The sequence below is a fragment of the Lacerta agilis genome, chromosome 10 (assembly GCF_009819535.1).
Source record: "Lacerta agilis isolate rLacAgi1 chromosome 10, rLacAgi1.pri, whole genome shotgun sequence".
NCBI lineage: Eukaryota > Metazoa > Chordata > Lepidosauria > Squamata > Lacertidae > Lacerta > Lacerta agilis.
The window spans coordinates 999,211-1,141,367 of record NC_046321.1 but is presented as its reverse complement, the minus strand read 5'-3'; the positions used below and the strand labels follow the sequence as shown (position 1 = coordinate 1,141,367).

General features: G+C 47.0%; 6 protein-coding genes and 1 pseudogene across 6 annotated transcripts; 1 reads left to right on the top strand and 6 right to left on the bottom strand.

Moving 5' to 3' along the window:
- Positions 1-2,434: 2,434 nt before the first annotated feature.
- LOC117053901 (zinc finger protein 624-like) lies at positions 2,435-4,986 on the bottom strand. The gene is made up of 4 exons (XM_033162225.1): positions 4,787-4,986; positions 4,479-4,732; positions 4,107-4,304; positions 2,435-3,956 (listed from the first exon to the last, which is right to left on the bottom strand). Exons 1-4 carry the CDS (start codon positions 4,966-4,968, stop codon positions 2,851-2,853), a joined length of 1,740 nt encoding a protein of 579 aa, XP_033018116.1. The 5' UTR covers positions 4,969-4,986; the 3' UTR covers positions 2,435-2,850.
- A 10,733-nt stretch (positions 4,987-15,719) lies between these two features.
- LOC117053898 (oocyte zinc finger protein XlCOF6-like) lies at positions 15,720-27,280 on the bottom strand. The gene is made up of 4 exons (XM_033162222.1): positions 27,086-27,280; positions 23,935-24,071; positions 19,453-20,109; positions 15,720-18,025 (listed from the first exon to the last, which is right to left on the bottom strand). Exons 3-4 carry the CDS (start codon positions 19,982-19,984, stop codon positions 16,746-16,748), a joined length of 1,812 nt encoding a protein of 603 aa, XP_033018113.1. The 5' UTR covers positions 19,985-20,109; positions 23,935-24,071; positions 27,086-27,280; the 3' UTR covers positions 15,720-16,745.
- Positions 27,281-48,964: 21,684 nt separating this feature from the next.
- LOC117053900 (zinc finger protein 658B-like) lies at positions 48,965-52,455 on the bottom strand. Its single transcript, XM_033162223.1, has one exon. The coding sequence runs from the start codon at positions 52,215-52,217 to the stop codon at positions 50,451-50,453; it is 1,767 nt and encodes a 588-aa protein (XP_033018114.1). The 5' UTR covers positions 52,218-52,455; the 3' UTR covers positions 48,965-50,450.
- A 2,593-nt stretch (positions 52,456-55,048) lies between these two features.
- On the bottom strand, positions 55,049-95,775 carry LOC117053899 (annotated as a pseudogene).
- LOC117053896 (zinc finger protein 883-like) lies at positions 73,292-79,329 on the top strand. The gene is made up of 6 exons (XM_033162220.1): positions 73,292-73,313; positions 73,514-73,595; positions 74,425-74,507; positions 75,240-75,366; positions 77,191-78,684; positions 79,021-79,329. The coding sequence occupies exons 2-6, from the start codon at positions 73,535-73,537 to the stop codon at positions 79,296-79,298; spliced, it is 2,043 nt and encodes a 680-aa protein (XP_033018111.1). The 5' UTR covers positions 73,292-73,313; positions 73,514-73,534; the 3' UTR covers positions 79,299-79,329.
- A 5,204-nt stretch (positions 95,776-100,979) lies between the features above and the next one.
- On the bottom strand, positions 100,980-105,561 carry LOC117054033 (zinc finger protein 470-like). The gene is made up of 4 exons (XM_033162472.1): positions 105,486-105,561; positions 104,353-104,525; positions 103,241-103,385; positions 100,980-102,413 (listed from the first exon to the last, which is right to left on the bottom strand). The coding sequence occupies exon 4, from the start codon at positions 102,291-102,293 to the stop codon at positions 100,980-100,982; it is 1,314 nt and encodes a 437-aa protein (XP_033018363.1). The 5' UTR covers positions 102,294-102,413; positions 103,241-103,385; positions 104,353-104,525; positions 105,486-105,561.
- A 19,462-nt stretch (positions 105,562-125,023) lies between these two features.
- Positions 125,024-135,609, bottom strand: LOC117053897 (oocyte zinc finger protein XlCOF6-like). Its single transcript, XM_033162221.1, has 3 exons — positions 135,447-135,609; positions 129,790-129,930; positions 125,024-127,389 (listed from the first exon to the last, which is right to left on the bottom strand). The coding sequence occupies exon 3, from the start codon at positions 127,208-127,210 to the stop codon at positions 125,360-125,362; it is 1,851 nt and encodes a 616-aa protein (XP_033018112.1). The 5' UTR covers positions 127,211-127,389; positions 129,790-129,930; positions 135,447-135,609; the 3' UTR covers positions 125,024-125,359.
- Positions 135,610-142,157: the final 6,548 nt, after the last annotated feature.

Below are 142,157 nucleotides of genomic sequence, written 5' to 3'. Positions count from 1 at the left end.
GAGGGGCCGCCGCATGTCACCCCCATGCAACGCCGCTCGCTCCGTTGCCCTGGGAGCAGCAGCGATGCTGCTCCCGGGGCGATGGAACAAACGGCGGCAAGTGGGGTGACAAGCGGCGGCCCCTTCCACCACTCCCACGCGACGCCGCTCCGCTCCCTGCCCGCTGGGCTCAGGGAGCAGAGCCCGGCCGGGGGAAAGGACAGGGGCAGGCCAGCTGGCCCAACCCCTCTCCTTTCCCCAGGACGGCTCCGCTCACGGAGCGCAGTGGGAGAGGGGCGGGCCAACTGGCCCGCGTGGAGGCATTGTTCCGTGCGCATGCGTCATGACGTCATGCGCACGGAGCGACGCCCCGCCCCCATGGGTGCCGCTGGGCTTGCCGCCCCCAGCAGCCCGGCGGCCAGCTACGCCCCTGAATTGACGCAAGCCAAGGCGCCGCGTCTGCACACACGTGTGGTGCGATTCAGCACTTCTGTGCATGCACGAGCGGCGAAACACAGAGGTAACCCGTTACAGTACTTCTGGGTTACCGCAGGACACAACACGAAAACACGTAACCTGAAGCGGACACAACATGAGGTATGCCTGTATTTTCTTCTGAAAGAACTTGAACAGCGACACCCCCCCCCCCAAAGAAAAAATACATTCTGGATATATTCTGTCTTCTAGGATTATGATAATATTTTATTCTCTCGTTGATTGTGCTGTTTTAAATGTGCATTTTATATTTTCCCTCCTTTAGCAATACAGTGGAACCTTGTCAAAACAAAATCGAAAATTCTTTCTAGTAGCACCTTAGAGACCAACTGAGTTTGTTCCTGGTATGAGCTTTCGTGTGCATGCACACTTCTTCAGATACCTTGTGTTACGGACAGGCTCCATTCCGGAGGCCCATCCATAACACAGAATTGACGCAAGCTGAAGCGCTGCGTCTGCACACACGTGTGGTGCGATTCAGCACTTCTGTGCATGCACGAGCGGCGAAACACAGAGGTAACCCGTTACAGTACTTCTGGGTTACCGCAGGACACAACATGAAAACACGTAACCTGAAGCGGACACAACATGAGGTATGCCTGTATTTTCTTCTGAATGTTTTCTTCTGAAAGAAGTTGAACAGAGACACCCCCCCAAAGAAAAAAATCTTGGTAAGGTATTGAAAAGTCCTTTCCCATTCCCAATATTGACTGCCTGTAATAAAATTGTTGGACTCTTATCTCCTCCTGGCTCCTGAGTATTATTGGCCAGACCTAGGAGTTTTTAAAGCCATTGGTGTCATACAACATTTGGTGCCGTGACTCAGATAAATCGAGGCTTTCTTTGAACCCACCCAGCTGTGGGTGCCTCAACCAAGGGAGCAGCACCCTCCCCCCAGGTCCCTATGTGTCTCAGGAAAAGGGGGGCTGCTCTGTGTCTTTTGCTAGCCATTAAATTGCACGCTTTTGGGGGGGAGTTTTCTTTTTGTGTGTTTTGCATTGGCACTTGTGTATCCAGCTCAGCCAGGGGAGCTAGGGCTGGAGGGTCAGGTGTGTGTGTGTGTGTGTGTGTGTGTGTGTGTAAACCACCCCCCAGGCAACAACAGCGTCCAGCTCTGTGTATGTCTACGTATTGTCTCAAGCTCAGCCAAGAGGGCTGTGAGGAAAGGGGGGGGAGTTTTCTCACTTTGTGTTTTGCTTGAAGGCTCGTGTCTGGCTGAGGGCCGGGGGCTGCAGAAATCAGGCTCTCTGTTCCCTTGCCACAACTGCGAGTTTTCTGCCCAGGACTGGTGGGCTGTGCAGCCGAGGGGGGCTTTTCTTTACAAGTCATTTCTTTCTATAGGCTTTCTCACTGTGGGCCTTAGTGGCAGGAGGCTACCACCTTATGTTTTGTCTGCAACATGTCGGAAGCGCAGGGAGTCCCTCTCGTGTAACAACTCAAGCAGCAGGACGTAATGGGAAGGTCACACTCACAGGAGGAATGACCAGTGTTATAAGAGTACAAAGGGGTCCTTCTCCGGGAGGGAGCTCAGACCTCTGGTACAGCGCAATTTGAAGCCCTTACCGGCTAGTAAAATGACAGAGACCAGACCAGAATTCTAGCGAAAAGCAAGGTGGCTAGTTAAGCCTGATCTTTATTAAAAGCTGTTGCAACAGGGTACTCCCCCCACACACAAAGGATGGGGGGAGACCCAGAACAAAGGTGTGCCTGCCCTTATATAGACAATTTAAATTGCCCGCCCTGGAGTATTGGAACAGATATCAATATATCACCCAGGGCTAATCCTCACTCAACACCAGCAATCCAGATTCTCCCTCTCTATCTAAGGTGTACTTTACACCTTAGATTATACTCACATTGTCTGACACTGCCTTCAATATTTCATTACTGTTCAGTTTTACAAATAAACAACAGAACTTCAAATACACATCTAGATTTTCAGACTGATTTCCTGCTGAGTTGATTGCTGTGAAGAAAAGAGGAACACATTCTGCACACCATACATCTAAATGGGTTCTTCCCTCAGAATCCCTAGATGTTCCTGAAACACTCCATTATAACTAAAGCACTTTCTGCAATCTTTCCATTTAAACTGCTTCTCAGAGTTGTTGATTTTTTGTAGGGTTTCAACTCTAAAAGTTCTTCCTGTTCATAAGTCTGTTGATGTAGAACTTCCAGTAGGACTGAACTTCCACATACTTTACTGACATTCATAGGGTTTGTCTTTTGTGAGAGTTTGCTGACATAAATCAAGGATTCCACTCTGACTGAAGCTCCTTCCACATGTGATACAGTTAAATGGATTCTCCCATGTGTGTCTGCAGATGTTTTCTAACATTTCCACTCTGACTAAAGCTCTTTCAACACTCCATACATTTAAATGGTTTCTCCCATGTGAGTCCGTTGGTGTTTATTGAGGTTTCCACTCTTACTGAAGCTCTTTCCACACTCCATACATTCATGGGGTTTTTCACCGGTGTGAGTCTGCTGGTGTAATTTAAGGTCTCCATTCTGACTGAAGCTCTTTCCGCACTCCATGCATTCAAATGGTTTCTCCCCTGTGTGAGTCCATTGATGTATTCTAAGGTTTCCAATCTGAATGTAGCTCTTTCCACACTCTATACATTTATATGGTTTCTCCCCTGTGTGAGTCCGTTGGTGTATTTTAAGGTTTCCAATCTGACTGAAGCTCTTTCCACACTCCATGCATTCAAATGGTTTCTCCCCTGTATGAATCCGATGATGTATATTGAGGTGTCCACTCTTACTGAAGCTCTTCCCACACTCCATACATTTATATGGTTTCTCCCCTGTGTGAGTCCGTTCATGTATATTGAGGTGTCCACTCTTACTGAAGCTCTTTCCACACTCCATACATTTATATGGTTTCTCCCCTGTGTGAGTCCGTTCATGTATATTGAGGTGTCCACTCTTACTGAAGCTCTTCCCACACTCCATACATTTATATGGTTTCTCCCCTGTGTGAGTCCGTTCATGTATATTGAGGTGTCCACTCTGACTGAAGCTCTTCCCATACTCCATACATTTATATTTTTTCTCCCCAGTGTGAGTCTGGTGATGGTTATTGAGTTGTCCACTCACACTGAAGCTCTTTCCGCACTCCATACATTTATATGGTTTCTCCCCTGTGTGAGTCCACTGGTGTAATTTAAGTTGTCCATTCTGACTGAAGCTCTTTCCACACTCCCTGCATTCAAATGGTTTCTCCCCTGTGTGAGTCCGTTGATGTATTCTAAGGTTTCCAATCTGAATGAAGCTCTTTCCGCACTCCATGCACTTAAATGGTTTCTCCCCAGTGTGAGTCTGGTGATGTTTATTGAGTTGTCCACTCACACTGAAGCTCTTTCCACACTCCATACATTTATATGGTTTTTCACCCATGTGAGTCCGTTGATGTGATTTAAGTTTATCACTCCGACTGAAGCTTTTTCCACACTCCATACATTTATATGGTTTTTCCCCTGTGTGAGTCCACTGATGTATATTGAGGAGTCCACTCTGACTGAAGTTCATCCCACACTCAGTGCATTTATAAGGTTTATTCCTTGTGTGAGTCTGGTGGTGTCTTTTGAGGTTTCCACTGTTACTGACGCTCTTCCCACACTCCGTACATTCATATGGTTTCTCCCCTGTGTGAGTTCGTTGATGTGTTCTAAGGTGTCCACTCCGACTGAAGCTTTTCCCACACTCCATACATTTATATGGTTTTTCACCTGTGTGAGTCTGCTGATGTCTTCTAAGGTGTCCACTCCGATTGAAGCTTTTTCCACACTCCATGCATTTAAATGGTTTTTCCCCTGTGTGAGTCCGTTGATGTAAATTTAGGGTTCCACTCCGACTGAAGTTCTTCCCACACTCCCTGCATTGGAATCCTTCCTTGCCCATTTGAGTCCGCTGATGTGTTCTAAGTTTTCCTCTATCAGTGAAACCTTTTCCGCTCTCCATACCTTTAAATGGTTTTTTAGCTATGTGAGTCTGTTGATGTGAACTTAAGTGTCCACTCTGACTGAAGCTTTTTCCACACTCCATACATTTATATGGTTTTTGCCCTGTGTGTGTCCGTTGATGTAAACTTAAGTTTCCACTTTGACTGAAGCTTTTCCCACACTCCATACATTTATATGGTTTTTCACCTGTATGAGTCCGCTGATGTCTTCTAAGGTCTCCACTCCAACTGAAGTTCTTCCCACACTCCCTGCATTGGAATCCTTCCTTGCCCATTTGAGTCCGCTGATGTGTTCTAAGTTTTCCTCTATCAGTGAAACTTTTTCCGCTCTCCATGTCTTTAAATGGTTTTTCACCTGTGTGAGTCTGTTGATGTGAACTTAAGTGCCCACTCTGACTGAAGCTTTTTCCACACTCCATGCATTTAAATGGTTTTTGCCCTGTGTGTGTCTGTTGATGTCTATTTAGGGTTCCACTCCAACTGAAGTTCTTCCCACACTCCCTGCATTGGAATTCTTTCTCGCACATATGAGTTTGCAGATGTGTTCTAAGTTTTCCTCTATCAGTGAAACTTTTTCCGCTCCATACCTTTAAATGGTTTCTCCCCTGTTGGAGGTTATTGATATGGGAAGCATATTCCACATTTCACACAATTTAATTTCTATTCCTAATGAAACGATCTTGAATTCTGACTGTCTTCTCCATCACCTTCTTCAGAGTGGGAGGAAAGGAAATCCTGTTTTGTTTTAAGGAAGAGAACAAAGGAAAAGAGAGCACATCAACCGCCATTAGCACCTTCTCTTATTTCAACATCTTCTACATTCTCCCCTGTCCTACCCATATTCCCAGTTTCTAGGAAATGAAAAATGTCATCAAATGATAGTAATGCATCAGCCACCTTTCATAATCCTCAATCATTGTTAATAATGCAGCATGATCTTGGAATATAGCCTTTTGAAATCAATTGTTTCTTCACAGGAAAAGTTGCTGCTCTCTGTCTATGAACAGGCCCTCTCTTTCTCCAGTTCATCGTTCCTTTGGACATTTCCCATCCTCTGTATCATAATCCTCCATCCATCCCAGTTTCCACCTCTAGATCTTCATGAATCACCAGCACAGTCCCATTGGCCTCAGGAGATCCATATGGACCATTCTGTGAGACCCAGGTCTACCTCTTTCCAGCGTTCAGTGCTTGGGGTCACCTGAATGGGTGCTCAGGGAAGCTCCTGTTCCTGGAGATGGACCTCCGTCTACATGCTTCATGTAGGAAACACCCACCCCAATGGTTCTTTATTATAATGATGGGCTGCCTGATCGCATGCCGAAAGGAAAATGGATAACTGTTCTTAGTGAAAACGTCAACCTTGAATATGTAGTATTGATTTATTGATGGTCTGAAGTTGTGTTATTTCTGGAGCCATCAATTTATTCCTGTTCTGTCTCAAATATCATAATTATACGATGTTTTAGGGGAGCATTAGTACCTTTGGTGGGGGACATGTCATTCACCTTCTCGGGTAACCTATCCACCTTTTGTCCCCACCCTGCACTCAGCTCTCACCTGTGGCTTCCAGAAGCTGTCAGCATGCAACAGGGGCCGTAATCCTAGGAACGACTTCACCCGGCCAGCTAAAGCAGGTGAGGAAAGCTGATGGGTCTCAAATCTTTGGTGGGTTGGGGAATTCCACTGCAGGTGAAGCCAGGCCCTGGTGGTTGGAGAGGATGAGAACGACAGTGAATCCCACAGTCAAGAAGGAAGATTCTGCCGATGCTACAGAGGGAAGTGAAGGGCAGATGGGGCTCGTCAATTGGGGAAGGGAGCCCATCGAGAAGGGGAACTCTGTTCCTAAATCTTCACTGCCTCTTTAGTTATCGTCGGGAGAAGAAAAGGCTATGGAGGAAAACCTGCACAAATCCAGAGTGGAGTCTCTAAGACGGTTGGATGGTGCCCTGCACACCTCCTTCCAGCAACTCCTGCAGCCAAGCTGGTGCCAAACCTACTGCTCTGCTTTCCTTGGGGCCATACCAGCCAGGGTGAGAAGGGTGTCTTGTTGTCTAGGCAGCGCAGGACCCCCAAACTCACTGGCCAGGCTTCCATTGCTGCTAAAACAGCAGTTTCAGACAGAGAGATGAGCTCAGACTTGTGTATTAACCTATGGTCTGTGTGTGGTTTGGGAGTTGCACTGTTGGGGAAAGAACAGCGCTGTCCAGGGTTGTAAAGACTGTGGAGAGGATAACTGGGTGAACCCTTCCCACTTTGGATCAAATCTATGGAGGGTGGATTTGATTTAAATCAAACTGATTTAAATCACTAGTCAGTAAGGCTTGATTTAAATTACAGTTTTCTACATAAAGACTACGTAATTCTTGCTTGTATGACTTCAATATGCAAGTAGATGAAGATTTTTAGAATAACAACTTTTCATAGTAGTTTTTTTATCCCCAGTTTAATAGGTTAATCATTCATATTTGGACAACTTTCCTGTTGTACTTAGGAAGGAGAAAAATAATCATTACCTTAATGATAGCAATTTAAATGGATTTATTAGATCCATTCCACTCCAAACAATCAGAAAAATATTGTTTCTATTCTATTCACTGAACTTCTTGAAACTTAACACTGAAGGGGTTGATTCTGTATTCATAGGTTTGTAGAATAATAGGATTAAAGTCTTTTTCTCAACTCTGTTCATGTTATAACATTTTTGCTATGAAGAAGAGGCATGTGATCTCTGCTGAGTCAAATTCAGTTTTGAGAACTGCAAAAGTAAACCAAGCATCTGTGATAATATCTTGTAGGCAGAGAAACTGCCCAATAATTTTACAAAAACCTCTGGAAGAGCATAAATGACATCGTGAGTGGATTAATGGAATTTATTTACCAAAAAAATTAAACATATACAGCCTTATTCTACATAATTAAAAAACTAATCTTTATTTCATGATTGAATAACCTTTGGATGGTAATATATTTTCCTCAAAAAGCATGTTATTTAAAAAAAATCCAATTTAAATTTTAAAAAATCCGATTTAAATAAAAAAACTGATTTTTTTTCAAAAATCATTGATTTTTATCCACCCTGAATCTATGCCTCCAGGTGCTATAAGAAAGCAACAGATATTGTGCAGGATAGTGTGCACCCCGGAAATGATCTCTTTCAGCTTCTGCCTTCTGGAAGGAGGTATAGGGTCATAAAGACCAGGACTAGCTGCCTGAGAAATAGCTTCTACCCAAGAGCAATTTTGGTTTTGAATGCAGCAAAAGGCAGTGTGTGAGGGAAGGTCTGTACTCAGATATGGGGCATAAGAGTTTTAGGGGGTAAATCAGGAGGGTTATTAGAGGTTTTAGGGGGTCGTTTATGCATAGCTGGGATGGGGAGCGGGTCATAGAATCCTAGAGTTGGAAGAGACCCCAAGGGCCATCCAGTCCAACCCCCTGCCAAGCAGGAAACACCATCAAAGCATTCCTGACAGATGGCTGTCAAGCCTCCGCTTAAAGACCTCCAAAGAAGGAGACTCCACCACACTCCTTGGCAGCAAATTCCACTGCCGAACAGCTATGTCAATATGTAATTTTTTGCATAGCAGGTGAATGATTGTTGTAAATTTGATGTAGATGTTCAATGTCGTTGTTCTGCATTGGACAATGACAATACAGATTATCTATCTATCAAAGTCTTTCCGATGTGGAATAAGCAAAACAGAAGCATTTTTTTACATCATGTGTCACTTTAAAAGTATTGGAAATATTTTCTTTTGATGGAAAGAGCACCAATTATCTGATGGCCCCTTGAAAGCTAATGAAAGTATTGTGCCTGGAGCTTTCGGGTGTGCAGGACCATGAAACCTCTTGCCACCATGATCCTTCCTTTTGGGTTTCAGGCCTCATAATGGACTGAAACTGCACTGGTTGCGCTGCTTGATGATCTCCGGTGGGCTAGAGGCAAAGGGGGAAGCTGTTTCCTGGTTCTGCTGGATCTCCGTGGCTTTGGAGACCTTTGACCATGGTATCCTTCTGGACCCCCTAGGGGAGTTGGGAACTGGGGCCCCCGTTATGCAGTGGTTCCCAGAAAGTGATGTTCTGGGATGAGTGTTCAGACCCCTTGATGCTCCCTTGTGGGGTGTCTCAGGGCTCCGTCCTCTCCCCCATGCTTATTAATATCTATATGAAGCCACTGGGAGAGATCATCAGGGGGTTTGGGATGGGTGTTCACCAGTATGCGGATGATACCCAGCTCTTCCTCTCTTTTAAATTGGAACCAGTGAAGTTGGTGAATGCCATGTGTGGCTGTTTGGAGGTGGTTGGAGGATGGATAGCAGCTAACAGATTGAGGTTGAATCCTGACAAGACAGATGTACTGTCTGTCATTGGGGGAGAGAGGGCGGGGACCTCCTGGTCCTGATGGGGTAACTGTGCCCCTAAAGGACCAGGTATGCATCCTGGGGGTCATTTTGGACTCACAGCTGTCCATGGAGGTGCAGGTTAATTCTGTGTCCAGGACAGCTGTCTGGCAGCTCCATCTGGTACGCCAGCTGAGAACTTACCAGCCTGCAGACTGTTTCTCCAGAGTGGTGCATGCACTGGTTATCTCCTGCTTGGTCTACTGCCATCTGCTCTACATGGGGCTACCTTTGAAGGTGACCCTGAAAGTGCAACTAATCCAGAATGGGGCAGCTAGACTAGTGACTGGGAGCTAGACTAGTGACTGGGAGCACTATAACACTATTCCTAAAGGATCTTCCCTGGCTCCCAGGGCATTTCCAAGCACAATTCAAAGTGTTGGTGCTTACCTTTAAAGTGTCTGTGGGATGTGAAACACAAGAACAGTCAAGTACAACATCCCTAGAGTGGACATAAAAGGGGGTGTCTGGACCAGCCAGTCGGAACTTCCTCTTTCTCCTAGGCTGGGACAAACTTCCTCTCCATGTGTCTAGTGGTGGGCGTCACCTCACCTGCCCAGGTAACAAAAGAGCAGGACTGGCCTGTCATCTCTCTCTCTCTCTGACCACATTCATCGAAGAAGCAACATCTGCTCAGCCTAAGATGCTTTGTACAGCCACGAGAGAACAAAGGAGCGATCTCCTTTTCAGATAGTTTCCAGGTGTATATTACTTTTGTAACTTAAGTCTGCCTTCTGGGATCCATTTGTGTACAGAATGTGTACGTAAACTCTTTTTATACTTTTATAGAAGACTGTGTCGTGTCTATCTTTTTATGAGGGAAATTAACAAGGAAACTTATTTTAGAGACATTAGCGAGTTGAGCAAACACATCCGCTGTGCAAGTGTAAAAAGGGGGATGTTACTCTGCTAAATTGTACAACTTGCTAACACAAGTTGGAAAGGATATAATCAAACATTATTTCCTCTCCTGCATCCCTGAACATTTCCACAGCCTCATGGTTGCATTTTTATGCATAGAAGAGCACATAGCGATAATTCCTAACCTATTGGTTCAAGAAAGTTCTGGTAGTTTTATTCTGTATAATTCAAAGCTGGTGTTTTCTGTAGATCAGGGGTAGGCAAACTAAGGCCCAGGGGTATAAATACTATGATGATGATGATGATGATGACGATGATGACGATTATGATGATGATCTTGTTGGGTTTTTTTTTTTTTAGTTAATTTGGAGTTCGTAGGTGGCTCTGTGGGTTAAACCACAGAGCCTAGGGCTTGCTGATCAGAAGGTCGGTGGTTTGAATCCCCACAATGGGGTGAGCTCCCGTTGCTCGGTTCCAGCTCCTCCCCACCTATCAGTTTGAAAGCATGTCAAAGTGCAAGTAGATAAATAGGTACCGCTCTGGCGGGAAGGTAAACGCCGTTTCCGTGCGTTGCTCTGGTTTGCCAGAAGTGGCTTAGTCATGCTGGCCACATGACCTGGAAGCTGTATGCCGGCCCCCTCGGCCAATAAAGCGAGATGAGCGCCACAACCCCAGAGTCAGACATGACTGGACGTAATGGTCAGGGGTCACTTTACCTTTTACTGCTATATCAGCTCATGAAATGTTATAGGTTGAGAAAATCACAGGGTAGCCGTAAACAATAATCCCCCCCACAAACTCTCATTCACTTACAGTCTGTAAATTTGGGGTGGTCACACACTTCACCTGTGCTAATACGGGCAGTCTTTGGCCTGCATAGGCACAACCTGTGTGTAGAGCCTCCAGCCACAGGTACTGTGTCAGGAAAATGTGTCCTTTGAATGGAAAGGTTCATTCAGTCGTCATCGGACGATGATGGATTGTATCTCAGATTGTCAGCCACTCTGACATTCCTACAAAGAATAAGAGGAACAGAAATGCTTTTGACTTCTATATCAATCCTGAGAGCAATCTCATGGACTCTGCACCCCTGTTTCTGATGATAGGTGTACATTATCCTCATCCTCAATGAACCATACAGTACAAAAGACACAAAGATGGAAGTCTGAGACAGAGGAAAAGGTTTCTGGCTGCTTCCTGGGTGGGATTGTGGGAAAAAAGAGCTGCTTTCAAGAAGGCCTCTCCCCTTCTCTCTTCCTCTTGGGATTTCCCCTCCTTGCAGGAAGGAAGAGGTGGGGGAAATGGACCCCCCACTATTTAGGGATCCCTGTGCGGGGGATCCCCCCCCTGTGCGGGGGACACGGGGCGATGGGATCCTCATGGGGACCCCTGGGCATAGCTGTCAACTTTTCCCTTTTCTTGCGAGGAATCCTATTCGGAATAAAGGAAAAGTTGACAGCTATGCCCCTGGGTAAGGGCCCCATGACTGCCCCTCCCAATGCGCCTCAGGGAGCAAAAATGCCCCCTTCGCAGCACCGTGCAGGGATCCAGGCCCTGCCGACGGGACCCACGAAAGGCGCTTTGGGGACCTGGCGGGGGGGGGTCTCTGGGTCCTTCTCTCCCCTCTCTCCCGCCGCTTTACCTTTTGGTCCTCGCTCGCGATTCTTTCCTTTCCTGCAAAATCCAGAGCGCCCCTAGAGCTACGGTGCAGAGCAGCAATCCCGCGTGGAAACTCCACTTCCGGGAGAAGCAGGCAGTTTGGGAGGGGGGCTCTCCCCTCTCATTCCGGAAACAGAAGCAGTACTGCGAGTAGGAGGAAGAGGAGGAGGAGAAGGAATGGGTGCGACGTATGGGGGCGGAATTTGGGGTTGTGGGGCGGGCTGTGAGAATGGTAGAAGAATGGTGCACATTGAGTAGCGGGTTGGGCTCTGTGACTCCTGTGTTACGGAAAAAATGGGGTTGGGCTTTTGCACACACACACACACACACACACACCCGACATCCAGGTAAAATTCATCCCATGTGGCTCCGTCACAGGTAACACAATGAGGCCAGTAAGAAAGCAAAGCCAGCTGTTGATCTGTTTGCACGCAGAGCCCCCACCCCCCATGCAAGGAGTGAAGCAGCTCAGAAGCAGCTTTGTACACCCTCAGATAATAGGGGGCCCCGTTACAGAGAGAGCACCCCGAAACACCCCCGGTTACGTCACAAAATGAGTTGTACATGGAAATCAGATCACACTCCGAGTTCAAGTTTTGGCAACATTACAGGTCTGTCAGTCGGGATTGGTGGCGATTCCCGCTTGCTGCCTTTTCCTGGCCAGCCTGAGAGATCATTGGAAAGGGTGGATTTCTTGACTCCAGAATCCACCATCATCGCAGGCCCGTTTCATTCAGGCATAGAGATCTGCTCCTGGGACAAGTCTGCTTGGATCATGTGGATCATGAATGGATCATATGGATCATCAATGGATCATCCATGATGTCATACCTGTCTCACGGAGGGGGCGGGTCTGAGGAAGAATCTCCTGCTACGTGACTGGGGGAGTCAGGATGCTGACGGGGGTCAGACAGGGCTGCTGTTTTGCTCTCTGTACTATTTCAGCTCAGGTTTTACTGGCAGAAGTTATATTTCATCAAGAAATGGGTGGATTCATTGAGGGAACGGGGCTCAGCGAAAGCATCCGCTGTAAAGAGGCAAATGTGTATACTTTGTTACCATCCAGTGAGTTGTGTTGCAAAGGCCATTTGCAGAAAGGCTCCTATTGTATCACCTGCGGCTACATGCCGGAGTTTGGGTCTGTTTGCGGAAATGTGTCCTGCAAGGGGGGGGGGGGGTGAAGTGGCATGAGGACGGCAGCTCTGCTCTTCTTTTGCATGGATGCCCTGCTGGCCCCTTGGGGAGGGGACTTGGGTCCCGGAGCGAGGAAATTCATGCAAATAAACCCCATTCAGATGTATGCCTCAGTTCCCTTTTATAACAGAGGTTGGAAACATTCAGACATGAAATATGCCATGGTCCCTAAAACCTCACCTATGGAAGGAAGGAAGGAATAGGGCAGAGAAGAGAAAGCGCTTCCTCTTGCAGGGCAGAGTAAAACCTGTGGAACTCCCTCCCACAAGAGGCAGGGATGCCACCAATCAAGGTGGCGTTAAAAGAGGAGAAATGGGCCCAGATTCCTCTGAGACCGAAAGGATTCCGTTGGACACCAGAGAGAGGCTGTTGGGTAAGGAAGGAGTCAGTTCTCCATTTGGTCCCTTTCCGTGGATGTCAAAACTAATCCATGGGTTCTTTTCACCTTTTGGGGAGGAAGACACTTGGGACCAAGAGCACCAAGGAAGGGAGATGCATTTTTTAACCCAACTAAATTATGAAATGGGTCCAAATGTCCAGATGCATCTAGAAGGTGAGACTTTTTGGAGAGAAGCTGCACTCCTGGCTTCCCACTTACCTCTGTCTCTTGCAGGTGACCTGATGATGCCAGCAAGACTTCCTCATCCATCTATTCTTGGTGGTGAAGGAGAAGAAATGGTTGTGGAAGCAGCTCAGGTAGAAGGAAGGAGCCCGGTGGGGAAGGGGGCTGAGGGGTGGGGCAGCCAGGGTGCCTCTGGCACGGACAGAATCTCTCTCCTCCTCTTGGCTTCTGTCCAAGCTTCTCTTAAGGCATCTTTCTCAAGGGCAGCTTGGACAGAAGCCAAGAGGCTGGAAATGCCATTCGAGAAGCTTAATGTGCTGAGAATAAGGAACAGCCAACTTGCCTTAACTCGCCTTCTGAAGGTCAATAGGATGATTCATAAGTCATTGTACAGTGGTAACAAAATCGAAAGTTCTTTCTAGTAGCACCTTAGAGACCAACTGAGTTTGTTCCTGGTATGAGCTTTCGTGTGCATGCACACTTCTTCAGATACCGTATCTGAAGAAGTGTGCATGCACACGAAAGCTCATACCAGGAACAAACTCAGTTGGTCTCTAAGGTGCTACTAGAAAGAACTTTCGATTTTGTTTTGACTATGGCAGACCAACACGGCTACCCACCTGTAACTGTACAGTGGTACTTCGGGTTGCTCAGCGCGGTGGCGGCCGAGGGAACCAGTGCAACCCCCCTCCCATGCACACCAGGGTCATGCTTGCTAGCCCCGCTCCCTCAGCGCGCTCCACTATCCCAGCCTCGAGAGGTGCACAGCTTGAGAGCGAGCGAGTGCAGAGCTTAGCTGGGCAGTGGCGAGCCACCTGCAGCCCAGAGCAGCACGCCACAAGCCCCGCACTTCGCCTACTGCAGGAATCAGCAAACGTTTTCAGCAGAGGGCCGGTTCACTGTCCTTCAGACCTTATGGGGGCCCGGACTATATATTGAAGGGGGGGGAATGAACGAATTCCTATGCCCCACAAATAACCCTGAGCCTCATCCCCTTACCTAAAAGCCTGACACCCTGCAATGTGACCGGATTGTGACTCCTTCCCTCAGCAAACCAAAAAGCTCCCCCCAAATGCTGAGGTGCCTCAGGGCTGTGCAGGATCCCCCAATCCTTGAAATGAAAAGGGGAGAGGCTCAGGAAAGCTTCAGGGAGCTCAACAACTCCCCCCCCAAAAGCTGAACTACTTTGGTCAATCCAATGGGTAGATCATTTCCAGTTTTACTATAGTGGGAGTAGATCGCAGTCTCTTGGAAGGTGGACATGCCTGCTCCAGGAGACCAGGGGAGAGGGGAGATGGTCGCAGCAGGAGGGGGTCTCTCCTCTCCTCCCTCTGAGTCTGAAACGCTCTCTGCCCCAGCCTCTTCCTGCTCACCAAACCCTGTTTCCTCCTCACCTTGCAGCACCTCCCCCTCCCGCTCTGCTCCCTTCTCTCCCTCTTTCTGCTCATCGCCATCCCACTGTGGAGAACTAGCCCAAAGCCAGGTAAGGGTTAAATTTTGTGACAGTTAGAACCCTTAAGGGCGGGCTCAGCCTGGGTATGAAACACCCCTCCCTGTGGTCAGTAGGGGGAGTTGAGGAGTTGAGGGAGTCTAGCAGTTGAGTTAGTTGAGCAGAGCGTGAGTCAGGAGTGAGAGCTGGGAGTTTAAGAGTCTGAGGGGTAGCATTGGTGGAAATTAGCAGAGAGGATAAACAGATTGTGAAATGTGTTGTTATTGTTATTTAGTTGACGGTTAGAGGTAATAGGCCGGTATAGGACCACGGTTATAAGCTTATTGAACATCCTTTTATTTATCAGCAACCCCAAGCTTTTGTACACAATAAACAACTTCTTTTTTCACATAATCCTCGTCTGTGGTGAATAAAGCAAGCAGGTTCCAGTTAGCAGTCTGGTGGGTTGCAGCTGGGGATCGGTTGTCGTTGGTGCAGCACTCATAGACCGTGAAACGTCCGGGGGTGGCTGTACAGGGTGGAAGTGCCTGCGACACCCACCACAATCCCCAGGCTCTGAGCCTTCTTCCCTTGTGGGCCCCCCAGCTGGTGCCTCCCCCCCCCCAGTGCACCCAGCCAATCCATGACAGCAGCAGAAGAAACAACAGTAAAATCAGTATCATAATAATACGCACTGTGGGTCCTCTGGTAGGCAGACTCCCTAACAGCATGATTGAACAAAAAATTCTGGGACTACGGAAAAATACTATCTTCCTCAAACCCCAGAATTAGCAGGAGCTCTGGGGTTGCCCCATGGGGTTCATGAGTGAGGATGGACCCACCAGGAGACTTCCCTGGTACCTGCAGCCCCACCTTCCCCCTCTTGCAATTACGCTGGGGGGGGGAATCTCTCATTAAATTACAGTATTTTAAGTTTTCTTCAGAATGTGCAGGGGGCGGGGATAAAGTTCTGGTGAAGAAGTACAGTACTGGTAGTGTTTGGAGATCATGTGGTGGTGGGGGGGGGTGACAGTGTTTGGTGCAAAAACTGCCTTGCATGCTTGAGTACAGCAACTCCAGGGCATGAGCCAAGTAGCAGCAGGATAGGGGCCAAACGAAGAGCAATTCCCACGCTGAGGTAAAGAACACACACAGGCAACAGGACGTCTTCAGTAATTGTTTACTGAGCTTTCAAAGCGTACAGTTCTCACTAGGTCCCCAGTGAGGCACAAAACTTAGCTCCAGAGAGCAAATCCAGTTTCAGTAGTAGAAAAATACACCCCACAGGATATCTAAGTCAGGCACACACACCGTCAGAAGGGAGCAAGGGAGGAAAGCAGCTGGAACGACACAGGGCAATGGAGGTGTTTGTTTCGCTTCCTGTCATCTGGGAGGGGAGTCAGCAAGTCGGCATCTGCAGGGGCTTCATGTAGCGAAGCTTTCTGTCGGCTGCTTCCAGGGAAATGTGCATCCCAGAAACACAAACGGATCTGTGGTGTATCGCCATGTTCATTGTTTTTCAAAGGTTATCGCAATGTGGTCTAGAAACCGGTATTGGACAAGATATCAATATATCATCGCCCAGCCCTAATCCTCACTCACCATCCAGATTCCCCCTCTCCATCAAAAGGTATCTTACATCTAAAATTATAATCACTATTGTGAGACATTGCCTTCAATATTTCATTACTGTTCAGTTTTACATATGAACACAAGAATTTCAAATACACGTCATGCTTGTGAGACTGATTTCCTGCAGAGTTCATTGCTATGAAGAAAAGAGGGGACTCTGAGAGGAAGACGTCCCACACTCCATATATCTAAATGGATTCTCCCCTCTGAGAGTCCTTAGATGTTCCTTAAACACTCCATTACCTGTATAAGTAAAGCACTTTCTACAATCTTTCCATTTAAGCTGCTTCTCTTCTTTGAGTTTGTTGATGGTTTGTAGGGTTTCAACTCTGAAAGTTCTTCCTGTCCATGAGTCTTTTGATGTAGGACTTCCACTAGGACTGAACATCTATCTACCTTCCTGATATTTATATAGTTCGTCTTTTGTGTGTTTGTTGACGTAAATCAAGGATTCCATTCTGACTGAAGCTCCTTCCACACACCATACATTTAAATTGTTTCCCTCCTGTATGTCTGCTGACATTTTTTAGATTTCCACTCTGACTGAAGCATTTTCTGTACACACCTTTAAATGGTTTTCCCCCGCCTGTGAGTCCGTTGATGTGTTCTAAGGGTTGATGTGTAACTGAAGCTCTTTCCGCACTCCATGCATTTAAATTTTTTCTCCCTTGTGTGAACCTGTTGGTGTAATTTAAGGCTTCCACTATGAATGAAGCTCTTTCCACACTCCATACATTTAAATGGTTTCTCCCCTGTGTGAATCCGTTGATGTGTTCTAAGGGTAGATGTGTAACTGAAGCTCTTTCCGCACTCCATGCATTTAAATGGTTTCCCCTCACCTGTGTGAGTCCGTTGATGTGATCTAAGGGTTGCATTGCAACTGAAGCTCTCTCCACACTCCATACATTTAAATGGTTTCTCCCCTGTATGAGTCCGTTGATGTATTCTAAGGTTTCCAAACTGAATGAAGCTCTTTCCACACTCTGTACATTTAAATGGTTTCTCACCTGTGTGAGTTTGATGGTGTAAAGTTAGGTGCCCATTTTGACTGAAGCTCTTTCCACACTCCAAGCATTTAAATGGTTTCTCCCCTGTGTGAGTCAGTTGATGTTTTCTAAGGTTTGTATTGAAACTGAAGTTCTTTCCACACTCCATACATTTAAATGGTTTTTCCCCTGTGTGAAAATGTTGATGTTTTCTAAGGCTTCCACGATCACTATAGCCTGTTCCGCACACCATGCATTTAAATGGTTTCTCCCCTGTATGCGTCCGTTGATGTACTCTTAGGGTTCCACTATCACTAAAGCTCTTTCCACACTCCATACATTTAAATGGTTTCTCCCCTGTATGCATCCGTTGATGTATTCTAAGGGTTCCATACCGACTGAAGCTCTTTCCACAGTCCATACATTTATATGGTTTCTCCCCTGTGTGAGTCCGTTGATGTGATCTAAAGCTTGCACTGTAACTGAAGTACTTCCCACAGTCCATACATTTAAATGGTTTCTCCCCTGTGTGAGTCCGTTGATGTGATCTAAGGCTTGTATTGCAACTGAAGCTCTTTCCACACTCTACACATTTAAATGGTTTCTCCCCTGTGTGAGTTCGTTGATGTAAAGTTAGATTTCCACCTTGACTGAAGCTCTTTCCACACTCCATACATTTAAATGGTTTCTCCCCTGAATGTGTCTGTTGATGTTTATTGAGGTTTCCAATCTGACTGAAGGCCTTCCCACACTCCATGCATGTAAATAGTTTCTCCCCTGTGTGAATCCGTTGATGTATTCTGAGTGTATCATTTCGACGGAAACTCTTTCCACACTCAATACATTTAAAAGGTTTCTCCCCTTTGTGAGTCAAATCAAATCAAATCATTCTTTATTACGGTCAAAGACCAGCTCTTAAAAAGGAGGTAAAGTAAAAATAAAAATAAATACAGCGGATCCCTTTGACGAAACACTTTCTGGGGATGTTACATATATAAAACTCTTTGAACAAGATTTAAAAGAAAATTATTAATTGCATTACAATGTTAAAGATTTAAAATAGTGGCTGCAGAAGGCTGAGCCCGGCTCGCTCGAGATTCCATTGAGAAGAAACTTAGATGGGCTGAGAAGAAGGTCTATATCTGCAAATTTGGACACAAAATCTGGCAACCGCCCTGGTAATCATCGGGTCTTTACCTAACAGGAGCAGGTTGTATAACTGCTTTTCTGGGAGGCTTGCAAACCTCACCAGTATGGGGTCCATGATCTCCCTTCGAGCTTCTTCATATAGAGGGCATCTGAAGAACAAGTGTTCAGGGCTTCCTATTTCCCCTAGTGGGCATGCGCAGAGTCTTTGGGCGTATGGGATTTTTTTATAGAGCCCCTCCAGCACTGGTGTGGGCAATGCCGCACTTCTGGCAAGAGTAAACGCCCTTCTTGAGTTTTTTGACAGGAGAAAGGAGAGGTAAGGTGCCGGGGCAGCTATGTATCTCTCGATTTCTCCTGTTCTGTATTCAGGGCATCTTGAACAGTCCTGTTGTCTTTCAATGTCACTGAGTCGTTGTCTGACTGTTACTTTAGCTTGCCTTGGATCCATCTTTAAGAGGGCTTGGGGGGAAAGGCCCATATTCTGGAGAGAATTCAGGACCGCTAACTGCCACCCGGACTGAAACTGATCGCAAAGGATCAGTGGTGCAATCCCTTGGGGTTTCAGATTTAGAGCCAGCCATTTGTAAATTGATGTTAGGCGTATTGAAGCCTCCACACTCATCATTCCCGTTTCGAGTCTGATCCATGCGTTGGATACGCATTTGGGGACGTGCAGGAGGGCTCTGAGAAATTTAGATTGTACACGTTCCAGGGGAGAGAAAGAGGAGGAGGACGGGCCTAGAAAGGTTCCGTAGAGGAGCTGAGCCAGCGCTTTGGCCTTAAATAACTTAAGGGCCGCCGGAACGAAGAAGCCCCCCTGTGTTCTGTAGAATTTGAGAATACAGTTTGCGGATTTTTCGGCTGAGCTTCCAACAGAATTTATATGCATTTTATTTGCTCCTGTGGCCTGTACTGCCATTCCGAGATATTTATAGTTGGAAACTTGCTCTAATCTATGTCCTTGTAGTTCCCAGCTTCTGGGCTTTGATTTTTTCCCAAACGCTATTACCTTAGTTTTTTGGTAATTGATTTTGAGGCATTCTCTTTCGCAATATATAGCAAGCCTCCTTAATGCCCTTTTGAGACCGACTGGTGTTCTGGATAGGATAACCGCATCGTCGGCATATAGAAGGACGGGCCTTTGTGAGTCTTTTGGTGTAATTTTAGTTGTCCCCTCTGACTGAAGTTCTTCCCACACTCCATACATTCATATGGTTTTTCACCCGTGTGAGTCCGTTGGTGTAATTTCAGGTATCCATTCTGACAGAAGCTCTTCCCACACTCCTTGCATTCATATGGCTTTTCACCCGTGTGAGTCCGTTGGTGTAATTTAAGGCTTCCACTCTGATTGAAGCTCTTTCCACATTCCATACAATCATATGGTTTTTCACCCGTGTGAGTCCGTTGGTGTAATTTAAGGTTTCCATTCTGACTGAAGCTCTTTCCACACTCCATACATTCATATGGTTTCTCACCCATGTGAGTCCGTTCGTGTAATTTAAGCTGTCTACTCTGACTGAAGTTCTTCCCACACTCCCTGCATTTAAATCCTTTCCTGCCCATGTGAGTCCGATGATGTCTTCCACTATTACTGAAACTCTTTCCACACTCCGTACCTTTAAATGGTTTCTCCCCCGTTTGAGTTCGTTGATGTGAGCTATGTGTGCTCATTCAGTGAAGCATATTCCACATTTCACACATTTTAATTTCTATTCTAATTATGAAACGGTGCCCCATTCCAGGGAATTATGAAAGTCTTCTCTATCACCTTCTCCAGGGTAGACAGAAAGGAAATCCTGTTTGAGTTTCAAGGAAGAGAACAAAGGGAAAGAGAACACATCAAGCGCCATTAACACCAACTCTTATTTCAACATCTACAAAACAAAATCGAAAATTCTTTCTAGTAGCACCTTAGAGACCAACTGAGTTTGTTCCTGGTATGAGCTTTCGTGTGCATGCACACTTCTTCAGATACATGCACAAAAAAGTGTATTTCTTTGGACACTACTATAAAAATACAGGATGGACACATAGACACCACCTTATACCGTAAACCAACTGACCGACAAACATATCTACATGCCTCTAGCTACCATCCCAAACACACCAAACAATCCATAGTATATAGCCAGGCCCTACGTTACAGCCGCATCTGTTCCAACTCTACAGACAGAGACTCTCACCTAAGAGATCTACAGCAAACCTTTTTAGAACTAAAATATCCACCTGATGAAGTTAAACAACAGATCAACAGAGCCAGACTGATACCCAGAGAGAACTTGCTGCAAGACAGACCCAAAAAAGAAAATAACAGAACACCACTAGTAATCACATACAACTCCCAAATTAAAACAGTACAACGCATCATCAGAGATCTACAACCTCTTCTAGACAATGACAGTTCTCTTTCTCAAGCTCTGGGAGGAAGACCCTACATCGCCTACAGACAGCCACCCAATCTCAAACAGCTCCTCACCCACAATAATACTACAACAGGACTCAACATGGACACTGGTACCAGAGCCTGCAATAAACCCAGATGCCAACTTTGCTGCCACATAAACCCGGACAACACCATTACTGGTCCCAACAACATCAAACATACCATCTCAGGACTATTTAATTGCTCATCTTCCAACATTGTGTATGCAATCAAATGCCAACAGTGCCCTTCAGCTCTCTATATTGGACAAACAGGCCAAACCCTACGCCAAAGGATAAATGGACATAAATCTGATATCAGGAATCACAAGACAGAGAAACCAGTAGGAGAACACTTCAATCTCCCAGGACATTCTATAAAAGATCTCAAAGTAGCTGTCTTAATACAAAGAAATTTCAGAAATAGACTGGAAAGAGAAGTGGCTGAATTACAACTAATCACCAAACTTAAAACCACGGAGAAACCTGGTCTGAACAAAGACATTGGATTTTTATCTCATTATACATAACAAAGCTATCTTTAGCCATCTCACCACTTGCCTTTCCCTGCAAGACTAATTACAGCTGTTTAGAGTCGTCAACAGGTTTTCCACACCTATCAGCTGATCACCCATTCCCACCACCCTTCTGAGCAATACCCCTCCCCACTCCCTCATTATATTTAAGGATCTGGTGACTTCTGTTTCAGTGTATCTGAAGAAGTGTGCATGCACACGAAAGCTCATACCAGGAACAAACTCAGTTGGTCTCTAAGGTGCTACTAGAAAGAATTTTCGATTTTGTTTTGACTATGGCAGACCAACACGGCTACCCACCTGTAACTTCAACATCTACATTCTACCATAGCCTACTCATCTTCCCAATTTTTCGGAAATGAAAATGCAATGATCTCAAATGATAGTAATGCATCAGTCACCTTTCATGATCCTCAATCATGGTTAATAAAGCAGCATGATCTTGGAATACTGCTGTCCTGTGGAGCTGCCTTCTCAAGTCAAGTGGTTCCTCCCATTTCCACCTCAGGATCTTCATTAATCACCTGCGCAGTCCCATTGGCTTCAGGAGGTCCATATGGACTCACTCTGAATCTGACCAGACACAGGTTAAAGCTCAACGTTGAGCCTAACAAGTGGTGATAGGGCAAAGAGGACCTTCTTCACTGCCTCTATTGCATCTGTAGAAAACAGCAGCAGGAGACTCTTTCAGCTGGTTTGTACTTTAATGGAACCATCTGCACCATCAGGGCCTGGTAAGGCCCCTAAGATCTCCTGAAATGATTTTGCAAAGTCTTTTGCAGATAAAGTCGCTCAGATTCGGAAAGAGGTAGACTCCACCATGGGAGCAGGGCCAGGGCGGTAGAGGGCTAGAGCCCTGTTTGCTCAAGTTGCATGGAATCAATTCCAACCTGTTATATCCAAGGATGTGGATAGGCTGCTTGGACGAGTGAAACCAACCCCCTGTCTCTTTGATCGTTGCCCATCCTGGCTTAAAAAAGCTAGCCGAGAAGGGCTGGGCGATTGGCTTTGCGGGGTGGTGAATGCTTCTCTCTGTGAGGGAGCCTTCCCAGACCAGCTGAAAGAGGCAGTTATTGAAACGCTTCTTAAAAAAACTTCTTTGGACCCGCCAATATGGCAACTATCACCCAGTCTCAAATCTTCCATTCTTAGGCAAGGTAATTGAGCAGCTCATTTGCTGAACAACTCCAGGCACGCCTGGAAGAAGCAGACCATTTGGATCCATGCGGATGATACCCAGCTCTACCTCTCTTTTAAATTGGAACCTGTGTAGGCAGTGAATGTCCTGTTTGGGTGCCTGGAGGTGTATGGAGGATTGATGAACCCTGACAAGACAGAAGTACAGTCCCTGGGGGATAAGGGGCAGGCAGGTGGGGGGTATCCCTGGTCCTGATGATGTAACCTTGGCCCTGAAGGACGAGGAGTCATTTTGGACTCACAGCTGTCCATGGAGGCACAGGTTAATTCTGTGTCCAGGGCAGCTGTCCACCAGCTCCATCTGGTGCGCAGGATGAGACCCTACCTGCCCGCAGACTGTCTCGCCAGAGTGGTGCATGCTCTTTTTATTTCCTGCTTAGACTACAGCAACACGCTCTTTGAAGGTGATCTGGAAATTGCAACTACGGTAATCCAGAATGCGGCAGCTGGACTAGTGACTGGTAGTGGTCACCTAGACCATATAACACTGGTCCTGAAAGACCTACATTGGCTCCCAGTACGTTTCCAAGCACAATTCAAAATGTTGGTGCTGACCATTAAAGCCCTAAACGGTCTCGGCCCAGTATACCTAAACGATCGTCTCCAACCCCATCATTCAGCCTAGACACTGAGGTCCAGCTCTGAGGGCCTTTTGGTGATTCCCTCACTGCAAGAAGTGAGATTACAGCGAACCAGACAGAGGGCCTTCTCGGTAGTGGCACCCTCCCATCATATGTCAATATAAATAAACTATCTTGCTATTAGAAGACACGCGAAGGCAGCCCTGTTTAGGGAAGTTTTTAATGTTTGGTGTTTTATTCTGTTTTTAATGTTCTGTTGGGAGCCACCCAGAGTAGCTGGGGAAATCCAGCCAGATGGGCAGGGTATTATAAATTATTGTATTATTTTGGGATTCCCAGGTGTACGACTGTTCCAGGGACTGTGGTCTGGGTCAGTCAGAGAACTAGTGACAAGGCTTGGTGCTGGGAGTCAGCTGCATGGATGCTCAGGGAAGCTCCTGTTCCTGGAGAAGGACCTCTGTCTACATGCCTCACGTTGCATGGAGAGAGCAGGAGAAGCAGAAGGAAAGCAGCTGGCACATGGGAATCTCAGATGGAAACACCCACCCCCATTGTTCTTTATGAGAATGGTGTGTTGCCTGATCTCATGCCCGTCTTCTGACACAGGAATATCCTAATGTGACACTTAGAAGCAGGATAGTAAAGGCAAATAGATAACTGTACTTAATGGAAACTTCATCCTTGAATACGTAGTATTGATTCATTGATGGCCTGAAGTGGTGTTATTTCTGGAGACATGGATTTCTTCCTGATCTGTCTCAAATATCATAATTATACGATGTCATGGGGTGTTAGGGGAGCGTTAGAACCTTTGGTGGGGGACATGTCATGCACCTTATGGGGTAATTTATCCACCCTTGGTCACAACCCTGCACTCAGCTCTCACCTGTGGCTTCCAGAAGCTGTCAGCATGCAACCGGGGCAGCAATCCCAGGAAAGGCTTCAACCAGCCGGCTAAACCAGGTGAGGAAAGCTGATGGGTCTTGGTGGGTTGGGGAATTCTGCTGCAGGTGAAGGCAGGCCCTGGTGGATGGAGATGATGAGACCAACAGTGAATCTCACAGTCTCTGCTGGATCTCTCAGTGGCTTTGGAGACCTTTGACCATGGTATCCTTTGGGACCCTGTGGAGGAGCTGGGGCCCCCGTTATGCAGTGGTTCCCCTCCTTCCTCCTGAGCCATGTCCAGAAAGTGGTGTTGGGGGTTGAGTGTTCTGACCCCTAGCTGCTTACTTGTGGGGTGCCTCAGGGCTCTGTCCTCTCCCCCATACTTTACCCAGCCCTTCTCTCTTTTAAATTGGAAGCAGTGAAGGCGGTGGGTGCCCTGTGTGGCTGTCTGGAGGTAATTGGAGGATGGATGGCAGCTGACAGATTGAGGCTGAATCCTGACAAGACAGATGTACTGTCCGTAGGGGACAGGGGGCAGGCAAGTGTGGGGGACTCCCTGGTCCTGATGGGGTAACTGTGCCCCTAAAGGACCAGGTGTTCAGCCTGGGGATCATTTTGGACATCCATTTTGGAGGGGTAGGTCAATTCTGTATCCAGGGCAGCTATCTACCACCTCCATCTGGTACGGCGGCTGAGACCCTACCAGCCTGCAGACTGTCTCACCAGTCTGGATATCTCTGGTGAGACAGTGGTGCATGGACGAATGCAATGCGCTCAACGTGGAGCTCCTTTTGAAGGTGACTAGGAAACTGCAACTAACCCCGAATGCAGCAGCTAGGCTGGTGACTAGGAGTGACAACTGGGACAACATAACACCAGTCCTAAAGGATGTTTACTGGCTCCCAACATATTTCCAAGCACTGTCTATCATGAAAATGGGTCCTTTGACTGGGAAGATTCATGCAATCACTCTCCTCGGAAGACGTGCCTTGGTTTTCAAACATTTCAGGAGTCGAACGGACTCCCAGAACGGTTTAAATTCGAGAACCAAGGTACAACTGTACTGTCAGCTGCCCAGAGTGGCTGGGGGAACCCAACCAGATGGGCAGGGTATAAATACAACAATTATTCTTTTTATCTTGTGATTTCCTGCAGCTATTTTGGAATTCGTACTGCAGTATCAGCTCACAAAATGTTACGGGTAGAGAAAGTCACTATACAGTCTGTAAATTTGGGGAGGTCACACACTTCACCTGTGCAGTTTTTAGCACAGTTTTAAATACTGGCAGTTTTTAGCCTGCATAGGCACACCATGTGTGTAGAGCCTCCAGCTACAGGCACTGTCTATCACAAGAATGGGTCCTTTGACTGGGATGATTCATGCAATGGCTGTCATTGGATGCTGATGGATTGTACCTCAGCTTGTCAGTCATGCTGACATTTCCTACAAAAAATAAGAGGAACAAAAATGCTTTTGAGGTGCAACTTCTAGATCAATCCTGACAGCCATTCTATGGACTCTGCACCCCTTTTTCTGATGACAGGTGTACATTCTCCTCATCCTCAATGAACCATGCAGTGGAAAAGAAACTTAAAGATGGAAGCCTGAGAGAGAGGGAAAGGTTTCCTTCTGCTTCCTGGGTGGGATTGTGTCTGGACAGGGCAGGGGCTTATGGGGTAGGAGGATGGAGGTTGCAGGAAGGAAGGGGTGGTGAGACTGGACCCCCCCCCACTATCCAGGGATCCTTTTCTAGTCTCCTTGAAGAGGTGTCTGATTCCTCAGCAAGAGAGGCCAAGGTAGACCCTCCGGAGATTCCCCTTGGGCGCCACGATGGAGGCATCTCCCTCCCCCCCTTCCTCGACCCCCTCCTTTTCTCCCAGAGTATATTTAATTAATATATAAATTAAATGTTCATAACTCTATAGCAGATATAAACCACATCTCTGAAACCCCACAGATTAGGTCCTGAACAAACTGACCTCAAATATTTCTCTGCAAGGACTCTTTCCTTACAAATCCTGTTTTAAGGGCACGTTCAAGATATGAACAGCATGTGAGCCTGTGACCTAGATTCATGAATTAAGTGGTTATAATAACAAAAGTGCATGTGGTCATGAAGAGTTGGACACAACTGAACAACAACAAATAACAAAAGAGTGGCCAAAACCCAGATAATGCAATCAGGTAGCTTGCCAGACAGGAGATAAACAACACACTCAGATTTCTGTTGTAGACCGCCTTTTCTGTGATGTTGGTATGATGTTTCTGGGGGTGGTCTTGGACTCTAGGGCGGGCAATTTAAAATGTCTATATAAAGGCTTGTACACATGGCTCTGGGTCCTCCTCCTCTCTCCTGCATGGGGGGGGGGGGGGAGCACCCTGTTGCAACAGTTTAATAAAGATCAGGCTTACTAGCTGCTTTGCTTCTCAATATTCTCTTGTTGGTCTCTTGTTATTTTCCTGCTACCGATGGAGAACCTACCATAGGACTCTATATGAGCTCTTGGGTACCCAATAAGGAAGGGTCAGCAAACCTTTTCAGCAGGGGGCTGGTCCACTGTCCCTCAGACCTTGAGGGGGGCCGGACTCTGTTTTGAAAAAATAATAATGAACAAATTCCTATGCCCCACAAATAACCCAGAGAAGCATTTTAAACAAAAGCATGCGTTCTACTCATGTAAAAACACGCTGATTCCTGGACCTTCCACGGGCAATGATTTAGAAGGCGATTGGGCCGGATCTGGCCCCTGAGCCTTAGTTTGCCTACCCATGCCATAGGGGGAAAGGAGCAGTTTTCAACTCAAAGGCCCCCTTGGCTCGGCTGACCCCTCGCCGTGGGTATCCCATCTTTCCATCCGGAGGGGGCCAGCAACACGCGCAAGGGAGCGGGGGCGTCTCTATCCAGGCCCACCTCTCTCCGCGGGAAGCCTGTGGAAACGGGGCAAGGGGGCCCTCGTGGGGACCGCCTGTGTGCGCGCCCCATGTCTGCCCCTGCCAAGGCGCCTAAGGGGTTAATGAAAGCCTCCTTCGCAGCACACGTTCAGGGATCCAGGCCCTGCTGGTGGGGCCCACGAAAGGCGCTTTGGGGGGCTAGCGGGGGTCTCTTGGTACTTTTCTCCCCTCTCCACCCCCCCCCCCGCGACCCCTTTACCTCTCTGTCCTCGCTAGCGATTCTCCTTTCCTTTCCTGCAACATCCACCAGGGTGGGGGGGTTCAACTCCCCTGCCGCCCCTCCTCCCGCGCGCGCTCAGAGCTATGGCGCAGAGCAGCAATCCGGAGTAGAAGCTCCACTTCCGGGAGAAGCAGGCAGTTTGAGAGGGGGCTCACACCCCTGATTCCCGGAGCAGAAGGCGGATGGCGAGGAGGAGGAAGAGGAGGAAGGGATGAAACGTAGGGGGCGAGGGGCGGGAAATGGGATTATGGGGGCGGGGTGAAGAAGGATGTGCCGGGAGGGGACGGAAAGCATTGAGTGGGGGAGGAGAGGAATGTTTTTCCCCTCCCCTCTTCTGCGATCAGGAGAGCGGGCTTATCCTGGCAATTCAACTGCCCCCCCTCACAATGTTTACATTGCAAAATCCCCCCCCCACGCCACGAAGTTAGATCCGTCCATTTTTTTGGTGCACCTTCAGCAGCAAGTTGGGCTCTGTGACTCCTGCGTCATGGCAAAAGTGGGGCGCGCGCACACATCTCGACATCCAGGTAAAATTCATGCCTTGTGTCTCCGTCACAGGTAACACAATGAGGCCGGTAAGAAAGCAACCCAGCTTTTGATCTGTTTGCGCGCAGAGCCCCCACCCCCATGCAAGGAGTGAAGCAGCTCAGAACTAAAGCGCGTTGCAATTTGGACACCCTCAGATAGTAGGGCCCCCCCCTCAGATAGAGAGCAGCCCATAAACATCCCCGGTTGCGTCACAAAATGAGTTGTACTTGGAAATCAGATCACACTCCGCGTTCATGTTTTGGCAACATTACAGGTCTGTCAGTCGGGATGCGTGACGATTCCCGCTCGCTGCGTTTTCCTGGCCAGCCTGAGAGATCATTGGAAAGGGTGGATTTCTTGACTCCAGAATCCATCATCATCGCAAATCCGTTTCATTCAGGCATAGAGATCTGCTCCTGGGACAAGTCTGATTGGGTCAGGTGCATCATCATTGGATCATCCATAATGTCATACCCATCTCACGGAGGGGGCGGGTCTGAGGAAGAATCTCCTGCTACGTGACTGGGGGAGTCAGGAGGCTGACGGGGGTCAGATAAAACATAAAACATACAATAGAAAATACAACAAAACAACAACAACAAAAAACTACAAAACTACAAAAATCTAACTATCCTTATCTTATTCATAACATTATTTGGGGACCTCCTCACACCCTCTCTAATCTTCTTTAGTAACTTTGTAACATTGTAAAATCCTCATTCTCATCTAATCTTAATCTTTATAATCAATAATCATAACTATAATCTTAATCCTAATAAAAATAAACATAACATATTTCTAACTACTTTTTTTATCTACCGGTAACCTCTGGCAATACTGTAGCCTTAAATGTCCTCTGATTTCAATTTCAAATGTCTATCTTTTCACGTCGTTTCAAATAGTCTTTAAATTTCTTCCAATCCTCCTGCACCGTTTCTTCCCTCTGGTGTCGGAGTTTCGCAGTCAGTTCTGCGAGTTCCATGTATTCAATCAACTTCATCTGCCAATCTTCCACTGTTGGTAATTCTTCAGTTTTCCAATTCTTAGCTATCAAAATCCTAGCAGCTGTAGTGGCATACATAAAAAAGTTCTGTCTTTGTTGGGGATTTCATAGTTGGTCATGCCCAGCAGAAAGGCCTCTGGTTTCTTACTAAATGTGTTTTTCAACATGTTACGGAAATTACCGGGTCGAGGAGGCTCAGCTCCCGGTCCTACGGAGGAAGCCCGTGGTTCGCTGTGGAGGCAATGGAGACCAGCCGGAGATTGGAGCAAAAGCAAAGGAGTTTATTGCGCAACAAGGTTCAGGAGGATCCGAACCCCGAACAAAGGGTGTCCCGGACTTTTAAAACTTCCCGCCATTGCCCAGAATACACAGCGAAATACATCACAGAAACGTCAGAGATGGGGAGGGGAGAGAGGAGGTTACAGTAAAATTTACATAGGGGAAAAACAAGTTTTGCATATCAGGAAGGATGGCAGGAACCGGTGAATGGATCTAGGGTGGGTGTAATACACATTGAAGGTTTCCTCTGCGTCAGGACAATAGAACGCTCCTAGGAGGATGTCTGCTGCCATGGTAACTGATGGACGGGTGCTTGACTGGATTATCGGGAGGGGTGCATTTCCTCCTGCAGCTGGATGAGGACGTGACTCGCCGCCTAAGGGATTATGAAAGCTGCTGAGTTGAGAGTCCAAAAATAGTGCAATATCGAAATAATATACTTCCGATGATCGGAGGATGTCGGGAACCGAGGGGTTAGAAAGGTTATTTTATAAGGAGCAGATAGACACTTGAACCAGGCAAATCGGACACTGCGTTCAGGAGTTGTGGATTTTTACAATAATAAACATTTCGAGCTGTCAAAAACGGGCCACCCAGCGTCTAAATTGTCCATTTGATACATTGTTGCAAGTTATAATTAATAGTTTCCCCAACTGGTTACATTTTGGTTTCGATTCCATTGTTCTCCCAGCAGGGAGCCTGTCAAAACCCACTTAGCGTGCACTGAAGCGTGAAGGTGATGATTGAATCATAGTAGCTGAGCTGGACGTTCCATTTTGCAGGCTGAGCTGAATGCATGCTCCTGATTGGTGGGTTTCCCGTTCATTGAGAAAATGGAGGGTGAGCGGAGCGCTGTTTGACAGAAGCGCTTTTCCAGGGGCTTTTCGGAACGCAGAATGGGATTTTTGGGGAACCCTTTATCTCGAGGGTTTTATGTGGTGCTTGTGTGACTTATATGTGTGTGTGGGGTACCCGCTCATCGTCGGGGGGGGCAAAGAGAAGAAAGAGGCTTCCAGGTCCCGCATTTGGCAGCGCGGGAGTCCCGCGAGGAGGCTGCGCGGTGGGGAAGGTGGCGGCTGGAATTTTCCTTATCAGTCCCGCATTTGGAGATAAGATTTGTATCTGGTTCGCAGAACCACAAATCCTTTTCTCCACACCTACACCTTCGAGACTTGGTACTCACCTTCCCCACGCGCCTCGGCTGGTCGTACTCAGGGAGAGCGGGCCGGTCATGGTTGGATGCCAACATCGGGTGCAGGCACGGTGGGCTGTCAAAAGCCAGCTGATCGGAGAGTATGATGAGCTGTCACACGGCTGTCAAAGTGGCAGGTAGTCACACTGGCGAGCTGTCAAAGGTGGCCAACGAGGAGACAGGGTGTGCTGTCAAATAGCTGTCAAACAGCTGTCAAACGGCAAGCAGGTAGACCAAGGCAAGCTGTCAAAGTGGTAAGTCCGAAAATGTGGAGAACTGTCAAACAGCTGTCAAACGGCAAGCAGTCAGAATAAGGCAAACTGTCAAAGCGGTGAGTCCGAAAATGTGGAGAACTGTCAAAAAGCTGTCAAACGGCAAGCAGTCAGAATAGGGCAAGCTGTCAAAGCGGTAAGTCCGAAAATGTGGAGAACTGTCAAACAGCTGTCAAAAGCTGTCAATAGCGGCAAGTCCGAAAATGGTCGGTGGGAACGATGTACGGGGACTCGGGAATGGTGAAGCAGGAACTGGGGTGCGATGGACAGGAACTGGGGTGCGATGCTGGGGTGCGATGCTGGGGTGCGACGAACAGGAACTGGGGTGCGATGCTGGGGTGCGGTGATCAGGAACTGGGGTACGATGCTGGGGTGCGATGCTGGGGTACGAGGAACAGGAACTGGGGTGCGATGCTGGGGTGCGGTGCTGGGGTACGAGGAACAGGAACTGGGGTGCGATGCTGGGGTGCGGTGCTGGGGTACGAGGAACAGGAACTGGGGTGCGATGCTGGGGTGCGGTGCTGGGGTACGAGGAACAGGAACTGGGGTGCGATGCTGGGGTACGGTGGGCTGTACCCCCGGGTATACGAGGGGTGGGAATTGAGCGCAGTCCAAAGGGGAAGGGCTTCAAGGTCCTGTTGGGGCTCTCCTTATGTTCTCAAGTCGGAAGGAGGGGCTTGAACGAATTGCGGGTCAGTTTGAGCTGGCAGAGGGGCACGGAAAGGATTTGGAGGGTGTGACTCTGCGGTTGGTTGGGCCACCGAGACCTGGGTGCCTTGGGGTGGCCAATTCCCTTGGGGGTAAGGTGGCACCATTTGCTGGTTCTCATAACCCTGGGCCCAAGGAGGGTGCGAAGGAAAGGTGGAGTATGGTGAGTTTCCTCCGGGGAATGGGTAAGAGTTGGCTTCAACCCATGGGCTCCCCGGGTATAAATATGGGCAGTTTCGTCTTAGGTGCCCTGGTTGAAAACACAGGTGACAAAGGCCAGTGGATGGGCCCCAGGGTCGTGGCATGGATGGGCTTGCATTCACTTCTCCCCCTTTTCCTCGCCCCCTGCCTCCTCCCCTGGCCGGGAACCCTGGAGCTGGGAAGCAAGGGGTTTCCATACTGAGGGCAAGCACTGCCTCTTCCTCTGCCCTGGTGTCCGTCCTTTTCTTTTCGTCTCGATTGTTAAAGACGGATTTTGCAATTGATAATATCTCACTAAAGGTTTTCCCGTCGTAACCCACTAGGAGATTCAAAGTTTTCCTTATGTCTGGCGTTGCTTGGTCCTTAAAGAAACCCTTTACTATTATCTCGTGGTGAGGATTTTCAGGGTCTATTCCACCCCACGTTTTTATGGCCGCCACCAACCGAGAATAATAGTCCGAAGGGTGTTCATTCGGTCCCTGTATTACAGTCTGAACCTTAGTCCAGTTTATTGAGCGCTGCCCTGAAGCCTTGATGCCATCTAGGATGGCCCTTTTAAACAAGTTCAGGCACCAGATGCCATTTGGGGTATTGTAGTCCCAGGCAGGGTTGGGTTCAATACGGAGATCTCTAGGTGTCAGGGCCCCCACCCCTTGAGGTCTTCCTTCCTGGTAGTTTTCCTGATTTAGGGCTTCTTCCGCCTTACTGAGGATGTCAGCCTTTTCAGCCTCATTGAATAGGGCATTTAAGAGTACGTGGACATCAGTCCAAGAGGGATGATGTGAGGAGAAGATAGTAGATATTTGCCTATGGCATTTGTCAGGATCGTCTCTTAGAGAGGGCATCGTGTTAGCCCAGTTAATCAGATCGGCCGTACGGAAGGGTTGATGGGCATAGATCATACGTGGGGCCCCATCCGGGTCTGTCGGTGGTATGGGGAAAGCCCTCAGTGGCATCTGGAAGGAGGCTGCTTGGTGATTATTTCCCTTTTTTCCTTTGGTACTTTCCTTGACAGACTGCCGGAGAGCGGATGGGGGAAAGGTGCCATGGTCGCTGACAGGAGTTGGAGTAGAGTCAGGACCCACAAGCACATCGGGCACCACTAAAATCCCTCCCTGGCCGGCGGGATGAATCAGTAATTGGCCACCCTGAGCCACTACTTGGCTATTGGGACTAGCATCATGTTCAGGTCCCTGTGTCATGGCCCGATCCTCATAGGGGGGTGGCGCAGGACCTTCCTTTGGTCTCTTAGGATCCTTTCTAGGAGGTTTAATCACGGGCATCTGGAGCGTTGGGGACGGGTTTAGAGTCATAAGGACTTGGGATACAGCCTCGAAAGTCTCCAGATAATCAAGCTGACGAGGCTTTTCCTCCAATAAGAGCTTCTTTAAGGTTTTTAGTTGATCCTGATGGAAGGATCCCTCCGGTGGCCAGCGGAGTTCTGATGGCACTCTTTCAGTAAAAGACGGCCAGGAATTCCTACAAAGATCTTGCAGCTTCTGTCTAGACAAAATCTCATGGTCCGGAATTATCTTCCAATGCTTCATGACAATCGCGAGGGGAGAGTCGGGTTCCGGCTGGGTAAAAGAAGGCTTTCGAGAAGCCTTCTTCCCAGTGGAAGTACGACCATGCTTCGAAGCCTTGGCACCCATCGTTCCTTGGGGTTTAAGAGGAACCTGGGGTTTTTGGGAAAGGAGGGACGGGAAAGGTATCTTTGTAAGTCGGGGTTTCTCACTAAGGGAGTGGGACAGGGGGGTTTCTTAACATAAGCAAAGTACAGTACACAACGTTCCAATAATCTAGCCTGGTCCCTTGCGTTCACTAGTTCGGCTAGCGGGGCGGCTGACCAGGGGGATCTACTCTAAACTACCTCTTCCTTTCCTTTTTCCTGGAGCTCCCTTTTCCTCTTCCTTTCTCTTCCATTTCTTCTCATCTATTCCTATTTCTCAACCCCCATTTCCACCCATTACAGGGTACCCCCACCTGGCAACCTCCTGCCTATCGTTAACAGCTAAGGAAGGGAACCCTACTGGACGCCTGCCACTGCAGTGCCAGATCGGGCAGCCCTTTAAATAGAGTTAAACGGTCCGGAAAAACCTCCCTTGCGTTCGGAAGCGGGCTCACGCACGACCAGCGTGTTTTACATGGCCCGACCGGGGCGGCTGAGGTTTAGGATAGTGCAGAGAAGTCCTTTGCCCCTTGGCAGCTGGCAAAGTAGAAAAAGAGCCCAGTCCCTTGCGTTCGTTAGACCAGCTAACGGGGCGGCTGACTGGGTATTGGAGAAAAAGAGATAGAGCTCAGGACTCCCCTTTCGAGTTGAGCAGCAGTCCACGGGACAGACTGAGAGACAGGCAAGAAATGATAGGCAAGAGAGCAGTAGATTGCGGTTGCCAGGCTTACCTCCCCCCTCCCCCCAATCACCAGTGCACTGGATTTATACTTACGCGTCTTCCACCGCGATCCGCTGGATCGTTGGAGACGAAGCCGGCTGAACTTTGCCTTTGCTCCCCGGTTGGCTCCCCTTGAGACCTGCAATTACCGCCCGGAGGATGGCCAGGGATCCGATGGGTCTCCACGGGAGAAGAGGGTCCCGATGCCGGCTGAAGACTCGATGGGGTCCCCGGCCACCACGGGAGAACGCAGGTCCCGGCTTTCGGCACCAAGACTGTTACGGAAATTACCGGGTCGAGGAGGCTCAGCTCCCGGTCCTACGGAGGAAGCCCGTGGTTCGCTGCGGAGGCAATGGAGACCAGCCGGAGATTGGAGCAAAAGCAAAGGAGTTTATTGCGCAACAAGGTTCAGGAGGATCCGAACCCCGAACAAAGGGTGTCCCGGACTTTTAAAACTTCCCGCCATTGCCCAGAATACACAGCGAAATACATCACAGAAACGTCAGAGATGGGGAGGGGAGAGAGGAGGTTACAGTAAAATTTACATAGGGGAAAAACAAGTTTTGCATATCAGGAAGGATGGCAGGAACCGGTGAATGGATCTAGGGTGGGTGTAATACACATTGAAGGTTTCCTCTGCGTCAGGACAATAGAACGCTCCTAGGAGGATGTCTGCTGCCATGGTAACTGATGGACGGGTGCTTGACTGGATTATCGGGAGGGGTGCATTTCCTCCTGCAGCTGGATGAGGACGTGACTCGCCGCCTAAGGGATTATGAAAGCTGCTGAGTTGAGAGTCCAAAAATAGTGCAATATCGAAATAATATACTTCCGATGATCGGAGGATGTCGGGAACCGAGGGGTTAGAAAGGTTATTTTATAAGGAGCAGATAGACACTTGAACCAGGCAAATCGGACACTGCGTTCAGGAGTTGTGGATTTTTACAATAATAAACATTTCGAGCTGTCAAAAACGGGCCACCCAGCGTCTAAATTGTCCATTTGATACATTGTTGCAAGTTATAATTAATAGTTTCCCCAACTGGTTACATTTTGGTTTCGATTCCATTGTTCTCCCAGCAGGGAGCCTGTCAAAACCCACTTAGCGTGCACTGAAGCGTGAAGGTGATGATTGAATCATAGTAGCTGAGCTGGACGTTCCATTTTGCAGGCTGAGCTGAATGCATGCTCCTGATTGGTGGGTTTCCCGTTCATTGAGAAAATGGAGGGTGAGCGGAGCGCTGTTTGACAGAAGCGCTTTTCCAGGGGCTTTTCGGAACGCAGAATGGGATTTTTGGGGAACCCTTTATCTCGAGGGTTTTATGTGGTGCTTGTGTGACTTATATGTGTGTGTGGGGTACCCGCTCATCGTCGGGGGGGGGCAAAGAGAAGAAAGAGGCTTCCAGGTCCCGCATTTGGCAGCGCGGGAGTCCCGCGAGGAGGCTGCGCGGTGGGGAAGGTGGCGGCTGGAATTTTCCTTATCAAACACCTTTTTAAGTTCATTATAAATCTTCTCCCAGAAGTCCTTTACTTCTCCCAGAAGTCCTTTAATTCATTCCAGAGGTCTGTTCTTAACCTGAAACTGTTCTTAACTAGAGGCGTGCTTTCACTAATAGGGCCTCTTGCTGCCGCTGTGCCGCTGGCACACGATTTCCGTTCTCGTCCTGGGACAAAGTTCTCAACTCCAGGTAACTCTTCCAGGTTAGCGGAGTTTGTAACCTGAAGCGTTTGTAACCTGAGGTACCACTGTACTTGGCTGGAACTTCCTTCTTTTACTGACCACACAGACCCATGGGGGACTTGCACCCCAACAAGCTGGGCTGTTGAGTACTCCCCCAACCCGGGTTTTTCTTATCACTGGCCATCACCTTTGAGTATAGGGGTCAGTGCCTTATATTCCTCCAGCAGGAGCAATTGTGGGGCTTCCTCGCCCGCTTCCATTCAGCTCCGCCACTCCCAAATGGTGCTTCTTCTTCAGCCATTGTGGGAGCGGACGGGCTGGAAGTTGAAGCGGCTTCCCTTTGAGTAGGCTTCGCTTCGCTTTCCGCTGACCTCCGTCTCTTGGATTGTGGCCAGCTTTCCTCGTCCATTTCCCTGAATGCTAAGCAGTGTTGGATGTGTGGGGCAGCAATTCACCCCATAACTCTTCTGCAGGGTTCCCTCCTCAGCACAGAATGAAGGAGGGAGGGGGGGGGAGCACGTACTCATAAATGGACAGTTCTCTGAATGGATCAGTGTCGGGACATGCGGCTTTTCAACTTGTTCATAAATGATCTAGAGTTAGGAGTGAGCAGGGAGGGGGCAAAGTTTGCTGATGGCAGTAAATTGTCCAGGGTTGTCCAAACAAAGAGATATTGCAAGGAGCTCCAAAAAGAGCTCTCCAAACGGGGTGAATGGGCAGTAATTACAGTTCATTGTACATGAGATTAAAGTGATGCATGTTGGGGGGGGGAACACTCTCTTAATATCATGTACGGGCTCATGGGGTCTGAACTGAATTTCTCTGTGTGCTCTAGACGACCAGGGAGAGGGGAGCTGGTCACAGCAGGAGGGGGAGCGTTTCTGGGTGCTTCAGCAGCCGGCCTCCTCTCAGTCTCCTGCATCACCCCTCCGCTCCTCACTACATGTCTGAACTGCTCTCTGCCCCAGCCTCTTCCTACTCACCAAACCCTGTTTCCTCCTCACCTTGCAACACCTCCCCTCCCATTCTGCTCCTTTTTCTCCCTCTTTCTGCTCATTGCCATCCCCGGGCTCTGAGCCTTCTTCACTTGTGGGTCCCCAGCTGGTGCCCCCCCCACCCCCTGCACCCAGCCAGGAACAGCAGCCCCAGCAGTAAAATCAGTATGATAGACTTCCCTGGTACCTGCAGCCCCTCCTTCCGCCTCTTGAAATTAGGCTTGGGAGGGCGATCTCCCATTAAAATACAGTATTTTAAGTTTTCTTCAGAATGTGCAGGGAGCAGGGATGTAGTTCTGGTGAAGAAGTAGTGTTTGGAGATCATGTGGTGGAGGGAGGGTTGACAGAGTTTGGTGCAAAAACTGCCTTGCATGCTTGAGTAGAGCAACTGCCGGGCCTTCTCGGTAGTGGCACCCAACCCAGCGTCGGGGGAAGCCTCTTTGCTGCCCGGGGCGGTGGGGCGGAAGCACCCCCCTGGGGGCGGGGTGTCAGGATGCGTGCATCATGACATCAGGACACGGGCATGCGTAGTGCATCCGGCCAGTGCTGCCGGAGGTGCAGAGGCGAGGAACGAAACAGCGAGGAGGGGCGACACGCAACGCCCCCCCTCGCTGGCCCATCCCTTGGCTCCAGTCCTTACCGCGGCAGCCGAGCGCTAAAAAGCCCTTTAAAAAGGAAAAAAACAGGAAAGGAAAGCAGCTGATTGCTGGCCGCCGGCTAGGCTTTCCGATCGCGGGGCAGGGCCCCACCATGGGTGTCACCCCCCCCAGGGCGGTACCCGAGACCAACCGCCCCCCGCCCCCTTGCTCCGCCCCTGACCCACCCTGTGGAATGCCCTCCCACTAGATGTCAAAGAGAACAACTACCAGACTTTTAAAAGACATCTTAAGGCTGCCCTGTTTACAGAAGCTTTTAATTTCTAATTATTTAATTATTGTATTTTACTATTTTGTTGGAAGCCGTCCAGAGTGGCTGGGGAGGCCCAGCCAGATGGGCGGGGTATAAATAATAAATTATTATTATTATGAGCCAAGTATCAGCAGGATAGGGGCCATGTGTTTATGATGGCAAGACATTAATTAATCCACAAGCACCAAAACCATAAGCCCACATACGAGTCCAAAAGCACAGAACGAAGCAGCCCTTTATCCCTGCCTAGTTAGCTATCAAAAGCTGGGTGTCTAACAACAACATGTTCTGGATTCCTCCAGCCACTCTGGGCAGTTTCCAAAAGAATAGAAGAAAATAGAAGAAAACATAAGCCAACATCAAATATTAAAAGCTTCCCAGTGCAGAGCTGCTTTCAGTTGTCTATGGATGTCGCATAATGGATTGTCTCCTTGAAATCTAGTGGGAGCGCGTTCCACAGGCCAGCCACAACAACCGAGAAGGCCCTCTGCCTGCTTCCCTGTAACTTCACTTCTTGCAATAAGGGACCTGCCAAAAGACCCTCGGAGCTGGAGAATGTGGGTGGAGACACTCCTTCCCTTCTACTGGGCTGAGACCATATAGGGCTTTCAAGGTGAGCAGCAACACTTTGAATGGTGCTCTGAAATGGACCAGACCATGACAGCAAGAGCAGCCACAGCAATATAATCAGTATGAATGTAATATGCACTGTGTTCCTCTGGTAGGAAGACTCCCTGGCAGCATGATTGATTAAAAAATTCTGGGACTATGGAAAAATACTATCTTCCTCAAACCCCAGAATAAGCAGGAGTGAAGATGGGCCCACCAGGAGGCTTCCCTGCTACCTGCAGCCCCTCCTTCCCCCTCTTGAAATTAGGCGGGGGTGTGTGTGGGAAATCTCTGTGGGAATGTTTAGGAATGTGGATGAGTATATATTATTTATATATCTCAATCCCAGCTTGTGTGAGCAAGCTCCAAACTTAGCAGAGTTTACATTCCCTTTTAAAACACAGCAGAAAACGTTTGCATAGGCTTGCTTAAGCCATCTATATTCCTGGTATATTCCCCTTGTTCCCTCTTAAAAGTAAGGATACAAAACAGCACTGATTATTAGATATAAAAGTGTTTACTCACGTACATCCGAGAGTCACAGTACAGGCTACAAGGAGGCAGACAAACTTAGATAAATGTATTTACATGCAGTGAAGCTGCTTCCATAAGGGAACAGGCTTCACCCCTGCTTCTCTCAGCTGCAGGCTGAGAGATAGCATGCTGCTTCTTCAAAGGATGAGGCAAAGAAGAGTGTCATTGACTGTTCCAAGGAGTCAGAATGGACTCAAGAACTTATACACTTTCCTTCTGTAACCCCGCATAGTACTAATCTGCCTTCTAGTGTCATAGCGCCCCCCACAGGTGATGCACCAGAAGACGCAGAGGACCAGAATCCTGGCGGCTCCAGAGACGAAGAGGATCCAGAAGGGGACATGCCAGCGTTGGAGGAGGATGAAGAAGCTGATGTGGTTCAAGAACCAGAACCAGAGGTCAGACGCTCATCCAGAACCAACAGAGGTGTTCTACCGGTAAGGTTGTCCTACCTTGCAGGGTCGGCGTCACCACAGGAACCTTCCACATGGGAAGAGATTCAGCAGATGCCAACTGCAGAAGCCAGTCTCTGGAAGAAGGCCGCGCAGGAGGAGATGGATGCACTGCATCAAAACAAGACTTGGACCCTCACAGAACTACCTCCGGGTAAGAAAGCCATTGGCTGCAAGTGGGTTTTCAAGGTTAAGAAGGGGTCGGAAGGGGAAGTGCAACGCTACAAAGCAAGACTAGTAGCACAAGGCTTTTCGCAGAAATATGGTGAAGATTATGATGAAACGTTTGCACCAACTGTAAGATACAGTAGCGTGAGAATGCTTTTGAGCATAGCAGCCTCTAAGCAAATGGACGTGCATCACATCGATGTTTCGACTGCGTTTTTGCATGGCGAGATTACAGAACAGATTTATATGAAACAGCCTAAGGGTTTTATAAAACCGAACGAGGCGCATCTAGTGTGCAAACTTGAGAAAGGTCTCTGTGGACTTAAGGAAGCTGATAGAGCTTGGAATCAGAAATTGCACAGTATGCTGGTGCAACTTGGATACAAGCAAGGAAACGCTGACAAGTGCTTGTACAGTAAGTCAAGTAATGGACAATTTTCTTATATATTGGCTTTCGTTGATGACTTGATTATCGCAACATCTAATAACAGAGACTATGTGCAAGTTGTGAAACACCTCAGCAAAGAGGTGGGAGTCAAAGAACTAGGAGATGTCAAGTACTACCTAGGAATCCAGGTGGAAAGAGAGGAAGACGGATCGTTCCTTCTCAGCCAGCGACAGAAAATAAATGAACTGATTGAATGCATGCAGATGCAAGATGCAAACCCAGTTGCAACGCCCATGGCCGCAGACTTCCTGAAGAATCAGCAGGATTCGAAGCTGTTGCCAGATAACAGTGAATATAGGTCGGTAATTGGTAAACTTTTGTATTTAGTTACCACATGTAGACCTGACATAGCCAATGCAGTGGGGATTCTTAGCAGGAAAGTGAGTTCTCCCACTGAGCATGATTGGGCTGGCGTGAAGAGGGTGGTGCGTTATCTGAAGGGTACAGTGAACTGTAAATTAAGGTTGCCAGCTGTCAGTGACCCTAAGTTGGTGGGGTCAGGGGCGTCGCTGGGGAGGGGCGGTGGGGGCGGGACGCCCCCAGTGACAGGGTGAGCAGCGGCGGGTGGGGGTGTCAAGCGGCGGCCCCTCCCGCCACTCCCACGCGCCGCCGCTCCCTCCGTCACCCCCGGAGCAGCAGCACATGGATGGGGTGCTTCTGCCGCTTTTTTTCGGCGGGGGGGGGGGGGCGAAAAAACCGCGGGAAAAAACCGCGGGAGGGCGGGCGGGGAAATCCTGGAAAGGAAGCAGAGCAGGCGCGTTTAAGCGCCGCTCTGCTTCTTTTTCCGCTTTCCGCCGCTTTTTTTCGGCGGTGGGGGGCGACCAGCGAGGTGGGGGTCACCCGTCACCCCCTCCTCGCTGGTCACCACCCCCCCGCCGAAAAAACCGCGGGGGGGGGGCCGGGGAAAGCCTGGAAAGGAAGCAGAGCAGGCGCGTTTAAGCGCCGCTCTGCTTCTTTTTCCGCTTTCCGCCGCTTTTTTCGGCCGCTTTTTTTCGGCGGTGGGGGGCGACCAGCGAGGTGGGGGTCACCCGTCACCCCCTCCTCGCTGGTCACCACCCCCCCGCCGAAAAAACCGCGGGGGGGGGGCCGGGGAAAGCCTGGAAAGGAAGCAGAGCAGGCGCGTTTAAGCGCCGCTCTGCTTCTTTTTCCGCTTTCCGCCGCTTTTTTCGGCGGGGGGGGGGCCGACCAGCGAGGTGGGGGTCACCCGTCACTCCCTCCTCGCTGGTCACCACCCCCCCGCCGAAAAAAACCGCGGGGGGGGGGGGCGGGGAAAGCCTGGAAACCTTTTTCCGCTTTCCGCCGCTTTTTTTCGGCGGGGGGGGGCGACCAGCGAGGTGGGGGTCACCCGTCACCCCCTCCTCGCTGGTCACCACCCCCCCCGCCGAAAAAAACCGCGGGGGGGGGCGGGGAAAGCCTGGAAAGGAAGCAGAGCAGGCGCGTTTAAGCGCCGCTCTGCTTCTTTTTCCGCTTTCCGCCGCTTTTTTTTCGGCGGGGGGGGCGACCAGCGAGGTGGGGGTCACCCGTCACCCCCTCCTCGCTGGTCACCACCCCCCCCCCGCCGAAAAAAAGCCTCGGAAAGGGGGAAATCCCCCCTTTCTGTATACACGTGCGTCGTGACGTCATGATGACGTCACGGCGCGCGCGTCGTGCCCCTCCCCCAGGGGGTGCCTCTGCGCTGCCGCCGCCCCCAGCAGCGCAGAGGCTAGCGACGCCACTGGGTGGGGTACACTGATGCAGATTGGGCTGGGGATAATGCTGACTACAAATCAACAAGTGGTCATGTTTTTATGTTTGGGGATGGACCTGTTGTGTGGGGCAGTTATAAACAGAACTGTGTAGCATTATCTTCCACAGAAGCTGAATATATTTCTGCATCGGAAGCGTGCCGAGAGATTGCCTGGCTCGATGAACTCATCAAGGACTTTGGTTTGGTGAGAAAGGAACCTGTCAGTTTGCTGGAGGACAATCAGAGTTGCATAAAACTGACACAGAGTGAAAAGTTCCTTGCCAGGACAAAACATATAGGTGTGAGGTACCATTATATACGTCAGGCAGTCCAGGATGGACTTGTGGAACTGTCATACTGCTGTCATACCAATGAGATGGCTGCGGACATCCTGACGAAGCCCCTCCCAAGCGAGAGTTTCCAGAATCTACGTGTCAAGCTGGGACTCTGGGTGGTTGAATAAAGTTGTATGTTTTTGTATGTTGTGTTCGTCTGAGAAGGGGTTTGTGGGATGTAAACACAGAGCAGCCAAACACAACACTCCTAGAGAGGACATGAAGGTAACTCAGTCCTCCAGGCTTAACTTCCTGTTTACCTGGACTGAGTTACAGGAACCAGAAGTAGGTGTGGTCTTACCTGGGAGGAAGATCCCAAAGAAGACTCTCCATTTTGCCTCATCTCCTGAAGAAGCAGGATGCTCTCTCAGCCTGCAGCTGAGAGAAGCAGAGGTGAAGCCTGTTCCCTCATGGAAGCAGCTTCACTGCATGTAAATACATTTATCTAAGTTTGTCTGCCTCCTTGTAGCCTGTACTGTGACTCTCGGATGTACGTGAGTAAACACTTTTATATCTAATAACCAGTTTAAGAGGGAACAAGGGGAATATACCAGGAATATAGCTGGCTTAAGCAAGCCTATGCAAACGTTTTTCTGCTGTGTTTTAAAAGGGAATGTAAACTCTGCTAAGTTTGGAGCTTGATCACACAAGCTGGGATTGAGATATATAAATAATATATACTCATCCACACTCCTAAACATTCCCACAATCTCCCATTAAATTACAGTACAGTACAATATCATGTGCAATATCAGTACAGTACAATATCATCAAGAGGCTGGAACGACACAGTGCAATGTGTTTTGTCAGGGAATGGTCTGATTGGTCCTGAAGGAGCATCTCCACCCCCATCATTCAGCCCGGACACTGAGATCCAGCGCCGAGGGCCTTCTGTCGGTTCCCTCACTGCGAGAAGCAAAACTACAGGGAACCAGACAGAGGGCCTTCTCGGTGGTGGCGCCCGCCCTGTGGAACGCCCTCCCATCAGAGGTCAAAGAGATAGATAAGCAACTACTTGACATTCAGAAAATACCTGAAGGCAGCCCTGTTTAGGGAAGTTTTTAATCTGCAATATTTTAATGTATTTTAATATTTGTTGGAAGCCACCCAGAGTGGCTGGGGGGACCAGGCCAGATGGGCGGGGTACAAAAAAAAAAGCTGAATATGAGGTAATCCATTCTCTCTTTTCCCTCCTTCTTCTTATTTTAAAATGAATAAGAAACAAAATACAAGCATCAAATTCAAAATCCATATTCGTATTCTGACATAAGCCTATTACATAGATTACCAAAATTAAGATACATACCTGTGGCGGTTCGCTCAACCTGCACAGGTCCCCCAGACGTTTAACGGTCCGTTGATACCTGCACTCACCACTTTATTAATTAACCGCTGCCACCAACCAGTTTGTCTGGTATTTACTTCACTCAGTTCAGTCAAGGAGAATATTGGAACAAAACTGTTTTATTTGAAGTTTAGTACATACGCATGTGGTTTCTGAATAAACAGTACTTTCTTGGTTGTGTTCTTGTTAACAACAGTGCCCAACGATTTCTCCCACCCCTGTTCCAACTCCTTCCCTTGTCACCCTTCTTCCAACCTCTCAATCCCCACAACAAGCCCCAAAGACTCAAGACTAAAGAACCCAAAGAACCAACGAACCCCAGACCAAAGAACCCCCTTCCTTCCCCGGGAGGGGTTTATATAGCCCACATAACTCCGCCCCCTCAAGGTTCTTACTGGTTATCCCCTTTTAACACCTTCTGTGCCATTCCTAAGTATAGGAAATACAAGCATCAAATTCAAAATCCATATTCGTATTCTGACATAAGCCTATTACATAGATTACCAAAATTAAGATACATACCTACTCTAGGCTTCCTTTTGCTATATGATAATACAACGCAGTTAGAAAATTTATATTATAAATAATATTATAGATTCCCACATGCTCCCCACTCCCCTTCACCCATGTTCGATCTCAGTATTTTACTTCTTCCATCTTGTGTTGCTATAGTTAATATTTCAATTCTGGAGCAATTTTTTTTCATGTATTCCTTCACACCATCCCACTCTTTGATGATTCTCCGATTTGAGTAGCCTCTAATAATTGCCATCAATTTTGCCATTTCTACAAACTCACAGAGTTTGTTTTGCCATTCTAATAATGATGGGATTTTCTTGCCCCCTTTTCTATTTTAAAATACTAGGTCATCTCTCCATTAATTATTAAATTTGCCTTTTGGTCTTGATAAATTGCTCTTAATCCAGTTGATATCCTTGTTCCCACTTCCATCGTTTCAATTATCTTCTCCAAAAACTTCCAGGATACGTTATCGAAGGCTTTCTCATAATAATAATAATAATAATAATAATTTATTATTTATACCCCGCCCATCTGGCCGGGTCTCCCCAGCCACTCTGGGCGGCCTCCAACAAATATCAAAATACAATACAGAGTCACAAATTAAAAACTTCCCTAAACAGGGCTGCCTTTAGGTGTTTTCTGAATGTCAGGTAGTTGTTTATTCCCTTGACTTCTGACGGGAGGGCGTTCCACAGGGCGGGCGCCACTACCGAGAAGGCCCTCTGCCTGGTTCCCTGTAGTTTTGCTTCTCGCAGTGAGGGAACCGCCAGAAGGCCCTCGGCGCTGGATCTCAGTGTCCGGGCTGAATGATGGGGGTGGAGACGCTCCTTCAGGTATACAGGACCGAGGCCGTTTAGGGCTTTAAAGGTCAACACCAACACTTTGAATTGTGTTCGGAAACGTACTGGGAGCCAATGCAGATCTCTCAGGACCGGTGTTATGTGGTCCCGGCGGCCACTCCCAGTCACCAGTCTAGCTGCCGCATTCTGGATTAATTGCAGTTTCCGGGTCACCTTCAAAGGTAGCCCCACGTAGAGCGCATTGCAGTAGTCCAAGCGGGAGATAACCAGAGCATGCACCACTCTGACAAGACAGTCTGCGGGCAGGTAGGGTCTCAGCCTGCGTACCAGATGGAGCTGGTAGACAGCCGCCCTGGACACAGAATTAACCTGCGCTTCCATGGACAGCTGTGAGTCCAAAATGACTCCCAGGCTGCGCACCTGGTCCTTCAGGGGCACAGTTACCCCATTCAGGACCAGGGAGTCCCCCACACCCGCCCGCCTCCTGTCCCCCAAAAACAGTACTTCTGTCTTGTCAGGATTCAACCTCAATCTGTTAGCCGCCATCCATCCTCCAACAGCCTCCAGGCACTCACACAGGACCTTCACCGCCTTCACTGGTTCTGATTTAAAAGAGAGGTAGAGCTGGGTGTCATCTGCATATTGATGAACACCCAACCCAAACCCCCTGATGATCTCTCCCAGCGGCTTCATATAGATATTAAAAAGCATGGGGGAGAGGACAGAACCCTGAGGCACCCCACAAGTGAGAGCCCAGGGGTCTGAACACTCATCCCCCACCACCACTTTCTGAACACGGCCCAGGAGGAAAGAGCGGAACCACTGTATAACAGTGCCCCCAGCTCCCAACCCCTCTAGCCGGTCCAGAAGGATGTTATGGTCGATGGTGTCAAAGGCCGCTGAGAGATCCAGCAGAACCAGGAAACAGCTCTCACCTTTGTCCCTAGCCCGCCGGAGATCATCAACCAGCGCGACCAAGGCAGTTTCAGTCCCATGATGAGGCCTGAATCCTGATTGGAAGGGATCCAAATGGTCCGCATCTTCCAGGCGTGCTTGGAGTTGTTCAGCAACCACCCGCTCAATCACCTTGCCCAAGAATGGTAAATTTGAGACTGGGCGATAGTTGGCCATATTGGCCGGGTCTAGAGATGTTTTTTTAAGAAGCGGTTTAATGACCGCCTCTTTCAGCGGGTCTGGAAAGATTCCCTCGCAGAGGGAAGCATTCACCACCACGCAGAGCCCATCGCCCAGCCCTTCCCGGCTAGCTTTTATAAGCCAGGATGGGCAAGGATCTAGGAGACAGGTGGTCGGTTTCACTCGTCCAAGCAGCCTGTCCACATCCTCGGAGGTAACAGATTGGAATTGATCCCATGAAACATGACTAGACAGGGCTCTAGCACTCTCCCGCCCCGGCCCTGCTCCCACGGTGGAGTCTACCTCCTTCTGAATCTGAGCGACTTTATCTGCAAAAAACTTTGCAAAAGCATTGCAGGAGATCTTGGGGTCCCTACCAGACCCCGGTGACAAAGGTGGTTCTGCTAGGTTGCGAACCACCTGGAAGAGTCTCCTGCTGCTGTTTTCTGCAGATGCAATAGAAACAGCGAAGAAGGTCCTCTTCGCTGTCGCCATTGCCACTTGGTAGGCTCGAAGTTGAGCTCTAGCCCGTGTCCGGTCTGATTCAGAATGAGTTTTCCGCCACCGGCGCTCTAGCCGTCTCAGCGACTGTTTCATCGCCCTCAGCTCCGGGGAAAACCACGGAGCTGTCCGGGCTCCATGCAATCGGAGAGGACGCTTCGGAGCCAGACAGTCAATAGCCCTGGTTAACTCCGCATTCCAGCGGGCCACCAGGGAATCAACTGAAAGGCCATCAGCATGGGATAATGCATCCCCTACCACTCTCTGGAAGCCAATTGGATCCATTAAGTAGCGGGGGCGGACCATCTGAATCGGTCCCACCTCCCTGCAGAGGGGAAGGGTCGCAGAGAAGTCCAGTTGCACCAGGAAGTGATCTGACCATGGCACTTCTTTTGTTTCACTTTTACTTAGTGTCAGATCACCAACATCCATAGAGGTAAACACCAGGTCTAAGGCATGTCCGCGGCTATGAGTTGGACCAGACTTATTCAGGGACAGCCCCATGGAGGCCATGCTTTCCACGAAGTCCCGAGCGGCCCCTTGTAAGGTCGTGTCGGCATGGATGTTAAAATCCCCTAAGACAACCAAACTAGGTGTCTCCAGGAGCATATCCGCCACGACCTGAAGCAGCTCGGGCAGGGAATCCTTGGTGCAGCGGGGAGGTCGGTACACCAAAAGGAATCCTGTACTGCCCCTATTGCCCAACTTCCAGAACATGCACTCAGAAAACTGGGTCTTCCCAATAGGACGCCTGGTGCAAACTAATGACTTCCTAAAAATCACTGCAACCCCCCCTCCCCGCCCAGATGGCCTGGGTTGCTGTGCGTAAGAGAAACCTGGTGGACAAGCAGCGGCAAGGACAGGCCCATCTGCTTCATCCAACCAAGTCTCTGTTACACATGCCAGGTCAAATCCTCCATCCACAATCAAGTCGTGGATGGCAGTGGTTTTGTTAATCATTGACCTGGCATTACACAGCAACACTTTCAGGTCATGTGGGTATCCCCTGCTGATTCCAGTATCCATCCGGTCAGGACCAGACCTGGAGGCAGGGATAGTCTTCAGACAACGACTAAACCTGCCTCCTCGGTAATGACATGGTCTGGTCTTAGCGTGACTCCTCCTCCTGCCCATGATCACTGAGATCGGGTGTCTTTCCAAGACTACCCCCCCTGTGGAACCTGCCCCAGCCATCCTGTTGGCTGAGGCCCAATCCCAGGCAGCCCTACCCCTATCCCCTTAAAAAACAAATAAAGACCATACACTAAATTAACAAAATAATACAAATAAAAAACAGAGAACAACGCTAAAATTAAACTAAACATTTGCCCCACCCCAAACAAAAAATAATAAAATGATATAAAAACCACCATTAAAACAAATTAAAAGTGCAGCAGTGAGTGCAGGCCGCGCCCCCCAAGCCAGTTGGAATTGGCAGGAGAAGGGAGCGGCCTTCCCAACACTCACAAGCAAGCGGCAGCAGCAATGTCCCAGGCCTCTCTGCAGGCTTTTGAGCTGTAAAGGTGAGTGCAGGCCCCGCCCCCTCAGCCAGGTGGAATTAGCAGGAAGGGAGCGGCCTTCCAAACACTCACAAGCAAGCGGCAGCAGCAATGTCCCAGGCCTCTCTGCAGGCTTTTGAGCTGTAATGGTGAGTGCAGGCCCCGCCCCCTCAGCCAGGTGGAATTAGCAGGAAGGGAGCGGCCTTCCAAACACTCACAAGCAAGCGGCAGCAGCAATGTCCCAGGCCTCTCTGCAGGCTTTTGAGCTGTAAAGGTGAGTGCAGGCCCCGCCCCCTCAGCCAGGTGGAATTAGCAGGAAGGGAGCAGCCTTCCAAACACTCACAAGCAAGCGGCAGCAGCAATGTCCCAGGCCTCTCTGCAGGCTTTTGAGCTGTAAAGGTGAGTGCAGGCCCCGCCCCCTCAGCCAGGTGGAATTAGCAGGAAGGGAGCGGCCTTCCAAACACTCACAAGCAAGCGGCAGCAGCAATGTCCCAGGCCTCTCTGCAGGCTTTTGAGCTGTAATGGTGAGTGCAGGCCCCGCCCCCTCAGCCAGGTGGAATTAGCAGGAAGGGAGCGGCCTTCCAAACACTCACAAGCAAGCGGCAGCAGCAATGTCCCAGGCCTCTCTGCAGGCTTTTGAGCTGTAAAGGTGAGTGCAGGCCCCGCCCCCTCAGCCAGGTGGAATTAGCAGGAAGGGAGCGGCCTTCCAAACACTCACAAGCAAGCGGCAGCAGCAATGTCCCAGGCCTCTCTGCAGGCTTTTGAGCTGTAATGGTGAGTGCAGGCCCCGCCCCCTCAGCCAGGTGGAATTAGCAGGAAGGGAGCGGCCTTCCAAACACTCACAAGCAAGCGGCAGCAGCAATGTCCCAGGCCTCTCTGCAGGCTTTTGAGCTGTAATGGTGAGTGCAGGCCCCGCCCCCTCAGCCAGGTGGAATTAGCAGGAAGGGAGCGGCCTTCCAAACACTCACAAGCAAGCGGCAGCAGCCTTCTTCCCTGGGTTGGAGCCAAGATATTCAATAGCATCAATCACAAGTCTCACATTATTGCTCATCTTCCTTCCCGATAAGAATCCTGTCTGATCTTGGCTAATAATTTCGTTCAACACTGTTTTTAATCTCTGGACATCTCTGTCCGCATATATATCGTAGTCATTATTAAGCAAACATATTCGTCTATAATTATTTATATTATCTTTGTTTTTATCTTGTTTACGGATTAGTTATACGTGCTAATTGCCATGACTCGGGGATTCTCCCTCCCTCCATTATTCTATTTATGAGTACTTTCAGTGGAGTAGCCACTGCTTCCTCCATTTTTTTGGAATGCAAGGCGGTAAGGGCATTCGGGCCCCGCGACTTCCCCAACTTTACTTTGGAAATATCCTCATGTACTTCCATCATAGAAACCGAGGCATTTGATTATTGTAATTTTAACAATAATTTACCTCTTTTTTTTCTTACCTCTTTCTTTTGTTTTCTTACTTTTCTTGTTTTTCTTTAATTCCTTCCTTCCTTTTTTCTTTTCTTTTATTGTTTGTAATGTGAATTGGTTATTTAAGTGATTTTGTAAAATTTGTAAAATTTTGTAAACTATTTGGAAATAAAATAAAGATTTTTTAAAAGGGGGGGGGAGAAAACAAGGCATTTAGATTTACTATCCCCCCTCCCCCTTTCTGGGTAAGTCTTTCGCCTGCAGACAATTTTTTTATCTCGTCTTCTGTTTCCTTGCCTATCTTATATAAACTTTTGAAGTGGTTGATAAAACACTTGTTTGTTTCTTCTGGTTTGTCTATTCTTTTCTCGCTGTCTTTGATGTTATCTATTAATCCTCTTTCTGTCTCTTCTTCAGTTGCCATGCCAGCATTTTCCTGTGCTTATTCGCAAATTCAAAGGATCTCTGTTTCATCCATCTTATGTTATTTTGGATTTCAATGATTCGCAACAGCAAGAATTGTGTTTGTAATAACTTGATTTTTTTGTTCTACCTTTTTTTTGGTTCCTTCACTAGTATTTTTCATTGCTTGCTATTTATTCTCTTAACTGCCCTAAGTTCCTCTCATAAGCTCTCTTTTTCTTTGCAACAAATGCCTTACTGGCATCCCAAATTATTCTCATATCAGTGTCTTGTGATTTATTGATTCCAATTCTTTCAACAATCCCTGTGCTTTAATCACCAAATTTTCATTTAATAAATTCTCATTTAATCGCCATCTTTTATTACCCTTTTGTTTATTTTCTAATTCTAATATAACTGGATTATGATCTGTTATTGTCTTTGGGTGAATCTCTGTTTTTGTAATTTTATAATTTTATTTATTAAATTATTTGAGATCCAGATTACATAACCTCTCCCTGACGATTGTTTGGGTTTTGAAAAGTGTGTGAACTGTTTCTCCAGTGGATTTTTGTGTTTCCATGTATTCTTTAGGTTTATGCTGTTGACGATTTGAAAAAATGTATGTGGCAGTCTCCCTTTTCTAGATTTCCTTTCCCTTTCTGTCCTGTCCAGTTCTAATGAAAGGACTCCGTTAAGGTCCCCAACCTTAACGAGGGAATCCATTCTCAGGCAGATCAGCTTTCCGTAGAAGAAGAGCCAGAGGGGGGAAATTCATCCCCTTCATTTCCAGGGGTCTCAGAAGCAGGGAGAGACACAGACACAGAGCAGATTAGACAGGAATTACCTAGCTATGAGAAAATGACAGGAGAAACAGACTGAGCTGGTCCTGAAGCAGGAAGATGGATTTCCTCTGAGTTCATTGCTATGAAGAAGAGTGGAATCTGAGAGGAACACATCCTGCACTCCAGACATATAAATGGGTTCTCCCCTTTGAAGGTCCCTTGATGTTTCTTAAACATTACATTATACCTAGAGCACTTTCTGCAATCTTTCATTTTAAAATGCTTCTCCTCTTTGAGATATTGATGGCATGTAGGGTGTCAACTCTTAAAGTTCTTCCTGGCCATGAGTCTGTTGATGTAGGACTTCCACTAGGGCCGAGCCTCAATCTAATTACCAGACATTTATATGGTTTCTTTCTTGTGTGAGTTTGCTGATGTAAATCAAGGGTTCCACTCTGACTGAAGTTCCTTCCACATGCCATACATTTAAGTGGTTTATTCACTATGTGTCAGCTGATGTTTTCTAAGATTTTCACTTCGACTGAAGCTTTTTCCGCACTCCATGCATTTAAATTGTTTCTCCCCTGTGTGAGTCAGTTGATGTATATTGAGGTGTCCACTCTGACTGAAGCTCTTTCCACATTCCATACATTTATATGGTTTCTCTCCAGTGTGAGTCCGTTGGTGTCTTCTAAGGGTTGCATTGAAACTGAAGCTCTTTCCACAATCTGTACATTTATATGGCTTCTCCCCTGTGTGAGCCCGTTGGTGTATTCTAAGCTTCTGATTGAAACTGAAGCTCTTTCCGCACTCCATACATTTATATGGTTTCTCCCCTGTGTGAGTCCATTTATGTTGTCTGAGGGTTCCACTGTGCCTGAAGCTCTTTCCGCACTCCATACATTCATATGGCTTCTCCCCTGTGTGAGCCCGTTGGTGTATTCTAAGCTTCTGATTGAAACTGAAGCTCTTTCCGCACTCCATACATTTATATGGTTTATCCCCTGTGTGAGTCCATTTATGTTGTCTGAGGGTTCCACTGTGCCTGAAGCTCTTTCCGCACTCCATACATTCATATGGTTTCTCCCCTGTGTGAGTCCGTTGATGTATTCTAAGGCTTCCACTATCTCTAAATCTCTTTCCACACTCCAGGCACTTACATGGTTTCTCCCCGGTGTGAGTCTGGTGATGTCTATTGAGGTCTGCACTCTGGCTGAAGCTCTTTCCACACTCCATGCATTTATATGGTTTCTCTCCTATGTGAGTCAGTTGATGTATATTGAGGTGTACACTCTGACTGAAGCTCTTTCCACACTCCATGCATTCATGTGGTTTCTCCCCTGTGTGAGTCAATTGATGTATATTGAGGTGTCCACTCTGACTGAAGCTCTTTCCACACTCCATACATCTAAAAGGTTTTTCACCCGTGTGAGTCCGTTGGTGTAATTTCAGGTGACTATTGTGTCTGAAGCTCTTTCCACACTCCTTGCATTCATTCTCCCCTGTGTGAATCCGTTGATGTGATCTAAGGTCTCCATTCTGACTGAAGCTCTTTCCGCACTCCATACATTCATATGGTTTCTCCCTGGTGTGAGTCAGTTGATGACGTCTAAAGCTTCCACTTCCATTAAAGCTCTTTCCACACTCCATACATCTAAAAGGTTTTTCACCCGTGTGAGTCCGTTGGTGTATATTGAGGCTTCCACTCCGATTGAAGCTTTTTCCACACTCCATGCATTTAAATGGTTTTTCCCCTGTGTGAGTCCGTTGATGGGTTCTAAGGGATGCACTGAAAGTGAAGCTCTTTCCGCATTCCATACATTTAAATGGTTTTTCCCCTGTGTGAATCCGTTGATGTGATCTAAGGTCTCCATTCAGACTGAAGCTCTTTCCGCACTCCATACATTCATATGGTTTCTCCCCGGTGTGAGTCCGTTGATGATGTCTAAAGCTTCCACTTTCACTAAAGCTCTTTCCACACTCCATACATCTAAAAGGTTTTTCACCCGTGTGAGTCCGTTGGTGTATATTGAGGCTTCCACTCCGATTGAAGCTCTTTCCGCATTCCTTACATTTAAATGGTTTTTCCCCTGTGTGAATCCGTTGATGTGATCTAAGGTCTCCATTCTGACTGAAGCTCTTTCCGCACTCCATACATTCATATGGTTTCTCCCCGGTGTGAGTCTGGTGATGTCTACTGAGGTTTCTACTCTGGCTGAAGTTCTTCCCACACTCCCTGCATTGGAATCTTTTCTTGCCCATTTAAGTCCGCTGATGTGAACTATGTGTGCACATTCAGTGAAGCATATTCCATATTTCAGTTTCTATTCCTAATTAAACAAAAGTGCCCCATCCCCTGGAATTCTGACTGTCTTCTCCATCACCTTCTTCAGAGTGGGTGGAAAGGAAATCCTGTTTGGGTTTCAAGGAAGAGAACAAAGGGAAAGAGAACACATCAAACGCCATTAGCACCTTCTCTTATTTCAACATATCATACATTCTCCCACCTCCTACCCATGTTCCCAGGTTTTAGGAAATGAAAATGCAATGATGTCGGGACTTCCGGTGAGGTCGCCATCACGGGCGGTCGTGGGTTGCCTAGGCAGCGAGGCGACCCAGTCCAGCCCGGGGGTTGGAGCCCCGCTACCGCTAAGCGGGGCTCCGGTGAGGCGCGGGAAGAGCGTCCCGCGCCTCGGGCTCCCCGGCGGGCCCGCTAGGTTCCGTACCCTTCCCTCGTTCCCCCTGTAAAGGGGGAGTGGAGGTGAAGGGAGCGCGGAGCCGGGCCATTAGGGGATATGCCCCAACCGGGCGGAAAAGCGGCGAGTACTGGCCGTGACGAGCGACGACGTTCTCCCTGTAGAAGATGAAAGGGAAAGAAGCCCGGTGGTCGTGAGTACTTGATTGGATTAAGGTTGTGGATTTAACGATCCGGGAGGTTAGAGAAAGGAAGTCTGCCTCCCTCCCTTCGGCGGCAAGAAAATAATGGTTTATGATACTGTTGCTACTAAGATGGTTAAAATGTTTGGATTTTTTCACGAGTGAGACTATTCAGATCTCCCTCTGGGGAGGAAAAGGATGGAAAATATCCCTCTTTAAAGTTTTGGTCTTTGCGCCCTGGTTTCAGGGAAAATGGCTGCGAAAAGTTTGAGCTGAAGTGGAAAACTACTGGCATAAAATGGAGAACACTGAAATAGAAACTGAAATTTGATACCTATCCCCCTTCTCACCATGTTGGACTTTGTTTTTGAACTTGCTTTGAACTCTGGATTAACTGATGAACAAAGGATTATTATTTTGAAACTGGAACTGCTTAATCAGAAATTGAAGGTTTTGAGTGGGGACATGAATAAAAATTTACTTCCCACAGAGGAGACCTTTCAAGTTTTTGATACTATGGAAGAGAGCCTTGGCAAAGAGCTGAAGGGGATGATTGAAGAATGGAGAGAGATGGCTTGGCGACTCCCGGAAAAAGAAACGTCCTTCGGCGGCAGCCTTGGGACGGTGAAGAATGTTATATCCAGCTCCCGAGGTGAGAGCTCGGGAGTGAAGGGCAAAGAATTAAGATATCTACAAATAGAAGAAGAATGTAGCAGTGAATGGGAGAAGCTGAAAGAAGATGAACAGTGTACCCTGATGTTCGATGCAAGGACTGTTGGGGACTGTGTCTGGATCTGTGGATGTACAAGAAAAGAGGACAATTGGAGGAGTGGTTCCGGTGAAAGATGGAAATGGACAATGGACAGAGGGGGAATAGGGTGAAGTGTATTAAGTGCAGAATATAAATGGTCTGTTATGGTAATCTGAAACCGGAGGGTTAAGACACTAAGTTTTATTTTATTTTTCAATAAGAAAAGGGATATTTTGAATTTTATGCTATTAGCAGCAGTTTAAGGGACAGAAGAAGTTTGTATAGATTTGATATAAGAATAATTTGTTAAGATTTAAAGATTTGTTACTAACTGCCACTGCTTCCTCCATTTTTTTGGAATGCAAGGCGGTAAGGGCATTCGGGCCCCGCGACTTCCCCAACTTTACTTTGGAAATATCCTCATGTACTTCCATCATAGAAACCGAGGCATTTGATTATTGTAATTTTAACAATAATTTACCTCTTTTTTTTCTTACCTCTTTCTTTTGTTTTCTTACTTTTCTTGTTTTTCTTTAATTCCTTCCTTCCTTTTTTCTTTTCTTTTATTGTTTGTAATGTGAATTGGTTATTTAAGTGATTTTGTAAAATTTGTAAAATTTTGTAAACTATTTGGAAATAAAATAAAGATTTTTTAAAAGGGGGGGGGAGAAAACAAGGCATTTAGATTTACTATCCCCCCTCCCCCTTTCTGGGTAAGTCTTTCGCCTGCAGACAATTTTTTTATCTCGTCTTCTGTTTCCTTGCCTATCTTATATAAACTTTTGAAGTGGTTGATAAAACACTTGTTTGTTTCTTCTGGTTTGTCTATTCTTTTCTCGCTGTCTTTGATGTTATCTATTAATCCTCTTTCTGTCTCTTCTTCAGTTGCCATGCCAGCATTTTCCTGTGCTTATTCGCAAATTCAAAGGATCTCTGTTTCATCCATCTTATGTTATTTTGGATTTCAATGATTCGCAACAGCAAGAATTGTGTTTGTAATAACTTGATTTTTTTGTTCTACCTTTTTTTTGGTTCCTTCACTAGTATTTTTCATTGCTTGCTATTTATTCTCTTAACTGCCCTAAGTTCCTCTCATAAGCTCTCTTTTTCTTTGCAACAAATGCCTTACTGGCATCCCAAATTATTCTCATATCAGTGTCTTGTGATTTATTGATTCCAATTCTTTCAACAATCCCTGTGCTTTAATCACCAAATTTTCATTTAATAAATTCTCATTTAATCGCCATCTTTTATTACCCTTTTGTTTATTTTCTAATTCTAATATAACTGGATTATGATCTGTTATTGTCTTTGGGTGAATCTCTGTTTTTGTAATTTTATAATTTTATTTATTAAATTATTTGAGATCCAGATTACATAACCTCTCCCTGACGATTGTTTGGGTTTTGAAAAGTGTGTGAACTGTTTCTCCAGTGGATTTTGTGTTTCCATGTATTCTTTAGGTTTATGCTGTTGACGATTTGAAAAAATGTATGTGGCAGTCTCCCTTTTCTAGATTTCCTTTCCCTTTCTGTCCTGTCCAGTTCTAATGAAAGGACTCCGTTAAGGTCCCCAACCTTAACGAGGGAATCCATTCTCAGGCAGATCAGCTTTCCGTAGAAGAAGAGCCAGAGGGGGGAAATTCATCCCCTTCATTTCCAGGGGTCTCAGAAGCAGGGAGAGACACAGACACAGAGCAGATTAGACAGGAATTACCTAGCTATGAGAAAATGACAGGAGAAACAGACTGAGCTGGTCCTGAAGCAGGAAGATGGATTTCCTCTGAGTTCATTGCTATGAAGAAGAGTGGAATCTGAGAGGAACACATCCTGCACTCCAGACATATAAATGGGTTCTCCCCTTTGAAGGTCCCTTGATGTTTCTTAAACATTACATTATACCTAGAGCACTTTCTGCAATCTTTCATTTTAAAATGCTTCTCCTCTTTGAGATATTGATGGCATGTAGGGTGTCAACTCTTAAAGTTCTTCCTGGCCATGAGTCTGTTGATGTAGGACTTCCACTAGGGCCGAGCCTCAATCTAATTACCAGACATTTATATGGTTTCTTTCTTGTGTGAGTTTGCTGATGTAAATCAAGGGTTCCACTCTGACTGAAGTTCCTTCCACATGCCATACATTTAAGTGGTTTATTCACTATGTGTCAGCTGATGTTTTCTAAGATTTTCACTTCGACTGAAGCTTTTTCCGCACTCCATGCATTTAAATTGTTTCTCCCCTGTGTGAGTCAGTTGATGTATATTGAGGTGTCCACTCTGACTGAAGCTCTTTCCACATTCCATACATTTATATGGTTTCTCTCCAGTGTGAGTCCGTTGGTGTCTTCTAAGGGTTGCATTGAAACTGAAGCTCTTTCCACAATCTGTACATTTATATGGCTTCTCCCCTGTGTGAGCCCGTTGGTGTATTCTAAGCTTCTGATTGAAACTGAAGCTCTTTCCGCACTCCATACATTTATATGGTTTCTCCCCTGTGTGAGTCCATTTATGTTGTCTGAGGGTTCCACTGTGCCTGAAGCTCTTTCCGCACTCCATACATTCATATGGCTTCTCCCCTGTGTGAGCCCGTTGGTGTATTCTAAGCTTCTGATTGAAACTGAAGCTCTTTCCGCACTCCATACATTTATATGGTTTATCCCCTGTGTGAGTCCATTTATGTTGTCTGAGGGTTCCACTGTGCCTGAAGCTCTTTCCGCACTCCATACATTCATATGGTTTCTCCCCTGTGTGAGTCCGTTGATGTATTCTAAGGCTTCCACTATCTCTAAATCTCTTTCCACACTCCAGGCACTTACATGGTTTCTCCCCGGTGTGAGTCTGGTGATGTCTATTGAGGTCTGCACTCTGGCTGAAGCTCTTTCCACACTCCATGCATTTATATGGTTTCTCTCCTATGTGAGTCAGTTGATGTATATTGAGGTGTACACTCTGACTGAAGCTCTTTCCACACTCCATGCATTCATGTGGTTTCTCCCCTGTGTGAGTCAATTGATGTATATTGAGGTGTCCACTCTGACTGAAGCTCTTTCCACACTCCATACATCTAAAAGGTTTTTCACCCGTGTGAGTCCGTTGGTGTAATTTCAGGTGACTATTGTGTCTGAAGCTCTTTCCACACTCCTTGCATTCATTCTCCCCTGTGTGAATCCGTTGATGTGATCTAAGGTCTCCATTCTGACTGAAGCTCTTTCCGCACTCCATACATTCATATGGTTTCTCCCTGGTGTGAGTCAGTTGATGACGTCTAAAGCTTCCACTTCCATTAAAGCTCTTTCCACACTCCATACATCTAAAAGGTTTTTCACCCGTGTGAGTCCGTTGGTGTATATTGAGGCTTCCACTCCGATTGAAGCTTTTTCCACACTCCATGCATTTAAATGGTTTTTCCCCTGTGTGAGTCCGTTGATGGGTTCTAAGGGATGCACTGAAAGTGAAGCTCTTTCCGCATTCCATACATTTAAATGGTTTTTTCCCCCGTGTGAATCCGTTGATGTGATCTAAGGTCTCCATTCAGACTGAAGCTCTTTCCGCACTCCATACATTCATATGGTTTCTCCCCGGTGTGAGTCCGTTGATGATGTCTAAAGCTTCCACTTTCACTAAAGCTCTTTCCACACTCCATACATCTAAAAGGTTTTTCACCCGTGTGAGTCCGTTGGTGTATATTGAGGCTTCCACTCCGATTGAAGCTCTTTCCGCATTCCTTACATTTAAATGGTTTTTCCCCTGTGTGAATCCGTTGATGTGATCTAAGGTCTCCATTCTGACTGAAGCTCTTTCCGCACTCCATACATTCATATGGTTTCTCCCCGGTGTGAGTCTGGTGATGTCTACTGAGGTTTCTACTCTGGCTGAAGTTCTTCCCACACTCCCTGCATTGGAATCTTTTCTTGCCCATTTAAGTCCGCTGATGTGAACTATGTGTGCACATTCAGTGAAGCATATTCCATATTTCAGTTTCTATTCCTAATTAAACAAAAGTGCCCCATCCCCTGGAATTCTGACTGTCTTCTCCATCACCTTCTTCAGAGTGGGTGGAAAGGAAATCCTGTTTGGGTTTCAAGGAAGAGAACAAAGGGAAAGAGAACACATCAAACGCCATTAGCACCTTCTCTTATTTCAACATATCATACATTCTCCCACCTCCTACCCATGTTCCCAGGTTTTAGGAAATGAAAATGCAATGATGTCGGGACTTCCGGTGAGGTCGCCATCACGGGCGGTCGTGGGTTGCCTAGGCAGCGAGGCGACCCAGTCCAGCCCGGGGGTTGGAGCCCCGCTACCGCTAAGCGGGGCTCCGGTGAGGCGCGGGAAGAGCGTCCCGCGCCTCGGGCTCCCCGGCGGGCCCGCTAGGTTCCGTACCCTTCCCTCGTTCCCCCTGTAAAGGGGGAGTGGAGGTGAAGGGAGCGCGGAGCCGGGCCATTAGGGGATATGCCCCAACCGGGCGGAAAAGCGGCGAGTACTGGCCGTGACGAGCGACGACGTTCTCCCTGTAGAAGATGAAAGGGAAAGAAGCCCGGTGGTCGTGAGTACTTGATTGGATTAAGGTTGTGGATTTAACGATCCGGGAGGTTAGAGAAAGGAAGTCTGCCTCCCTCCCTTCGGCGGCAAGAAAATAATGGTTTATGATACTGTTGCTACTAAGATGGTTAAAATGTTTGGATTTTTTCACGAGTGAGACTATTCAGATCTCCCTCTGGGGAGGAAAAGGATGGAAAATATCCCTCTTTAAAGTTTTGGTCTTTGCGCCCTGGTTTCAGGGAAAATGGCTGCGAAAAGTTTGAGCTGAAGTGGAAAACTACTGGCATAAAATGGAGAACACTGAAATAGAAACTGAAATTTGATACCTATCCCCCTTCTCACCATGTTGGACTTTGTTTTTGAACTTGCTTTGAACTCTGGATTAACTGATGAACAAAGGATTATTATTTTGAAACTGGAACTGCTTAATCAGAAATTGAAGGTTTTGAGTGGGGACATGAATAAAAATTTACTTCCCACAGAGGAGACCTTTCAAGTTTTTGATACTATGGAAGAGAGCCTTGGCAAAGAGCTGAAGGGGATGATTGAAGAATGGAGAGAGATGGCTTGGCGACTCCCGGAAAAAGAAACGTCCTTCGGCGGCAGCCTTGGGACGGTGAAGAATGTTATATCCAGCTCCCGAGGTGAGAGCTCGGGAGTGAAGGGCAAAGAATTAAGATATCTACAAATAGAAGAAGAATGTAGCAGTGAATGGGAGAAGCTGAAAGAAGATGAACAGTGTACCCTGATGTTCGATGCAAGGACTGTTGGGGACTGTGTCTGGATCTGTGGATGTACAAGAAAAGAGGACAATTGGAGGAGTGGTTCCGGTGAAAGATGGAAATGGACAATGGACAGAGGGGGAATAGGGTGAAGTGTATTAAGTGCAGAATATAAATGGTCTGTTATGGTAATCTGAAACCGGAGGGTTAAGACACTAAGTTTTATTTTATTTTTCAATAAGAAAAGGGATATTTTGAATTTTATGCTATTAGCAGCAGTTTAAGGGACAGAAGAAGTTTGTATAGATTTGATATAAGAATAATTTGTTAAGATTTAAAGATTTGTTACTAACTATTATGGATTAAGATGATTGTTTAGATTCGAATCTTCTTTAAATGAATTTAATTTTTAGAGAGATGATGTTATTAAAGTAGAATCTGGATTTAAAACCGAAGGAGAGAAGGCAGGGGAAGTCAACCGTCAAGATTCGGAACTAGAATTTTCTTTTATGCGTGTAAACAAGAAGAAGAATCGTGGCTATGTTTGTATTTGTTTTATATATGTAGGTGTGGGTGTGGGTTTATGCTTTGTTATGAAAATGCCAATAAATTCTTATAAAAAAAGAAAAGAAAATGCAATGATGTCACATGATAGTAATGGATCAGCAATGTTTCATTATCCTCCATCATCATTAATAAAGCAGTATGATCATGGAATACAGCCTTTACAAAGCATGTGGTTCCTCACTGGAAAGGCAGTTCTTCTCTGTCCATGAACAGGACCTCTCTTTCTCCAGTTCATCATTCCTTTGGACATTCCCCATCCTCTGCATCATAATCCTCCATCCACCCCCATCGATGATTAAAACCACTGCCATCCATGAACTGATTTTGGATGGCGGACCTCACCTGGCATGTGTGACAGAGAATTGGTTGGATGAAGCAGATGGGCCTGTCCTTGCCACTGCTTGTCCACCAGGTTTCCCTTACGCACAGCAACCCAGGCCATGTGGACGGGGAGGGGGGCGTTGCAGTGATTTTTAGGAAGTCATTAGTTTGCCCCAGCCATCCTATTGGGAAGACCCAGTTTTCTGAGTGCATGTTCTGGAAGCTGGGCAATAGGGGCAGTACAGGACTCCTTTTGGTGTACCAACCTCCCTGCTGCACCAAGGATTCCCTGCCCGAGCTGCTTCAGGTTGTGGTGGATGTGCTCCTGGAGACACCTATGCCAACACGACCTTACAAGGGGCCACTCGGGACTTTGTGGAAAGCATGGCCTCCATGGGACTGTTCCTGAATGAGTTTGGCCCAACGCATACCCCTGGACATGCCTTAGACCTCTATGGATATTGGTGATCTGACACTAAGTAAAAGCATAACAAAAGAAGTGCCATGGTCAGATCACTTCCTAGTGCAATTGGACTTCTCCGCGACCCTTCCTATCTGCAGGGAGGTGGGACCGTTTGGATGGTCCGCCCCTGCTACTTAACGGATCCAATTGGCTTCCAGATAGTGGAAGGGGATGTTTTATTCCATGCTGATGGCCTTTCAGCTGATTCCCTGGTGGCCCACTTGAATGTGGAGTTAACCAGGGTTATTGACTGTCTGGCTAGTTACGTGACTAGACACGGCTGAGGAGGGAGTACAAGGGCCGTGCTTGTTTTCTAGGGCTTCTGCCTCTTGGAATTGTGGGACTATCCAGGCTTGTGTGTGTGTTTGTTTCTGGCTGTGTGCACTCCCTGAAGGGGCAGGGCTTCTGTTGGGTCAGGTGACTAGCTGTGGGCGGAGCTAGTCAGTGCCTGGAGGGCAGAGGCGGAGGAGGGAGCACAAGGTGAGCTGAGCTTGGGGGACACTCTGTAGGTTTTGTGGGTTTGTCTTTTTGGGGCTGTGTGTGATTAAGTTTGTGTGCTTAATTGTTCCTTATTTGTTTGTGTGCTTCTTTCCTAGGGCTGTGCTTGTTTTCTAGGGCTTCTGCTTCTTGGAATTGTGGGACTATCCAGGCTTGTGTGTGTGTTTGTTTCTGGCTTTGTGCTCTCCCTGAAGGGACATGGCTTCTGTTGAGTCAGGTGACCAGCTGTGGGCGGAGCTAGTCAGTGCCTGGAGGGCAGTGGCACGCGCCAATAGTTTGACCCATCTTTTAGATCAAGGGGAACTGGTCTCAAACGTTTATTGGGAGAGACCTAGGCTTCCTTTTTGTCCTGACTTCAAGCTTTTCAGGACGGAGGGTGAGGGGACAACTGTAGTCACCTGCAATTCCTGCGCAATGTTTGTCTTCTTGCCAAAGGATGTAGGCAGCTACACCTGCAGCAATTGCAGGTTGGTTGCCCTACTAGAAGACAAGGTCCAGCAACTTGAGGCCCGTATACCTACGCTTCAGAAAATTAAGGAACTGGAGCTTTTCATGGATGCAGCAGAACACACTGTCTGACCAAGGGGGAGTCAGGGCACATCCCTGAGGAGGAGGACAGTTCCCCAACACAGGAGCCAGATGTATGGAGGAACGAGACTCATAGAAGTAGAAAGCCCAGGGATCGCTCTGAGTGTTTAGAATTACACAATCAATTTGAAGTGCTCTCCCTTAACATGGAAGATGAAGAACAGACTCCATTTGAAGATCTCTCCCTCATCACAGTTGATGAGGAATATGAAGACAAGCAGCACAGTCAGTCCTCCGGGAATGTGCAAGTGACCTTGGAAGAGACAGCACATGGAAGAATCCCAACCAAGCCTAAGAGGAGGCGTGTAGTGGTGATAGGGGATTCCCTACTGAGGGGTACAGAAGCAGTGATCTGTGGGCCTGACAAGACCTCTCGAGAGGTGTGCTGTCTCCCCAGGGCCAAGACCCAAGATGTAACAGAGTGGCTGCAAGGAACATAAAACCCACTGACAAATACCCCTTCCTTTTGGTCCATGTGGGAACCAATGACACTGCAAGCCATAGCCTCCAGAAGATCAAAAGTGATTATGAGGCTCTGGGCAGGAAGTTGAAGCAATTAAATGCACAAATTGTCATCTCATCTGTCCTCCCAGTTGAACGGCGTGGCCCAGGGAGAGAGAGAAAAATAGGGGAAGTGAACACCTGGCTTCGCAAATGGTGCCAGCAGGAACGGTTTGGATTCTTAGATCACGGTCTGAAGTTTCTTGAAGATGGACTATTCCATTTTAATACTAAAAGGGGAGGGAGTCCATGATGGATGGGAGTTTGTTAAAAGGGAGATATTAAAAGCACAACTTCAAGCAGTACCAATGAGACGAAAACATGGAAGGTGCCTAAAGAAGCCAGGGTGGCTATCTAAAGAACTTTTAACTGATTTAAGATTTAAAAGGGATATGTAAAAAAAATGGAAAAAGGGGGAAATCACCAGAGAGGAATTCAAACAAATAGCCAGCACGTGTAGAGACAAAGTCAGAAAAGCTAAAGCACAGGATGAACTCAGGCTTGCTAGAGAGGTTAAAAGCAACAAAAAGGGCTTTTATGGGTATGTCCATAGCAAAAGGAAGAACAAGGAAACAGTGGGGTCACTTAGAGGAGAAGATGGTGAAATGCGAACAGGAGATAGAGAAAGGACAGAACTCCTCAATGCCTTCTTTGCCTCGGTCTTCTCCAAAAAAGAAAACAATGCCCAAAGTGAAGAATATGGAGCAGATGATTCAGCAGGGGAAACACAGCCCAGAATAAGTAAGGAGGCAATACAAGAATACTTGGCTAGTTTAGATGTATTCAAGTCTCCAGGGCCAGATGAACTACATCCAAGAGTATTAAAAGAACTGGCAGAGGTGATTTCAGAACCACTGGCAGTAATCTTTGAAAATTCCTGGAGAACAGGCGAAGTCCCAGCAGACTGGAGGAGGGCAAATGTTGTCCCTATTTTCAAAAAGGGGACAAGAGAAGACCCAAACAATTACCGCCCAGTCAGCCTGACATCAATACCAGGAAAGATTCTAGAGCAGATCATTAAGCAAACAGCCTGTGAGCACCTAGAAAGGAACGCTGTGATAACTAAAAGTCAGCATTGGTTTCTGAAAAATAAGTCATGTCAGACCAATCTGATCTCATTTTTTGACAGAATTACAAGCCTTGTAGATGAAGGGAACGCTGTGGATGTAGCCTATCTTGATTTCAGCAAGGCCTTTGACAAGGTGCCCCATGATATTCTTGTAAAGAAGCTGGTAAAATGTGGGCTAGACAATGCTACCATTCAGTGGATTTGTAACTGGCTGACTGACCGAACCCAAAGGGTACTCATTAACAGGTCCTCTTCATCCTGGAGAGAAGTGACTAGTGGGGTGCCACAGGGTTCTGTCTTGGGCCCAGTATTATTCAACATCTTTATCAATGACTTGGATGATGGGCTTCAGGGTATCCTGATCAAGTTTGCAGATGACACCAAAGCTAACACCCCAGAGGACAGGATCACACTTCAAAATGACCTTAACAGACTAGAGAACTGGGCCAAAGCAAACAAGATGAATTTTAACAGGGAGAAATGTAAAGTACTGCACTTGGGCAAAAAAAATGAAAGGCACAAATACAGGATGGGTGACACCTGGCTTGAAAGCAGTACATGTGAAAAGGAACTAGGAGTCTTGGTAGACCATAAGCTTAACATGAGTCAACAGTGTGATGCAGCAGCTAAAAAGCCAATGCAATTCTGGGCTGCATCAATAGGAGTATAGCATCTAGATCAAGGGAAGTAATAGTACCACTGTATTCCACTCTGGTCAGGCCTCACCTGGAATACTGTGTCCAGTTCTGGGCACCATAGTTCAAGAAGGATACTGACAAGCTGGAACGTGTCCAGAGGAGGGCAACCAAAATGGTCCAAGGCCTGCAAACGATGCCTTATGAGGAACGGCTTAGGGAGCTGGGTATGTTTAGCCTGGAGAAGGTTAAGGGGTGATATGATAGCCATGTTCAAATATATAAAGGGATGTCATATAGAGGAGGGAGAAAGGTTGTTTTCTGCTGCTCCAGAGAAGCGGACACGGAGCAATGGATTCAAACTACAAGAATGAAGATTCCATCTAAACATTAGGAAGAACTTCCTGACAGTAAGAGCCGTTGGACAGTGGAATTTGCTGCCAAGGAGTGTGGTGGAATCTCCTTCTTTGGAGGTCTTTAAGCAGAGGCTTGACAGCCATCTGTCAGGAATGCTTTGATGGTGTTTCCTGCTTGGCAGGGGGTTGGATTGGATGGCCCTTGGGGTCTCTTCCAACTCTATGATTCTATGATTCAATCTGTTACCTCCGGGGATGTGGACAGGCTGCTTGGATGAGTGAAACCGACTGTCTGTTTCCTTGATCCTTGCCCATCCTGGCTAATAAAAGTGAGCCAGGAAGGGCTGGGCGATGGGCTCCTTGGCGTGGTGAATGTTTCCCTCTGTGAGGGAGTCTTCCCAGACCCACTAAAAGAGGCGGTCATTAAACCACTTCTTAAAATAACATCTTTAGACCCAGCCAGTATGGCCAACTATTGCCCAGTCTCCGGTGGGCTAAGGAGAAAGATGAGAGCTGTTTCCTAGTTCTGCTGGATCTCTCAGTGGCCTTTTGACACCATTGACCATAACATCCTTCTGGACCGTCTAGAGGGGCTGGGAGCTGGACGCAGTGTTATACAGTGGTTACGCTCCTTTCTCCGGGGCCGTGTCCAGAAAGTGGTGTTGGCGGATTCGTGTTCAGACCCCTGGGCTTTAACTTGTGGGGTCCCTAAGGGTTCCGTCCTCTCCCCCATGATTTTAATATCTATATGAAGCCGCTGGGAGAGATCATCAGGGGGTTTGGGCTGGGTGTTCATCAGTATGCAGATGACACCTAGTTCTACCTCTCTTTTAAATCAGAAACAGTGAAGGCGGTGAATGTCCTGTGTGAGTGCCTGGAGGCGGTTGGAGGATGGATGGCGGCCAACTGATTGAGGTTGAATCCCGCCAAGACAGAAGTATTGTTTTAGGGGGACAGGGGGTGGGTGGGTGGGGGGAATCCCTGGTCCTGAATGGGGTAACTGTGCCCCTGAAGGACCAGGTGCGCAGCCTGGGAGTGATTTTGGACTCACAGCTGTCCATGGAGGCGCAGGTCAAATCTGTGTCCAGGGCAGCTGTCTACCAGCTCCCTCTGGTACGCAGGCTGAGACCCTACCTGCCGCAGACTGTCTCGCCAGAGTGGTGCATGCTCTACTTATCTCCTGCTTGGACTACTGCAATGCGCTCTATGTGGGGCTACCTTTGAAGGTGACCCGGAAACTGCAATTAATCCTAGACTGGTGACTGGGAGTGGCATGACACCATACCTGAGAGATCTACATTGGCTCCCAGTACGTTTCCGAGCACAATTCAAAGCGTTGGTGCTGACCTTTAAAGCCCTTAACGGCCTCGGTCCTGTATACCTGAACGGTCATCTCCACCACCATCATTCAGCCCAGACACTGAGATCCAGCGCTGAGGGCCTGCTGGCGCTTCCCTCATTGCGAGAAGAGAGGTTACAGGGAACCAGGCAGAGGGCCTTCTCGGTGGTGGCGCCCAACCTGTGGAACACCCTTCCATCAGATGTCAAGGAAATCAGCAGCTATCCTATTTTTAAGAGACCTCTGAAGGCAGCCCTATTTAGGGAGTTTTTAATATTTTATGCTGTATTGTTTTAACACTTGATTGGGAGCCGCCCAGGGTAGCTAGGGAGACTCAGCCAGATGGGTGGGGTACAAATAAATTATTATTATTATTATTATTATTATTATTATTATTATTATTATTAGATCTTCATGAATCACCTGCACAGTCCCATTGGCCTCAGAAGGTCCATATGGTCCATAATGTGAGACCCAGTTCTATGTCTTTTCCGGGGACTGTGGTCTGGGTCAGTCAGATTACTAGTGACAAGGCTTGGTGCTTGGGGTCAGCTGAATGGGTGCTCAGGGAAGCTCCTGTTCTTGGAGATGGATCTCCATCTACATGCCTCACATTGCATGGAGAGAGCAGGACAAGCAGAAGGAAAGCAGCTGGCACATGGGAATCCCAGATGGAAACACCCTTCCCCATAGTTCTTTGTAATAATGATGTGTTGCCTGATCTTGAGCCAGTCTTCTGACCCAGGAACATCCTAATGTGACACCGAAAAAGCTGGATATTAAGGGGAAATGGATAACTGTAGTTACAGGTAGGTAGCCGTGTTGCTCTGCCATAGTCAAAACAAAATAAAATAAAAAATTCCTTCCAGTAGCACCTTAGAGACCAACTAAGTTTGTTCTTAGTATGAGCTTTCGTGTGCGTGCACACTTCTTCAGATACCGGTACATACCAAGAACAAACTTAGTTGGTCTCTAAGGTGCTACTGGAAGGAATTTTTTATTTTATTTTGTTTTGGATAACTGTACTTAGTGAAAAATTAAACCATTAATATGTAGTATTGATGGCCTGAAGTTGTATTATCTCTGGAGACATGAATTTATTCCTGTTCTGTCTCAAATATCATAATTATAAGATGTCATGGGGTGTTAGGGGAGTGTTAGTACCTTTGGTGGGGGACATGTCATGCACCTTATGGGGTAATCTATCCACCCTTGGTCCCCACCCTGCACTCAGCTCTCACCTGTGGCTTCTAGAAGCTGTCAGCTTGCAACAGGGGCCACAATCCCAGGAATGGCTTCAATCAGCCAGCTAAACCAGGTAAGGATCCCTGATGGATTTCAAATCCTTGGTGGGCTGGGAAATTCTGCTGCAGGTGAAGGCAGGCCCTGGTGGATGGAGAGGATGAGAACAACAGTGAATCCCACAGTCAAAAAGGCAGATTCTGCCCATGCTGCAGAGGAGAGTGAAGGGCAGATGGGGCTCGTCAACCGGGGAAGGGAGCCCATCAAGGAGGAATACTCTGATGCTTAACCTTCGCTGCCCCATGAGTTATGTTCAGGAGAAGAAAAGACAATGGAGGAAATCCTACACATATCCAGAGTGGAGTCTCTAAGATGGTTGGATGGTGGCCTGCACACCTCCTTCCAGCAACCCCAGCAGCCAAGCTGGTGCCAAACGTACTTCTCTGCTTTCCTTGGGACCATAGCAGCTAGGCTGATGACGGGGTCTTGTTTTCAAGGCAGCCAAGGCCCCCCAACACACTGCCCAGGTTTCCATTGCTGCTAACACAGCAGTATGAGGCAGAGAGATGAGCTCAGAGCTGTCCATGGAGGTGCAGGTTAATTCTGTGTCAAGGACAGCTGTCTGGCAGCTCCATCTGGTACGCCAGCTGAGAACTTACCAGCCTGCAGACTGTTTCTCCAGAGTGGTGCATGCTCTGGTTATCTCCTGCTTGGTCTACTGCCATCTGCTCTACATGGGGCTACCTATGAAGGTGACTCTGAAACATGTTACTAATCCAGAATGGGGCAGCTAGACTACTGACTGGGAGCAGCCACTGAGACCACATAACACTCTTCCTAAAGGATCTTCCCTGGCTCCCAGGGCATTTCCAAGCACAATTCACACTGTTGGTGCTGACAGTGTCTGTGGGATGTGAAACACAAGAGCAGTCAAGTACAACATCCCTAGAGTGGACATAAAAGGGGGTGTCTGGACCAGCCAGTCAGAACTTCCTGTTTCTCCTAGGCTGGGACAAACTTCCTCTGCATGTGACTAGAGGTGGGCGTGACCTCACCTGCCCAGGTAACAAAAGAGCAGGACTGGTTTGCCATCTCTCTCTCTCTCTGACCACATTCATCAAAGAAGCAACATCTGATTAGCCTAAGATGCTTTGTCCAGCCAAGAGAGGACAAAGGAGCGATCTCCTTATGGGATAGTTTCCAGGTGTATATTACTTTTGTAACTTAAGTCTGCCTTCTGGGATCCATTTGTGAACAGAATGTGTAAGTAAACTCTTTTTATACTTTTATAGAAGACTGTGTTGTGTCTATCTTTTTATGAGGGAAATTACCAAGGAAACTTATTTTAGAGGTTTTAGCGAGCCTGAGCAAATGCATCCGCTGTGCAAGTTTATAAAGGGGAATATTACTCTGCTAAATTGTACAACTTGTTAACACAAGTTGGAAAGGATATAATCAAACAATATATCCTCTCCTGCATCCCTGAACATTCCCACAGTCTCATGGTTGCATTTTTCAGGCATAGAAAAGCACAGATATAATGTATAGTGATAATTCCTAACCTATTGGTTCAAGAAGGTTCTGGAAGTTTTAGTTTGTATGATTCAAAGCTTGTGTTTTCTCTAGATCATAGGTAGGCAGACTAAGGCCCAGGGGTGTAAATATGATGATGATGATGATGATGATCTTGTGGTTGCTGTTTTTAGTTAATTTGGAGTTCATACTGCTATATAAGCTCATGAAATGTTATGCATAGAGAAATCCCACCCACGACTTCTCATTCACATACAGTCTGTAAATTTGGGAAGGTCATACACCTCGCCTGTGATAATACCGTGGTACCTCTGGTTAAGTACTTAATTTGTTCTGGAGGTCCGTTCTTAACCTGAAACTGTTCTTCACCTGAAGCACCACTTTATCTAATGGGGCCTCCCGTTGCCGCTGTGCCGCCAGAGCACGATTTCTATTCTTACCCTGAAGCAAAGTTCTTAACCTGAAGCGTTATTTCTGGGTTAGCGGAGTCTGTAACCTGAAACATATGTAACCCGAGGTACCACTGTACTAGCAGTCTTTGGCCTGCATAGGTAAACCCTGTGTGTAGAGCCTCCAGCTACAGGCACCATCTATCATGAAATTGGATCCAATGATGATGGATTGTATCTCAACTTGTCAGTCACTCTGACATTGCCTACAAAGAATAAGAGGAACAGAAATGCTTCTGAGGTGCATTCACATACAGTCTGTAAGTTTGGGAAGGTCGCACAGCTCACCTGTGCTAATACTGGCAGTCTTTGGCCAGCATAAGCAAAAACTGTGTGTAGAGCCTCCAGCCACAGGTAATGTCTATCTGGAAATTGGGTCCTTTGACTGGAAAGATTCATGCAGTGGCTGTCATCAGAAAATGATGGATTGTACCTCAGCTTGTCAGTCACTCTGACATTGCCTACAAAGAATAAGAGGAACAGAAATGCGTTCGACTTCTATATCAACCCTGAGAGCCTTTCCATGGACTCTGCACCCCTGTTTCTGATGACAGGTGTACATTATCCTCATCCTCAATGAACCAGGCAGTGGAGAAGAAACTTAAAGACGGAAGCCTGAGAGAGGGAGGAAATTGTAGATTGTGGAAACAAAGAGCCGCTTCTGAGAAAGCCTCCCCCCTCCGTTCTTCCTCTCGGGATTTCCTCTCCTCCCCAGGAGGACTAAGGCTTGGACTTGGCAGAATTGCTGCCTCTGGACAGGGAGGGGCATATCGGTTGGGAAGAGTATAGAGCTTGCAGGAAGGAAGGGGTGGGGGGGACAGGACCCCCACTTTCCAGGGATCTCTCTCTCTCTCTTTTTGCCTTGAAGGGGTGGCCGATTCCTGGGTGGGAGGGAGAAGCCAAGGCGGCCCCTCCCGAGATTCCCCGCGGGCGCCACGATGAGATGTCTCCCCAAAGAATGGTCTCTCCCCCCCCCATTGCTGCGCCTCCTTGCCCCAGGGGTGCTCCCCCCACACTTCCTTGACCCCCTCCCTTTCTCCCGGAGTCTCCCCTGCGCCCCCATCTCTCCAGCCGGAAGGGCCACCCCAAGACAAGCAGGGGAGGGACAGGGGGGGGTCTCTATCCCTCGTGCCCGTTAATCCTTTCGTGACCCACCTCTCTGTGCGCGGGGTCCCCAGCTCTCAAGGGATGCCAGTGCGGGGGACACGGGGCGATGCGATCCTCATGGGGACCCCTGCGCAGAGCTGTCAACTTTTCCCTTTTCTTGCGAGGAATCCTATTCGGAATAAGGGAATTTCCCTTTCTTAAAAAAGGGAAAAGTTGACAGCTATGCCCCTGGGTAAGGGCCCCATGACTGCCCCTGCCAAGGCGCCCAAGGGGGCAAGAAAAGCCCCCTTCGCAGCAGCACCGTGCAGGGATCCAGGCCCTGCCGACGGGACCCACGAAAGGCGCTTTGGGGACCTGGCGGGGGGGTCCTCTGGGTCCTTCTCTCCCCTCCCTCTCTCCCGCCCCTTTACCTTTTTGTCCTTGCTCGCGATTCTCCTTTCCTTTCCTGCAAAATCCAGGGGGGTCCCCTCCCCTGACGCCCCCTCCTCCCCTTTACGAAAGCGAGCGCCCCTAGAGCTACGGCGCAGAGCAGCAATCCCGCGTGGAAACTCCACTTCCGGGAGAAGCAGGCAGTTTGGGAGGGGGGGCTCTCCCCTCTCATTCCGGAAAGAGAAGCAGTACTGCGAGTAGGAGGAAGAGGAGGAGGAGGAGAAGGAATGGGTGCGACGTATGGGGGCGGGATTTGGGGTTGTGGGGGGCGGGCTGTGAGAATGGTCAAAACAAAATCAAAAATTCTTTCCAGTAGCACCTTAGAGACCAACTGAGTTTGTTCCTGGTATGAGCTTTCATGTGCATGCACACTTCTTCAGATACACTGAAACAGAAGTCACCAGACACTTAAATATAGTGAGAGGGTGGGGAGGGGTATTACTCAGAAAGGTGGTGGGGATGGGCGATTGGCTGATAGGTGTGGAAAACCTGTTGACGACTGTTAACGACTGCAATTGGTCTTACAGGGAAAAGCAAGGAGTGAGACGGCTAAAGATAGCTTTGTTATGTATAATGAGATAAGAATCCAATGTCTCTGTTCAGACCAGGTTTCTCCATGGTTTTAAGTTTGGTGATTAGTTGCAATTTAGCCACTTCTCTTTCCAGTCTATTTCTGAAATTTCTTTGTCTTAAGACAGCTACTTTGAGATCTGTTTTCCACACCTATCAGCTGATCTCCCATTCCCACCACCCTTCTGAGTCATACCCCTCCCCACCCTCTCACTATATATAAGGGTCTGGTGACTTCTGTTTCAGTGTATCTGAAGAAGTGTGCATGCACACGAAAGCTCATACCAGGAACAAACTCAGTTGGTCTCTAAGGTGCTACTGGAAAGAATTTTTGATTTTGTTTTGACTGTTGCAGATATGGCAGACCAACACGGCTCCCCACCTGTATCTGAGAATGGTGTGCCTGTAGGAGAAGGGAGGGATTGAGTGGGGGGGCGAGGAGAAGGTTTTCCCCCTCCCCTTTTCTTTCAGGGGATCAGGACACTGGGAATGGTGCTCGGAAACGGACCTGGAGCCAGGGAAGATTTCTTAGGACCCGTGTTGCAGCAGGGGCCAGCTGTTAGGGGGCCTCTCAGCTGCTCTCCAAAACTGAATGCATCCGCTGCGGGAAGTAATCCACCAAGCCCTCCCACTCCGCCTTCTGGGGATGCCATTGGTGCGCGATGCTCCTGCTGTCGAGATGGGAAGAGGGGCCAGTTGGGTGCGCTCGGCTTGCCAAGGGTTAAACGGAAACGAGCTGGATTCCTAGAGAGGAGAAGAGAGGAAAGTAAGACGGGGGAGGGCAGGTCCTCCAGAGCGAAAGCCCACCCCCTCCCTTGTCTGCAAGAAGTGTGGGTCCCGTTGGTTCGGCTCTGCGGGTGCTGCCCCGGGGGCGCCTGTTGGGATCCGGTGAGTCTCCTCTCTCCCAACATAGGGGGGTCCCAGAGCTGCATGGCGGGGGGGGGGCAAGTGAGGGCGCGGAGGGTCCTGCCAGGGAGGGGCGAGGTGGCAGGAGGGCGGCAGCTCTGCTCTACCTTTGCATCGATGCTCTGCTGGCCCCTTGGGGAGGGGTCTTGGGTCCCGGAGCGAGGAAATGCATGCAAATAGACCCCCTTCAGATGTATGGATCAGTCCCCTTTTATAACGGAGGTTGGAAACATTCAGACATGAAATATACCATGGTCCCTAAAACCTCACCTATGGAAGGAAGGACGGAAGGAAGGAAGGAAGGAAGGAAGGAAGGAAGGAGGGAGAGTAGAGAAGAGAAAGCGCTTCCTCTTGCAGGGCAGAGTTAAACCTGTGGAACTTCCTCCCACAAGAGGCAAGGAGGCCACCAATCAAGGTGGCGTTAAAAGAGGAGGAGGCCAATCCGTGGAGGCGGAGAGGGCGATGGGGGGCTCCCCTGCTCTGTCTCCCCCGTAGGAGAGAGTGGCTCTGGTGCTCCAGTCCTGCTGGTGGGCTTCCCATAAGAGGCCCCTAGTTGGCCCCTATGAAAACTGGAGGCTGGACTCAAGTGGGCCCCCTCTGGCCTGATCCTGCAGGGCTCATTTTCTCCTCCAGTGCTTAGTTCCTCCAGATGCATGTGTACCCTCTGAGATTGCCGGGGGTTGGACTAGATGATCCTTGGGGTGCCACCCACCACTATATATGAAAGCACCACAGGAGGTCTCACAAGCCAAGGCATCCAGAGCAGGAGAGGTCCAGCTGGAAAGGAAACAACTAATGCAACTAGTTTTAAAACAGGAATCCAATGTGGTTTTTTGGGGGGGATGGGACTCAGTGAGGAGGGGTAGACCCATGGATGCCACCTTGATCTCCTTGGACAAAGAGGTGGGAGAGAAATGTCCTTCATAAAGAGAGGCAGCCCAGCCAATCATCTGGCTGCTCTCTCCATAGAGAGCGTTGCAACCATCCCATCTGATGCAGAGCAGGGAGGGCCAGGGCCACATCTGGGGCTGGGACTGTGGGTGGCAAACTAGCCTGAGCTATGTGGCGGAATAATGCCTGGTTCATCATGGGTTAACCTATCACTCCCATGTTAGGTAGGTGTTCCCTGGGAGGCAGAGCTAGTTGGCATTCTAAAAGGAGGGGGGACAACCTTTAAAAGGCAGTTGGGGGTTTGGCAGTTGGGGGTGGAGGATTAGAGAGAGAAAATGGGAGGTTAGGCTTTGGGGAATGGGAGGAAAGGTCATTACCATTGCTAAAGGGATGCAGGAAATATTATAACTAAGCTGAATTACATGAGAAGAAGATTTGTATAAGTAATAACCTGAGACATCCATGTTTTCTTTTTTTCTTTTTTCTTTTTACTTTGTAGAATTTCCTAGCACCTCTAATTCGGACAGAAAGAACTTGGCAGAAGATCAAGGAATTCCTTCATCTCTCTTGGAGTCTTCCTGAGAGCACAGATGGATGAGCAAGACTCAGCTGGCCCTGAAGCAGGAAGAGGCCATGCCATCAGAACTGGGAGCAGTGGGGGATTCTGGGAAAACGCTGTGCAGAAGATCCTGGGTGAGGAGGACACCCTCCGCTCAGAGGTGCAGAGCCAGCAGTTCAGGCAGTTCTGCTTCCAGGAAGCCAAAGGACCCCGAGAGGTGTGCGGCCGACTCTACCACTTTGACCATCAATGGCTGAAGCCAGAAAGGCACACGAAAGCTCAGATGCTGGACCTGGTGATCTTGGAGCAGTTCCTGGCTGTCCTTCCACTGGAGATGGAGAGTTGGGTGAGGGAATGCGGAGCAGAGACCAGTTCCCAGGCGATGGCCCTGGCCGAAGGTTTCCTCCTGAGTCAGACGGAGGAGAGAAAGCAGGCAGAGCAGCAGGTGAGAGAGACTTTCCTTTGGATACTCCAAAGGTGCTCCAAACGAGAGTGAGAGTATTTGAAAATTCTCTATTAATATACTGCCCCCTTTTGGAAAGCAGCTGTTGAATATTATCAGATTGCCCTTGGGTTTTTGCCTCTGTCATTCCTTTTCTAACCCTTCTTCATATTCTCTGTTTTGAATCTTTGTTGCTGTTTCAGAGGCAGGATCAGTTTGCAGAAATGGGCCCAGATTCCTCTGAGACCGAAAGGATTCCGTTGGACACCAGAGAGAGGCTGCTGGGTAAGGAAGGAGTCAGTTCTCCATTTGGTCCCTTTCCGTGGGTATTGTTACGGAAAAAATCCCAGGTGTGGAACTGCCCAGCCACCTGGCCCTTAGGGATAGGCCCACTGGTTTCTGCGGAGTTAAATAAAAGAAGTCCAGCCACTGGAGCAAGGACAAGACAGGGTTTATTGCGCAATAGGTTACAGTCAAACTGCACACCCATAACAATGTTACAAGAACTTTTAAAAACCCCTATCATATCCCAGAATACAGTTTGGAAACATCATTACTACATCACTAAAGGGAAGGGTTATACATGATTGGCATATAGGAAAGACAAGATTAGCATATGGGGGAAACAGAGCAATATCAAGGAGATAGCCCTGAGGAAATGTGAATGGGTGTTAAGTATTGGCAAGGATACCTTGAGCACTTATCTGGGAGAGAACAATGGGATTCCAGCTGAGGGATATTAGCCTGAAGCACCCAGAGATTACCTGCTGAGGCATTTCCCTGTGCACGTGGTCTCTCACCTACTGGATCATGGCAGAGAGATGGGTCCCCTTAAGGGCATCACTGCATACCCCAAATGAGTTTACCCGGGAAGAGACTTTGCTTAGGTGACCCCCCCCTTAATTTCCGTAACAATATCAAAACTAATCCATGGGTTCTTTTCACCTTTTGGGGAGGAAGACACTTGGGACCAAGAGTACCAAGGAAGGGGGGGTGTATTTTTTAACCCAACTATATTATGAAATGGGTCCAAATGTCCAGATGTACTCAGATGGTGAGACTTTTTGGAGAGAAGCTGCACTCCTGGCTTCCCACTTACCTCTGTCTCTTGCAGGTGACCAGATGATGCCAGCAAGACTTCCTCATCCATCTATTCTTGGTGGTGAAGGAGAAGCAACGGCTGTGGAAGCAGCTCAGGTAGAGGGAGGGAGCCCTGTGGGGAAGGGGGCTGAGGGGTGGGGCAGCCAGGGTGCCTCTGGCCCCGAAGGAATCTCTCTCCTCCTCTTGGCTTCTGTCCAAGCTTCTCTTAAGGCATCTTTCTCAAGGGCAGCTTGGACAGAAGCCAAGAGGCTGGAAATGCCATTCGAGAAGCTTAATGTGCTGAGAATAAGGAACAGCCAACTTGCCTTAACTCGCCTTCGGAAGGTCAATAGGACCATTCATCAGTCATTGTAGTTTTATTTCTAGAGTTATCATTGAAGGCTAAAATAGGCTTCTAAGCAGTTCATCAAAAACAGTTCCCAGGATTCACCTAACCTGCTGCATCTGTTGCACAATGGGGTTTTCCCCCCTTCTCCTCCCCCCTTTCTCCCATCGTACTCCCAGAAGTTGTCTTTAAGGCATCAGAAGCCCCCCCCCCAAAGAACAGCACATGGGGAGCAGAGAGGCAATCCTTCCATCTGGCACAAACAGAAGGATTGTAAGAACAAAATATAGAGTTCCACCCATTTACACTAAGATTAATGTCCATCACTAAATCGCACAAGAAAATAATTCCATCAAGACATTAAAAGGAGCAGCCACAATTAAAACATGCAGCAGACAATCCCACTGAAACCAAACACCATTTAATGAGCAGGAAGAAACAGAGCAAAGTAGAGCAGATAATCTTTATGCTGTCTAAAGAGGACCCCTCTCTTTCTCTCTTAGGGTCCAGTGTGCTTTGAAGATGTCGCTGTTCATTTCACAGACGAGGAGTGGGCGTTGCTGGATCCTGACCAGAGAGCTCTGCATAAGGAAATCATGGAGGAGAATCGCAGGATCGTGGCCTCTCTCAGTAAGGCTCCCTTGTGGATCATAATCTCTGTTTGGAAATTCCACACATATCTTTCCAGTTTTGATGGAGCTCAACAGGGCCATTTGCAGCATCTGGGATTCTAATATCCCCAAAACTGACCTTAAATGAAGGGCTATTGGCTGTTTTGACCGTGGTCATGACCAAGCCAGCATAGACATTGCTGAGAATGGAATGGGAACATACTGGGAATTTGAGGTTAGGAGAACACATCTTTGTGTGGTGATTCGTTAACCCCTCCCCATTATGCCATTCCTCCAAGCTGGCAGGAACTGGCCACAAAAAGGGAGAGAAACGTTCACTTTTAAAGGTTTCAAAAGATATGGCCAAAACAGTAGCTGCCACCACCTCCTTCAAAATTGTGTATTGTCCAGCAAAAAAGGCGCGGGATTCTGAACCTCCGCCTCCCCCTTCCATGTCTTTCCTGTCTGCGACCTCGGAGCGTGGGAAACTGTCCCTGTTCCCTGCTCCTCCCTTGGTGCACAAGCTCTGCGATCTGCTCACAGCCCCTGCGCCGCCTTCCTGCCTCCAACTCCCCCTCCCCACTGGAGGAATGGTCGCTTCCTCCTGAGGAGGGGGATGACGAGCTGGTAAACAATGGAGGAGGGTCCCTGTACTCCAAACGATCCCGGGATGCTACCTGCCGTGGGGAGGTGGTTTCCTGACAGGGAAGGACTAGACAATGTGAAAAATGAACATATTATTTTAGTTCCAGTTACAGGTGGGTAGCCGTGTTGGTCTGCCATAGTCAAAACAAAATCGAAAATTCTTTCCAGTAGCACCTTAGAGACCAACTGAGTTTGTTCCTGGTATGAGCTTTCGTGTGCATGCACACTTCTTCAGATACACTGAAACAGAAGTTACCAGATCCTTAAATATAGTGAGGGAGTGGGGAGGGGTATTGCTCAGAAGGGTGGTGGGAATGGGTGATCAGCTGATAGGTGTGGAAAACCTGTTGACGACTCTTAACGGCTGTAATTAGTCTTGCAGGGAAAGGCAAGTGGTGAGATGGCTAAAGATAGCATTGTTATGTATAATGAGATAAGAATCCAATGTCTTTGTTCAGACCAGGTTTCTCCGTGGTTTTAAGTTTGGTGATTAGTTGTAATTCAGCCACTTCTCTTTCCAGTCTATTTCTGAAATTTCTTTGTATTAAGACAGCTACTTTGAGATCTTTTATAGAATGTCCTGGGAGATTGAAGTGTTCTCCTACTGGTTTCTCTGTCTTGTGATTCCTGATATCAGATTTATGTCCATTTATCCTTTGGCGTAGGGTTTGGCCTGTTTGTCCAATATAGAGAGCTGAAGGGCACTGTTGGCATTTGATTGCATACACAATGTTGGAAGATGAGCAATTAAATAGTCCTGAGATGGTATGTTTGATGTTGTTGGGACCAGTAATGGTGTTGTCCGGGTTTATGTGGCAGCAAAGTTGGCATCTGGGTTTATTGCAGGCTCTGGTAAGGTGCAGTTCATTCCTTTTCAGCTTTGTATTTTTATTATAAAAGAGTGCACCTAGACATTCCATTTTTGAGCCCATAACCTAGGTTTAAGGTGCCCTTTAGGTCCTAACTTTCTAACACTGACCACCTCTAGTGTGTAATAATAATAATAATAATAATAATAATAATAACAAAACTTTATTACGGTCATAGACCAGCAAAATGTGGTCAGCAATGTTGATGCATGGAATTCCATGTTGATGCATGGAATTCTTCCTCTATCACAAGGGTTAGTGATCAATATTCAATACAGTGGCACTCCATTTCTTCCTGCAGCTCCAATCCATTTCTTTCTTCATTGCAGGTGGTGATGATTTGGAAATTGAGAGTGAGGGCGCCCATGACAGAATCCACACAGTGGAGAAGCCATTGTCACTCTTGGAGTGTGCAGAGAGCTTCATTCACAGCTCCCATTCGACTACCCACCAAAGAAATGCTATTGGGAAGAAACCCTCTCAGTTATCTGAACGGGGGAAAACTTTTTGTTGGAATGCAAGTCTTACTTCACAGGAAATCATTCATACAGGGGAGGACCCAGTGAAATGCTTGGAATGTGGAAAGAGCTTCAGTAAGAGTACACATCTCATTTCACATCAAATAATTCATACAGGCAAGAAACCCTATCAGTGCTTGGAGTGTAGGAAAAGCTTTAATACAAACACAACCTTCCGTAAACATCAGAGAATTCACAGAGGGGATAAGCCATTTCAATGCCGAGAGTGTGGAAAGAGCTTCAGTCAGAGCACCCGTCTCGCAGCCCATCAAATAATTCATACAGGGGAGAAACCCTATCAGTGCTTGGAATGTGGGCAGAGCTTCAATCACAGGGCACATCTCATTGTCCATCAAAGGATTCACAGTGGTGAGAAACCATATCAGTGCTCAGAATGTGGGAAGAGTTTCACTGTGAGCTCCAGTCTCACTTCCCACCAAAGAATTCATACTGGGGAGAAACCCTATCAGTGCTCAGAATGTGGGAAAAGCTTCACCCAGAAGGCAAGTCTCACTTCCCACCAAAGAATTCACAGTGGTGAGAAACCTTATCAGTGCTTGGAATGTGGAAAGAGCTTCAGTCGGAAGCACAGTCTCACTTGCCATCAAAGAATTCACAGTGGTGAGAAACCCTATCGATGCTTGGAATGTGGAAAGAGTTTCTACCAGAGAGCCGATCTCACTTCCCACCAAACAATTCACACAGGGGAGAAACCATATAAGTGCTTGGAATGTGGGAAGAGCTTCAATCACAGTGTCAATCTCGTGGCGCACCGAAGAATTCATACAGGCGAGAAACCCTATCAGTGCTCAGAATGTGGGAAGCGCTTCAGTCGGAAGCAAAGTCTCACTATCCACCAAAGAATTCACAGTGGTGAAAAACCCTATCAGTGCTCAGAATGTGGAAAGAGTTTCTGCCAGAGAGCCAATCTCAAGTCCCACAAAAGAATTCACACAGGGGAAAAACCATATCAGTGCTTGGAATGTGGAAAGAACTTCAGTCACAGGACCCAGCTCACTACCCATCAAAGCATTCATACCGGGGAGAAACCCTATCGATGCTTGGATTGTGGAAAGAGTTTCTGCCAGAGAGCCGATCTCACTGTGCACCAAAGAATTCACACAGGGGAGAAACCATATACGTGCTTGGAATGTGGAAAGAGTTTCTGCCAGAGAGCCGATCTCACTTTGCACCAAAGAATTCACACAGGGGAGAAACCATATACGTGCTTGGAATGTGGGAAGAGTTTCTGCCTGAAAGGCACTCTCACTTCCCACCAAAGAATTCACACAGGGGAGAAACCCTATACATGCTTGGAATGTGGGAAGAGCTTCACTCAGAAGCAAAGTCTCACTGCCCATCAAAGAATTCACACAGGGGAGAAACCATATCAGTGCTTGGAATGTGGAAAGAGCTTCGGTAAGAGGACTAAGCTCATGGCCCATCAACGAATTCACAGTGGTGAGAAACCCTATCAATGCTTGGATTGTGGAAAGAGTTTCTGCGAGAAAGGCAATCTCACTTCTCATCAAAGAATTCACACAGGGGAGAAACCCTATACGTGCTTGGAATGTGGGAAGAGCTTCAATCAGAAGCAAAGTCTCACTGCACATCAAAGAATTCACACAGGGGAGAAACCATATCAGTGCTTGGAATGTGGAAAGAGCTTCGGTAAGAGGACCAAGCTCATGGCCCATCAACGAATTCACAGTGGTGAGAAACCCTATCTATGTGTGAAATGTGGAAAGAGTTTCCGCCAGAAAGCCCATCTCACTTCCCACCAAATAATTCACACAGGGGAGAAACCATATCAGTGCTTGGAATGTGGAAAGAGCTTCAGTAGGAAAGTCTATCTCACAGCCCATAAAAGAACTCATAGAGAGGAGAATCAGAATTTTAGACCTGCAGGATACCCCTGAGCCGTCTAGTCCAATGCAGGACTCTCAGCTAAAGCATCCATGACATATTGCCTTCAAACCTCTCCTTAAAAACCTCCAAGGAAGGAGAGTCCACAACCTTCCAAGGAAGTCTATAATTTGGAGCCATTGGTTTGGGTCCCAGCCTCTGGAGCAGGTGAAAACAAGCTTGTTCAATCTTCCATGTGACAGCCCTTTCTGTTCCTCAGAAGGCTTGGTTTCCCAATGCTTAATTGACTTGGTCACCCCCTCTGCACATCTTCCAGCTTGTCAAAATCCTTCTTAAATTGGGGCACCCAGAACTGGACAGAGGACTCCAGGTGTGGTCTGAACAAGGCAGAAGAAAGTGGGACTATTACTTCCCTTGACCTGGACACTTGACTTCTTTGGACACAGCCTAGAATAACAGCCTTTTTCGCTGCTGTTGACTCATGTTAGTCTTGTGGTCCACTAAGACCCCAGGTCTTTTCCACATGTACTACTGGCAAGCCTGTTATCCCCCATCTTATATTTGTGCAGCTGATTCTTCTTGCCTATTTGCAGAATCTTATCTTTCTTCTTAGTGAAATTTATTGGTTGCCTTTATATACCACCTGTTTCTTCAAGAAGCTCAGTGTGGTGTTAAGTCATTCTACCCCTCATCATTTAATCCTGACAACAGCCCTGTGAGGTAGGTTAGGCTGTGAAGCCATCACCCAGTGAGCTTCATGGCTGATTTGAACCCAGGCCTCCCAGGTCCTAGTCTAAAACTCTTAAGCACTGTACCACACTGACTCTTGAATGAGACTCTTGGAAAGTGCATGCATGCGCGTCGACTGAAAGTTTCCATGCAATGTCTTGGTGTTGGTATTTAAAGTTGCATACAAATGTATCAATGACATTAATATATTAATGGTAATTACAGTATAATAGTAAATTTTAGGAAATGCTGGATGGTGATAGGGTTAGTTTGGAATGCTGGGATTGAAAAATTGAACTGGACAATTTCCACATAAATCACAACAAGATCTAAAATATAAATACAAAATGCCAACAGCAACAACCCCCCCAACCCCCCCCCAAAAAAAATCAAGAGCAGCCTCAGCTTTTGTAGCTGGAGTCAGTCCTGGTTCCACCCTCCCAGACCAGGTGGGAAAGGCCTGCAAGGCAGGAAGCTGCTCTTCCAGGACTCATGCCAAGACGGTCCTCTTCAACAGACCTTTGTAGCTGGAGTCTGTCCGCCCATCAGTCACCCTGGGCCTCGCCTTCCCAAGCCAAATGGAAAGGTCTCTAAGGAGGGAGCACATCTTCCAGGACTTGCAGCCAAGATGGTTTCCGGCCTCTTCAGTAGAGACCATTGGAGGGTGGAATGGAATGGGAGAGTGGTGGCAATTGTGGAGATCAGTAGTAGAGAGACAGCATTATAATCCCCATTGTTGCAGTTGCAATAAGGTTTCAAAAAGAAAGAAGGAAAAGAAACGAGAACATTTGAAACGACACGTTTGTATACCCAAAGTTACCTTGAGACCCTTGTCTAGTTTTTAAATAAATAAGTTTAATGAATCGATGCACATGTCCTTTTGTGTTATGTTTGGGGTGAAGTGTTGGAAGAGTTCTCTGTGGTGGCAACAGGAATAAAGGTGAGTTTGGTGAAAGATCCATCTCCTAGCTGTGCACCTTGAAGGAAACGGGAAGGTGGAGTAGGGATGGGTGGCCAGGGCCAGAGCCCCTCTGAGCAAAGGCTGTGGGGGTCAACATGGGGAGATAAACTAGAGCACACTGGAAAGTGTTCAAAGCAGAGGGAAGGGAGTTGCCCTGAAGAAGGGGGTAGGCTGGCCTCTCCCAGCAGACAACTAGAAGTACAAAGTTCGGAGCAATGAATAACCTGCTTCAATCTGGACCAAGTATATCGGATCCCTGGGAGTCCCTTTCACTGAGACACTTTTGTGGAAGGGGCAGCCTCATGGTGGGTGGACAGTTATTAGAACCTGGGCTGAAAATTATTATTAGTAAAGTGGCCCCCCAGGTGTTCTATGGGGCAGAGGTATGGGGTATTGTTCCATATACCAGCAAGACCTTAGAATATGGTTACCAGGCGTCCCCATTTCCTAGGGACAGTCCCTGGATTTAAAATTCTGTCCCTGGTCAAAATCCGTCCCCAGAATATCCTCGGATTTCATTAAATGTCCCCGGATTTATATTTTAAGTGTTGTAGATTTATTAGTAGGGAATGAATGTTGTGTGATTGGTTCAACGGCACAAGACACATCACATGGGGACTTCTGGTGAGGCAAAATGGCGGGTGCCATGGCAGCGAGCAGCTCCTGAAGCCAGCCAAAACCAACTGCGCTACCAGGCTGGCTCTGGGCTGGTGAGACTGCTGCCGCCACTGCCGAGGGAGAACCAGGGATGCTTGGCACTTCAACTGGGGGAACCACGACCCAAATCGAGCTGGGAGGAAGAGCGCCCAGCCACCTGGCCAACTGCCCAGCGGTGCTCCAGGGCCAGGAAAACCCTAGAGCCGAAGCAGGGAGAAGGAGGAGAGAAGAAGGAAGAGAGAGAAAGAGGAAGGAGAAAAAAGGGGAGTCCCAACTTTGCTGCCCCACTGCTGCTGCCACCACTGAGGGCAGGTAGGAGAGCACTGGGAGGGCAAGGACACATGGCCGAGCCCAGGCCCAACCCGAGCCTATTCCATGGTGGTTTGCGCTCCAAGAAAGCAGGCTGGGGCCCAGAGGAAGGCAGCTTGGGGGCGGGGGGTGGTGTGTGCATTCTGCAGCCGGGGGCAGGGCGAGCTGGCCATGGGGGTGGAGCCTCTCCATCGCCTCCCCCTTGTCGGATGTGATACACAGATAGCAGTCAAGCACAACATTCCTTGTTTTCTTAGAGTGGACTTGCAGGAGGATGTTTCTTCCAGCCATTAGAAAACTTCCTGTTTCCTCCTGGCTGGGACATCCTTCCTCTTGCATGTGTCTAGAGGTGGTTGTGACCTTACCTGCCCAGGTAACACAAAAGGACAAGGCATGCTGCACACACCCTCTTTTGTCTTCCTTTCCATCGTAGGACCACCAGCTTTTTAGCTAGAGATGCTTTGTTGGCTTTCAGCCAACAGAGGACAAAGGGACTATTCCCATATGGGATACATGTAACTAAGTCTGCCTTCAGGGATCCATCTGTGAACTGAATGTGAGTAAAAATATATACTTTACACAAGATTGTGTTGTGCCTATTCTTTTAAGAGGGATATAAGGGAAATTACCAGGAGTCTTAATATTGAGAAGCTTAAACAAGCCTGCAACCAGCTACCCTCCGTGCGTTTATAGGGGAATGTAAAACTCTGCTAAGTTATAGAACTTGCTAGTGGAAGTTAGGAAGGATATTATTAAACAATATATCCTCTCCTGCTTTCCAAACATTTCCACACCCCTCAGCTGTAGGGCAGCTGAGGGAGAGACGGTGGGCAGACGCAAGTCCCATGCTGATGTCTCAGGCAGCGCGGTGCCTGCAGGCGCCCAAGCCACCACGTCACTCCCAGGAGATGCATGGCTTGGGCATGCTGCAGGTCCCATGTTAAGTGCCGGCCCCCGCAGTGTGGTGCCCGGTGCAAGCCGTGTTTCGTTATGTTGGTTGACTGTACTAAACAGTTTAACGAGTCCAATTTTGTTTTGTTTTTTATCTATTTTTGTCATTTTGTCACGCCCCCCCCCCCAGTGATGATACCTGGGGCAGCCTGCATCCCCCCCCCGCACTCTCTTACTCCGCCACTGTGTGTAGAGGACATTTGCCATTACTTACTACAATGTTTTTCTAATAGTACAAGCCGGGGAGGTGGGTTGTGGCCCCCGGCAGTAGTACCAAATCCCCTCCATGGTGTGCAGCTAAAGTCAGGACCATGAGCCTGTAGGGACAAGCATTACACAACCCTAAAACCCCAAACCTCCCCCTTTTGAGAAATCCACAGTTAAATGCATGCTTCAATGAAATACCATTATTTTATGAATGAACTCTGCATTTCCTGTGAATGGGCAGCCAGCCAATCAGATGTTGCAAAACAGCGACCTCTGGTGTCTGGAGTGCGCAATGGGCAGGGCATCACTGCAATGCTTAGGCAGGGAAGGCAGCTCAGCCTTTGGCAGGTGGATTGAGCGCCTCCTGCTGGGCAGAAAATGGAAGGAGCTTCATAAAATGTCTCCATTCTGGTTTCGGTTGCCTAGAAGTGGTACAATGTATCTTTTGAACCTGGCTGAAGGGGGAAACGTACAAAATCCACAGAAATTCACATAAAACCAATGCCTCAACCGCTTGGTTCCATTTCAATGGCATTTCTCCATAATCCTACCGGCGTATGGTCACGTACAACTCACAGCTTCCCAGGAGGAAGCAGAGTAAGGAACAGGAGGTTTTGGAGGGCAACAATGAACCAGGCAGAAATCCATTGGTGGAGGGAATTAGAACCGGGTACTCTCAAAGCCCAAACTCAGGAAAGACCAGAAGCCAGAGAGAAGTGTAAATGGTTTTATTCTTCTTTTATTCTTCTTTGGGACGTGGGTACTTAGGTGGTGATTGACAGGAAATAGGGGTGATTGACAGGGGTGGGTGAGGGGCTCATGTTGCCCCATGACCACCACTCCCTCTTTATGGCATATTTGTCATGTATCGATGGTGTTGTTGGAAAATTTATTATGGGAAAAGGGGTAAAGGTCTTAAAAGTTCATGCAACCCGATTCCTACTCTTTGTATGTTTGAACCTTGTTCAAATGGGGACTAAAAACCAGTAATGGGCGAAATATTGATATATCGTCAGCCATAATCCCGATTCATCACCAGCAATCCACATTCACTCTCTTCCCCCTCGCTATCAAAAGGTCCTTTACATCTTGGATTATACTCACTGTTCTGAGCCGTTACCTTCATTATTTAATTACTATAAAATTTTACATATAAACACCAGAACTTCACATACACATGCACTTAAATAGTGTCTCTGCTGTGTGAGTCTGTTGATGTTGTCTAAGGTTTGTATTGAAACCTAAGCTCTTTCCACACTCAATACATTCATAGGGTTTATCATCTGTGTGAGTCCATTGATGTTGTGTAAGGTGTCCACTCTGACTGAAGATTTTTCCACACTCCCTGCATTTAAATGTTTTCTCACCTCTGTGAGTCTGTTGATGTCTTCTAAGGTTTGCATTGCAACTGAAGCTCTTTCCACACTCCATACATTCATGTGGTTTTAAGTCTGTGTGAGTCCGCTGGTGTAATTTAAGGTCTCTATTCTGACTGAAGCTCTTTCCACACTCCCTGCATTTAAATGGTTTCTCCCCTGTGTGAGTCCGTTGGTGTATTCTGAGGGTTGCATTGTCACTAAAACTCTTTCCGCACACCATGTATTTAAATGGTTTTCCCCGTGTATGAGTTTGTTGATGTGTATTGAGGTGTCCACTCTGACTGAAGCTTTTCCCACACTCCATACATTCATATCGTTTTTCACCAGTGTGAGTCCATTGGTGTGATTTCAGGTTTCTTTCTCTTTTTAAATTTATTAGATTTAATGCAGATACCAAAATAAGTGCAAATAAACCTCAGTAAATACATATACAAATACAAAAGATTACAAAAGAAGATATCACACCAACCCTTCCCCCATCCCACCCACCACCTTATCATAAACCAATAATCTAATTTAACATATATTAAACTAAAATGCGACTTCCTTCCATCTATGCTAGACTTTGATTTTACATATGTTGTCTTTTTGTTGTGTTGTTATACTTTATTTCATAATATATTTCATATTTTGTTTTATTCTTCCCCCCTCCTTACAAGCATTGTCATATACATGTAATGATTTCTGTCTCTGAACAATGCTTCTTTGTATATTCCTTCACACATTCCCAATTCTTTAAAAGACTTTGTTTTGATTGTCCTCTAATAAGTGCTGTCAACTTTGCTGTTTCCGTATATTCAATAAACTTATTTTGCCACTCAATTATTGTTGGTATTTTATTTCCTTTCCAATTCCTCGCTATGAGCACTCTTGCCGCGGCAGATGCACATAGAAATATCATTCTCTTATTTGTGGGGATCTCTTTTGTAACTAATCCCAGCAAATATGCTTCTGGCTTTTTACTAAATGACTTTTTATAAATCTTTATTTATTCATGGACCTCATTCCAGAAAGGTTTTATTTCTTTGCACCCCCACCAAAATATGATACATTGATCCTACTTCTGTGTTACACCTCCAGCACATTTTAGAATTTTGTTTATAAATTTTAGCCAGTTTTTCAGGCGTTAAATACCAACGATATATCACCTTCATTAGATTCTCTCTTATCGTGTAACACACGGTAAATTCAATATTGATTTTCCACAATTGTTCCCACTGCTCTAGCATTAAATTGTAGCCCAGATAGCAAGGCATCTAAACTCCCACTGACAATTATGTCCCTAGACATCCTCAAAGCTTTTGATTGCTTAGAGTGGAAATACCTATTAGCAGTACTAACTAGCATGAGATTTGGCCTCAACTTCCTACAAACCCTCAAACAAATATACTCCCCAGCCTCAGCAAAATGCAGAATTAACAATATGGACTCAAATACCATAGCAGTCCAAAGAGGCACAAAACAGGGATGTCCACTGTCTCCCTTCCTATTTATTATCCTGGCTCTGGAACCCCTAGCAACTCGAATCCGGGCACCCATAGACATCAAGGGAATGGAAATAAAAGGCAGAACCTATAAATTAGGGCTCTTTGCAGATGACCTAATGGTCACAACATCAGGCCCCTTAAACACAGCAACATTCCATAATCAGGGAACTCAACACATTTGCAAAGGTGTCGGGCCTACAAGTAAATTTTGCAAAAGAAGCCATGTGCTTCAACACCCGTCCCCACATCCAAAGCGAACTCACTTATATCACCAAGATAAAACTCCGTCACACCAAGTTCAGATATCTAGGGGTACAAATAACCAAAAACCTCTATAAATTATACCTCCACAACTACAAACCCCTGTGGCAACAAATAAACAAAGACCTAAAGAGAGGGAACAACATGAATTTCACTCTCTCAGACAACATAGCCATGGTCAAAATGACCACCCTCCCAAAACTAACCTACCTGTTCCAAACACTCCCAGTCTGGATTCCCCCAACCCAGCTCTGCAGATCATAGAATCCTAGAGTTGGAAGAGACCCCAAGGGCCATCCAGTCCAACCGCCTGTCAAGCAGGAAACACCATCAAAGCATTCCTGACAGATGGCTGTCAAGCAGAGAAAACTACACTCCTTTATCTTCTCACACAAAAAAACAAGAATAAGCACCAAATACCTACACCTTCCCACCTCAGGAGGATGGGGAATCCCCAACATAGAAGCATATTACAGTGCCAACCAAATACGCCATATAATCCCATATATACTAGAAGATGAGACAAAACAATGGGTACACCTAGAGAGGGACACAATTGAAAATATCTGCACCACAGCATACCCACTCCTCCCAAACAAACTAAGAAAATTGTAGCCCAGATCCTGAGCCCACTTCTTTGACAGTCTCATCTTTAAGCTCCTATACTAAGAGTACACCACACATCTTTGATAATATTTTTGTTACTTTGTAATAATTCTTTTTGTAATATTGACATTTTTCTTCGAATCCTGTTTTTTTTATCTTGATTTAAAAAGCGCACAATTTGATGGTATTGTATCAACCTACTACACTGTTGTTTGATTTCTTCATATGGTTTAATTTTTAGTTGCCCCTTTTCATCATCTATTAGTTGCTGATATGTTACCCAGTTTATATCCATATTTTTCTTTTTTTACCAATACCCACCAAGGTGTTTTGGGCTCTAGTAATCTTTTATATCTCTCCTACACCTTGTGTAACGGTTTTCTGATTATATGATTTAAGAAATCCTTGTGTACAGTCACTTTGTTATATATTAAATAAACATGCCAGCCAAACCTCAGATTCCATCCTTCTAAGTCAAGAATATCAGCTCTTTTCAACATTATCCACTCTTTGATCCAAGTGAGACACGCTGCTTCATAGTAAATCTTCAAATCCGGAAACCAACCCCCCCTTTCTTTTCTGTCAGTTAGCATTTTATATTTAATCCTGTTGTTTTTTCTTTGCCAGATAAATTTTACAATATCTTTTTTCCATATATTAAAACAATCCATTTTACTTATAATGGGTATTGTTTGAAAAAGAAATAATAGTTTTGGTAATAGATTCATTTTAACAGCTGAAATTCTACCCCATAATGATAGATTTAATTTTGATCAGGTCTCCATATCTCCTTTCACTTGTTTCCATACTCTATTATAATTGTCTTCAAATAAACTTATATTCTTCATTGTTATTTGTATCCCTAAATATTTCACTTTTTAAACAATTTGTAATTCAGACATTTCTTCTAATTCCCTTTTCTCGGGGTTGCCCAAATTTTCTTACCATTAATTTTGTTTTATCTTTGTTCAGCTTGTATCCCACCACCTTTCCAAACTCTTCCACTTTTCTCAATATTTAGTTAATACTTTCTTTTGGATTTTCGACCATTAATATTAAGTCGTCGGCAAATACCCTAAGTTTATATGATCTATTACCCAGGTTTATTCCTTTAATATCTTGATCTTTCCTAATCTCTTGATTTAACACCTCCAATATCAATATGAAAAGCAATGGTGAGAGGGGGCACTCCTGTCTGGTCCCCCTTTCTATGCTAAAGAATCCTTTCATTTCTCCATTTATTATTAAAATTGCTGATTGTCCATTATATATTGATTTTAGACCTTTTGTAAATTGTTCTCCCACATCCATTTTTTCTATAATTTTCTCCATAAAAGTCCACGAGATGTTATCAAATGCCTTTTCAGCATCCACAAACATAAAAGCCACACTTTTGTCCAGTCTTAATTCCAGGTACTCAATTGCGTCAATTACAATTCTCAAGTTATCACTAATTTTCCTGTCTGGTAAAAATGCTGCTTGATCCATGTTTATGTAGTCTTTTAAAACTCCTTTTAGCCTTGTGGCCAATATATCTGTGTATATTTTGTAATCTGTATAGAGTAATGATATTGGTCTATAGTTACTGATATCTTCTCTGTTTCTTCCTTGCTTGGGTATCACAACAATGTGGGCTTATTGCCAGGTATCTGGTGTCTTCCCTTCCTTCATTATGGTGTTTATTCATGTTTTCATTGGTAGCTGTATTGAGTCTTCTAATTTTTTATAGTGTAAGGTTGTAATTCCGTCTGATCCCAGGGCTTTTCCTATTTCAGCTTTTCGTATTGCCTCATATAGTTCCATTGTCAACACTGGAGCGTTGGAAGCCTTAATTTTTTCCTTTGAGATTTCTGGCAAATGTTTTCCTTTCAGATATTCTAATATCTCTTCTTCTGTCTCATTTTCCTTCTTATATAATCTTTGGAAATATCTCATAAAACTCAGGTTTCTATTATTAATGAAGCTCTTTCCACAATCCATACATTTAACAGGTTGCTCCCGTGTGAGTCCGTTGATGTGTTCTAAGGTTTGCATTGTTACTGAAGTTCTTTCCACACTCTGTGCATTTAAATCATTTCTCACCTGTGTGAGTCCGTTGATGTGTTTTAAGGTTTCCACTATAACTGAAGCTCTTTCCACACTCCATGCATTGAAAAGGTTTCTCCCCTGTGTGCGTCCGTTGATGTGTTCTAAGGTTTGCATTGTTACTGAAGCTCTTTCCACACTCCATGCATTTAAATCGTTTCTCCCCTGTGTGAGTCCGTTGATGTGTTCTAAGGTTTGCATTGTTACTGAAGCTCTTTCCACACTTCATGCATTTAAATCGTTTCTCCCCTGTGTGAGTCTCTTCATGTGTTTTAAGGTTTCCACTATAACTGAAGCTCTTTCCACACTCCATGCATTTAAAAGGTTTCTCCCCTGTGTGAGTCCGTTGATGTGTCCTAAGGTTTGCATTGTTACTGAAGCTCTTTCCACACTCCATGCATTTAAATCGTTTCTCCCCTGTGTGAGTCCGTTGATGTGTTTTAAGGTTTCCACTGTGACTGAAGCTCTTCCCACACTGCATGCATTTAAACCGTTTCTCCCCTGTGTGAGTCTGCTGATGTGCTCTAAGGTTTCCACTCTGACTGAAGCTCTTTCCGCACTGCATACATTCATATGGTTTTTCCCCTGTGTGAGTCCGTTCATGTAATTTAAGGTATTCACTCTGACTGAAGCTCTTTCCACACACCCCACATTTAAAAGGTTTTTCCCCTGTGTGAGTCCGTTGATGTATTTTGAGGTGTCCACTACGACTGAAGCTCTTTCCACACTCCATACATTCATATGGCTTTTCACCTGTGTGAGACCGATGGTGTATTCTAAGGGTTGCATTCTCAGTAAAACTCTTTCCACACTCCATGCATTTAAATGGTTTTTCCACTATGTGAGTCCGCTGATGTATATTGAGGAGTCCAATCTGACTGAAGTTCTTCCCACACACCCTGCATTGGAATTCTTTCTCGCCCATATGAGTCCGCTGATGTTTTTCACTATCAGTGAAACTTTTTCCACTCTCCATACTTTTAAATGGTTTCTCTCCTGTTTGGGTTAGTTGATGTGAGCTTTGTGTGCTCATTCAGTGAAGCATATTCCACATTTTACACATTATAATGTCTATACCTAATGAAACAAAAGGTTCCCCATCCCCTGGAATTCTGTCTGTCTTCTCCATCACCTTCTTCAGAGTGGGCAGAAAGGAAATCCTGTTTGGGTTTCAGGGAAAAGAGCAAAGGGACAGAGAACACATCAAGTGTCATTAGCACCTTCTCTTATTTCAACATCTCCTACATTCCCCCGTCTCCTACCCATGTTCGCAATTTTTAGGAAATGAAAATGCAATGATGTCAAATGATAGTAATCCACCAGCAATCCTTCATAATCCTCAATCATCTTTCATAACACAGCATGATCTTGGAATGCTGTTGTCCTGTGGGACTGCCTTTCATATCAAGTGTTTGCCCCCGTTTCCACCTCTAGATCTTCATGAACCACCTGCACAATCCCATTGGCCTCAGAAGGTCCATGTGGACCATTTTGGGTGACCCAGGTCTACATCTTTCCCAGGGACTGTGGTCTGGGTCAGTCAGAGAACTAGTGACAAGGCTTGGTGCTTGGGGTCAGCTGAATGGGTGCTCAGGAGATGGACCTCCATCTACATGCCTCACATTGCATGGAGAGAGCAGGAAAACCCGAAGGAAAGTAGCTGGCACATGGGCATCCCAGGCGGAAACACCCACCCCCATTGTTCTTTGAAATAATAAGGTGCTACCTGATCTCATGCCCGTCTTCTGACACAGGACTATCCTAATCTGGCACTGAAAAAGCTGTATATTACAGGCAAATGGATAACTGTACTTAGTGGAAACTTCAATATGTAGTATTGATTTATTGATTGCCAGAAGTAGTGTTATCTCTGGAGAAATGAATTTATTCCCGATCTGTTTTAAATATCGTAATTATAGAATGTCATGGGGTGTTAGAGGAGCGATAGTACCTTTAGTGGGGGACATGTTGTTCACCTTCTGGAGTATTTTATCTAACCCCGGGTCCCCACCCTGCACTCAGCTCTCACCTGTGGCTTCCAGAAGCTGTCAGCATGCAACAGGGGCCGTAATCCTAGGAACGACTTCAACCGGCCAGCTAAACCAGGTGAGGATCCCTGGTGAGTCTCAAATCCTTGGTATGTTGGGGAATTCTGCTGCAGGTGAAGCCAGGCCCTGGTGGTTGGAGAGGATGAGAACGACAGTGAATCCCACAGTCAAGAAGGAAGATTCTGCCGATGCTACAGAGGGAAGTAAAGGGCAGATGGGGCTCGTCAATTGGGGAAGGGAGCCCACCGAGAAGGGGAACTCTGTTCCTAAATCTTCACTGCCTCTTTAGTTATCGTCGGGAGAAGAAAAGGCTATGGAGGAAAACCTGCACAAATCCAGAGTGGAGTCTCTAAGATGGTTGGATGGTGCCCTGCACACCTCCTTCCAGCAACTCCAGCAGCCAAGCTGGTGCCAAACGTACTGCTCTGCTTTCCTTGGGACCATATCAGCCAGGCTGAGAAGGGGGTCTTGTTTTCTAGGCAGCCCAGGACCCCCAAACACACTGCCTGGGCTTCCATTGCTGCTAAAACAGCAGTTTCAGACAGAGAGATGAGCTCAGACCTGTGTATCAAAGTCTCTATGATGTGGAATAAGGAAAAACAGAAGCACTATTTACAGCATACATCACTGTAAAAAGTATTTGAAAAGACCACCAAGTATTATGGCTGAAGCTTTTAGGGGTGCAGGACCAGGAAAGGTCCTGCCACCATGATCCTTCCAATGGGGATTCAGACCTCATAATGGGATTTAAACTGCCCTGGTTGCTCTGGTTGATGATCTCCAATGGGATAGATATTGAGAGGAAAGCTGTTTCCTTGTTCTGCTGGATCTCTTAGTCAGTCAGTCAGTTTTATTACGGCAAAAGCCAGCAGCACAGAAAATCATAAATCCAAACAGAGAAAAATCGGCAACATCACCAGAGATAAAACAATTACACAAAGGAACTTTACAATGCGTTATTCAATAAAAGAGATTTACGCTTCTCAATAGCTAAAGTGCAGAATTTAACCACATCATATGATACTAGACTTGAAGAATCCTCCAGAAGATATTTTCGTAAAATCTCGGGGGAGGATTCCAAATAGTGTTGTAAGGGTGTAAACGTTGTTAAAAGGGGTAAAATAAATCGAGCACATTCTTCACTATAGAATTCGCAAAATAAAAGGATCTCTTAGTGGATTTGGAAACCTTTGGCCATGGTATCCTTCTGAACCATCTAGGGGAACTGGGGCCCCTGTTATGCAGTGGTTCCCCTCCTTCCTCCTGGGCCATGTCCAGAAAGTGGTGTTGGGGGATGAGCATTCAGACCCATGGGTGCTCACTTGTGGGGTGCCTCAAGGCTCCGTTCTCTCACCCGTGCTTTTTAATATCTATATGAAGCCACTGGAAGAGATCATCAGGGGGTTTGGGTTGGGTGTTCACCAGTATGTGGATGATACCCAGCTCTAACTCTCTTTTAAATAGGAACCAGTGAAGACGGTGAAGGTCCTGTGTGAGTGTCTGGAGGCGGTTGGAGGATGGGTGGTGGCTAGCAGATTGAGGTTGAATCCTGACAAGACAGAAGTACTGTTTTGGGGGGACAGGGGTCTGGCAAGTGTGGGGGATTCCCTGGTCCTGATGGGGCAACTGTGCCCCTAAAGTAGCAGGTGCACAGCCTGGGTGTCATTTTGGACTCACAGCTGTCCATGGAGGCACAGGTCAGTTCTGTATCCAGGGCAGCTGTCTGCCAGCTCCATCTGGTACACCGGCTGAGACCCTCCCTGCCCGCAGACTGTCTTGCCAGAGTGGTGCATGCTCTGGTTATCTCCTGCTTGGAATACTGCCATGTGCTCTACATGGGGCTACCTTTGAAGGTGACTCGAAAATGGCAACTAATCCAGAATGCGGCAGCTGGACTAGTGACTGGGAGAAGCTGCCGAGAACACATAACACCGGTCCTAAAGGATCTTCAATGGCTCCCAGCACATTTCCAACCATAATCCAAACTATTGGTGCTAATCTTTAAAGTGTCATGGCTGCATTTTCCAGGCATAGAAAAGACTCCTGCTTCTTGGGAGGAAAACAATGACAAACCTAGACAGCATCTTAAAAAGCAGAGACATCACCTTGCTGACAAAGGTCCGTATAGTTAAAGCTATGGTTATCCCAGCAGTGATGTACGGAAGTGAGAGCTGGACCATAAAGAAGGCTGATCGCCAAAGAATGGATGCTTTTGAATTCTGGTGCTGGAGGAGACTCTGGAGAGTCCCATGGACTGCAAGAAGATCAAACCTATCCATTCTGAAGGAAATCAGCCCTGAGTGCTCACTGGAAGCACAGATCCTGAAGCTGAGGCTCCAGTACTTTGGCTACCTCATGAGAAGAGAAGACTCCCTTGACAGCCATCTGTCAGGAATGCTTTGATGGTGTTTCCTGCTTGTCAGGGGGTTGGACTGGATGGCCCTTGTGGTCTCTTCCAACTCTATGATTCTATGATTCCCTGGAGAAGACCCTGATGCTGGGAAAGATGGAGGACACAAGTAGAAGGGGGCAACAGAGGACAAGATGGTTGGACAGTGTTCTCGAAGCTACCAACCTGCGTCTGACCAAACTGCGGGAGGCAGGGGAAGACAGGAGTGCCTAGTGTGCTCTGGTCTGTGGGGTCACAAAAAGTTGGACATGACTAAACAACAACAACAAACATAGAGAGATAATTCCTAGTCTATTGGTACAAGAAGGTTCTGGTAGTTTAACTCTGTGTGATTCAAAGCTGGTTTTTTCTCTAGCTGGAACATTTTAGCTGATAAGGAAGTTTCCTTTCTGCTGAGAGCAGGTGGTGGGACAAGTTGTTATGAGGTTATGCCGAATCTCCCTTGTTTTTGGGAAGCAGATGAAGCTGGTTTAAAGTGGAGTGAGCCAGGCTTGTTATCTTGTCCCACTGAATTGTTTATAAATTACAGTATTGAAAGACGCCCGGTCCCACTTCCTATTCTGCTATTCTCTACTCCGCTTGTGTGTTTCTTACTTGAGTGCTGTTTTGGTATGCTAAGTTAGGGCTTTACTGTAAGTTATGTTTTTACTATTTTTTTTAATTTTGCTGCCTCTGAGCATTTCCCCCTACTCTGTTAATTATACATCAGCCTTGCTCAGGAGATCGTTATGGAAGAGCAAGATCTGCGACCTAAAACCCTCAACAGCCTTGGCCCTGTAGACCTGAAGGAGCGTCTCCACCCCATTGCTCAGTACGGACACTGAGGTCCACCTCCGAGGCTCTTCTGCTGGTTCCTTCCCTGCAAGAAATGAGGTTACAGGGAACCAGGCAGAGGGTCTTCTCGGTGGTGGCACTTGCCCTGGGGAACGCTCTCCCACCACAGATCAAGGAAATGAAGAATTGTCTGACATTTAGAAGGCAGCCCTTTATTGGGATGTTTTTAATGTTTGATGTTTTACTGTCTTTTACATGTACTGAAAGGTGCCTAGAGCGGCTGGGGAAACCCAGCCAGATGGGTAGGGTATAAATACTACAATCATCCTTATTATCTTGTGATTTCTTTTGTAGTTATTTTGGAATTCTTACTGCAATATCAGCTCACGAAATGTTATGGGTGGAGAAAATCACAGGGTTGCCGTACACTATAATTCCACCCACAAACTCTCCTTCACATATAGCCTGTAAATTTAGGGAGGTCACACACCTCGCCTGTGCTAATACTGGCAGTCTTTGGCCTGCATAGGCACGCCCTGTGTGTAGAGCCTCCAGCCACAGGCACCGTCTATCATGAAAATGGGTCCTTCTACTGGGAAGATTCATGCAATGGCTATCACCGGATGCTGATGGACTGTATCTCAGCTTGTCAGTCACTCTGACATTGCCTACAAAGAATAAGAGGAACAGAGGTGCAACTTCTACATCAGCACTGAGAGCAATCCCATGTTTCTCTGCACCCCTGTTTCTGATGACAGGTGTACATCGTCCTCATCCTCAATGAACCAGGCAGTGGAAAAGATACTTAAAGATGGAAGCCTGAGAGAGAGGAAAAGGTTTCTGCCTGCTTCCTGGGGGGGGGGGGGATTGCAGAAACAGAGCCGCGAGAAGGCCTCCCCGCTCCCCTCTTCCTCTCGGGATTTCCTCTCCTCTCCAGGGGGACCAATGGTTAGACTGGGCAGAACCGCTGCGTCTGAACAGGGCAGTGTCTTAAGGGGGATTACAGGGCGGGAAGAGGATGGAGCTAGCAGGTGGAAGGGGTGGTGGACAGGACCCCCCCCCCCCCCTTTCCAGGGATCACTGTCTGGTTGACTTGGAGGGGTGGCCGATTCCTGGATGGGAGGGAGAAGCCAAGGCGGCCCCTCCGGAGATTCCCCAAGGAAGCCACAATGGAGACTTCTCCCAAAATACTGGTCTCCCTATATCTCTCTCTCTCCCCCCCCCCCCGCTGCCAATGCTGCCCTTCCCTGACCCTAGGATGCTCCCCGCTTCCTTGACCCCCTCCCACTTTTCCTTGCACCCAGAAGCCGCCATCTCTTCACCCAGAGGTCCCCCCCCCAACAGGAGCAAGTGAGGGACACGGAGGTCTCTATCCAGGCGTCCTTCGCGCACGTTAAGCCTTTCATGGCCCGCCTCTCTCCGCGCCCCATGTCCTCCCCCCCCCCTCCGCGAAAGCGCCCAAGGTGCCAAGGAAACCTGCTTCGCAGCACGCCTGCAGGGATCCAGGCCCTGCCGAGGGGGCCCACGAAAGCGCTTTGGGGAGCTGGTGGGGGTCTCTGGGTCCTTTTCTCCCCTCTCCGAACCCCCCCCCCCGCGGCCCCTTTACCTCTTTGTCCTCGCTCGCGATTCTCCTTTCCTTTCCTGCAACATCCACGGGGTGTGTGTGTTCCCTGCCTCCTACCTCCCCTTTGTAAATGCGTGCGCCCCTAGAGCTATGGCTCAGAGCTGCAATCCGGCGTAGAAGCTCCGCTTCCGAGAGAAGCAGGCAGTTTGGGAGGGGGGTTCTAGCCCCCACATCCCCAGAACAGAAGCTGGATGGCGAGGAGGAGGAGGAGGAAGAGATGCAACATATGATGGGGTGGATTTGGGGTTGTGGTGAGAGGAAGATGTGCCGGGAGGGGAGGGAAAGAATTGAGTGGGGGATGAGAGGAAAGTTTTTCCCCTCCCCCTCCCTTCTGGGGATCAGAAGAGCGGGGGAGGGGCTGATCCCAGATATCCAGCGGCAAAGTGGGGTGTCCCCCCCAGGTTTACATTGCAAAATCCTCCCCTACCCCACCCCACGAGCTTAGATCCGTCTGTCTTTTAGGTATTGGTGATGTTCAAACCAGGAATTTGGGGGGGGGGCAGTTAAACGACCCACCAAAAATCCCAAGTCCCCACCACAGCCTCTAACTACAGGTGAAACTCGAAAAATTAGAATATTGTGGAAAGGTTCATTTCCTTCAGTAATTCAACTTAAAAGGTGAAACTGATATATGAGATAGACTCATGACATGCAAAACGAGATATGTCAAGCCTCTACTTGTTATAATTGTGATGATTATGGCGTACGGCTGATGAGAACCCGAAATTAACAATTTCAACTTTGGGGTTTTCATCAGCTGTATGCCATAATCATCACAATTATAACAAGCCGAGGCTTGACATGTCTCGCTTTGCATGTCATGAGTCTATCTCATATTAAACTCCAGTAGCTAACGAGAACAATTGCTTACATAAATGGGACTTTTCCACGATATTCTAATTTTTTGAGTTTCAACTGTAAGGCCAGGACAATGACGGTTGACGCAAGCACCACTCATGCACAACTGGCTCAGAAAAGCAGCCTATAAAATTGCAGCAATAAGCGGATTCCATGAATTGGGCTGTTTCCTCTGACAATCCAATGCAGAAAACTGTAGAAACGTCAAATAGTCGCCAAAATTCAGCGGTTTGACCCATTCCCTTGGTTCCAACGTCTAATGACTCCTCTGGAAGAGGGGAATCCAGGGCTCCCCCTGACTCCATAACCCCTTAGGAGGCAGGAGGCTATCCAGGGCAGCACATGCCCCAGACAGAAATCCATAGGGATGGTGGAATGAATCCTGATGGTTTTAAAGGAGAAGCACAGGAAAGTCATGCAGCTAGGGGGATCGGTAAATATTATTTGTAGGATGAGGGTAGTTAAAAGCAGGTGCAGAGGAAGCCAGGGTGGCAAATCCGGAAGCACCCGGGGGATTGGTATCGCTCCCAGTACGCATGCGCAGCACACATGCGCAACACACAATAGTGGTGCGCTACCAGCGGGCAAGCCCCAAGCAAGCCCGTCTGGTTCTGGCCTGCCGGCAGCGCGCTGTTCCCAGCACACAGGTGCAGCGTGCATCTGATGCATGCGTCAGGTGCTGCACCTGTGCCCTGGGAGCGACGTGCTGCCATCAGGCCAGCCCGGGACGGGCTTGCTTTGGTCCTGCCAGTGGCGTGCAGTGCTCTGTAACGGCACACTGCCGGTGGGTGAGCCCCGAGCAAGCCCATCCGGGCGGAGGCAAGCCGGGGGGGGGCACCCAGAGTGTCACCCTCTCCAGGGTGGTTCTCGGGGCTCCCCGCCCCCTTTGCCCCCCTTCCTACGCCACTGGTTAAAAGGTGTGGGAAACTGGGGTTATTGACAGGGGTGGGTGATGTATCGATGATGCTGTTGAAAAATGTATTGTGGGAAACCACATGCAACCAAACACTCTTTGTGTGTTTGAACCTTCTTGCAACAAATAAAGATCAGGTCTACAGACCACTGTTTTGTTCCTTAAACTTGGATGGAAACTCCTTTTCCTGACCCCCGAGGGACCCACGGGGAGTGGGACCCTGACGAGCTGGGCAGCGGAGTAAATCTACACCTCAGGAATTATGTTGAGATTTTTTGCTATGTGATTTGAGTCAGCTGCACTACTGAGCAATTAACAGTTGACTGACTGCCCAGAATCTGAGCAATGTTCTCTCCTGATCTGCCTAGTGATATGGGTCCTGGTAACAGTCCAGTAATTGGAAGAGGTTCCCATAAATGCAGTAACACTCACTGCCTTCCTTGTTGGTCGGTCTGGTTGGTGTGTTAAGAGTTAGAGAGAAGAGTTTGAGAGGAAATGTTCTGTTGTTTTCCTAAGATCCAGGTCTGTATATACTGTACATAATAAACGTCGTATACGGGTGAAACTCGAAAAATTAGAATATCGTGGAAAGGTTCATTTCCTTCAGTAATTCAACTTAAAAGGTGAAACTAATATACGAGATAGACTCAAGACATGCAAAGCGAGATACATCAAGCCTTTATTTGTTATAATTGTGATGATTATGGCGTGCAGCTGATGAGAACCCCAAATTAACAATTTCAACTTCGGAGTTTTCATCAGCTGTACGCCATAATTATCACCTTTATAACAAGCCATGGCTTGACCTATCTCGCTTTGCATGTCATGAGTCTGTCTCATATATTAAACTCCAGTAGCTAATGAAAACAATTGCTTACATCAATGGACTTTTCCACGATATTCTAATTTTTCGAGTTTCACCTGTAGATTAAGCCAGTTTCTAGTGGCAGCATCTTGGTTCCTGCTTCATTCTGTCTAGCCGGCGTTTGCGACCAAAGCTTCCTGGAGGCCTGCGTGTGCTCTGCTGCCTGTGGTCCTTACAGAACTCTGCAACTGGTTCTGTGGAATGCTGACACAGACTCCAACCATTTATTCCTTCTCAGTGCTTTTCCACCTGAGCCTTACCTGAAGCCTGACACCAGGCAATGAGACACAACAGTATGATAGTAATATGCAGTGTTCCCTAGCAGCATGATTGAATAAAAACTTCGGGGGGTAAGGAAAAGCACAATCTTCCCCAAACTCTGGAATAAGCAGGAGCTCTGGAGTTGCCGCATGGGGTTCATGAGTGAAGATGGGCCCACCAGGAGACTTCCCTGGTACCTACAGGCCCTCCTTCCCCCTCTTGCTTGTGGGGAAATCTCCCATTAAATTACAGTATTTCAAGTTTTCTTCAGAACACACAGGTGGCAGGGGTGAAGTTCTGGTGAAGAAGTAGGGTTTGGAGACCATGTGGTGGTGACAGTGTTTGGTGCAAAAACCAGTGTCACACACACACACACACACACGTCTTGCATGCTTGAGTAGAGCAACTCCAGGGCATGAGCCAGGTAGCAGTGGGATAGGGGCCATGTGTAGAGCAATTCCAACGCTGAGATCAAACACACACACAGAGGCAACAGGACGTCTTCAGTAATAGTTTACTGAGCTTTCAAAGCATACAGTTCTCACTGGGTCCTCAGTAGCTCCTGAGAGCAAATCCAGTTTCAGCAGTAAAAAAATACACCACCCAGGATATCTAAGTCAGGCACACACACCGGCAGAAGGGAGCAAGGGAGGAAAGAGGCTGGAACGACACAGGGCAATGGAGGTGTGTGTTTCGCTTTCTGTCGTCTGGGAGGGAAGTCAGCAACTCGACATCTGCAGGGGCTTCACGAAGCAGAGCTTTCTGCCGGCTGCTTCCAGGCAAACACACATGCCAGAAACATACACTGTGATTCACGTTATATTGCCATATCAATTGTTTTTCAAAGGTTATCATGATGTGGTCTAGAAACCAGCATTGGACAATATATCGCCCAGCCCTAATCCTCAGTCACCACTAGCAATCCAGATAAACCCTCTCCTCTTCTCTATCAAAAGATACTTTACATCTTAGATTATAATCACATTGGTTGACATTGCCTATTTCATTACTATACAATTTTATATATTAACACCAGGACTTCACATACACGTCATGCGTTTAAGATTGATTTCCTGCTGAGTTCATTGTGTAAAGAAAAGAGTGGACTCAGAGAGGAATACGTTCCGCACTCAATACATCTAAATGGGATCTCCTCTCAGATTTGAGAGCCAGTGTGGTGTAGTGGTTAAGAGTGGTAGACTCGTAATCTGGGGAACCAGGTTCGCGTCTCCGCTCCTCCACATGCAGCTGCTGGGTGACCTTGGGCTAGTCACACTTCTCTGAAGTCTCTCAGCCCCACTCACCTCACAGAGTGTTTGTTGTGGGGGAGGAAGGGAAAGGAGAATGTTAGCCGCTTTGAGACTCCTTCAGGTAGTGAAAAGCGGGATATCAAATCCAAACTCTTCTTCTTCCCCAGATGTTCCTTAAAGCACTTTCTGCAATCTTTCCATTTAAGCTGCTTCTCCTCTTTGAGTTTGTTGATGGTTTGAAGGTTTCAACCCTTAATGTTCTTCCAGTCCATGAGTCTGTTGATGTAGGACTTCCAATAGGACACGCTTGCATCACTCCCCCTTCCATTGGCCTCTTTTTGAGCAGTACAACGCTCTTGCTCATTGAGCAAAGTCGAAAAGACTCTTGCGACGGTCACGTGTTGTGCGTCAAGGGCACCTAGCTGAGATGCAATAGCACAAAAACCGTCAGGTAGGCTATTTAAAACCATGAAACAAAACACATCTTCATTCAGTTGTACATTACGCTGTGCCAGTTCGCTTCTTAATTCCTTCATCTGATTAAGATGCAATCTTAAGGAGTCTCCCTTCTTGAGCCGAAGGTTTGTGAGACGCTGAAAATGCAGCATAGAGCTTCCAGCCGCTATTCTGAGATGTTCGCCTCGTGAAGCAATCCAACAGTCATAAGCGTGAGGCAAATCTCTCACGTGAATCAATTGAGACGTGTCCAGATGCAAAACTAAAGTGGCTTTTGCCTTTGAGTCCCTGGCAACCCAACGTGGACCAGGCATCAGTGGAGGGGGATTAAGAACGAGATCAAGCAAATTCTGCCTTGTCAATACTGCCTCCATTTTAACTCTCCAGGATTGATAATTATCATCCGTCAGTTGTGGACACAAGGAATTGCCCTCCTGCTCTTTTCCCATTATTGCAATAATAATGCAATGTGCTTTTACATGGTTTGTTTCTTGTGTGAGTTTGCTGATGTAAATCAAGGGCTCCACTCTGACTGCAGCTCCTTCCACACACCATGCATTTATATGGTTTCTCCCCTGTGTATCTGCAGATGTCTTCTTCTACAATTTCAACTCTGACTGAAGCTTTTTCTGCACTCCATTCATTAAAATGATCCCTCCCTTGTGTGAGTCCGTTGATGTGTTCTAAGGGCTGCAATGAAATGGAAACTTTTTCCACACTCCATACATTCATATGGTTTTTCACCCGTGTGAGTCCGTTGGTGTATTTTAAGGTATCCATTGTTACTGAAGCTCTTTCCACACTCCATACATTTAAAAGCTTTTCCCCCTGTGTGAGTCCGTTGATGTATTCTAAGGGTTGCATTCTCACGAAAACTCTTTCCGCACTCCATGCATTTAAATGGTTTCTCCCCTTTGTGAGTCCATTGATGTGTTCTAAGGTTTCCATTATCACTAAAGCTCTTTCCGCACTCCATACATTTAAATGGTTTCTCCCCTGTGTGAGTCCGTTTATGTATATTGAGGTGTCCACTCTGACTGAAGCTCTTTAAACACTCCATACATTCATATGGTTTCTCCCCTGTGTGAATCCGTTGGTGTAATTTAAGGTGTCCATTGTTACTGAAGCTTTTTCCACAATCCATACATTTAATAGGTTTCTCCCCTGTGTGAGTCTGTTGATGTATATTGAGGTGTCCACTCTGACTGAAGCACTTTCCACACTCCATACATTTAAATGGTTTCTCCCCTGAGTGAGCCCGTTGGTGTATATTGAGGTGTGCACTCTGACTGAAGCTCTTTCCACACTCCATACATTTGAATGGTCTCTTCCCTGTGTGAGTCTGTTCATGTTTTTTGAGGTGTCCATTCTGACTGAAACTCTTTCCACATTCCATACATTCATATGGTTTCTCCCCCGTGTGAGTCCGTTGATGTTTTTTGAGGTGTCCATTCTGACTGAAGCTCTTTCCACATTCCATACATTCATATGGTTTCTCCCCTGTGTGAGTCCGTTGATGTGTTCTAAGGGCTGCAATGAAATGGAAACATTTCCCACACTCCATACATTCATGTGGTTTTTCACCCGTGTGAATCCGTTGGTGTAATTTAAGGTATCCATTGTTTCTGAAGTTCTTTCCACAATCCACACATTTCACAGGTTTTTCCCCAGTGTGAGTCTGTTGATGTTGTCTAAGGTGTCCACTCCTACTGAAGCTCTTTCCACATTCCATGCATTTAAATCCTTTCTTACCAATGTGAGTGTCTTGATGTCTTCTAAGGCTTCCACTACAACTGAAGCTCATTCCACACTCCATACATTCATATGGTTTTTCACCCGTGTGATTCTGTTGGTGCAATTTAAGGTTTCCATTCTGACTGAAACTTTTCCCACACTCCATATCTTTAAATGGTTTCTCTCCTATTTGGGTTTGCTGATGTGAACTATGTGTGCTCATTCAGTGAATCATATTCCACATTTCACACATTTTAATGGCTATTCCTAATGAAAGGAAAGGTTCCCTGTCCCCTGCAATTCTGTCTTCTCCACCTTTATCAGAGTGGGCGGAAAGGAAATCCTGTTTGGGTTTAAAGAAAGAGAACAGGGGGGGGAGAGACACACATCAAACACCATTAGCACCTTCTCTGATTTCAACATCTCCTACATTCCCCCACCTCCTACCCAGGTTCCCAATTTTTAGGAAATGAAAATGCAGTGATGTCAATTGGTGGTAATGCATCAACAACCTTTCATGATCCTAAATCACCTTTAATAACACAGCATGATCTTAGAATACAGCCTTTTCAAATCAACTGTTTCATCACAGGGAAAGCAGCTGCTCTCTGTCCATTGACAGGCCCTCTCTTTCTTTGGTTCATTGTTCCTTTGGACATTTCCCACCCTCTTCATCATATTCCTCCATCCACTCCCATTTCCACCTCTAGATCTTCATGAATCAGCTGCACAGACCCATTGGCCTCAGGAGGTCCATGTGGACCATTTTGGGAGACCCAGGTCTATGCCTTTTCCAGGGACTGTGGTCTGGGTCAGTCAGAGAACTAGTGACAAGGCTTGGTGCTGGGAGTCAGCTGAATGGGTGCTCAGGGAAGCTCCTGTTCCTGGAGAAGGACCTCCATCTACATGCCTCACGTTGCCTGGAGAGAGCAGGAGAAGCAGAAGGAAAGCAGCTGGCACATGGGAATCCCAGACGGAAACACCAACCCCATTGTTCTTTATGATAATGATGGGCTACCTAATGTCGTGCCCATCTTCTGACAGAGGACTAATAATTATGTGATATCATGGGATGTTAGAGGAGAGTTAGTATCTTTGGTGGGGGACATATCGTGCACCTTATGGGGTAATTTATCCACCCTTGGTCCCCACCCTGCACTCAACTCTCACCTGTGGCTTCCAACAGATGTCAGCATGCAACAGGGGCCGTAATCCCAGGAATGGCTTCAACCGGCCAGCAAAACCAGGTTAGGAAAGCTCATGGGTCTCAAATCCTTGGTGGGTTGGGGAATTCTGCTGCAGGTGAAGGCAGGCCCTGGTGGATGGAGAGGATGAGAACGACAGTGAATCCCACAATCAAGAAGGCAGATTCTGCCCATGCTGCAGAGGAAACTGAAGGGCAGATGAGGGTCGTCATCCTGGAGGCTGGTTATCTAGTCCCAAGGCGAGTCTGAGATTGAATTGTATATAAACTACGGTATTGAAATGTGTCTGGTCCCACTTCCTATTCTGCTATCGCACAACTCTGTCTGTCTGTTTCTTACTTGAGAGTTGTTTTGGTAAGCTAAGTCAAGGTTTTACTGTAAGTTACATTTTTGCTATTTTTTGGCTCCTGTTCTGCTTATTTGTCTTCAGTTATAAATTTCTCAGCTGAATCATTTTTTGGCTGCCTCTGAGCATTTTTTCCTGCTCTGCTAATTATATGCCGCACTTGCTCAGGAGATCGTTATGGAGGAGCAGGATCTGCAACCTAAAGCCATAAACAGCCTCAGCCATGTAGACCTGAAGGAGCGTCTCCACCCCCATCGCTCAGTCCGGACAGGGAGGTCCTCCTCCGAGGGTCTTCTGCTGGTTCCCTTGCTGTCAGAAGTGAAGTTACAGGGAACCAGGCAGAGGGCCTCCCGCCCTATGGAATGCCCTCCCTTCAGGGGCCAAGGAAATGGGCAACTATCTGACATTTAGAAGGCAGCCCTTTACCGGGATGTTTTTAATGTTTGATGTTTTCCTGTCTTTTATATGGACTGGAAGCTGCCCAGAGTGGCTGGGGAAACCCAACCAGATGGACGGGGTATTAACACTACAATCATTCTTAATATCTTGTGATTTTTAGTAGTTGTTTTGGAATTCTGTGCTCCTGACAGCTTGCTATAGACCTGGCGTTGGAGAGAGGTAGAATGGGCGACGAGGCGTGAGAAAATCACACGGTTGCCGTAAACTATAATCCCACCCACAAACTCTCATTCACATACAGTCTGTAAATTTGGGAAGGTCGCACACCTCACCTGTGCTAATACTGGCAGTCTTTGGCCAGCATAAGCAAAAACTGTGTGTAAAGCCTCCAGCCACAGGTAATGTCTATCTAGAAATTGGGTCCTTTGACTGGAAAGATTCGTGCAATGGCTGTCATCTGACGATGATGGATTGTATCTCAGCTTGTCAGTCACTCTGACATTGCCTACAAAGAATAAGTGGATCAGAAATGCTTTCAATTTCTATACCAATCCTGAGAGCATCCCATTGACTCTGCACCCGTTTCTGATGACAGGTGTACGTTATCTTCATCCTCAATGAACCAGGCAGTGGAAAAGACACTTAAAGATGGAAGCCAGAGAGAGAGGGAAAGGTTTCTGGCTGCTTCATGGGTGGGATTGCGGAATGAAAGAGTTGCTTCTGAGATGGCCCCTCCCCTCTTCCTCTTGGGAATTTCCTCTCCTCTCCAGGGGGAGCAATGGTTGGACTGGACAGAACCTCTTCGTCTGGACAGGGCAGGGACTTACAGGGTGGGAAGAGGATGGAACTTGCAGGAAGGAAGGGGTGGGGGGACAGGACCCCCCACTTTCCAGGGATCCCGCTCTTTTCACCTTGAATGGGTGGCCCATTCCTGGGCGGGTGGGGGAAACCAAAGTGGCCCCTTCAGAAATTTCCCGTGGGCACCACGATGGAGATGTCTCCCCAAGGACTGGTCTTTTTCCCCCTTCCCCACCCCTCGCCATGCTTGCAAAGGGGATGCTCCCCCCTTTCTTGACCCCCTCCCTCTTTTCCTTGCACCCAGAGGCCCCCATCTCACTCCTCGCCCCTTGCGACCCATCTCTCCATCGGCGGGGCCCCCCAAGACGAGCAGGGGAGGGACATGGGGGGTCTCTATCTAGGCGTCTCTCGCGCCCGTTAACCCTTTCATGGCTTGCCTCTCTCCGCGAGGAGCGCACAGGGCCCCAGGGATGCCTGCGCGGAGGGAGTCCTCGTGGGGACCCCGTGGGTGGACGCCGCCCCATGTCTCTCCCTGCCAAGGAAAGCCCCCTTCGCAGCACACGTTCAGGGATCCAGGCCCTGCCGTGGGGCCCACGGAAGTAGCTTTGGGGAGCTGGAGGGGTTCCCTGGGTCCCTTTCTCCCCTCTACCCACCGTGACCCCTTTACCTCTTAGTCCTCGCTCCCGATTCTCATTTCCTTTCCTGCAACATCCCCACAAGTGGGGACCCCTGCCTCCTCCCCTTTGTAAATGCGCGCGCCCCTAGAGCTATGGGGCAGAGCAACAATTCGGCGTAGGAGCTTCACTTCCGGGAGAAACAGGCAGTTTGGAGGGGGGGCCTCTACAGCCTCATTATCGGAACAGAAGACGGATTGGGAGGAGGAAGAGGAGGAGGAGGAAGAAGAAGAGGTTCGCAGTATGATGGCGGGATTTGGGCTTCTGGGGGCGGGGTGAGAGGAGGATATGCGGGGAGGGGAGGAATTGAGCGGGGGGTGAGGAGAGGAAGTTTTTCTCCCTCCCCCTCCCTTCTGGGGATCAGGAGAGCGGGGGAGGGGCTGATCCTGGAAATCCAGCCGCAAAGTGGGGTCCCCCCCCACAATGTTTACATTGCAAAATCCTCCCCTCCCCCACCCCACCCCACGAGCTTAGATCCATCTGTCTTTTAGGTATTGGTGCTGTTCACACCAGGAATGGGGGGGGCAGTTAAACGACTCCCCCAAAATCCCGAGTCCCAAGAGCCAAGAGGCTCAGAACAGGAGCCTATAAAATTGTAGCAAGAAGCGGATTCTGTGAATCGGACTGTTTCGTGAACAATCCAATGCAGAAAACTGTAGAAACGTCAAATAATCGCCAAAATTCAGTGGTTTGACGGATTCCCTTGGTTCCAACGACTAACGACTCCTCTGGAAAAGAGGGATCCAGGGCTCCCCCTGACTCCATAATCCCTTAGGGGGCAGGAGGCTATCAAGGGCAGCACAAGCCCCAGACAGAAATCCATAGGGATGGTGGAATGAATCCTGAGAGTTTTAAAGGAGAAGCGCAGGAAAGCCTTGCAGCTGGGTGTGTGTGTGTGTGTGTAAATACTATTATTATTATTATTATTATTATTATTATTATTATTATTATTATTATTATTATTATTATTATTATGGGCTTATGTTTCTAAATGCCAGATACATTTATCTGTGATATCTGTAATGTATCAAAGATGCTGTGGGAAATGGGGAGGTCTTAAAATGTCATGCAACCATATGCAACCAAACACTCTTTGTGTGTTTGAACCTTCTTGCAACAAATAAAGATCAGGTCTAGTGACCACTGTTTTGTTCCTTAAACTTGGATAGAGACGCCTTCTTTTCCTGACCTCAGAGCGACCCACGGAGAGTGGGACCCTGACGAGCTGGGCAGCGGAGTAAATTTATTCCTTCTCAGTGCTTTTCCACCTGAGTCTCATCCCCTTACCTGAAGCCTGACACCAGGCAATGAGACAGGATTGCGACTCCTGCCCTCAGCAAACAAAATAGCTCCCCCCCCCCAGATGCTGAGGTGCCCTGAGGGCTGTGTGTGATCTCCCAATCCTTGAAATGAAAGGGGGAGAGGCCCAGGGAAGCTTCAGGGAGCAGGTGGGGAGGGGGCTGCACAGGCTCCAGAAGCTCCTTCTCTCCCCCCTCCCCTACCTGGCTCCCCCCACCCTTACGGCTCCTTCACAAGTGCAGGGAAGCTGTGGCTCCTCCATTTCCCTCGAAGTTCCTTTAAGAACCCCACACTGCATGGGGCAGGCTCACCTGCAGGGAAACAAAACGCAGGTGATCTGGCCGAGTGGAGCCAGGCTGGGGGGCATCGTGGGGACCCCAGAAATGTGCCCATAGGAGAAATGCGCCTCCCCCATCGGAGGCAGCCCTCCTTCTGAAATGGCAGGAGAGACTTCTCTGGTGCTCAAGTGCTGCTGGGGGGCTTCCCAGAAGAGGCCCCTGCTTGGCTTTCTACTGACCTCAGTTGAGGCAGTGTGGTGTAGTGGTTAAGAGCGGTAGACTCATAATCTGGTGAACCATGTTCACTTCCCCGCTCTGCCACCTGCATTTGCTAGCGGATGACCTTGGGCTAGTCACACTTCTCTGAAGTCTCTCAGCCCCACTCACCTCACAGGGTGTTTGTTGTGGGAGAGGAAGGGAAAGGAGATTGTTAGCCGCTTTGAGACTCCTTTGGGTAGTGATAATGCGGGATATCAAATCCAAACTCTTCTTCTTCTGAGATAAATTGACTTAGGTTCTGTAGGAACTGCAAATATTTTCTCCGCACTTAACTACAGTTCAGACATAGACATATTTCCCACCCCACTTTGGTCTCATATGTTATACAGATATGCACTAAATAATAACCTGGTATCCCCCTCCCAGATGTGTGGGTTTATGTAATCCTGAAAGGGACTTGCATGTCACGCCTCTTAAGGCCATTCACAAGTATAGCAGTGCACATAGCTGGACATAGGATATCACATAAAAGTAACACATGTTGCATTTTGTTACTAAATTACTTGTGGCATTCTAGCACTTTGGAAGAAAGATTTTTTTATAGTGGTCTATGGTTTACAGTCCTGCCCACCTAGCAGTTCGAAAGCACGTCAACGTGCAAGTAGATAAATAGGTGCAGCTCCAGCGGGAAGGTAAACAGTGTTTCCGTGCGCTGCTCTGGTTCGCCAGAAGCGGCTTAGTCATGCTGGCCACATGACCTGGAAGCTGTCTGTGGACAAACACCGGCTCCCTCGGCCTATAAAGCGAGATGAGCACCGCAACCCTAGAGTCGTCTGTGACTGGACTTAACGGTCAGGGGTCCCTTTACCTTTACCTATGGTTTACACTTAGCAGGAAGGTCCAATAATGACTGAAAATGCAGTTTGCTTTGTCCTCCGCCTTTTGTGTGTGTGTTCTCAGGTGTCAAAGCTACTTCTCCTCTGGTCTCGCACCTCCATCATACCACAGCAGCAAGAATCCCTGGTGAATCCCCTTAGGGCTTTCACATAGACCATGTCGCCTCGCACCTGCCATAGGTTTTGGACATGTCGTGAGAGAGATATCTTTGCCTTGGCCTTTCTATGGGATTTTATTATCACAGGCTCAGGTCTTGCACTCTAGGGAAGTTGCTCACTTGCTCTTAAGGGAGGAAAAAGCTAGTTGCAGCCTGGGTACACTTGTCCAATTAGAATTTTTATATCTCCATGGTTCTCAACTTTTCAAACATATCTGTTAATAAAAACCATTCTAAAAGGGCAGTTGTCCAAATTAGTCCATTTAATTCTATACAGGATCATTCCTGCTAAATCAAAGCATATACACCTTCATGGATCTGCTGTTTCATGGATCCAGAAGCTTTTTCTTGGTGAAATGAATTAAAATGCATGAGAATCCTCCATTGGGGTGTAAGCAATAAGACACTCTACCGTATATACTCGAGTATAAGTCGACCCAAATATAAGCCGAGGCACCTAATTTCCCTACAAAAATGTGGGAAAGCTTATTGACTCAAGTATAAGCCGGTTCACCTTTGCCACTGTGGTAGAGGAGGAACGAGCAGCCCAAAGCAGCCCTTTGGGCTGCTCCTTCCTCTTCCTCCTTTGCTGCTGTGGAGCTCACCCCGTCGCAGGGTTTCGAACCGCCATTCTTCTGATCAGCAAGCCCTAGGGCTCTGTGGTTTAACTCACAGCACAATGTTCCTTTGTGTTATACAGAGAAGGCTGGGATCCTGTCCTGTTTAACCAGGAGCCAGGGAAAATGAGCACCTGTGGGGTTTTAATTCTTCCTTAACTGATAGGCTTTCTGCCTTCTGGGGTCTAAAGTTTGCATTTATGTGAGCAGTTCAGGAATGGAACAAGCTGCCTGGGGAGAGTAAAGAACCACCATTCTTGTACACTTCTTAAGGAATGGTTGACTTGAGTATAAGCCGAGGGCAGCTTTTAAAGCACAAAAAGTGTGCTGAAAAACTAGGCTTATACTCAAGTATATATGGTATATTAAATACAGAAACAATTACACACAAAAATTGGGTCCCCCCTTGTGGAAATAACATATACTGTCAGACACAGTTCAACCTTCCTATATAATACCACACAATACACAACATATTAATTAGTAATTCTATATCAGTTGCATATATTGAGGCACTCGTGATCTTGAGACAATTCTTGCTGCTTTTAAATATCTTTTGAATCCTAGGGAACAGAGTTTTCAGGTAAAAAAGAGAGAAAATGTCCTTATAATTCAACTTCTCCCCTTTGTCAACCCCCTCCCCCCACCAGCAGTCTAGGTCCTTGGAAAGAAGTTGCTGTAGCGACTCTGAAATCTCTGATGACTTTTGTTGTTGTTGCAGGTAATAAATAGTCTTGGTAGACATTTGGATAGTAAGGTATTTAATGGAGAAGCAGTTCACATACTATTCTCATGTCCATGAAAGCAATGCGAGAATCGATGCAGTTTGGGTCACTAAAGAGTTGGAATTAAAAGTGAAGAAGGTTGAGATAGATCCGAGGTCTTTGTCGGACCACAACCCAGTGGCCATGGAAATGCAAAAGGAAGAATGGTCAACCTTTAGATGGAGATTGAATGATGACTTATTGGATGACCAAGAATTAGTAGACAATAATAATAATAAAAAGACTAGAGGAATATTTTAAACTGAACAAAGAAACAAAAATCCAAACTGTATGGGACGCTAGTAAGAGCCAAAGGAAGCAAGGAAAAAATAAAATTTGGATGCCATATAAAAGAAGGAAAACGAATCAGGAAAAAAATCCTAATAAGCAATCAATAAAATAGCCATTAAAATTATTACAATCACAGCATTCAATGAATGGATTAAATTAGAGAGATGAAATATTAGATCTGGAAGGACATGATAATAGATTTGGTTGGCATTCATATTTATGGTATGGGAAAGAAAAAAACATAAAGGTAAAAAAAATGCTTACAAAAGTTTGGAATAAATATAAAGATTTTCTAGAACCAAAAACCCAATAGTGGCTCTTGCCGGTGGAAGCGTTAGCATTAAAACCTCTTAGTAAGAGAGGAAATTGGCTGTTGTATAGAGAATTATTAATAGAGGCGGGAAAAGGGCTAAAGCTGAAAGAACATGAGGAATTGAAGATCGATTTACAAAGTTGCTTCCATCATAGTCAACTAAATGAACAGTTTAAGGAAAACAATAAGAAAGGTTTCAATTACACAGTTTCAAACTTTCAAAGAGATTATTGAGTGATACGAAATTATGTTAACAAATGTATAATCTCCTGCTGTGTGGGGAAACGCTGGATGAAGTGGAAAAGTCAGCAGAAATAAAATGGGCTCAGGATCTAGGTCACAACATACAACTGTCTCACCAGAGCGGTGCATGCTCTGGTTATCTCTCGCTTGGACTACTGCAATGCGCTCTACATGGGGCTACCTTTGAAGGTGACCTGGAAACTGCAACTGAATGGGAGCAGCTGCCGAGACCACATATCACTGGTCCTAAAGGATCTTCCCTGACTCCCAGCACATTCCCAAGCAGAATTCAGACTCTTGGTGCTGACTTTCGAAGTGTCATGGTTGCATTTTTCAGGCAAAGAAATGTATTGATCTAATATATAGAGATCATATCTAGTCTATTGGTTCAAGAGGTTTATGGTAGTTTTACTCTGTGTGCATCATGGGGTTCATGAGTGAAGATGGGCCCCTCAGGAGAATTCCCTCATACCTGCAGCCCCTCCTTCCCCCTCTTGCAATTAGTCTTCAGGGGAAAGCTCCCATTAAATGACAGCATTTTAAGTTTTCTTCAAAAGGCCTGGGGGGGGGGGGCAGGGATAGACTTCTGGTGAAAAAGCAGTGTTTGGAGATCATGCATTGGGGTGTGGGTGTGTGACAGAGATTGGTGCCAAAACCAAACGTACTTTACATCTAAAATTATACTCATTATCGTGAGACATTACCTTCATTATTTCATTACAATACAATTTTATATATAAACACCAGAACTTTGCATTTTAGTTGCTTATCCTCTTTGAGTTTGTTGTTGCTTTGTACGGTTTCAACTCTAAAGGTTTTTCCTGTCCATGAGTCTGTTGATGTGGGACTTCCACTCTGACTGAAACCATACCTTTAAATGGTTTCTCCCCTCTGTGTCCACAGATGTTTTCCTCTACAATTTTCACTCTGACTGAAGCTTTTTCATCACTCCATAGATTAAAATGATCTCTTCCCTGTGTGAGTTCGTTGATGTCTTCGAAGGCCTCTACTATCACTAAAGCTCTTTCTACACTCCATACATTTAAATGGTTTCTCCCCTGTGTGAGTCCGTTGATGTTTCCTAAGGTTTCCACTCTGCCTGAAGACCTTTCCGCACTCCATACACTGAAATGGTTTCTCCCCTTTGTGAATCTGTTGATGTTGTCTAAGGTTTCCACTATAACTAAAACTCTTTTCACACTCCATACATTGAAATGGTTTCTCCCCTGTATGAGTCCGTTGATGTCTCCTAAGGCTTCCACTTTCACTAAAGCTCTTTCCACACTCCATACATTGAAATGGTTTCTCCCCTGTGTGAGTCCGTTGATGTTTCCTAAGGTATCCACTATTACTGAAACTCTTTCCACACTCCATACATTGAAATGGTTTCTCCCCTGTGTGAATTTGTTGGTGTAATTTCAGACTTCCATTCTGACTGAAGACCTTTCCACACTCCATACATTGAAATGGTTTCCACCCTGTGTGAGTCCATTGATGTTTCCTAAGGTGTCCACTCTGACTGAAGTCCTTTCCACACTCCATGCATTTAAATAGTTTCTTACCGATGTGAGTCCGTTGGTGTGTTCTCAGATTTCCACTATAACTGAAGCTCTTTCCACACTCCATACATGTAAATGGTTTCTCCCCTGTGTGAGTCCGTTGGTGTGATCTAAGGCTTGTATTACAACGGAAGCTCTTTCCACACTCCATACATTTAAACGGTTTCACACCTGTGTGAGTCCATTGATGTCTCCGAAGGCTTCCACTATTACTAAAGCTCTTTTCACACTCCATACATTGAAATCTTTTCTCCCCTGTGTGAGTCCGTTGATGTTTCCGAAGGTATCCACTATTACTAAAGCTCTTTCCACACTCCATACATTGAAATAGTTTCTCCCCTGTGTGAATCCGTTGATGTATTCTAAGGCTTCCACTATGACTAAAGCTCTTTTCACACTCCATACATTGAAATGGTTTCTCCCCTGTGTGAATCCGTTGGTGCAATTTCAGACTTCCATTCTGCCTAAAGACCTTTCCACACTCCACACATTGAAATGGTTTCTCCCCTGTGTGAATCTGTTTATGTTTCCTAAGGTTTTCACTACTACTAAAGCTCTTTTCACACTCCATACATTGAAACGTTTTCTCCCCTGTGTGAGTCTGTTGATGTTTTCTAAAGTGTCCACAATAACGGAACCTCTTTCCACACTCCATACATTTAAATGGTTTCTCCCCTGTGTGAGTCCGCTGATGTTGTCTAAGGCTTCCACTCTGACTGAAGCTCTTTCCACACTCCATGCATTTAAATGGTTTCTCCCCTGTGTGCGTTCGTTGATGTAGTTTAAGGTCTCCACTATCACTAAAGCTCTTTTCACACTCCATACATTTAAATGGTTTCTCCCCTGTGTGAGTCCATTGATGTCTTCGAAGGTTTCCACTATCACTAAAGCTCTTTTCACACTCCATACATTTAAATGGTTTCTGCTCTGTGTGAGTCCATTGATGTCTTCGAAGGTTTCTGCCATTACTAAAATTCTTTCCACACTCCATGCACTTAAATGGTTTCTCCGTTGTGTGAATCCCTTGATGTAGTTTAAGGTTTCCACTCTGACTGAAGCTCATTCCACACTCCATGCACTTAAATGGTTTCTCTCCTGTGTGAGTACGTTGATGTAGTTTAAGGCTTCCAGTATCCCTAAAGTTCTTTTCACACTCCATGCATTGAAATGGTTTCTCCCCTGTATGAGTCCGTTGATGTCTTCTCAGGTCTCCTCTATCACTAAAGCTCTTTTCACACTCCATACATTTAAATGGTTTCTCCTCTTTGTGAGTCCATTCATGTCTTCTAAGCTTTCCACTATCACAAAAACTCTTTTCACACTCCATGCATTTAAATGGCTTCTCCCCTGTGTGAGTCCGTTGATGTTTCCTTAGGCTTCCACTATCACTAAAACTCTTTTTACATTCCATGCATTTAAATGGTTTCTCCCCCGTGTGAGTCCGTTGATGCAGTTTGAGACTTCCACTACCACTAAAGCTCTTTTCACATTCCATGCATTTAAATGGTTTCTCCCCTGTGTGAGTCCGTTGATGTCTTCTAAGGCTTCCATTGTCATTAAAGCTCTTTCCACACTCCATACATTCATACAGATTTCCCCCTGTGTGAGTCTGTTTGTGCAATTTAAGGTTTGCACTCTGACTGAAATTCTTCCCACACTCCCTGCACTTAAAATGTTTTCTCCCTGTTTGAGTCCATGTAAGTTTTGCATTGAAACAGAAGCTCTTTCCACACTCCATACCTTTAAATGGGTTCTTTAAAGATCAAGTGTGGTGTAGTGCTTAAGAGTTGTAGACTCCTAATCTGGGGAACCGGGTTAGTGTCTCTGCTCCTCCACATGCAGCTGCTGGGTGATCTTGGGCTAGGCACACTTCTCTGAAGTCTCTCAGCCCCACTTACCTCACAGAGGGTTTGTTGTGGGGGAGGAAGGGAAAGGAGAATGTGAGCCGCTTTGAGATTCCTTCGGGTAGTGATAAAGCGGGATATCAAATCCAAACTCCTCCTCCTCTTCTTCTTCTTCCCTTTTTGGGTTTGTTGATGTGAGCTATGTGTGCTCATTCAGTGAAGCATATTCCACATTTCACACATTTTACTGGCTATTCCTAATGAAACAAAAGGTTCCTCGTCCCCTGAAATTATGACTCTCTTCTCCATCACTTTTTCAGAGTGGGCAGAAAGGTAATCCTATTTGGGTTTCAAGAAAGAGAACACAGGAAAAAAGGGGCACATCATTAGCACCTTCTCCTATTTCAACATCTCCTACATTCTCCCACCTCCTGTTCCCAATTTTGAGGAAATGAAAATGCAATGATGTCCAATGATAGTAATCCATCAGCAACCTTTCATAATCCTCAATCATCTTTGATAACACAGCATGATTTTGGAATACGGTTGTCCTGTGGGGCTGCCTTTCAAATCAAGTGCCTGCCCCCGTTTCCACCTCTAGATCTTCATGAATCCCCTGCACAGTCCCATTGGCCTCAGGAGGTCCATATGGATTATTATGTGAGATCCTGGTCTATGTCTTTTCCAGGTATATTGGTCTGGGTCCGTCAGAGAACTAGTGACAAGGCTTGGTGCTTGGGGTCAGTGGAATGGGTGCTTAGGGAAGCTCCTGTTCTTGGAGATGGACCTCCGTCTACATGCCTCACATTGCATGGAGAGAGCAGGAAAACCAGAAGGAAAGCAGCTGGCGCTTGGGAATCCCAGACGGAAACACCCACCCCTATTGTTTTTTCTAATAATGATGTGCTGCCTGAGGTGGTGCCCATCTTCTGACACAGGACTATCCTAATCTGGCACTGAAAAAGCTGGATATTAAATAGATAACTGTACTAAATGGAAATTTCAGCAATGAATGTAGTACAGTGGTACCTCGCAAGACGAATGCCTCGCTAGACGAAAAACTCGCTAAATGAAAGGCATTCGCTAACGAAAGGGTGACTCGCAAGACGAATTTCCCTATGGACGTGACTCGCAAGACGAATAATTTTCGCATTTTTCCTCCCCGTCAAACCGCGCTTCCCCCATCCGTGCTTCGCACCACTGTACTGATTCATTGATGGCCTGAAGTTGTATTATCTCTGGAGACCTGAATATATTCCTGATCTGTCTCAAATATCATAATTATACAATGTCCTGGGGTGTTAGGGGAGCAGTAGCACCTTTGGTGGGGGACATGTCATGCACCTTCTGGGGTAATTTATAATAAATAATATAATAATAAATTTTTATTTATAACCCGCCCTTCCTAGCCAAAAACCGGGCTCAGGGCGGCTAACACTAATTAAAATCACAGCAAAAACATAAACACAATCAATTTAAAATAACAGATTAAAATACAAATTTAAAAATTCAATATTAAAACTGCAGTCTCATTTTCAAATAACCCACCAATAAAAGAATGAAGCATAAATATCAAACAGAAACCAACCCAAAGGCTAGGTAGAACAGCTCCGTCTTGCAGGCCCTGCGGAAAGATGCCAAATCCCGCAGGGCCCTGGTCCCCACCCTGCACTCAACTCTTACCTGTGGCTTCCAACAGATGTCAGCATACAACAGGGGCCGCGATCCAAAGAACGGCTTCAACCGGCCAGCAAAACCAGGTTAGGAAAGCTCATGGGTCTCAAATTCTTGGTGGGTTGGGGAATTCTGCTGCAGGTGAAGGCAGGCCCTGGTGGATGGAGAGGATGAGAACGACAGTGAATCCCACAGTCAAGAAGGCAGATTCTGCCCATGCTGCAGATGAAAGGGAAGGGCAGGTGAGGGTCGTCTACCTGAAGGCTGGTTATCTAGTCCCAAGGTGAGTCTGAGATTGAATTGTATATAAACTACAGTATTGAAATGTGTCTGGTCCCACTTCCTATTCTGCTATCGCACAACTCTGTCTGTCTGTTTCTTACTTGAGAGTTGTTTTGGTAAGCTAAGTCAAGGTTTTACTGTAAGTTACATTTTTGCTATTTTTTGGCTCCTGTTCTGCTTATTTGTCTTCAGTTATAAATTTCTCAGCTCAATCATTTTTTGGCTGCCTCTGAGCATTTTTTCCTGCTCTGCTAATTATACGCCGCACTTGCTCAGGAGATCGTTATGGAGGAGCAGGATCTGCAACCTAAAGCCATAAACAGCCTCAGCCATGTAGACCTGAAGGAGCGTCTCCACCCCCATCGCTCAGTCCGGACAGGGAGGTCCTCCTCCGAGGGTCTTCTGCTGGTTCCCTTGCTGTCAGAAGTGAAGTTACAGGGAAGCAGGCAGAGGGCCTCCCGCCCTATGGAATGCCCTCCCTTCAGGGGCCAAGGAAGTGGGCAACTATCTGACATTTAGAAGGCAGCCCTTTATCGGGATGTTTTTAATGTTTGATGTTTTATTGTCTTTTATGTGGACTGGAAGCTGCCCAGAGTGGCTGGGGAAACCCAACCAGATGGACGGCGTATTAACACTAAAATCATTCTTAATATCTTGTGATTTTTAGTAGTTGTTTTGGAATTCTGTGCTCCTGACAGCTTGCTACAGACCTGGCGTTGGAGAGAGGTAGAATGGGCGACGAGGCGTGAGAAAATCACACGGTTGCCGTAAACTATAATCCCACCCACAAACTCTCATTCAGACTTCTATATCAACCCTGAGAGCATCCCATGGACTCTGCACCCCTGTTTCTGATGACAGGTGTACGTTATCTTCATCCTCAATGAACCAGGCAGTGGAAAAGACACTTATAGATGGAAGCCAGAGAGAGAGGGAAAGGTTTCTGGCTGCTTCATGGGTGGGATTGCGGAAAGAAAGAGCTGCTTCTGAGAAGCCCCCTCCCCTCTTCCTCTCGGGATTTCCTCTCCTCTCCAGGAGGACCAATGGTTGGACTGGACAGAACCTCTTAGTCTGGACAGGGCAGGGACTTACAGGGTGGGAAGAGGATGGAGCTTGCAGGAAGGATCCAGGGATCCCTCTCTTTTCGCCTTAAACGGGTGGACGATTCCTGGGCGGGAGGGAGATTGCCCGCGGGCGCCACGATGGAGACTGGTCTCCCCCCCATTTTGCGCTTCCTTGCCCAGGGGATGCTCCCTTCCCTCCCTCCCCCACTTCCTCGACCCCCCCCCCGCTTTCTCTCGCAGTCTCCCTTGCACCCAGAGGCCCCCTTGGAGCGACTCATCCCTCGCCACGTGGGACCCTTCTCTCCGTCCGGAGGGGCCCCCCCAAGACGAGCAGGGGAGGGACATGGGGGTCTCTATCCAGGCGTCTCTCGCGCCCGTTAACCCTTTCATGGCCCGCCTCTCTCCGTGCGGAGCGCACAGGGCCCCAGGGATGCCTGCGCGGGGGGAATGGGGCCAGCGAGTCCTAGTGGGGACCCCGTGGATGGACGCCGCCCCATGTCCGCCCCTGCCAAGGAAAGCCCCCTTCGCAGCACACGCTCAGGGATCCAGGCCCTGCCGGTGGTGCCCAGGGAAGGCGCTTTGGGGAGCTGGAGGGGTTCCCTGGGTCCCTTTCTCCCCTCCACCCACCGTGAGCCCTTTACCTCTTAGTCCTCGCTCCCGATTCTCATTTCCTTTCCTGCGACATCCACAGGAGGGGGGGACCCCTGCCTCCTCCCCTTTGTAAATGCGCGCGCCCCTAGAGCTATGGCGCAGAGCAGCAATCCGGCGTAGGAGCTTCAGTTCCGGGAGAAGCCGGATTGCGAGGAGGAGGAAGAAGAGGTGCAACGTATGATGGGGGGGGGGAATTTGGGCTTGTGGGGAAATCTCCCATTAAATTTCAGTATTTTAAGTTTTCTTCAGAATGCGCAGGAGGCAGGGATGAAGTTTTTGCGAAGAAGCAGTTCTTGGAGATCAAGCAGCGCTGGGGGTGACAGAGTTTGGTGCAAAAACCAAAGTTACTTTACATCTAAAATTATACTCACTATTGTGAGTTGTTGCCTTCATTATTATACAGTTTTACATATAAACACCAAAACTTGAAATGCACGACATGCATTTAAGAATGATTTCCTGCTGAGTTCACTGCTGTGAAGAAAAGAGTGGACTCTGAGAGGAAGACGTCCCACACTCCATACATTTAAATGGGTTCTCCCCTCTGAGAGTCCCTAGATGTTCCTTAGAACACTCCATTATAAATAAAGCACTTTTTGCAATCTTTTCATTTAAACTGCTTCTCCTCTTTTGAGTTTGAAGGGTTTCAGCCCTGTTTAGGGAAGTTTTTAACCTGTGATATTTTAAATGTATTTTAATATCTGTTGGAGGCCACCCAGAGTGGCTGGGGGGACCAAGCCAGATGGGCGGGGTACAAATAATAACTTATTACCGTGTTTTTCGCTCCATAAGACGCACCTTTTCCTTCCTAAAAAGGAAGGGAAAATGTTAGTGTGTCTTATGGAGCGAAGGCTTAGCTCCCGCTGCCTCCCCCCCACCCCCAGGAGGTGGGGGGCGGCAGTGGAGATGTTGCTGGATCCTCCGCACCACCCGCCAATCCCAAAAGCAGGCTTTTGGGATCGGCGGCAGGGCGCGGAGTGGTGGAGAAAGCAGCATCCCCGCTATTTTCTCCACCACCTCCGGGCGCGGGGTGGTGGACAAAGCCACAGGGATGCTGCTGCTTTGGAGATCGGCGGCTGGGTGAGAAATTAAAAAAGCAGAAATTAAAAAAGAATTTGGAGAATATTATAAAAAACTATATCAGAAAGATGAAGTCTTAAAAGAGGATATAGAGGAATATATAAAGAAAAACAAATTAACAGAAATAGCAGAAGAACATTATAAATTACTTAATGAACCAATATCAACTGCAGAAATCAAGGAAATAATTCAAAAGACCAAAATAGGGAAGTCCCCAGGCCCAGATGGCATACCATCAGAATACTATAAAGAACTGGTAGAGGAAATAATTGAACCATTAAAAGAAGTAATAGAGGAAGCGTTGGAGAAGGGGAACATTCCGGACTCTTGGACCCAGGCGTATATAACACTTTTACCGAAACAAGGCACGGATTTGGAATCTATCTCAAATTATAGACCAATTTCGTTATTAAATTCAGATTATAAAATATATGCAGGATTATTGGCTAATAGGTTAAAGAAAGTAATAGGGAAAATAGTACACAAAAATCAGGCTGGATTCGTGGAGGGAAGGCAAATAAAAGATAACATTAGGAACATAATAGATATAATAGTATGCCATCAAAGCCAACAAGGATTGGTGGTGCCCACTCTTAGCAGCACTCTATACTTATATAAACAAAACAGCAAATTTCCCCCCAAGTTGGAATTCCGCGCTAATTGTATTAATACAGAAGAAAGGTCCGCGCACTGATCCGGCCAGTTTTAGGCCAATCAGCCTGCTGAACGTTATTGGGAAGATTTACTCAAGATATTTGCTCAACAAACTAACGATCTGGATGGAGAGCAACAATATCATCGCAGAGGAACAGGCGGGTTTTCGCCCTGGAAGATCGACAACAGACCAAATTCTAATCCTGAACCATTTGGCTGACAAGTATGCTGGCAAAGGCCCAAAAGCCCTCCATGTCGCCTTTATTGACTTTAAGCAAGCCTTTGACCAAATTCCCAGGGACCAGCTATGGACAAAACTGGCAGCGACATCTATCGACCGCCGTCTTCTTCTCCTGATTATCAACCTGCATACAAATACTTTCTTGAGAATTAGGTTAGATAATAAGGGGTTAGTTTCCAATCCGGTTGCCACCACTAGGGGGGTAAGACAGGGCTGTTTGCTTGCCCCTGCCCTGTTCAATTTTTATATTAACTCGCTAGTGGCTCATATGGCCAATGCTGCTTTCCATCCTCCAAAATCAGCAGGCCTAGCTTTGAATGTCCTCCTGTATGCGGACGATGCTGCCCTTTTAGCTATCTCCCCCATTGGGCTGAGGAGGATGCTTCGAGCACTTCATGAATACGAAATCCAACATGAGCTCCAACTTAATTATGCCAAGACCAAAATAATGGTCTTTGCTGCTCGACCGAAACTCCATTTGTGGTCGATTAATGGTATTCCCCTAGAGCAGGTTAGCTGCTTCAAATACCTGGGCCAGGTAGTACGATCAAACGGGTCTTTTTTGGCGCACAGAGAATATATAGCCACAAATGCATCTAAAGCAGCCTTGCTGATTAGATCCCTGTATGCCAAGAAACAGGCACAAACAGTGGAAGTTGCCCTGAGACTCTTCCAAATTAAAGTCCTTCCACTACTACTGGTGGGCATTGCTTTGGGTTCACGTAGAGACTTTGAAAGATTGGAATCTATCCAGTCGCAATTCCTTAGGGCCATTTTCAGGATCCCCCCTTCCGTTGCGGGTGCGGTCATGAGACTAGAGACCGGCTGCCAAGCCTTTAGGTATGTGGCCCTGAAGGCAAAATTATGGCTATGGCTCAAGTTATGCTTTAGACCGGTGGGTTTGGCCCCCCTGATACTGAAGGATAATTTTAAATCACCATGGGAAGGGGAGGTGGTGGAGGAAGTGCAGAAGTGCGGACTGTCCTCCCTTTATATAGTCCATGACTTATAGACATGCTAAAGCGATGATCGCTCAGAGATTGGGGGATATCGCCAGACACAAGGACATAGCCCGCGTGAAACCTGGGATGTTTCTGGGGGAGCAGGTGTATCGGGCTGCACCAGCCCGTTACCTGGCAGATATCCACTATGTGGAATAACGCAGACTTCTCACTGCGGCCAGACTGAACGTTCTTGATTCGTCGATTTTGAGCGGAAGATTTAGAGGAGTTCCATATGATCAGAGAACGTGCCATTGTGCTTTAGGAGAGATAGAATCCACAGAACACATTCTACTGAGTTGTCCCTTTTATAACAATTTAAGGCAGTATCTCATAGCCCCATATTTATCTCAGTTTAGCTCTCGATTAAGAGAAAGGCAGGTAGCATATCTGCTGAATAAGCCCACTGGGAAAATAGCCTTATCTGTGGCTAAATTCCTCTTCCTGGCGCTCAAGTGTCGGAAGCGCAAAATCGAATGTCTCGATGTGGGTTATCTGTATGAGGTTTACTAGTGCTGTCCTATTTTTAATTGTGTATCCCTCTGATGTTTTTAGTTCTATAATTTTGTATTGAGAAATGTTTTTCTTCTTTCTGACTATCGGTCGAATAAAGGATTTGGATGTATGTATGATATAATAGAATATTTACAAATTAGAACTGACAAACAAGCAGCCCTGATTTCAATCAATGCGGAAAAAGCATTTGATAAAATTTCATGGGAATTTATGGGGAAATTAATAGGAGAATTGAATTTAGGCGAAAAATTCCAAAAAGGTATAAATGCAATATATAATAAACAAAAGGCAAAAATAATAATTAATGGAGAGATGGGTGACGAGATTAACATATCAAAAGGTACAAGACAAGGATGCCCCCTATCTCCAATGCTATTTATGATGGTATTAGAGACTCTGCTAAAGAAAATAAGATTGGATAATCAAATAAGAGGCATAGCAGTTGGTATTAAAAGATATAAGTTGAGAGCTTATGCAGATGACATCATGATTACAACAGAAAATCCTCTACAATGTGTACCCAGAATACTAGAGTGCATGAATGAATATGGTAGACTAGCAGGTTTCAAATTAAATTATGGGAAAACAAAAATGTTAGTGAAAAATATGGAAGAAAAAAATAAAAGTGGAATTACAAGAAATCACAGGATTGGGAATTTAAAAAAATAAGGTATTTGGGAATTAATATAACAAAAAATACTATGGATTTAATTGAAGAGAATTATGGGAAAATATGGAAAGAAATTAAAAAAGATCTATTAGTATGGGATAAACTAAATTTATCTCTATTAGGGAGAATATCAGTAATAAAGATGAATATTTTAGCAAAGATGATGTTCTTATTCCAATGTATTCCAATATTAGGAGGAGAAAAATGTTTCAAAAATTGGAAAAAGGATTTGGCAAAATTTATTTGGTCAGGGGAAAAACCGAGAATAAAGTATAAAATTATGATTGATAAGAAGGAAAGAGGTGGATTCAGCCTCCCTGATTTGGAATTATATCATGATGCGGTGGGTCTGACCTGGCAAAAGGAATGGATCAAATTAGAGGATTTGGATGTATTGGATTTAGGAGTGGAGACGAGATTTGGATGGCATGCCTATTTAGTGGATGAAAAAGTTAAAGTACATAAAGGCTTCCTAGGGCATATAATTAGAAAATCTATATACAAAATCTGGGAAAAACATAAAAGAATCCTAGAGCCCAAAACACCATGGTGGGCGTCGCCGGCAGAGATTGTTGCGGTGAAAAAATGGAACATGAAAGAGAATTGGGTTACCTATAAAGATGTATTAGAGGAAGAAAATGGTGTATTAAAATTAAAAGACTATGCAGAAATCAAAGCGTACATTACAGATTGCTTTCAATATACTCAAATTAAATATAGATTACAAAAAGACAAGAAAGTAGGATTTGAAAAAGAAAGTTCTAAATTTAGTAAATATTTAATACAAGAAACATCAAAAAACATATCTAATTTATATAATCTGTTATTAGAGTGGGAAACAAAAGATGAATTAGTCAAAGCATCTATGATAAAATGGGCACAAGACATTGGGAAAAACATTATGTTTGAACAATGGGAAAAATTATGGAAGGAAGATATGAATTTCACCAGATGCAATATATTGAAAGAAAATTACCTAAAAATGCAACATAGGTGGTATTTAACACCGGAAAAAATAGCCAAAATGAATAAAAACTGCGGAGATATCTGCTGGCGATGCAACACTGGGAAAGGCACTATGATGCACATATGGTGGAATTGCTCGAATATAGCTCGATTCTGGGATATGGTATACAATGAGATGAAAAAAATGTTTAGACACTCATTTAAAAAAACAGCAGAAGGGTTTCTACTGGGAATAGTCCCAGGAAGCTTAAAGGAAGAAAATAAAACATTATATTTATACGCAACAGTAGCCGCAAGGTTACTGATAGCGAAAAATTGGGAAAGTGGGGTAATTCCAACAAAAATAGAATGGCTTGCCAAACTTCTAGAATATTACAATATGTCCAAAACAATGGAAGAAATTGGAAGGACTACAAGAGAGAGGACAGAAAAAACTGGAAAGCGTTCCAAGGGTATTTACAAAATTATGTTGAAAAGTCAGATCTCCTATTACAATAAACAAGTTCCGTTATAAATATTGGACATTAAACAAGTTGGATAACAAAGGAGAATTGTAAAGAAATAAGAAATGGGAATAATAGTGTGTTAAAAGAAAGAAAAAGGATAAGTGGAAAGGAATTGCAGCTGAGTTGTTTGGAAGTCAAGCACAAGGTGGGGGGGGGGTGTTGAAAGGTGGTGGGAAAAACAGATGCAAGGATGCAAGTAAAGATCGGTTGAGTTACCAGGGCGGTTGCCAGATTTTGTGCCCAAATTTGCAGATATAGACCTTCTTCTCAGCCCATCTAAGTTTCTCCTCAATGGAATCTCAAGCGAGCCGGGCTCAGCTTTCTGCAGCCACTATTTTAAATCTTTAACATTGTAATGCAATTAATAATTTTCTTTTAAATCTTGTTCAAAGAGTTTTATATATGTAACATCCCCGGAAACTGTTTCGTCAAAGGGATCCGTTGTATTTATTTTTATTTTTACTTTACCTCCTTTTTAAGAGCTGGTCTTTGACCGTAATAAAGAATGATGATGATGATCGGTTGAGTTTTTTGTTTTTGTTCTTTATTTGTTATCATTGTTGTTGTTGTTGTTTTTCTTTAAGATGTGTAGAATGAATGTTAGTTTATTTTGTTTGTAACATGCGAATGTATTAATAGTTGTATTGATGAATAATAAAATAAAGCTTTTTATAAAAAAAAGAATTTTAACAGGGAGAAATGTAAAGTACTACACTTGGGCATAAAAAATGAAAGGCACAAATACAGGATGGGTGACACCAGGCTTGAGAGCAGTACATGTGAAAAGGATCTAGGAGTCTTGGTAGACCATCAACTTGACATGAGTCAACAGTGTGATGCAGCAGCTAAAAAAGCCAATGCAATTCTGGGCTGCATCAATAGGAGTATAGCGTCTAGATCAAGGGAAGTAATAGTACCACTGTATTCCGCTCTGGTCAGACCTCACCTGGAATACTGTGTCCAGTTCTGGGCACCACAGTTCAAGAAGGATACTGACAAGCTGGAACGTGTGCAGAGGAGGGCAACCAAAATGCTCCAAGGCCTAGAAACGATGCCTTATGAGAAACGGCTTAGGGAACTGGGTATGTTTAGCCTGGAGAAGAGAAGGTTAAGGGGTGATATGATAGCTATGTTCAAATATATAAAAGGATGCTTGGCAGGGGGTTGGACTGGATGGCCCTTGTGGTCTCTTCCAACTATGATTCTATGATTCTATGTCATATAGAGGAGGGAGAAAGGTTGTTTTCTGCTGCTCCAGAGAAGCGGACACAGGGCAATGGATTCAAACTACAAGAAAGAAGATTCCACCTAAACATTAGGAAGAATTTCCTGACAGTGAGAGCTGTTCGACACTGGAATTTGCTGCCAAGGAGTGTGGTGGAGTCTCCTTCTTTGGAGGTCTTGAAGCGGAGGCGTGACAGCCATCTGTCAGGAATGCTTTGATGGTGTTTCCTGCTTGGCAGGGGGTTGGACTGGACCTTGGGGTCTCTTCCAACTCTAGGATTCTAGGATTCTATGATTCTATGACCTACCTGCTATACTCACTATTGTGAGACATTACCTTCAATATTTCATTACTATACATTTTTACATATAAACACAAGAACTTCACATGCACATCATGCATTTAAGACTGATATACTGCTGAGTTCATTGCTGTGAAGAAAAAAGTGGACTCTGAAAGGAAGACATTCTGCACTCCATACATCTAAATGGATTCTACCCTCTGAATCCTTAGATGTTCCTTAAACACTCCATTATAACTAAAGCACTTTCTGCAATCTTTCCCTTTAAACAGCTTCTTCTCTTGGAGGGTTGATGGTTTTTAGAATTTCAACTCTGAAAGTTCTTCATGTCCATGAGTCTTTTGATGTAGGACTTCCACTAGGACTGAACCTCTGTCGACTTTCCTGACATTTATATGGTTTGTCTCTTGTGTGAGTTTGTTGAGGTAAATCAAGGGTTCCACTGACTGAAGCTCCTTCCACATGCCATACATTTAAATTGTTTCTCTCCTGTATGTCTGTCGACGTTTTCTAAGATTTCCACTCTGACTGAAGCATTTTCTGTACACCATACCTTTAAATGGTTTCCCCCCTGCCTGTGTGAGTCCGCTGATGTGTTCTAAGGGTAGATGTGTAACTGAAGCTCTTTCCGCACTCCATGCATTTAAATGGTTTCCCCTCACCTGTGTGATTCCGTTGATGTGATCTAAGGGTTGCATTGCAACTGAAGCTCTCTCCACACTCCATACATTTAAATGGTTTCTCCCCTGTGTGAATCCGTTGGTGTAATTTAAGGCTTCCACTCTGATTGAAGCTCTTTCCACACTCCATACATTTAAATGGTTTCTCCCCTGTGTGAATCCGTTGGTGTGATTTAAGGTTTCCAAACTGAATGAAGCTCTTTCCACACTCCATACATTTAAATGGTTTCTCACCTGTGTGAGTTAGATGGTGTAATTTTAGGTGCCCATTTTGACTGAAGCTCTTTCCACACTCCATGCATTTAAATGGTTTCTCCCCTGTGTGAGTCAGTTGATGTTTTCTAAGGTTTGTATTGAAACTGAAGTTCTTTCCGCACTCCATACATTTAAATGGTTTCTCCCCTGTGTGAAAATGTTGATGTTTTCTAAGGCTTCCACCATCACTAAAGCTTGTTCCGCACACCATGCATTTAAATGGTTTCTCCCCTGTATGCGTCCGTTGATGTATTCTAAGGCTTCCACTCCGACTGAAGCTCTTTCCACAGTCCATGCATTTAAATGGTTTCTCCCCTGTATGCGTCCGTTGATGTATTCTAAGGCTTCCACTCTGACTGAAGCTCTGTCCACAGTCCATACATTTAAATGGTTTCTCCCTTGTGTGAGTCTTTTGATGTGATCTAAGGCCTGCATTGTAACTGAAGTACTTCCCACACTCCATACATTTAAATGGTTTCTCTCCTGTGTGAGTCCGTTGATGTGATCTAAGGCTTGTATTGCAACTGAAGCTCTTTCCACACTCCAAACATTTAAATGGTTTCTCACCTGTGTGAGTTTGATGGTGTAAAGTTAGGTGGCTCTTTTGACTGAAGCTCTTTCCACACTCCATACATTTAAATGGTTTATCCCCTGTGTGAGTCCGTTGATGTAGTTTAAGGGTTCCATCAACACTAAAGCTCTTTCCACACTCCATACATTTAAATGGTCTCTCCCCTGTGTGAGTCCGTTGATGTATTCTGAGTGTATCACATCGACGGAAGCTCTGCCCACAATCCAAACATTTAAAAGGTTTCTCCCCTTTGTGAGTCCATTCATGTAATTTAAGCTGTCCACTCTCACTGAAGTTCTTCCCACACTCCATACATTCATATGGTTTTTCACCCGTGTGAGTCCTTTGGTGTAATTTAAGGTGTCCACTCTGACTGAAGCTTTTCCCACACTCCTTGCATTCATAAGGTTTTTCACCCGTGTGAGTCCTTTGGTGTAATTTTAGGCTTCCACTCTGACCGAAGCTCTTTCCACACTCCTTGCATTCATATGGCTTTTCACCTGTGTGAGACCGATGGTGTAATCTAAGGTTTGCATTCTCACTAAAACTCTTTCCGCACTCCATGCATTTAAAAGGTTTTTCCCCAGTGTGAATCCGTTGATGTATATTACGGTGTCCACTCTGACTGAAGCTCTTTCCACACTCCTTGCATTCATATGGCTTTTCACCTGTGTGAGACCGATGGTGTATTCTAAGGGTTGCATTCTCACAAAAACTCTTTCCGCACTCCATGCATTTAAATGGTGTTTCCCCTGTGTGGGTGCGTTGATGTATATTGAGGAGTCCACTCCGACTGAAGTTCTTCCCACACTCCCTGCATTTGAATCCTTTCTTGCCCATGTGAGTCCACTGGTGTGTTCTAAGTTTTCCACTATCATTGAAATTTTTTCCACTCTCCATACATTTAAATGGCTTCTGTTTGGGTTTGTTGATGTAAGCTATGTGTGCTCATTCAGTGAAGCATATTCCACATTTCACACATTTCAATTGATATTCCTAATGAAACGAAAGGTGCCCCATCCCCTAGAATTCTGACTGTCTTCTCCATCACCTTCCTCAGAGTGGGCCGAAACGAAGTCCTGTTTGGGTTTCAGGGAAGAGAACAAAGGGACAGAGAACACATCAAGTGTCATTAGCACCTTCTCTTATTTCAACATCTCCTACATTCCCCCGTCTCCTACCCATGTCCCCAATTTTTAGGAAATGAAAATGCAATGACGTCAAATGATAGTAATCCATCAGCAATCCTTCATAATCCTCAATTATCTTTGATAACAGCATGATCTTGGAATACTGTTGATTTGAAAGGCAGTCCCACAGGACAACAGTATTCCAAGGTTTGCCCCCGTTTCCACCTCTAGATCTTCATGAAACACCTGCACAGTCCCATTGGCCTCAGGAGGTCCATATGGACCTGACCAGACAAAAATTAGAGCTCATCGTTGAGCCTACCAAGTGGTGATAGGGATGGCGAAGAGGACCTTCTTCACTGCCTCTATTGCATCTGCAGAAAACAGCAGCAGGAGACGCTTTCAGCTGGTTCGTAATTTAACGGAACCATCTGCGCCATCGGGGTCTGGTAAGGCCCCCAAGATCTCCTGCAATGATTTTGCAAAGTCTTTTGCAGATAAAGTCACTCAGATTCGGAAAGAGGTAGACTCTACCATGGGAGCAGGGCCAGGGCGGGAGAGGGCTAGAGCCCTGTCTGCTCAAGTTGCATGGCATCAATTCCAATCTGTTATGTCCAAGGATGTGGGCAGGCGGCTTGGACGAGTGAAACCATAAATGTGATCCGGGAAGATCTGGGTGACGGGCTCTGTGGGGTGGTGAATGCTTCCCTCTGCGAGGGAGCCTTCCCAGACCAGCTGAAAGAGGCGGTTATTAAAACGCTTCTTTAAAAAACATATTTGGACCCCCCGATATGGCAACTATCGCCCAGTCTCAAATCTTCCATTCTTGGGAAAGGTGAATGAGCGGTTCATTGCTGAACAACTCCAGGCACGCCTGGAGGATGCGGACCATTTGGATCCATCCGAATGATACCCAGCTCCACCTCTCTTTTAAATTGGAACCTGTGTAGGCAGTGAATGTCCTGTTTGGGTGCCTGGAGGTGTATGGAGGATTGATGGTGGCTAACAGATTGAGGTTGAACCCTGACAAGACAGAAGTACTGTCCCTGGGGGATAAGGGGCAGGCAGGGGGGGGATCCCTGGTCCTGATGACGTAACCTTGGCCCTGAAGGACCAAGAGTCATTTTGGACTCACAGCTGTCCATGGAGGCACAGGTTAATTCTGTGTCCAGGGCACCTGTCCACCAGCTCCATCTGGTGTGCAGGATGAGAGCCTACCTGCCCGCAGACTGTCTCGCCAGAGTGGTGCATGCTCTTTTCATTTCCTGCTTAGACTACAGCAACACACTCTTTGAAGTTGATCTGGAAACTGCAATTAATCCAGAATTCGGCACCTAGACTGGTGACTGGGAGCTGCTGCCAAGAACATATATCACCAGTCCTGAAAGATCTACATTGGCTCCCAGTATGTTTCCAAGCACAATTCAAAGTGTTGTTGCTGACCATTAAAGCCCTAAACGGCCTCGGTCCAGTATACCTGAACGATCATCTCCAACCCCATCATTCAGCCCAGACACTGAGGTCCATCTGGTGATTCCCTCACTGCAAGAAGTGAGATTACAGGGAACCAGACAGAGGGCCTTCTCAGTAGTGGCACCCTCCCCCACCAGGTGTCAATATAAATAAACTATCTGGCTATTAGAAGACATCTGAAGGCAGCCCTGTCTAGGGACGTTTTTAATGTTGGATGTTTTATTCTGTTTTTAATGTTCTGTTGGGAGCCACCCATAGTAGCTGGGGAAATCCAGGCAGATGGGCAGGGTATTATAAATTATTATAATATTATTATTTTGTGATTCCCAGGTCTACGACTGTTCCAGGGACTGTGGTCTGTGTCAGTCAGAGAACTAGTGACAAGGCTCTGTGCTGGGAGTCAGCTGCATGGATGCTCAGGGAAGCTCCTGTTCCTGGAGAAGGACCTCCGTCTACATGCCTCACGTTGCATGGAGAGAGCAGGAGAAGCAGAAGGAAAGCAGCTGGTGCTTGGGAATCCCAGATGGAAACACACACCCCATTGTTCTTTATGATAATGATGTGCTGGCTGAGCTCATGCCCGTCTTCTGACACAGGAATATCCTAATGTGACACTGAGAAGCAGGATATTAAAGGCAACTAGATAACTGTACTTAATGGAAACTTCATCCTTGAATATGTAATATTGATTCATTGATGGCCTGAAGTGGTGTTATTTCTGGAGACATGAATTTCTTCCTGATCTGTCTTAAATATCATAATTATGGGATGGCATGGGATGTTAGAGGAGCGGTAGTTCCTTTAGTGGGGGACATATTGTGCACCTTCTGGGTTAATCTATCCACCCTTGGTCCCCACCCTGCACTCAACTCTCACCTGTGGCTTCCAGAAGCTCTAAGTGTGTAACAGGAGCCAGAATCCCAGGAATGGCTTTAACCAGCCGGTGAACCAGGCGAGGATAGCTGATGGGTCTCAAATCCTTGGCAGGTTGGGGAATTCTGCTGGTGAAGGCAGGCCCTGGTGGATAGAGAGGATGAGAACAACAGTGAATCCAGGCAAGGAGGCATATTCTGTTCATGTTGCAGAGGAAAGTGAAGGGCAGATGGGGCTCGTCAACCTGGGAAGGGAGCCCATCGAGAAGGAAAACTCTGGTCCTAAACCTTCGCTTCCTCTTGAGTTATCTTCAGGAGAAGAAAAGTCTATGGAGGAAAACCTACACAAATTCAGAGTGGAGTCTCTAAGACGGTTGGATGGGGATTCGAACCGCCAACCTTCTGATCGGCAAACCCTAGGCTCTGTGGTTTAGACCACAGGGCCACCCGCGTCCCCTATTTACAACATATGTCACTGTAAAAGTATTTTAAATATTTGTCTTTTGAAGAAAAGACCACCCAGTATGCAGTGGCTCCCTCAAAGCTAATGAAAGTATTATGCCTGGAGTTTTTAGGGGTGCAAGACCAGGAAATCTCCTGACACCATGATCCTTTCAATCAGGATTCGGGCTTCATCATAGGACTGAAACTGCCCTAGCTGCTCTGGTTGATGATCTCCGATGAGCTAGAGGCCAACGAGGAGGAAGCCGTTTACTGGTTCTGCTGGATCTCTCAGCGGCTTTGGAGACCTTTGACCATGATATCCTTCTGGACCATCTAGGGGAGCTGGGGGTCGTGTTATGCAGTGGTTCCCCTCCTTCCTCCTGGGCCATGTCGTGAAAGTGGTGTTGGGGGGGTGAGTGTTCAGACCCCTGGGTGCTCTCTTGTGGGGTGCCTCAGGGTTCTGTCCTTTCCCCCATGCTTTTCAGTATCTATATATAGCCGCTGGGAGAGATCATGAGGGGGTTTGGGCTGGGTGTCCATCAGTGTGCGGATGATACCCAGCTCTACCTCTCTTTCAAATCAGAACCAGTGAAGGCGGTGAAGGTCCTGTGTGAGTGTCTGGAGTTGGTTGGAGGATGAATGGCGGCTAACAGATTGAGGTTGAATCCTGACAAGACAGAAGTAGTATTTTGGGTGGACAGGGGGCAGGCAGGTGTGGAGGACTCCCTAGACCTGATGGGGTAACTGTGCCACTAAAGTACCAGGTGCACAGCCTGGGTGTCATTTTGGACTCACAGCTGTCCATAGAGGCCCAGGTCAGTTCTGCGTCCAGGGCAGCTGTCTGCCAGCTCCATCTGGTACGCAGGATGAGACCCTCCCTGTCTGCAGACTGTCTTGCCAGAGTGGTGCATGCTCTGGTTATCTCCTGCTTGGACTACTGCCATGCGCTCTATGTGGGGCTACCTTTGAAGGTGACTCAAAAACTGCAACTAATCCAGAATGCGGACCTAGACTGGTGACTGGGAGCAGCCACCAAGACCACATATCACTGGTCCTAAAGGATCTTCCCTGGCTCCCAGCGCATTTCCAAGCAGATTCACACTGTTGGTGCTGACCTTTAAAGTGTCGTGGTTGCATTTTTCAGGCCAATAAATATATTGATCTAATGTAGAGAGATCATTCCAAGTCTATTGGTTCAAGAAGGTTCTGGTAGTTTTCCTCCGTGTGATTCAAAGCTCTTGCTTTCTCAAGCTGGAACATTTTAGCTGATAAGGGAGTTTCCTTTCTACTGAGAGCAGGTGGTGGGACAAGTTGTTATGAGGTTATGAGGAACCTCTCTTGTTTTGGGGAAGCAGATGAAGCTGGTTTAAACTGGAGTGAGCTATGCTTCTTATCCAGTCCCAAGGTTACTGTGACATTGAATTGTTTATAAATTACAGTACTGAAAGGCGCCTGGTCCCACTCCCTATTCTGCTATTCTCGACTCCGCTTGTGTGTTTCTCACTTGAGTGCTGTTTTGGTATGCTAAGTTAGGGCTTTACTGTAAGTTATGTTTTTGGATCCTGTTATGCTTATTTGTCTTCAGTAGTTAATTTCTCAGCTGAATTATTTTTTAGCTGCCTCTGAGCGTTTTCCCCCCCTACTCTGCTAATTATACTTCAGACTTGCTCTGGAGATCGTTATGGAGCAGCACGATTTGTGACCCAAAGCCCTAAACAGCCTTGGCTCTGTAGACCTGAAGGAGCATCTCCACTCCCATCGCTCAGTCCGTACACTGATGTCCTCCTCCGAGTGTCTTCTGCTGGTTCCCCCCTTGAGAGAAGTGAAGTTACAGGGAACCAGGCAGAGAGCATTCTCATAGAACCCTAGAGTTGGAAGAGACCCCAAGGGCCATCCAGTCCAACCCCCTGCCAAGCAGGAAACACCATCAAAGCATTCCTGACAGATGGCTGCCAAGCCTCCGCTTCAAGACCTCCAAAGAAGGAGACTCCACCACACCAAAGAAGGAGACTTCTCATTGGTGGTTCTTGCCCTGTGGAATGCCCTCCCTTCAGAGGTCAGGGAAATGAACAACTATCTGACATTTAGAAGACAACTATCTGATATTTGGAAGACAGCAGAAGGTAGACTGTCAGATGTTCGTGGAGGTATTACTCTACTACAATCACCCTGTGTGTGTAGAGCCTCCAGCCACAGGCACTGTCTATCATGAAAATCGGCCCTTTGACTGGGAAGATGCATGCAATGGCTATCATGGGATGCTGAGGGGTTGTATCTCAGCTTGTCATCAACTCTGACATTGCCTACAAGAAAATAACAGAAATGCTTTTGAGGCTGCAACTTCTACATCAGTCCTGAGAGCAATTCCACGGACTCTGCATCTTAGAAGGCCTCTCCCCTCCCCTCTCCCTCTCAGGATTTCCTCTTCTTTCCAGAGGGACCAATGGTTGGATTTGGCAGAACCGCTGCGTCTGGACAGGGCAGGGGCTTATGGGGGTTTATGGGGTGGGAAGAGGATGGAGCTTGCAGGAAGGAAGGGGTGGGGGCAGAGCCGTCTTAAGGGGATCTGCCGCCCTGGCGCGGCTATCCCTCCGGCGCCCCCGCCATGCCGCCTCTCCGCCGCCTCCCTCCCGCGCTTGCCGCCCCTTGGGAGGGGGGTGGGCGAGCGGGGGATGAGGGGCGTGGCGCTGGAGCAGCGCGGGGCTCTGCGCGCCCTTCCAGCGCTTCCGGGACGGGAGGCGAGGGCGGCCGGCTCGCGCTCCCGCGCGCATCCGGATGGCGCGGCGCAGCCGGGCGGCGCGGCTGGGCAGCTTGTGCCCCATTGGGTGGGCGGCCGGCTGCGCGCGGAGCGCGAGCTGCCTGGCTGCGCCGCGCCACCCGGCTGTGTGCGGGAGCGCGAGCCGGCCGCCCTCGCCTCCCGTCCCAGAAGCGCTGGAAGGGCGCGCAGAGCTGTGCTCCTGTGCTCTGCTGGGCAGCCAGAGGGCGTGGCGTGGCCGGCCAGCTCCCTTGCCGGGAGTCAGAGGGCGCTGCCGGCAGGCGCTGCCAGCAGGGCTGGAGGACGGAGGCGCCCTCCAGCCAGGCCATTGCGCCCTGGCGCGCCGCGCCATCAGCCCCAATGGATGAGACGGCTCTGGGTGGGGGACTGGAACCCCCCCCCACTTTCCAGGGATCCCTCTCTGCTCGACATAAAGGGGCGGCCGGTTCCTGGGTGGGAAGGAGAAGCCAAGGCGACCCCTCCAGAGAATCCCCCGCGGGCGCCACGATGGAGACACTTCCCCAAAGACTGGCCTACCTAGCTCTCTCTTCCCTCCCCCCGCCCACGGCGAATGCTGCTCTTCCCTGCCCCTCCCCCCTTTCACCGACCCCCTCCTTTTTCCGGAGTCTCCCTCCCCTGCACCCAAAGACCCCCGTGGCTTGCCTTGGCTTAACCCTCGCCCCCTGAGCCTCATCTCCCCATCCGGAGCCCCCCCCAACACGTGCAAGGGAGGGAGGGGGGGTCTCTATCCAGGCCTCTCTCTCGCCCGTTAACCCTTTCATGGCCCTCCTCTATCAGCGCTGAGCCTGGGGAAACCGGGCAAACGGACGCTCTTGGGGACTATTACGGAAATTATGGGAGGGGGGGTCACCTAAGCAAAGTCTCCTCCTGAGTAAACTCATTTGGGGTATGGAGTGATGCCCTTAAGGGGACCCATCTCTCTGCCATGATCCAGTAGGCGAGAGACCACGTGCACAGGGAAATGCCTCAGCAGGTAATCTCTGGGTGCTTCAGGAAGCCACTGGGCTAATATCCCTCAGCTGCAATCCCATTGTTCTCTCCCAGATAAGTGCTCAAGGTATCCTTGCCAAGACTTAAACACCCATTCACATTGGCCCAGGCAGGGCGATCTCCCTGATATTGCTCTGTTTCCCCCATATGCTAATCTTGTCTTTCCTATATGTCAATCATGTTTAACCCTTCCCTTTCGTGATGTAGTGATGATGTAGTAATGATGTTTCCAAACTGTATTCTGGGATATGATAGGAGTTTTTTAAAAGTTCTTGTAACACTGTTCTGATGGTGCAGTTTTGACTGTAACCTATTGCGCAAAGATGGAGGGCACAAGGAGAAGGGGACGACAGAGGAGGAGATGGTTGGACAGTGTTCTTGAAGCAACTAACATGAGTTTGGCCAAACTGCGAGAGGCAAAACAAAATCGAAAATTCTTTCTAGTAGCACCTTAGAGACCAACTGAGTTTGTTCCTGGTATGAGCTTTCGTGTGCATGCACACTTCTTCAGATACACTGAAACAGAAGTCACCAGATCCTTAAAGATAGTGGGGGAGTGGGGAGGGGTATTACTCAGAAGGGTGGTGGGAATGGGTGATAGGCTGATAAGTGTGGAAAACCTGATGACGACTCTAAACGGCTGCAATTAGTCTTGCAGGGAAAGGCAAGGGGTGAGATGGCTAAAGATAGCTTTGTTATGTATAATGAGATAAGAATCCAATGTCTTTGTTCAAACCAGGTTTCTCCATGGTTTTAAGTTTGGTGATTAGTTGCAATTCAGCCACTTCTCTTTCCAGTCTATTTCTGAAATTCCTTTGTATTAAGACAGCTACTTTGAGATCTTTTATAGAATGTCCTGGGAGATTGAAGTGTTCTCCGACTGGTTTCTCTGTCTTGTGATTCCTGATATCAGATTTATGTCCATTTATCCTTTGGCGTAGGGTTTGGCCTGTTTGTCCAATATAGAGAGCTGAAGGGCACTGTTGGCATTTGATTGCATACACAATGTTGGAAGATGAGCAATTAAATAGTCCGAGAGGCAGTGAAGGATAGGCGTGCCTGGCGTGCTCTGGTCCATGGAGTCACGAAGAGTCGGACACGACTGAACAACTGAACAACAACAACATTGCGCAACAAACCCTGTCTTGTCCTTGCTCCAGTGGCTGGACTTCTTTTATGTAACTCCGCAGTAACTAGTGGGCCTATCCCCAAGGGCCAGGTGCCTGGGCAGTTCCACACCTGGGATTTTTCCTTTACAGGACCCCCTGGGGTGGGCGCCCCATGTCCGCCCCTGACAAGGCGCCTAAGGGGCCAAGGAAAGCCCCCTTCGCCGCACGCGTGCAGGGATCCAGGCCCGGCCGACGGGGCCCACGGAAGGCTCTTTGGGGAGCTGGCGGGGGTCTCTGGGTCCTTTTTTCCACTCTCCACCCCCCGCCCCGCGACCCCTTTACCTCTTTGTCCTCGCTCGCGATTCTCCTTTCCTTTCCTGCAACATCCACGGGGGTCCCTTGCGGCCCCTCCTCCCCTTTCCGAAAGCGCGCGCCCCTAGAGCTACGGCGCGGAGCAGCAATCCGGCGTAGAAGCTCCACTTCCGGGAGAAGCAGGCAGATTGGGAGGGGGTCACCCCCCCCCCATTCCCGGAACAGAAGCCGGATGGCGAGGAGGAGGAGGAGGAGGAAGGGGTGCAACGTAGGGGGGCGGGGTTGTGGGGGTGGGATGTGCCGGGAGGGGAGGAATTGAGTGGGGGGAGGAGAGCGGGGGAGGGGCTGATCCCGAAAAACCAGCTGCAACGTGGCTTCCGCTCCTCCCACAATGTTTACATTGCAAAATCCTTCCCTCCCCCCTACACAAGTAGCGGGTTCATCCCTTGTGCCGCCGTCACAAAGTAACACAATGAGGCCGGGAAGAAAGCAAAGCCAGCTGTTGATCTGTTTAATCGCACAGCCCTCCCCCCCTCCATGCTAGGGGTGAAGCAGCCCAGAAGTAAAGCGCGTTGCAATTTGGACACCCTCAGATAGTAGGGGGCCCCCGTTACAGAGAAAGCACCCCAAAAACACCCCCGGTTGCGTCACAAAATGAGTTGTACATGGAAATCAGATCACACTCCGAGTTCTTTTTGGCAACATTACAAGTCTGTCAATCAGGATGCGTGACGATTCCTGCTCGCTGCCTTTTCCTGGCCAGCCTGAGAGATCATTGGAAAGGGTGGATTTCTTGACTCCAGAATCCATCATCGCAGACCCGTTTCATTCAGGCCTAGAGCTCTGCTCTTGGGACAAGTCTGCTTGGATCATGTGGATCATGAATGGATCATATGGATCATCCATGATGTCATACCCATCTCACGGAGGGGGCGGGTCTGAGGAAGAATCTCCTGCTACGTGACTGGGGGAGTCAGGAGGCTGACGGGGGTCAGACAGGGCTGCTGTTTTGCTCTCTGTACTATTTCAGCTCAGGTTTTACTGGCAGAAGTTACCGGTATATTTCATCAAGAAATGGGTGGATTCATTGAGGGAACGGGGCTCAGCGAAAGCATCCGCTGTAAAGAGGCAAATGTGTATACTTTGTTACCATCCAGTGAGTTGTGTTGCAAAGGCCATTTGCAGAAAGGCTTCTATTGTATCACCTGCGGCTACATGCCGGAGTTTGGGTCTTTTGGCGGAAATGTGTCTGTTTAAATGCACTTATCCCCGTGCATTTATAATGGCAAGACATTAAATCCCATGAGATCCACAAGCACCAAAACCATAAGCCCACATACGAGTCCAAAAGCACAGATCAAAGCAGCCCTTTATCCCTGTGTTGTTGGCTATCATTTTTGACCACATCCAGCTTTCCAAGGTTCATGGTTCTTACATTCCAGCTTCCTATGCAATACTTTTCTTTACAGCATTGGACTTTCCTTTCGCTTCCAGGCATATCTGCAACTGAGCGTCCTTTCGGCTTTGGCCCAGCCGCTTCATCAGCTCTGAATCTACTGGTACTTGTCCTTCGCTCTTCCCCAGTAGCATGTTGGACGCCTTCCGACCTGAGGGCCCCATCTTCCAGCGTCATATCTTTTATATGCCTGTTGTCTTTGTCCATGGAGTTTTCTTGGCAGGGATACTGGAGTGGCTTGCCAGTTCCTTCTCCAGGTGGATCACATTTAGTCTAAACTCTCCACTATGACATGTCTGTCTTGGGTGGCCCTGCATGGCATAGCTCATAGCTTCTCTGAGTTATTCAAGCCATTTCACCACGACATGGCAGTGATCCATGAAGTGGATCACCTTGTCGACAAAGATCTGTAGGCCTATACTTAAAGCTACGGTTTTCCCAGTAGTGAAACGCACAACCTGAAGTGTCTGTAACCCGTCCCAAGGTATGACTGTATAGAAGCTATGGTAGCCTGTTAGTTTATGAAACTTACGATTTTGCAAGATACAGCCCCCCCCCCTTCATAGGGGCAGAAATACAGCTAATATGTGAATCACAAAGATATAGCTCAAAGCTAGAACGTAAGTTGTGACACGTAATACAGGTTCCCAATAAGCGCACTAACACAATGTAACAGAACACGGTGGGAACCAGAACTGAAATCGGCAGAAATTGCCAGTGCTTATTGCACATGTGTAAAACATGAAATGAATCTAATAAAGCATAATAGCACATCATGAATACAGCATACAGCACACATGTGAAATAATTAACAAATTATCAATGCAACAGCTGCAATCTGTTCTGTAAAAAAAAAAAAAACTTAACACAACAGCAACTAGAAAATAAGCTAAACCTCACAATTATGGCAAGTTGTGTGACTAACAAATCAATGCAGCATTTAGAACCTATAAAACAATATTAAAAACATTAACAAAATAGCAATTAAAATGGAAGATAAGCACTAAGTTCATTCCCACAGTCTCTGCACCCCCAGGACTCATAGCATTTCACTCTGTTCAGTTCATTAAAGCTCCGACTGAGTTGTACCCCCTTCCCCCCCCCCCATGCCTGGCTGGGAGGCTGCATGCCTCCGGTTAACAGTTGCTGGGAATCTCAGGTGTGCAGAGTGGCCTTGCACTTGCCCACGTCCTGCTTGCGGAACAGGGAGGGGGGTTGTTTGTTCTCTTTTGGGCGGGGTGACTTGGTGATGAGGAGGAGAGACCTTCTGCCAGAATCGAGCAGTGGGGGCTTAGCAGCTGCAGCGCCACCCAAAGCCACACGAGGGCAGCTGATCACCAAAGTACCACCTGTAAAAATTCAACTAAAGATCACCCAGCACGCAGCGTATCACTTTACAGGCAGAGCAACAGGTTGGCTGCTGCTGCTGCTGCTGCTGAGATAGTTGAGTCAGTAGAGCAGGAGACTTTCAATCTCAGGGTCGTGGGTTTGAGCCCCCCATTGGGCAAAAGACTCCAGCATGGCAGGGGGTGGGAGCAGATGACCCTCGGGGTCGCTTCCCACTCTGTCATTCGATGGTTCCTTTTTAAACGGAGGTCCTTGTCGCTCCAGCCTGCTTGCACACACAGGGCCGGATTGAGGTTTGATGCGGCCCTCAGTGGCTCCTGAAGGTAATGGGGCCCTTTCTATATCCAGCTGTCCTTTGTCAACAACAAATGGTCGCTTTTTGTGTTGAATATATACTATATGGTAATTGATGGACCTAATAGGTATCTCAAGCCATTTGCACATCACAAAATATGTATTTTATCAAAGTAATTGTCAAACTGAAATACAATTAATACAGTTTCCCCCCCCCCTGCCACCAAGAGAGTGGGGCCTTAAGCTATAGCTTGTTTAGTTCATAGGTAAATCCGGCACTGTACACACACACACACACACACACACACACACACACAAAACAACAGATCAATATCCTGCCTTTTGACCCACTCAGGCTCTCCAATATTGCTCCTGGCAGGAAGGCAAAAATCGCAATCCACCAAAACAAACAGCTGGAAATAGAGCCAAGCCAACCCCAGAGCAAAGCCCACCAAGGGTTAAATAAATAGGGAGGCTGGAAACATTAACGAAATACTGATCAAGGGCCGCCAAATGTTTCCGAAAAGACACGAGCTTTTAATTGGTGCCTAGACATTAACCGTGTAGTAATCAGCATATGAATAATAATAATAATGATAATGATAATGATAATAATAATAATAATAATAATAATAATAATAATAATAATTGCAAGGTCGTCCCGGGGTCTGGCAGGTGCTCCAGTGGAACAAGACTCCTCTGCAGCTCCCAGACATCCAGGTCCTCTCTCCCCTCCATTATAACTGCAGGGGCACCAGTTGACCTGGGACAGAGTCCTCGAGAAGTGGCACTCCTTCTGATGTTGCTGAATTGCCCCCCCCCGTGCGCTTGTTCTTGGCCTGCAAGTGGCAGCAGGGGCTGAGCCCAGATTGCGGCTGCTAAGAGGCTTGGCCTGCCAGCCCTCTGCTGGCTCAGCGCTGGCGCTTCTCTCTAATCCCAGATCGGAGGACACGGCAGAACGGCGAAGAAGACCTGGGGGAACTCCTCTGGGCTCAGGCCGTTACTAGGTGCTGGGGCTCAGGGGGGAGGCAGGCGAGGAAGGCGGCAGCGACAAGGTATCCGCAGGGGCTTAACTGGAACGGAAGGATGGAAGCAGAGCCTGCTGGATCAGGCCAAAGGGGGCCCATTTAGTCCAGCACCCGCTTCTTCACCTTGGCCATTATGGGAAACCAGAAATCAGGATTTGAGCGCAAGAGAAGTTCTCCCTTCCTGCGGTTTCCAGCAACTGGCACTCAGAAGCCTTGCTGCCTCCAAATGCGGAGACAGGCCATGGGCACCCTGACTAGTAGCCATGGAAAGACCCCTCCTCCATGACTTTTTCCATCATTGGTGGCCATCCCTGCTTCCAGTGGGAGGGAGTTCCAGAGTTTAACTCTGTGCTGCATGAAAAAGTGCTTTATTTCTACCTGTCCCGAATCTTCAATGGATGTGCATGAGTTCCAGTGTTGGAACACTTTTATCGCATTGCCTATCAAATGCTTCCACCACAAAGTCATAGAATCATAGAGTTGGAAGAGACCCCAAGGGCCATCCAGTCCAACCCCCTGCCAAGCAGGAAACACCATCAAAGCATTCCTGACAGATGGCTGTCAAGCCTCCGCTTCAAGACCTCTCTGCCTCCTACCTTGCAGGGTTGTCGTGAATGCGAGGACATGCCAGCCAGTGAACCCATGTGCCTGACCCCGAGCTGCTTGGAGGACAGGTGGAATAAAAATGTCAGGAATAAAATAAGGAGGTAATTGAAGGGCTTAGGATTTAATCCTCTCAAGAACGGAAGCTTTGTCCCGTTAAGTTTGAGAGGCTGCTTTGCACGGGAAGGAAAGAAACTCCGGGAGGGGCCCTCATCTCTTGGAGTTTTATAGCAGGGCCCCATCTGCCTGCACACATGTCAAATGCTCCTCTTCTTCATGGGATGATATTTAGAATCATAAAATTCTAGAGTTGGAAGGGACCCAGGGCAGGAATTGCAGCTGATTTTTAAATGACAATACAGTATATAAGCAGCCTCACCATAAAATTTGCAAGTGTGGAACAAACGTGTTCAGAAGCCCATAGAACATGGCTAGGCAAACTAAGCCCTGGGGGCCGGATCCAGCCCAATTGCCTTCTCAATCCGGCCCACGGACTGTCCGGAAATCAGCATGTTTTTAAATGAGTAGAATGTGTCCTTTTATTTAAAACGCATCTCTGGGTTATTTGTGGGGCCTGCCTGGTGTTTTTACATCAGTAGAATGTGTGCTTTTATTTAAAATGCACCTCTGGGCTATTTGTGGGGCATAGGAATTTGTTCATTTCTTCCTCAAAATATAGTCTGTCCCCCCCCACAAGGTCTGAGGGACAGTGGACCGGCCCCCTGCTGAAAAAGTTTGCTGACCCCTGCCATAGAACATACGTTGCAGAACAATACCGAGAGCAGCAATGCAACTTAGAAACCCTTCGTTTTATGCATTGTGGGCTGCATGCCATACTGGGAACCACCCAGTTTGCAAAAGGCAGGGTGAAAAGAGAGGTCTGAAGCACAAACAGGTGTGCCTGTCCATGGAACCGAGGGCCGCATTGCCAGGGGCAACCGCACGATGGGCAATGACCACTGGGAGCCAATTACGATTCAGGATTAATATATGCAACGACAGCCGCCAGAATGCTTGTGGCCCAGAGATGGAAAGACGGAAAGGTCCCAGTGGCAAGGAACGCCAAGTGAAACTGATGGACTATGTTGAGATGGTGAAAATGACTGGAAAAATAAGAAACCAGGAAGACCAAGATTTTAATAAAGACTGGAAGGAATTTGCCACTGTTGGCCGGGGCGGGGCGGGGGGGGTTGAGAGGAACGGGCTGCTCACTCCTCTTCCGCCCCACTGGGAGCCATGGCTCTGGCGGCAGAGGTATCCCTCCGTTTGCGACTGCAGCGGCAGCTGAGGGATCCCACTGCTGTCCAGTGCCTTCGCTCCATAAGACGCACAGACATTTCCACTTCCTTTTTAGGAGGGAAAAAGTGAGTCTTACGGAGCGAAAAATACAGTGATCTCTCTTTCTGTCTCTTCTTCAGTTGTCATGCCAGCATATTGCTGGGCTCATTCGCAAATTCAAAGGATCTCTGTTTCATCCATCTTATGTTATTTTGGATTTCAATGACAGGTGGGTAGCCATGTTGGTCTGCCATAGTCAAAACAAAATCAGGAATCACAAGACAGAGAAACCAGTAGGAGAACACTTCAATCTCCCAGGACATTCTATAAAAGATCTCAAAGTAGCTGTCTTAATACAAAGAAATTTCAGAAATAGACTGGAAAGAGAAGTGGCTGAATTGCAACTAATCACCAAACTTAAAACCATGGAGAGACCTGGTCTGAACAAAGACATTGGATTCTTATCTCATTATACATAACAAAGCTATCTTTAGCCATCTCACCCCTTGCCTTTCACTGCAAGACTAATTGCAGCCGTTAAGAGTCGTCAACAGGTTTTCCACACCTATCAGCTGATCACCCATTCCCACCACCCTTCTGAGTAATACCCCTCTCCACTCCCTCACTATATTTAAGGGTCTGGTGACTTCCGTTTCAGTGTATCTGAAGAAGTGTGCATGCACACGAAAGCTCATACCAAGAACAAACTTAGTTGGTCTCTAAGGTGCTACTGGA

Excerpts from the sequence above, each read along its gene's own strand:
- LOC117053896 (XM_033162220.1), top strand. The coding sequence starts at position 73,535 with ATGGGCCCAGATTCCTCTGAGACCGAAAGGATTCCGTTGGACACCAGA. Across the intron at positions 74,508-75,239 it reads CGGCTGTGGAAGCAGCTCAG|GGTCCAGTGTGCTTTGAAGA; the intron begins GTAGAGGGAGGG and ends TTTCTCTCTTAG. Across the intron at positions 75,367-77,190 it reads CAGGATCGTGGCCTCTCTCA|GTGGTGATGATTTGGAAATT; the intron begins GTAAGGCTCCCT and ends TCTTCATTGCAG.
- LOC117053901 (XM_033162225.1), bottom strand. The coding sequence starts at position 4,968 with ATGTGCGAGAAAGAATTCCAATGCAGGGAGTGTGGGAAGAACTTCAGT. Across the intron at positions 4,733-4,786 it reads ACTCACACAGGTGAAAAACC|ACATCAGCGGACTCAAATGG; the intron begins ATTTAAAGACAT and ends AAAACTTAGAAC. Across the intron at positions 3,957-4,106 it reads AGGGGAGAAACCATATGAAT|GGGAAAAACCATATAAATGT; the intron begins GTACGGAGTGTG and ends GGACTCACACAG.
- LOC117053898 (XM_033162222.1), bottom strand. The coding sequence starts at position 19,984 with ATGAGCACACATAGCTCACATCAACGAACTCAAACGGGGGAGAAACCA. Across the intron at positions 18,026-19,452 it reads ACACCAAAAGACTCACAAAG|GGGAGAAACCTTTTAAATGT; the intron begins GCCCGTCCTTCT and ends TGACTCACAAAG.
- LOC117054033 (XM_033162472.1), bottom strand. The coding sequence starts at position 102,293 with ATGAGCACACATAGTTCACATCAGCAAACCCAAATAGGAGAGAAACCA.
- LOC117053897 (XM_033162221.1), bottom strand. The coding sequence starts at position 127,210 with ATGGAGAGTGGAAAAAATTTCAATGATAGTGGAAAACTTAGAACACAC.
- LOC117053900 (XM_033162223.1), bottom strand. The coding sequence starts at position 52,217 with ATGGGCAAGAAAAGATTCCAATGCAGGGAGTGTGGGAAGAACTTCAGC.